The 118,921-nt window shown below is 53.6% G+C and overlaps 1 protein-coding gene across 2 annotated transcripts; it reads right to left on the bottom strand.

The window, feature by feature from the left end:
- Positions 1-7,864: 7,864 nt before the first annotated feature.
- SLX9 (SLX9 ribosome biogenesis factor) lies at positions 7,865-117,574 on the bottom strand. Of its 2 annotated transcripts, none has more exons than XM_044978532.1 (6): positions 117,332-117,574; positions 103,119-103,227; positions 24,230-24,298; positions 17,552-17,705; positions 10,949-11,017; positions 7,865-8,495 (listed from the first exon to the last, which is right to left on the bottom strand). In XM_044978532.1, the coding sequence occupies exons 1-6, from the start codon at positions 117,452-117,454 to the stop codon at positions 8,372-8,374; spliced, it is 648 nt and encodes a 215-aa protein (XP_044834467.1). In that variant the 5' UTR covers positions 117,455-117,574; the 3' UTR covers positions 7,865-8,371. The 2 variants fall into 2 exon arrangements, with proteins under 2 accessions (XP_044834467.1, XP_044834468.1); XM_044978533.1 differs by lacking the exon at positions 117,332-117,574 and adding an exon at positions 103,946-104,167.
- Positions 117,575-118,921: the final 1,347 nt, after the last annotated feature.

Here is a 118,921-nt window from a genome sequence, read left to right as displayed (position 1 = left end):
AAGAATAAAGAAGGAGGGGAACCCAAAGAAATCAATATGAAAAAGCAAAAGTTCTTTCTTTTTTTTTTGAAAATCAAACCAAAATCAATTTTTCATTTGAAATGAAAAATTTGTATTTAAATTTTTTCCACCAACAATGAAATTTGTCACAAATTTCAATTTTTTCAATTTCAGACATCCATTTTTATGAAGAAATAAAATGACAAAGTAGTGATTTCACACAGGCACAACTTTAAGGACTGGTCTGCACAAATTTTATCCTGGCATAACTATTCTAGTTAGGGGTGTGATTTTTTTTTAAAAACTCATCTATAGATATGCAATTTCTATACCACTATAGCTTATTCCATTTTCAATATGGAAATCATTATAGAGGCATGAGCACCTTTATACTGATAGAACTGCCTGCACACTAGGAGGGGTGGTGCCACTTTAACCATACAGCTATAATGAAACTACAGTAACTTGGGTGTGTAAATAAGAGAGATCTAACTAGGGAGAAAGTACCACTTCTGTGCTGCGATTCTGCATGAGTCAATCAGCACAAGGAGCAGATAGACTCCAAGAGCACTGGGAATCCCATTTTCAGACAAATGTTCTTAATAATAAGAGAGAGACAAGGTGGGGGAGGTAATACTTTTTATTGCACCAACTTCTGGTGGTGGGAGGGACAAGCTTTTGAGCTCTTCTTGAAGAAGACCTCTGTGGAGTTTGAAAACTTCTCTCTTTCACCAACAGCAGTTGGCCCAATAAAAGGCGTTATCTCACCCACGTTGTATCTCTCATATCTTGGGACCAAAACAGCTACACCAGCACTGTAAACTTAATAATAATAATAACAGAGAACAAGCAAACCCGACTGAGTCAGAAGTCCCATCACTTCATGCACAGCTGGACGGCGCTCAGATACTACAGTGATGCAGACAGGATGAGAGAAGGAATACACAGAGGAGAGAGGTTCCCCACAAATACCTGTAGTCTAAGGGAAGGTGCACTGTGCTGGGAACCAGGTGACCATGAATTCTGATTGCCTCTTGAGTTACTGCTGGTTCTGGCCCCAGTTTAGCAAGGACCTTGAGCACGAGAGTTAGAAGTCCATCTGATTACTCACATGCTTAAGTGCCTTGTTGAACTGGGCCATGTGCCTTCCCTTATCACTGAGCAAGTGTAGGAGCGTGGCTCACTGTCCAGCATGCCGCTTCCTAGCTGGGTGTGGCATAGCAGGCTCTCCTCCTCTGGTGCCCCCTGCTGACAGCTGCTCTGACCCTGCAGTGGTCCACTTCAGCGGCTCTCAACCTTTCCAGACGACTGTACCCCTTCCAGGAGTCTGATTTGTCTCTCGTCCCCCAAGTTACACCTCACTTAAAAACTACTCACTTACAAAATCGGACATAACAATACAAAAGTGTCACAGGACACCGTTACTGACAAAGTGCTGACTGTCTCATTTGTACCATATATTTATAAAATAAATCCATTGGAGTACAAAGGCTGTACGTACATTTCAGTATACAGTAAATAGAGCAGTATAAACAAGTCATTGTATGAAATTCTGGTTTGTACTGACTTTGCCAGGGCTTTTTCTGCAGCCAGTTGTAAAACTAGGCAAATATCTAGCTGAGTTAAGGTACCCCCTGGAAGACCTCTGCGTACCCGCAGGGGTACGCGTGACCCTGGTTGAGAACCACCGATCTACTTCTTCTCCTGACCTGGCCCTCCAGTCAGCTCACGTTCATCCCACCCCTTCCTGGGTACAGAGTCCAGTGACCTCGCACCCGGTCTTCAGTCCAGCTCTGGGTACTCCTTCCATCCTTATCTCAGAGGGCTTTCACCCCCACCTTCCTCAGTGGCTGGCAGGAGAACCCTGGCCCGCCTCGACTCTGGATCCCCGTCCCGGGCCTCTGGACCAAGCAGCTACTGTCTGCTGCCTCAGATGCCTTGCCGGGTCCCTGGACCATTTTCTACCCCAGTCTGTCACTAGGCCCTTTCCTCCAGCCCCTTCCTGAGCTCAGTACCCTGCAGTTAGACACCGGCGGCTGGCCCGTGCCCGCGGACTCAGGCTAAGGGCTGTTTAATTGCGGTGTGGATGTTTGGGTTCGGCCTGGACCTCGCAGGGTCCTAGAGCCCAAACAGGTATCATAATAATGACTGGAGCTCATATCCGAGCAGGACGACGACTGGAAATCAGCTTCTATGTATAGGGTTCAGGGAACATGCCGAGGCACATTGGTGCCTCCGTTCCTGCCTACTGCTGGCCAAGGTGGCGCAACGATATAGTGTTGTACGTTCTCCTTCCATCGTAGCCAAGCGCCAAGCGCATCCATCATGGGTCTTACCCAGGTCATTAAGTCTAGCCCAGCGTCCTGCGTGTGCCACTTGATGCAATCCTCGTGGCAGAGCTTGGGCTGGCCGACCTTCCTACTGCCTGTTCCCAATTCACTGCACAGAACTCTTAGGCAGTCGGTTGTTATCCATACGTAGGACGTGGCTGACCAGGTCATTTGCCTCCAGGCCAGCACGGCTTCCACGCTTAGCATGGCTGCCAGCCATAGCACTTCACTTTTGGTGACTTTGCCAGACCGTTTGATTCCCATTCTGCTGCGTAGGTGGTGTCGCTGCAGACAGTTAAGGTTTTGGAATAGGGTGACGATAAAGGGGGCTGGTCTCTAATAAGCACAGAAGACGAGGGAGCACAACAGCTCTGTAAACTTGGCCTTTTGTGGACACTTTGATCCTCCGTCTTGCCCAAAGTCTTTCTTGTCACTGAGGCAGCGACTTTAATCGTGCTGAAAGTTCTTTGTCAATGCTGGCGTCGCCGGTAACTGTGCTACCGAGGCAGCAGAAGGACTCGACATTGTTTAATTGGCAGCTGTTCAGTTTTATTTCTGATGGTGATGGAAGTGGTGGGTTTCTGCCAGGAGATGGCTGGTACAGGATTTCTGTTTTCTTTACATTAATACAGAGGCCAAACAGGGACAAAGGAATTCAGCAAATGTTGCAGGTGGTTCTCGGAAAGGGTGACAAACGCTGAGTCGTCGGCATACAGTCGCTCCTTTACTTCACTTTGCTGGGAGTTGCTTTTGGCCTTGAATGGGCCGAGGTTTAGAGGTCTGTGTTGTTAGAGTGACTCCTGTAGTGGTGACTTCTAGCACTCCAGCCAGGTACCAAGTAAATAACGTAGGGGGCAAGCCCACAGCCCTGCTTAACTCCAGGGGCTACAGGAAAAGGATCAGATGAGTCGGCCCCAACTGACACATGGGCCTGAATGTTGTCAAGGAAGCAGCATATAAGGTTGCTTATATAATCTTGCAGCATCCAAGCGGGCATAACTGGACATTACAAGACGGAGGTTCCAGGGTTGTGTCTGGAACCAGAGATATTGGCTAGTGTCATTCGTTTGCACAATCCCAGCAGCGGCTGGCCAAAGTGCTCACTCACACAGCTGGGAGCAGCTTCCATGGCAGAGGCTGAGTGTGAACGGCCCAGGAGTGGGGTTCTCACAGCAGAGCAGGGGCAGGCTGGCTCCCAGAGTCGAGGATTGGAGTGACCTCGCAGATCACCGGTCCAGATGAAACGTCACAAACATAGGGGCATTTATTGTTCAGCAGCTTTCTCCTGTGACTGGCGTAGGGTGAATAGCATGTCTGCAGTGCTGCATGATGAACGCAAACCACACTAGGATTCAGGGAGAACCTCATCTGCAATAACCTAAAGCCTCTTCAGCAACAGCTTACCGGGGGCCTTGCCAGCGAGGGAGCGGAGCGAGAGGCCACAATAATTACCGCAGTCGTGCCTGTCCCCTTAGCACTCGTAGATTGTTACGATTTGGGCATTTTGGCAATCCTGGGGTAAAACCTCGTTTTCCCAGCAGAAAGCGAATCGGTCTAGCAAAGCTCTGAGACATGTAGGACCCCCGTGTTTCAGCTGGGATTTCAGCAACTCCAGCTGCCTTTCTGTTTGCCATTTCCATAAGCATGTCCTTAGCCTCCCCCAAAACCGGTGGAGCTTCAAGTTCAAGTCAGACTGCGCCGCAATGAAACAGCCCCTTAGCCGGAGTCCGAGCCTGCTGGCAGGGCAGCCACGGTGTCTAACTGCAGTGTAGACGTCCCCGCGGGCTGTTAGCCCACTGCAGGCTCTGCGGAGCTCTCTCCAGCTCTCATACTGAGTGACAGCTCCCAGGGCTTTCCCCCCGCAGGCCTGGCTCCCGCCTGCCTCCCCAAAGTGCCTGTGTCTCTTTCTTCTGGAAACCCAACCCTGGCTTCCCCCCTGGGGTCTTGCCTCACCACAGGAGCTCCCTCCATCCCGGCCTTCCCAGTCTCTCTGGCCCTCTGCCAGTGCTCCCTTCTCAAGAGAGGATCCTACTACTCTCTACCTTAGCCTCCTGCCTCCTTCCTACTGCCCTGATGTCCTTCCTTTATTAGCCATTCAACTCCTCTCCAGCTGGGGCTGGTCCTAACAGGGGCCTGCCCCACAGGCCAGGGGCATAAAGTGTCCCCTGTCTCCCACTGTCTCTGCTGTGTGTGTGTCTATATCCCATCCCAGCACAGCTTCAGCATCTGTCCTGGACGTCAGCCACATATTACTGCCCCCTTTGATAAATAAGGTTCCCGAGAAGTTGCTGCAGGCGGGGCAGAGAACAGAGCCCTGGTCTGTAACAGAAGAGAGCCACGTTTCCCCCACACTGCCTTTAATAATAGGAGATACACCAATCTCCTAGAGCTGGACGGGACCCTGAAAGGTCATCTAGTCCAGCCCCCTGCCTTCACTAGCAGGACCAATTTTTGCCCCAGATCCCTAAGTGGCCCCCTCAAGGATTGAACTCACAACCCTGGGTTTAGCAGGCCAGTGCTCAAACCACTGAGCTACCCATCCCATCCCCTTTTGGAAGGGAGATACCGATGTTGGGGCTTGGCTCTCCTGTGTCTAACCACTACACCACATGTCCCGTCCACAGACATTTCCCTCACTCCCTTAGCAGTAGCGAGTCTTTCCCTTTAAGGGAAAAGGGGTTGGGTTTGGTCCCTGCTGCTGTATCCATGGCTGCAGTTAGATCCTGGTTCCTTTGAGGCCCAGGGAGAGAGAGCGACTAGCAAAGAGAGCGAGAGCCATTTCTGTCTAGGGCGCGTTCGTTCACCTGCGGCCTAGCAGCTGGGAGCCACAGGCAGAGCCCATGGTCTGATCAGCCCCTCTGAGCCCTGGCAAAGAGCAGCGCCAGGCTGCGGAAGCGTTGCCTTAGCGGCCTCTCTGGCTGCCGCTCCCCGCAGTGCCAGGGGAGCTGTGCCGGCTGGCGAAGGAAGAGGCTTGTTAGCCGGACGGGGAAATAAGGGGGGAAAGCAGGAAGATGACACGGGAGAGGGCAGCAGGCTCACATCCCAGGGGTAAACATGGAGCAGGCCTGGAGGAGGTGGTGCTGTTGCTCTGGCCTGGGGATCTTTCAGAACCAGGACCAGGACGGCCCAGTAGTCCCACCTGACGGGTAACAGCTGCCAGAGGGAGGTTTATTTGCTCAAGCTGGCCCCTCCTGGAGCTGCCCAGACCCCCCGTCCAGGCAGGCGTGGCAGTCTCCTCTGCCTATCGGTACCCAGTGAAAGTGCACTGCTGACAAGAGCAATCATGAGCATTTCCGGCAGCGCCGCTCAGCTTGTAACCACGTTAACCTGTGACCTCAGCAGCAGCCTTAGATCGCTGAGCTCTAGATTGAGTTCCAAGTTTGTATGGCTCAGTCACCAGCGTTTACTGATTTCATAAACAAGTGTATAACCTGCCGAGCTGGGCTTGTTACCCTTCACCCCTCCGGGCAGCCCAGAACAGAGCCTCTGCACAGCAGCGGCCCAGGTGGCAGGACGCTATGCGACAGCGCAGGAGAAACGCCCTCCGCGCTGCCCCCTAGGTGCAGAGCCGCGCACACGGCAGCGATGTCTACACTAGAAATGTGAGTCAGGAGCACTTCCACTCACCTAGCAGGGGCAGCGCGTGGAGCCGGGAGCCGGTCGCTCAGCTCCACTGGCAGCTCCGGGAGCCCGGCTGCCCCACAGGCTCCTGGCGGGCTGCCCACCCCTTCCGCTCCCCGTTCGGAGCCAGGGGAAGCCACGCAGGGCTTCTCGCCTCTGGGGAGCGGGTCCAGCTGCCCTGGCTTCTCGGCCCCCTGCCCCTGCCCCTGCCCGGAGCCTTGTCAATGTCACAGCTCCCAGCCAGGAGCAGGGTCCAACCGCCCAGCTCTCCCCAGGCCCTGTGTCGCCCTAGCTACGCTGACAAGCCCCACGGCGCGCAGGGAGGTGGCGCGATGACGTCCGTGTAGCTGGGCACTTACACCAGGCTGTAGCACGTACACATACGTCATTAGCTGCCGTCTGTCGACCGAACCGTGCAGCGCGGAGCAGCCCAGAGCTCTCTGCAGAGCAGCACACACTGAGTTACCTGCAGGTCACAGCGTCAGCCTGGGATCTGCACATTTCAATTTGTTTCATGTCATTCTAGTTACTCCCAGCATTAACCCTTTCCGTGCCGAAGACCTAGGCCACATTTCCCAGCTTATAAAAGACACGGCATCTGGAAAAGGGAAAACACAGACGCCCAGGATCCTCCTCAAAACCTGCCCAAATCAAGGCAGTTTGCGCGCAGTTGCCCGTTGTGTGGGGGCAGGCCTGGGCCCAAGCTCAACGTAGCTGAAAGTTTGGCCCTCGCTAGGGAGAGCTGCCTCACTTAGCATGTGCCTGACTGGGAAGTCCCAGGAGTGAAGAAGCTGAAGAACTCTGGCACCGACATCACAGAATCATAGAATCTCAGGGCTGGAAGGGACCTCAGGAGGTATCTAGTCCAACCCCCTGCTCAGAGCAGGACCGATCCCCAACTAAATCATCCCAGCCAGGGCTTTGTCAAGCCTGACCCTAAAAACCTCTAAGGAAGGAGATTCCACCACCTCCCTAGGGAACCCATTCCAGTGCTTCACCACCCTCCTAGTGAAACAGTGTTTCCTAATATCCAACCCAGACCTCCCCCACTGCAACTTGAGACCATTGCTCCTTGTTCTGTCATCTGCTACCACTGAGAACAGTCTAGATCCATCCTCTTTGGAACCCCCTTTCAGGTAGTTGAAAGCAGCTATCAAATCCCCCCTCACTCTTCTCTTCTGCAGACTAGACAATCCCAGTTCCCTCAGCCGCTCCTCATAAGTCATGTGCTCCAGCCCCCTAATCATTTTTGTTGCCCTCCGCTGGACTCTTTCCAATTTTTCCACATCCTTCTTGTAGTGTGGGGCCCAAAACTGGACACAGTACTCCAGATGAGGCCTCACCAATGTCGAATAGAGGGGAATGATCACATCCCTCCATCTGCTGGCAATGCCCCTACTTATACAGCCCAAAATGCCATTAGCCTTCTTGGCAACAAGGGCACACTGTTGACATCTATCCCTGCTGGCTGCTAAGTAACAGTGCTCAGTATTGCAACAATATAAAGAATTTTCAGAGGAGTTTTTTGAATGTTTTGCCATTGTTTAGGAACGTCTGTTCAGCTCTCCCAGGCGAACTCATGTTCAGTCTCTTCGCGATCCTTCCCAGACGGCAGGCCAGGTGGAGAATGCACTGCCGACCTGAAGGCAGCAGTGCCCCCATTTGAAATGACAGAGGTTCAGTGTTGCTGAAAGACAAGTTCTCTAACTTGTTGAAAGTCAGATTTGCAATCCTCTCAAATGGGGGCGCAGCTCCTTTCATTCCTACACCACAGTATCAGTTTAGTGGCTTTGCCTATAGAAAGACAGGCTTGGGGGGGTTGTTTAAATGATCTGCTCTTTGTAACTGGATACAGTAATGGCTTTATGCTTATACCAGCCTTTGCCAAAACACAATCCAGACAAACTCAGTGAGACCAATGTCAAAGTGGGTTTATTTCCAAGTTAATAACATACTAAGTGTCTCTTTAAACAGCGGCGCTGACCTTTATATAAATCTCTACACAAATGGTCGGCACGCTGCAGTTCCAGTATCCCGTGACGTGCCGTTTGGACCATCACTGCAGGTTACTGGAGGATTTCTTTATTAAGGGTGATCACAATGGGAAGCAGCAAAAAGCAGGTTCAACACCCCTTGAGAGTAGACGCAACATAAAACGTAAAGGTGCCTTTTAACAGGCAGGGAGAAGCTGTCCAGATTTCACCGTGTGTGACGTGGGCACACAGATACTCGTAACACACGCTGCCTTCTGTGGGCTGCTGGCCAAGAAACAGCTGCCACTGTCCAGAGCGCATCACATTAGTCCTGCTGACAGAACAGGACCGCTGGATTTCATCACCTGCTGGACTGTTTTCAAGGAGCCGCTGGTGGTGGCTAGCTGGACTCGTTTGCACCAGGCTCATCCAGTCCTCGCTGAATTGTCAGACAGTGTTTCCTGCCTCCTCTTTCAGTCGCTTGCACAGATGCTCACTGATGGCTGCCAGGGGATTGGCTTTGTACGCGGGGTTTGCGATGACCTCGTGAAACCTGGCCACTTCCTCCTGCCTGAGAGAAGCAAGAGAACTCTGAATGATACTGTGCAGGTATTACGCTGACCAGCCAGAACCGGGCCGACCGGGCCGGGCCCATCGCCGCGCCCGCGCCCATCGCCAGGCCGGGCCCATCGCCGCGCCCGCGCCCATCGCCAGGCCGGGCCCATCGCCAGGCCAGGCCCATCGCCGCGCCCGCGCCCATCGCCAGGCCGGGCCCATCGCCGCGCCCGCGCCCATCGCCAGGCCGGGCCCATCGCCGCGCCCATCGCCAGGCCGGGCCCATCGCCGCGCCCATCGCCAAGCCGGGCCCATCGCCGCGCCCCGCCCATCGCCGCGCCCATCGCCAGGCCGGGCCCATCGCCGCGCCCGCGCCCATCGCCAGGCCGGGCCCATCGCCGCGCCCGCGCCCATCGCCAGGCCGGGCCCATCGCCGCGCCCATCGCCAGGCCGGGCCCATCTCCGCGCCCACACCCAGCGCCAGGCCGGGCCCATCTCCGCGCCCATCGCCAGGCCGGGCCCATCGCCAGGCCGGGCCCATCGCCGCGCCCACACCCCGCGCCAGGCCGGGCCCATCTCCGCGCCCACACCCATCGCCAGGCCGGGCCCATCTCCGCGCCCATCGCCAGGCCGGGCCCATCGCCAAGCCGGGCCCATCGCCGCGCCCCGCCCATCGCCGCGCCCATCGCCAGGCCGGGCCCATCGCCGCGCCCATCGCCGCGCCCACGCCCATCGCCAGGCCGGGCCCATCGCCGCGCCCGCGCCCATCGCCGCGCCCATCGCCAGGCCGGGCCCATCTCCGCGCCCATCGCCAGGCCGCGCCCATCGCCGCGCCCATCGCCAGGCCGGGCCCATCGCCGCGCCCGCGCCCATCGCCAGGCCGGGCCCATCGCCGCGCCCGGGCCCATCGCCGCGCCTGCGCCGGGCCAACCAAGGCTGACTGGGCAGGAAGCCTTGTAAAGTGACTCCAGACACACAGCAATGGGCATCCGTAAGTGCTTGCAATGAGAACAATTGTAGCTCTGTAGGGTTTTCCCTTCTCTATAGCGAGAACTGGGGGAGTCTCCTGAAGATTTTGGAATCATTTAAAGTGTTCCCCAAAAGCAAGAACTGGGACAGTTTCCTCTTCTAAAGCTACTGTCCAGAAGTATCAGCCCCAGCATGTGACCCGTGTGTAGCTGAGAACAGCTAACACTGTCTGTGCCCCTACCAAGGACACTGCTTGGCCAGTCTGTGCAGATGGGCACTGAATGCTCACTGCATCTGCAGGCTACTTGCAAGCCACTGAGGGGATTTCTGAATTTAGCTGCTTGTTAGCTTCCAGCGTGGACAGTTACAGGGGCAGCGCTGGCCCCACACTCTGCCAGACCTGCCAGCTTCCCTCTGGTGAGAAATGGGCCCTGAACCAGACACACGGGGAGAGCACGCAGCTGGCACGTCCTTTCCCCAGGGCCTGGCCACTCAACCCCACGGCAGCCGGCCAGTCTGCATTCAGGCTCCAGGGAGGGCGTGCAGCAGGCTTGGGCTAGGCCAGCAGGCCCGTAGCCCCCGAGGCGGAAGGACGAGCTCTCCAGGACTAACTCGGGCTTGTGTGGTGCACAGGAGCAGACATGGGCTGATTCCATCAGGAGACACAAGAGGGGCCAAGCAGGGGCCGGTCGCCGCCAGCCCCATTCTCCCTAGGTCCCTCATGCTCCGTTCTGAGGGCGCCCTTGGGGCATCGGCCTCATGCCGACCCTCTGCATGGGGTCACTCAGAGGAGCCCCCGCTCCCGGCACAGTGCTCCAATGCCCTGCACTGGGGCCGTCCTTCACACCAGGGCAACGTGGGGGCCGATGCTGCCAAACCCAACTGCCCTGGGGACACGTCTGTGTGACACAAGGGGCCCATTCTCCCCAGTACACACCCCAGGCAAACTGCGGCAGGCGAGGAATGGCCACCCCCCGCCCAGAATGCAATGGCAGGTTTGGCTTATGTGTGTGACGCTGCACTAGGAGACGTGGAAAACCACGCCCCAGGTAAACCGACTCCTAGCCGGGCAGCCACACGGCCACGGGGAGCCGCGGGGAGCAGCCACATGGCCACGGGGAGCAGCCACACGGCCCTGGGGCGCCGCGGGGAGCAGCCATACGGCCACGGGGAGCCGCGGGGAACAGCCACACAGCCACGGGGAGCAGCCACACGGCCCTGGGGAGCCACAGGGAACAGTCACACGGCCGCGGGGAGCTGCGGGGAGCTGCGGGGAGCAGCCACACGGCCCTGGGGCGCCGCGGGGAGCAGCCACACGGCCACGGGGAGCAGCCACACGGCCACGGGGAGCAGCCACACAGCCCCGGGGAGCCGTGGGGAGTAGCCACACGGCCCTGGGGAGCAGCCACACGGCCACGGGGAGCAGCTGCGGCGAGCGGGTGCGTGAGTGTCGCCAAAGGCAGCTGTTTCATGCATTCACTCTGTTAGCCGGGTACTTACAGGAGCTTGCGCTTCTGGGCTGGCTTCATTTGGTTGAAGTCGGTGGGTTCTGCCTTCGCTCTCGCGTGGCTGCAGAGGGGAACAGACGGGAACAGGTCTGTAGAAGGAAACATTTTGCCAAAAGCCCCTGGCACTGGCTGCTGGCTGCAGACAGCCCATTGCTCTGCCCCAGTCTGGCTGTTCTTACGGGCCGCATGGCGAAGGGAGGCAAAGGGACCAGCGATTCGGAAGCTGTCCCCACGAGGGAGGCAGAGGCCAATCTCTGCCATGCATGTGCCCAGCCACACGCCCACACAGCGCGGTTCTGGGGCTGTGCCGGGCGGAGGGGCGGAGAGGGGAATTCCGGGTCACAGGACGGCAGGCGGAGGCACTTCCTCACCGCCATCGCTCGAGTTCTGTACTCGGCAGCGGGGCCACTTCCTCCTTGTAACTAAACTAGGGGTCAAACTGCAGCAAAAACCTCCCCAGGTCCTCTGGAGCGACCTGTCCAGTTACCTGCCCCAGCCACCCACGTCTCCCAGAGCCGCTGTGCCGAGCGCCCGGCTGAATCCGTGGATGCTCCAGTGAGGCAGGCGGGTCAGTGGCGTATGCACTGGACAACCCCAAACAAACCATGTGAGATGTTAGTGGAGGGGAGGGTTGGCCGGCCCAGCTGCCTTGCGTAGCTATCCAGGGAGCACGTCCCCCCACCGCTGTGTCCGTTCCGGCACTGCCCCAGTTCGGTCCAGAGCCAGCCCAGCTCCTTGCAACAGGAGGCTCTCTCCACACATACAGCGGGGCACAAACACCACCACCGCTTCGGCTAGGGGAGCCGGAGTCAGGCGGGGCGGGGAAGCACTGGAACAGAAAGTCCTGTGTCTGTTTAGAAGCTCTGCCTAGTTACTGCCGATGACTGACCAAAGGGGTGGAAAGTGCTACCGCCTGGCACCAGGCCATGAGAACCAACAAGAGGGGAGGCACTTCTAGACTTGGTTTCAGTAAGTGGCGAGGACAGCAGAGAGCTGGGCATAGGCCAGGAACAAATTCAGGCCAGGGCTTCGAATTGGCGCCAAGCATTCTCTGTCCCAGGTGCTTGTCTGGCTGGTTCTTGCTCACATGCTCAGGGTCTAGCTTATCGCCATAGGTGGGTTGGGAAGGAATTTTCTCCCAGGTCAGATTGGCAGGGACCCTTCCAGGTTTCACCTTCCTCTGTGGCGTGTGGGTGCGGGTCACTTGCCAGGATTACCTGGGTGTATTGCAGGGTGTTTCCCTGTCATCGGTGCACTTGGGGGGGCCCCCGACTCTCTGCCTGAGGCACATTACAGTCAGGTCTCAGGGTTGCTGGGTGCAGCGTGAGGGTGCTGGGTGGTGCTGCGGGCCAGTGCCAGGCAGCTCGTCAGACCGGGTGACCTGGGAGCCCCTTCTACCTGGCATGTTCCTGAGGTGTGAGCAGAGAGGCCCAGCGAAGCCTGAGCACCGTCCAGGGTTTGTGCTCACCGTGTCCCTCACATAGAGCTGGGACACATCTATGCGGATTGTAGGCGACTTTAGGGGCCTGTGCAGAGAACTGCAGGTGGCAGCTCCCTGGTGCCACGTGGGACAGAAGAAAGCTGGAAGCCAGCCCTGGTGACCAACTGAAGCACATGCAGAAGGGGACGGCGTGTGTATCTGGAATTCATGGAGCACTGGGATGGCTCCTTATTACCTGGAGAGAGTCTGGTGGAATAGCAGCTTCCTGCTGTCGGTTACAGGGAGCCTTTGGCAGGGAGCAGTGCACAGAGAGTCAAGGGGGAACGGGTCAAATCCCAATGAAAATACCGGGCACGTACATCCAGCGGGTAACACTGGCTCCCTGCCTGGGGCAGAAGAGAAGGAATGGGCGGAGGAGGGTACTCGTGCCTGTATACAGATGCTGGGAGCCCAAGGAACGCACAAGATTTGCAGCTGCCTAACCAAGGGTCTGACCTCCTGGAGAGACTGTCTGGGTCCCGCCTACCGAGGAGAGAGCCAAGGAAATCGCACAGAGTGGCGCTATTTCAGAAGGCTCTGGAAAGCCAAGGAGAGCTGACTCGCTGGTGAAGAGCAGGGCCGCCCAGAGGATTCCGGGGGCCCGGGGTCTTCGGCGGCGGGGGGCCCCCGCTTCGGTGGTAAGTCGGTGGGGGGGTCCTTCCGTTCCAGGACCCGCCGCCAAAGTGCCCCCCCGCCGCCAAATTACCGCTGAAGTGGGACCCACCGCCGAAGTGCAGCCCCCACCGCGGGTCTTCGGGGTACTTCGGCGGCGGGTCCCGGAACGGAAGGACCCTCCGCCGCCGAAGACCCGGCTGCACTCCGGCGGCGGGTCCCGCTTTGGCGGTAATTCGGCGGCGGGGGTCCTTCTATCCCGAAGCAAAAGGACCCCCGGCCAGCGAAGACCAGGAGTGAAGAAGCTCCGGGGGCCCAGGCCGGGCCCCGCGAGAGTTTTCCGGGGCCCCCGGAGTGAGTGAAGGACCCCACTCCAGGGACCCCGAAAAACTCTCGTGGGGGCCCCTGCTGGGCCCGGGGCAAATTGCCCCACTTGCCCCCCCCCCGGGCGGCCCTGGTGAAGAGGGAGGTTCGTTAACAGGGAAGCTGGCTTCCGGGTGCTGCAGTGATGCTACGAACGGGAGGGGACTCGGAGGAGAGGCGCTGGAGTGGTTAAGGGGCTGGAGGGATTGGCTCACGAGAACAGCTTAGCCTACCACCCCTGCACAGCTTGTCTGCGAGTACTGGGACTGTTCCCCCAGTGAGGGAATTCAACGGGCAAAGCGAGGAGTAATGTGGACCACAAGGAACCAAAGCAAACGTCTGTTCCTAGGATCTGAACATTTCCCAGGGGTGTGGGCTATTAGCCAGCGGCGCAATCCGCAAGGAAGGAATTGTCACTCGAGTCACTAAGCGTGGCCTCCCCGAAGCACCAGAGCACAGACTGCAGGGCTGAGACGAGAACGACTCCATCTCCAGGCCCAGGACTCCCACCACAAGAGGGGATGTCAGGCCCAGCCCATGTTTGGTCATGAGCAGAGCTCCTGAGCACTGTGCCAGCAACACGCACTGTAGCCAGCTGCAGAGAGTGAGGAGGGTTATTCCACTCGAGGGCCAGCAGAGAGATACAGGCGGCTGCTGGCACAAAACAGCCAGAATAAAATGGTTTGTGGGGGACCTGCTCAAAGTTTTGAACCCCCAGCACAGCCAGAGGGGTGGGGGTTGCTCCCCCAAGATAGTCCCTTTAATGCGGCCTGTACTAGTTGCCAGCAACAGCATCCTGCTGGCCTACACTGGGAAAGCTGTTTCCACGTCCCTCTTGGTCAGATCTCCCAGCCCCATAGCAGCTTCCTGCGGCAGCAGTTCCTGGCCTCCACTCCATTTCTCTGCCTCGCTTTACTACGTTCTTCCTGTTCTCCTCCCTCTGTTCTGCCTCTCCTCTGCCCCATATTCCTTTGTGCTCCGAATCCTGGCTCGCGTACAGCAGACACCACAAGGTTCCTGAATGACACCATCTTCCGAATCAAGTGGGACGACTGACGCACCAACATCAGCGTTCTGTCCGAAGCCCAACCCTCCAGCGTGGACACTGTGATCTCTTGAATGAGATGTGGGGGGCTGTCCACACAGCACAGTTCCTCGGGAGGTGACAGCTGACCCCCAGCTTGCTGCTCAGAGCCACCGGCCAGGAAGTGATGTAACGCGACAGTCATTCGTCATGTTCCACAGACAGGACTCCGAATTCGGGAGGGGAACAAACAGCAAAAGCAGACAAACTCCTACAGGGGCACAGTCAGCTTGACACACGCACGCAGGGTGTATGCAGCCATCGCACTGCCACATCCACTATTGTTAAAGAAACATCAAAAGCTACAGTCCCCAGAGGAGAGGACACAGCTCCGTGTGCTCAGGGTATTTACGTTGTGTATGGGACAGCACCCTGTGAGCTGTAAGTCCCTCCCTGGCACTGTCACTGTCCCCTGTTTACCTGGGTCACTGACAGCAGCAGGGATAGAAAACATTTGTTTTGTACAGTGTGATTGCAAAGCTACAAACACAGGCAGGGAGGGTTCAGAAGCAGAGGCTGGGCCTGCTCTAAACATACGTCACACTCAGTTTCTAAAGGATTAGCTTTGAAGTTGGCATCTCTCCAGGAAACAAATCCCATTTAAAGGAAAGTGTTCCTAGAAACACCAGCCTCTGAAAGCACAACACCTACTGGAGGCAGAATTGCTCCTCACGGTGTCTCTCTGGGCATTTCCCAGGAGAATCCAGCAGCTCCTGAGAATGCACAATTCTGGCAGAAATTGCAGCAGTTCTGTTTGCAGGCATACTATGCTTCTGATCCATACCCAGACCCATGAGGCAGAATCTCAGAGATATGGGGCTGGAAGAGTCTCGAGAAGTCATCAAGTCCAGCCCCCTGGGCTGAGGCAGAACCAAGTAAACTTAAGACCATCCCTGGCAGGCCTAACCTGTTCTTAGAAACCTCCAGTGACGGGGATTCCACCACCTCCCTGGGAGGCCTGTACCAGCTCTAAGCTATCCCTGGAGTTAGAAAGCTTTTCCTGCTATCTATCCTAAATCCCCCTTGCTGCAGTTAAGCCCATTAGTTCTTGTCCTGCCTTCAGTGGACATGGACGAAACAATTGATCCCCATCCTCTTTATAACAGCCCTTAACATATCTGAAGACTTATCAAGCTCCCCCTTAGTCATCTCTTCTCAAGGCCGAACGTGCCCAGTTTTTTAACCTGTTCTGGTAGGTCAGGTTTTCTAAACCTTTGATAATTTTTGTGGTTCTCTCCCAGACTCCAATCTGGCCATCTCTCTGTCCTCCAGCTGAGGCCTCACCAGGGTGGAGTCCACGGGACAATGGCCTCCCGTGTCCGACCCAACACTCCTGTTCGGACAGCCCAGAACAACATTAGCCCTTTTCGCAATGGGTTTGCCAGCTGTAGTGCCCGGAGAAGCGCTTGTTCTCCACTCCGGCAGCGCGGTGCTGAGATGCCGGTCGGCTTGCTCTGGCTATGAATGGCAGCCTTGTTTCATTACACTTTGTTGCCTTCATTCATTATAAATGAGAATAAAAACCTCACTGTGATGCTCTCTTACCCAGCAGGAGATCAAATTCCTGGAGAATCTAATCTTTTATTAATAACGCTGACAAACCACTGGAGCATTACCCTGCATTTATGCAATGCTTCTAATCCTATCAAAGCCTCTTCTGGGGATTTCAAACAACCTCCGCGCACTGGCACCACATGGGGAGAGCCCGAGCTGGGGTGGGGCTCTTCCCTGGATGGCAGGCAGAGCTGCTGTTCCTCCATGCCACTGACCCTGCCTGGGGAGCAGGCAAGTAAATTGTGGCTGGGCTGCCCAGAAGATCTACAGCAGGGGTAGGCAACCTAGGGCACGCGTGCCAAAGGCAGCATGCCAGCTGATTTTCAGTGGCACTCACACTGCCCGGGTCCTGGCCACCGGTCCGGGGGGCTCTGCATTTTAATTTAATTTTAAATGAAGCTTCTTAAACATTTTAAAAACCTTATTTACTTAGTTATATATTATAGACTTATAGAAAGAGACCTTCTAAAAACGTTCAAATGTAATGAATAAATGAAGACTCGACCCACCACTTCCGAGATTCAAGTGCTTCGCCAAGGTGTCTTTGGAGCCCGAATGTAAATCCCTGCCCGTTATGGTAAATGCATGTTCCCAGCTGCAGGCCTAGCAGAGCGTGTGCCGATGGGGATACGTTTACATAGAGCATGAAGGCTTCTCTCTCCGATTTGGCTACTCGCAAGAAACCCCCTCCCTCCACACACAACACCAGGGAGGCAACGGACACTGGTCAGAGGTCACGGCTGGCCTGGGGAGACAGGCGCTGTGTTAGAGAGAAGTCCCAGGGACAGGTCCACATGTGCAGGGGGTAGGGTGGGAATTCAGAGAAAGCTCAGATGGTCAGAAGAACAGGAATGCGCACGACTGCTCCAAGAGAGGCTGGCTGCTGCCAAAGGAAGCCCCTTGTCTGTCTCTGCCCAGCTCTGCAGAGTCAGCTGCAAGTGGCGCCCTGTCAGCCGGGAATGCCAGCCCTAATTCATCGGGCACTTCTGTGACGAACCCACCCCGAGTGTCCCTGGGGAACTGGGAGGAAATCCCGCGCTGCTGTTACGGCCAATGGAACATGCTCTCGCATTAACCCATCGCCGGCGCGTGGCAGGAGCCTCAGCATGGTTGTGCTGCGACACTGGCTGTACGCACGGTGCTGTCCTGCCTTCGGGGCTAGCTTCAGAAGCACTTGGTTGTTCAAAGCCTGCTCCCGCCGCTGCAAACCCTGCTCGTCTCCCCCTGCTGGGCCACGCCAGCCTCCCTCTCCCCCCCAGCAAGCAACACTCGGTGCCCACGGGGACGCACCATGTCACCCCGGACACCCAGGCGAGCTGCTCTCGGCAGCCTGCTGCCGCCACGTGTTTCATGCAGAGCAGAGAGCACGGACAGTCAGAGGGACTGGGCGAGGGGAGCGGTCCACTGTGTGCAGCCACCAAGGTGACCGGCTGGCAGCGCCATGACAACAGTACCCGCTGCAGGAAGTAGCAAAAGAGAGCAGCCCACCAGACGGTACCTACCTCTTGGGCTGCTTTCTGGCCTTGCTGGCCGTGGTCAGTTCGGAGAGTTCAGGCAGGGCTTCCATCAAAGGCTGCATGTCTCCCACCACCGGCGTCGCTTTCCGCTTTGCCTCGGCTTTTTGCTTCTGTCTGGCCAGCTTCACACCTTCTATTTCTGAGTCACAAACAAGACCGGAAAGAGACTGTCAATTCCCAAGCACCCGAACCACAGCTAAGGGAGGACAAATATGATTTGGATAATGGCCTCGAGCAGCGGTTCTCAAACTTTTGTACTGGTGACGCCTTTCACACAGCAAGCCTGAGAGCGACCACCCCACTTAGAAAATAAAAACACTTGTTTATATATTTAACACCATTATAAATCCTGGATGGAAAGCGGGGTTTGGGGTGGAGGCTGACAGCGCGTGACCGCTCCCCCGCCCCATGTAATAACCTCGTAACCCCCTGAGGGGTCCCGATCCCCAGTTTGAGAACCCCTGGCCTAGAGAGTACACTTAGAAAGTTTGCAGACAATACCAAGCAGGCACTTTCGAGGATAGGATTAAAATTCAGAATGATCTGGACAAACTGGAGAAATGGTCTGAAATAAACAGGATGAAATTCAATAAGAACAAATGCAAACTAGTGCATTTAGGAAGGAACAATCGGTTGCACACATACAGAATGGGCAATGACTGCCTAGGAAGGAGCACTGCGGAAAGGGATCTGGGGTCATAATGGATCACAAACTAAATAGGAGACACTGTTGTAAAAAAAAGCGAACAGCATTCTGGGAGGTATTAGCAGGAGTGTTGTAAGCAAGACACGAGAAGTAATTGTTCCACTGTACTCTGCGCTGACTAGGCCTCAGCTGGAGTCTTGTGTCCAGTTCTGGGCGCCACGTCGCAGGAAGGATGTGGACAAACTGGAGAAAGTCTAGAGAAGAGCAACAAAAATGATGAAAGGTCTAGAAACCATGAGCTGTGAGGGAAGAGTGAAAAACCTGGGTTTGTTTAGTCTGGAGAAGAGAAGCCTGAGGGGGACGTGATACCAGTTTTCAAGCACATAAAAGAGTTGTTATAAAGATACATTGTTCTCATCTACCGAGAACAAGACAAGAAGCAATGGGCTTACATTGCAGCAAGGGTGGTTTAGGTCTAGGTCGTACATTAGGAAAAGCCTCCTAACTGTCAGGACGGTTAAGCCCTGGAACAAACTGCCTTGGGAGGTTGGCTAGTGAGGGACCCGCGTTTCCCTCCCACGCACTGCGAGGGGGAACTGCTAAGAGGGGGGAAGAGGAGCACTGAAGACCTGAAATCAAACCAATGTGCTAGAATTACATGGCCCCTCCAGTGAGGTTGGAGAGAGGAAGGGGAGGGTCCAGGTTTCGCCTCCCATCCTTGACAGAGGTCTCTGTAACCATGAACCTGGCTGACTCTGGCTTTACGTACAAGGGGAAGGATGGTCTTGTGGCAAGTGCACTGGGCTGGGACTCACAAGACCCGGGTTCAATTCATGGCTCCAGCCAGTCACCCGGGGCTCGTCTACACTGGGGACTTCAACTGATTGGCCAAAAAGCAGCATTTGCCAGCCAGGCACCCTGAGTGAGTGCCGAGCCTGGGGCCCTCGGGGCAGGCAGGGCGCCCAAGAACACGGGGACTGGTGATGAACTGAAAGCATCTGAGCTGCGCCACGGGACTGTTCCAGAGCTGTGTGACTCGGCCCCAGCACTGCAGGGAGATGGGGGGGCTCTCCGCTGTGCTCGCCTTCCCGCTCCCCAGCTGGCTGCCGGGAGAGAGAGCCATGGGAGCGCCTGCAAGGCCGGGGCAGCCCAGGGGGAGCAGGCTCTGCCTGAGGCGAGGGGAGCCCCTAGCAGTGGATCCAGCTGGGGAGAAGAAGAGGAAAAGAGTGGAGAACCAACAGCCAGTTCCAGCTCCCCCGTTCTCTGCCCCAGCTGGCACTGGTACCCCAAGAACCCAACTCAGGCGGGGGTGCACAATGTGCTCCTGTCCCTGCAGCGTGGGGGCTGGCTAGGCCCTCTCTGAGCCCCTGGGGACTCCCCAGGAGGGAGCTCGGTGGAACGTTCCTGCTTCCTTGCATCCCGAGGGATTCAAAGGCTGTGGAACCTGCCCTACAGTATCAGAGTCAGCCAGTCAGTGCAGTAGCACTGCACGGCCCTGACCGTGGTCACTGCCTGATACGTCTACGCCAGTAATCTTGTGGGCCAAGCTTTTCATCATTTTCTCTTGTTTGTACCAGCACTAAACTAGCCCTGGAGTTAGAAACCAGTGAGGTGCTTGGGTCTCTACCATCACCAGTCCTGGGTGAGCTGTGATTTCTGCAATGCACAGAGGTTTGTGAGAAATCTGGATTGTAAACACTGCTCCTTGCAGGCGGCTCTGCCAGGGGCCCTGGCTTCTGTTCTGCACCATTTCTTTTTTTGGTCTGGCTTTCTGGAGGTGGCTACTTCACAGTGCTGCCACGCATTACACGCCTGACGCATCACCCTGAATTCTTCTGCTATGAAATCTCCTTCAGAAAAGGGACCGTGCATGCCTCTCATGGCCAAAGCCTTGCATCAGTTTTTCCTTGAGACTCTCTTTCTTATGATTTATTTCTGTTGGAATGGAATACGCGCTGAGAGTTTTGCATTACACGACTGGGCTGAACTTCACTGCACTGGGTACGGGGACTGGATGCCAAGACATGCAGGGAGAAAGGGCACCCAAGAAAAACATTTCATTCCAAGGTTACAAAAACAAACAAAAAAGAACCAGTAGCAAATTGCTCCCCACCACATGTAAGGGAGTTTTTAGAGGATAATCCTGGTGGCTTTGTAGGGAACAATGTAATAAACAGTGTCGGATGAATTAACTGCTCAAGTGAAACCCAGATATTTACTCCAACTCAGAGCCATTTAGTGCACGTAGCCCATACCACACTGCGCGGAAAGGCCTGCTGGTCTCTCATCACCCAGACCACGCCGGGTGAAAAAAGGTGCAGTGCTGCTTGTTTTCTTGGATTTCCCCTGGGGCTGTGAGTAAAGACTGATTGACCGCTCAAGGGCTAGTCTCCAGCCTTGGAGTGAAAGAAGTGATGGACACACAGCAGCTAAAGCCCTGCCCCCACTCCACCGCTTCCATGAGGCCCCACCTCTTCCCCGCCCCCAATCCAACCCCTTCCCCGAAATCCCCACCCCAACTCCGCCTGCACCAGGGGGTGCAGGAAGGGTGTGGGGTGTGGCAGGGGCTCAGGGCAGGGAGTTGGGGTGTGGGGTGCAGGAGGGGTGAGGGGTACAGCAGGGGGTCAGGGCAGGAGATCGGGGAGCAGGAAGGGTGCGGCAGGGGGCTCAGGGCAGTGGGTTGGGGTGCAGGACGGGTGCGGGGTGCGGCAGCGGGTCAGGGTGCAGGGTGCGGCAGGTAGCTCAGGGCAGGGGGTTGGGGTGCAGGAGGGGTGCGGGGTGCGGCAGGGGGCTCAGGGCAGTGGGTTGGGGTGCAGGACGGGTGCGGGGTGCGGCAGGGGGCTCAGGGCAGTGGGTTGGGGTGCAGGACGGGTGCGGGGTGCAGCAGGGGGTTGGGTGCAGGGTGCGGCAGGGGGCTCAGGGCAGTGCGGTGGGGTGCAGGACGGGTGCGGGGTGAGGCAGCGGGTCAGGGTGCAGGGTGCGGCAGGTGGCTCAGGGCAGGGGGTTGGGGTGCAGGAGGGGTGCGGGGTGCGGCAGGTGGCTCAGGGCAGTGGGTTGGGGTGCAGGACGGGTGCGGGGTGCAGGGTACGGCAGGGGGTCCGGGGTGCAGCAGGGGGCTCAGGGCAGTGGGTTGGGGTGCAGGACGGGTGCGGGGTGTGGCAGGGGGTTGGGTGCAGGGTGCGGCAGGGGGCTCAGGGCAGTGGGTTGGGGTGCAGGACGGGTGCGGGGTGCAGCAGGGGGTTGGGTGCAGGGTGCGGCAGGGGGCTCAGGGCAGTGCGTTGGGGTGCAGGACGGGTGCGGGGTGTGGCAGGGGGTTGGGTGCAGGGTGCGGCAGGGGGCTCAGGGCAGTGGGTTGGGGTGCAGGACGGGTGCGGGGTGCAGCAGGGGGTTGGGTGCAGGGTGCGGCAGGGGGCTCAGGGCAGTGCGTTGGGGTGCAGGACAGGTGCGGGTAGTAGCAGCGCGATTGTTGAATGGTGCCGCTCGGGGCTCAGGGCAGTGGGTTGGGGTGCAGGACGGGTGCGGGGTGCAGCCGGGGGTGGGGTGCAGGGTGCGGCAGGGGGCTCAGGGCAGTGCGTTGGGGTGCAGGACGGGTGCGGGGTGCGGCAGGGGGTTGGGTGCAGGGTGCGGCAGGGGGCTCAGGGCAGTGGGTTGGGGTGCAGGACGGGTGCGGGGTGCGGCAGGGGGCTCAGGGCAGTGGGTTAGGGTGCAGGACGGGTGCGGGGTGCAGTGGGTCAGGGTGCAGGGTACGGCAGGGGGTCCGGGATGCGGCAAGGGGCTCAGGGCAGTGGGTTGGGGTGCAGGACGGGTGCGGGGTGCAGGGTACGGCAGGGGGTCCGGGGTGCAGCAGGGGGCTCAGGGCAGTGGGTTGGGGTGCAGGAAGGATGTGGCAGGGGGTCGGGGTGCAGCAGGGGGCTCAGGGCAGAGGGTTCGACTGCAGGAGGGATTTGGGGGGTGGGCTCTGGCCCGGTGTGCACCTGGGAAGCGGCTGGAACGTGGGGGAGGAGAGGTGCAGGGGTGTGTGTTGCTGTTGCTTCAGGCACCACCTCCAGCAGCTCCCATTGGCCGGAAACGGGGAACCACGGCCAATGGGAGCTGCTGGGGGCGGTGCCTGAAGCAACATCACCAGACACCCCTGCGCCTCTCCTCCCCCAGGTTCTGTCCGCTTCCCGGAGCGGGGGTGTGGGGGGGGCAGGGCAGGCAGGCAGGGAGCCTGCCCTGCCCCCGGTGCGCGTCGGGCCGGAGCCGCTCTAGGTAAACCCTGGGGGGGGGCACGAGGAGCTCGCGGGCCGCGTGTTTGAGACCCCTGATTTAACCTGTGACAGAATGAAGTTCTGCTCTTCGACAGGAGTTCAGGCAAGCACTGGAAGCCAATGGGATGTAAGGATACACTCCAAATTAAGCACATGCTTACCTGCTTTCCTGAATCAAGGCCTCTACTAGTGCTGGGGCTAAAAGAACTAGTGTTCCCGAGCTCCAGGAACCCGGCTATGCAATCCAGAGAGGAGAGGACTCTGCGGCTTCTTGCAGCTAAGCAAGTTACCCAAGCAAAGAGTAAATTCCAGGCAGTGGGATGGACATGAGAAATGGCCGACTCTGGGACACAGAAAGGAGAGAAGCAGCCAGGGAAGGTTTGAAAAGTTCCCGTGAAGCCTCACAACATGTGTGAGGCAAGAGACGATCACGTCCAAGCAGGACCTTCGCATCACTACTTCTAAGAGCCTGGCAGTGCGATAGCTCCCCAAATCCTGGCCCAGGGGGGTCCTGGCCCTTCGCTTGGCTCGGTTACTCCTGGGAGCGAATCCCTCAGGCACACCGCACACTTGCTTTAACTCACAGACCCCGTGGGAACCTGCCAGCATGTAAAGAGTTTGGGGAATTTGGCCACACCTCTGCGTAGGAGGTGAAGAGGGCACATGCTGCTGCTTCTGGGAGCTGCGTGGTGTGGTCCCCGACCCCACTCCCCGGCTGGAGCATGGGAGACCCACGACTCCGCCCCCCAGCAGGAGCTCGACGGCCAGATTAAATCGGCTGGTGGGCCGGATGTGGCCCGTGGGCCGTAGTTTGCCCACCGCTGTGTTAGAGTGCACAGCCAAGTGCCAAGGAGAGCAGTGTTCCTAACAGAACACGGCAGCCTGGCATTTAAAGTGCTCTGGCATGACAGGCCAAACTCAGCCAAAAGTAGAGCTGCCAACAAGGGAGCTCACGCCTCTGAGCTTCTAGGAGAGACCAGCAGCAAACCTCACTCCTCCCAGGGCTCTCCAGGGCTGGTTTCATATTCCCGTATTTTCCACATACGCCATGTAGGCAGTAGCGTAGCTAGCGGGGTTCAGTGGAAGCAGCCGCTTCCCCTCAGGGCGGCCAAGCGCTCCCCGGCCCCCGCTCCCCACCCCTTGCTAATGCAGCGGGCGGGGGGAGGCGAAAGGGCCCCTGTGCCTTTAAGGCCGCCTGGCTGGCGAGCCCCGCGTGGAGCGCGCCGAGAGCACACCGGGGACAGGCGGCGGTGCAGGAGGGAAGGTGAGCGGGGAGGGGGGTGGTGGTGGTGTCCGGTTGGGGGCACCTTTTTTATGTTTGCTTCCCCTACACTGAAAACCTGGCAACGCCACTGCATGCAGGACTCTCGGAGAGACAGCATTTCCCAGCACTCACTGCTCTCCGGGACAGGGAGAGAATCGCTGGGAATTATCTCCAGCCAGCCTTGTCCTCGACTTGGGAGAGAGGAGGGGGCTTCCCACCCACCCTGCTGATGGAACTCAGAGCAGAATCAGCAGTCAGGGTTTTCCCCAAACCACACAGCGCCTCCCTGAGTGCGCTTCCTCTCCCTCAGCGACTGCACCTGCCTGGTCCCCAGGGATCATTCTTGGGCTCACGAGGTTTCACTTTCTAAGCCTCAAAGGGCCAGTACACTCTGCTACATGTGGCATGTACGTTGTTTAGGAAGCAGTGCAATGCAGGGCTTCTACTGGCCCTCTGATGAGACAACCACCCTGCAAGCCTGATCTTATCGAGGGAATACTTACTCTGCAGCCACCTGTCTTTTCTCAGCTTCATTTTTTCTTTTTTTGACAGAAGAGTTTTTTCTTCTACACCTGAAAAATAAGAACACACGGCAGTCTGAGTGGTGCTTCCCGATGTGGCTTTTCCAGCTCGTCCCCCAGGAGGTCAATGGATGTTCTCCATCGGAACAGGCCAGACAATCTGCAATAAGAGTTCTGCTCAACCTCTGCCACGTGTGTAATTAAGGCAGCCGGAGAGGCTGGGTACTGGCGGGCGGCAATACAGCATCTTGTGAAACCATCAGTCAAAAATCCATGACAATTAGTTTGAAGGGACCTGACTGAAGGACAGAGTGTCGATGAGGGTCACATTTTCAAAAAAGCCCAGGGCCGTATTTTCTAGTGCTGAGCAGCCACAATCTGGGCCAGTGTTTCAGAAGATCTCAGGATCTCGGTGCAGCACACTGGGAGCTATGACAATCTGGCCCTTCTTCAGTGCTGCCTTCAAACCCCAGGAAGAACTCAACACGCTATTCAGGGAAGAGCAGCAAACACGATGAACAAGGACTTGCTCGTAGGGAAACGCTGCAGACTCGGACTTAGCTTGGCTCGACGGGGAAGCACTAAAGCGACGTGTAAGCGCTTGAAGAGCTCAAACAAGAAGGGAGGAGAGGAAAGGTCTAGGGCTGCCAGAGGGGTACAATGAGCAGGAATGGGAAACAGTCAGAGGGGGAGCTGAGCCTGGTAAGCAAGACGACTTCCTTAAAGCAAAGTCTACTACTGCTGTGCCATCAAAGTCTCCAGGGAGGGAGTGGAAGCTCCTGTGCCATCCAACACTAGGCTGCCCTAAGCGCTCAGCAGTGTACCACAGGGAACAAGCGTGAGCTAGGGAGGGGGCAGCACACTACAAACACAGGTTTATCCACTGCTCAGAGCTATGAGACACCTTAGGCAGCAAGGCAAGAAACGACTTTGTGAGATGACTTGAGAGGGCCAGAAGTGCAATCATCCCCTAGAAACACGCTCCCTGCTTGTCCTGGCCTGACGCTACCACCAGGATCTATTGATACATTTGGACTGAGACGGCAGCATGGCCCGCTGGCTGTGCCGCTGGACTGGGAGTCCGGAGACCTCGTTCGATTCCCATCTCTAATCACTGACCTTGGACAAGATGCTTTCCTGAGTGCCGGTTTCCCTGCCCCCAGCCTTGTCTGTCTTCTCCAGTTACACCGCGCGCTCTTTGAGAAAGGGGCTGCCCCTTACTCTGAGTCTAGGACAATGGGGTCTTGGTGGCGGCAGCTCGGCACTAATTAATAACAATAATCTGTGTGCCTAAGAGCAGGGCCGGCTCCAGCGGTTTTGCCGCCCCAAGTGGGGAGGGGGAAAAAAAACAACAAAAAAAACCAAAACTGCGCTCGGCGGCACTTTGATGGCAGCTTTTCCGCCGCCGCCGCTTCATTCTTCGGCGGCAATTCGGTGGCAGGTCCTTCCTTCCGAGAGGGACTGAGGGACCCACCGCTGAAGAGCCGGACATGCCGCCCCTTCCCCTTGGCCGTCCCAGGCAGCTGCTTGCTGCGCTGGTGCCTGGAGCCGGCCCTGCCTAAGAGCGAGGCCGACAGCTGAAAACCAACGCCTGCATTCTGACGTCCAGTACTGCAGAAAACAAAAGGGACTGAAGAATTTTACCTTATGGCAAGAGAGGAAAACCTGACTACAATCAGCTTCCCACAAAAGCAGCTACGGTGCATGTCTGTCCCAGGATGGACCATAGCCCTGGGAATGTTGACAGAGGACGAACTTTGCGTGCTGAGGAGTTATTTGCTTCATAAGTGTTTGCTGCCTCTCCCGTGCAGAGGAGCTATTCTTAAACATGGGAAAAATATATAACAGGTGATTTACAAATCTGGATGGATCCACCCAATAGGATTTCACAGAAATGTAGTAGGGTTCTGTCAACAATTCTCTAAAAGCCTATACAAGTCAACAGAAGACAATGTTTCTGCAGTTTTGTTTAAACCAAACAAAACTGTAGAATTCTAAGGCAGGGATATAATTTTAAATTTTATACCTATCTCCTAGGACTGGAAGGGACCCTGAAAGGTCATTGAGTCCAGCCCCCTGCCTTCACTAGCAGGACCAAGTACTGATTTTGCCCCAGATCCCTAAGTAGCCCCCTCAAGGATTGAACTCACAACCCTATAGTGTTGTTAATAACAACAACAATCTATAGAATGTAATGATAGCTTTTTCTATCAAGACTTTCCGACACGGCTAGACTTTAAAAATAAACCCAGGTTCTATAGAAAGAGGAAATAAATATTTTGGTATTTCAGACTATGACAACTTAAATCAGGCTTCAATTAGAACAGGTTTTTGTTTTCAAATTGCATTTTCCTGTGGCTAAAACACAAACCAAAACTCCACATTACATCCACAGCAGTTACCGAAGGCTGAGAAATAAACCCCTCTCTGGACCCTGCAGTGTGTTCACTATGGTTAGGATCATAGGGTGGTATTTGTCATGGCTGAAGAAGTCTTTGTCTCTTGACTAAAATATCCGATAAAGCTGTGACATTCCCCTGGGTACAGTCTGGGCTGCTGAACAGCTGTGTCCTCTCGATTCTCCAACCTGGAGGGCCTTTTACGCTGCTTCGCTGTGAGAACCACCACTCCTGGCCCGCTCCCACACAGCCGCTAGCATGTAAATCACTCCCAGCTGAGCTATCGACGCGTGTTCTAGCCAGCCACTCCTTACATTGCAAAGTGACACCAGCAAATTCCCAGTCCCAGACTGGTCTCCAGAAATACGTGTATTATGCTGCCCAGCTCTTTCCTTCTGAACACCACAAGCTCATAGAAAGTCTGTCATTTCATTAATAGAAAATAATATGCACAAACCCTGTTATCTCAAATGAAGTTTCCCAAACACTTCAGTACAAACATATACTGGTTTAGATAAAACAATAAAACAAGTTTCACAACAGAAAGTTAGATTTTAAGTGATTACAAGTAATGAGGCATAAAAGTCAGAATTGGTTACAAAGAAATAAAAGGTAAAACAAAAACTAATACCTAACTTTACAAGTTACGTGAAATCAAAGCAAAAAGGTTTCTCTCGCCACATGCTTACAGCAGTCTGGCTGGATTCCTTCAGCCAGAACCTGTACCCCAGTTCAGTGATGCTTCCTTTGTCTTTTAACTGCTGTTGATGCCATGAATAGAAATGAGGGGGGAGAGGTGATCTGAGAAGTTTGCTCCCCTTTCTTACAGCATTTCTCTTCTCTGAGAATCATCTCCAGCTGGGGCTCAGGCGACAGCAAGCCTGTGGGATGGGAACTTCCAGCTGTTTCTTTGCCAACATGTAAATTTCTCACTCACACCCTTTTTCCTGACAAAGAATGGCCGCTTAACCAGGTGATAGTGCATTGGATTATTCTGACACCTGGCCGAGGTGCTGGCTAGCCTTTTGTCTCTGAGGAACTGGTTTAAAACTGTTTCCCTAGACTTGGAACATGTCTTCTACACTAGAATTTCATAACTTTACATACAATGTTGCTGCACATATTTTACCAAGACAATAATGTTCAGTAGATAATGAGTTTTCAAATGGATACCTCACAGAGCATACTTTGTACAAAATTTATCACAGTCTTGTAACAAGGATGAACATAAGGGGACAGACAGTCACAAAGCACACTGTGTTCACTGCTGGGTAGACATTTAGCCCTTCAACCTGTACACACTAAAGTTTGGCATGTGACTAAAGCACGTGACTAGCCCCATTGGCTTTCGTGGGACTGCCTATGTGCATAAAGCCAAGCACAGGAATATGCCTCCAGGACTGAGGCCTTGATCTGTGGTTTCACCTACTTATGCTCCCACTGACTGATTTCCAGACACTGCTTCCTTGCACTAAATCCTTGCGACTGAAGCACCAGGAACGCAAGAGTGAATCACTAGAACAGGATGAAGAGTGAATAATAAAACATATCCCAACGATTGCTGAACAACTGCCCAGACTTGACAAACACACACTTAACATTCATTGCTGACTAATACTGACCGAACGGTTCTGTATTTCAGTGGTGGTTTTTTCCTGTCTGAAAACATGGTCATTACTTCTCTGAAAAACAGCGCCTGGTATGATTTGTTAATGAGAAAGACCACAACCAGCTGGCTGGCTCTAGTAATAACAGTAATTCCGATATTTATTTATTTTTGCCAAACTGAAGCAGAATATTTAAGGAAACTCAAAAGCTGCCGGCTTGGCCGAATTATAGGGCTCCCTGCACAAAGTCCCAACAGGAAATTACTCACAGACTGGGGAGAAAAGAATCCAATGGGCAGAGAGAGAAGACTCTCTAAAGTGTTGAGGCTTTTTATCCTGAAATGTAAATACCTTAATGAGACAGAAACACAAGGAACCCCACTGTGTTAGCGCCATGTTAGATCCCAGAGCTGAACCAGCCCAGCCAGGTCACACAGCAGGGAGGGGTCCAGCAGCAACATTAACTCCATCCCACTACACGCTCCGTATACTGTTTGTGATCAGCAGGAATTTAAACTGCAGGGCCCCTGCCTGCAGCTGGACCTCTGAGCCCACATGGAGCCAGTAATGTCCACGGGAGAAATCGTCTGGTTATGCTGAACTGAAGGCAGGACCGGGGCCTGGGAAGCCATCCTCTGAGCCACGCATGCACTGGCTTGGGCAGGGCTGCTCCAAGCAGGGCGCGTGTTCGTGCTTCTCACACATGCTGAGCCCTGTCAGTGTTAATACCCCCCGAACATACATTGCATTCAAAGAGCAATCAGGTGTTAAAGTTGCACAGATACAGACGCGAGCCAGGAACTGCCAGTGTTAAAGGCTGTATGGGAAGGTATAATCAATTAATTAAACAATTAAAATATAATAAAATACAACATTTTTCTGGCACTTTATCCGGACACGTGTAGCGTCTTCTACTCCTGCGTGCTGCCCTGTGCAGGCCAGAGTTCATGGGAGTCATTTACGCCCGGGACAGGCAGTGAATGAGGCAGGGCTACCGTCAGCTGGGGCTGTCCTCCTCTGCTGGATGCCAAGACAAACAGGGGTCCCCTATCAGACCCCAGGAACCTCCTTCCCACTACGCTCCACCCATATAACATCCCCCAGCAGTGGTCGGCTTCTTGCTGAAGACAAGTAAGGAGCAAAGTGCTGCTTGGCCTACAATTCTCTTGTAGGGTTTGGTGGTGGGAGGAGGGGAGAGTCGCCCTGTTCCCCCCCCCCCCACACTCCATAACCTTAGGGGGGAGGGATAGCTCAGTGGTCTGAGCATTGGCCTGCTAAACCCAGGGTTGTGAATTCAATCCTTGAGGGGGCCACTTAGGGATCTGGGGCAAAAATTGGTCCTGCTAGTGAAGGCAGGGGGCTAGACTCGATGACCTTTCAAGGTCCCTTCCAGTTCTAGGAGATTGGTATATCTCCAATTATTACCTTTTAACCTTCTCGAGCAGAGCTGCCCCCTCTCTTCTGGACTCCACACACAAAGGGGCCATATGAAGGGTCCCACATCTCTCTTCTCCAAGGTCTCCCCCCCACAGGTGCTCATTTCTTTGTCTCCTCCCTCCTCAATTCTGGGGCACCCTCCCAGTCTCTCCCCATTCCTGAAATCGGGGGGAGCTGGGTCCCTCCATCTTCATTCAAATCAGATGTTGATGAAAAGATCTGCTCAGACTTCAACAATAAACTCTCTCTCCTTCAGGCAAAGCTAAGCCTGGAAACTTCAGCCCAAGACCCAACACCACGAACGAGGAGCAGGCGAAAACAGCGGCTGGAAGAACAGTATGTCACACATCTAGATAGCGGGTGCTACCAGACCCTGCCTCTCGGGACACCTCAGCGATGCTGGAGTCTCACTCCAGGATGCAGGAGGGGTCCGAGAACTACACAAGCCCACAGAGTGACCCCACAGTTGGCGTGTTCTTCAGTGCACAAGCAAGGCTTCAGGGACTGCGGTTGCCAGGATCTGCTGCTGCAGCCAGGGGCCTCACCTCCGTATTCAAGCCAACGGCCCCCACAGTGGGCTCCACGCTACGCACGTTACACAACTTGCTTCTGGCCAGCTGCCATCACAGCCCTAGTGCCGCAGTCTGCAGGCGCTCCTGGGCTATGGCACAGCACAGCCGCTCACACGCCTCTTCCTCCGGCAGCCGAAGGAAAAAGCAGCTGATGCTTTTCCAACATGCACAAAGCAACCGGCAGCTCAGAAACGTTTCAGACAATAAATTCCTCCACCTGTTTAATTACAGCCCGTGCTCTCTCAGCATAGCTTTGACTTTCTGTCAGCTCACAGGCATCTCTGAGAGCCCAAGATAAACTCCTGCTCCATTGTACTTCTGTTAGTAAGTGAAATCCAGAGGGTTTGGGTTTCTTTTTTCCTTCTAGAAGCAGTCTAGTGAAATTAGCCCTTAAAACCTTGGTCAGAGAACAAGTCAGCACACACCTACTTACATTCATTGTGTGCCAGTTACATTCTATAACCTTGACACTTACTCCTCTTAGCGGGGAGGTGTTTTTCTGTGGGATCTATGCGTAGGGAACATTTTAACTGTAAACACACAAAAGGCTTGGTGCCGCCTGCATCAAAATGCCTGCTTCCTACTCTCTGCATCTCTCCAGATGCTGCTTTCGTGACAGATGAGAAAAGCCTCATTTTCCATTCCACTCCTGTATTGCTGAGTGGCTGTAGGTGAAGGAACACTGTCACGCTCGGCAGACTAAAGAGCTATTTTACCTTGCAGTTGCGGTTATCTCCGTACTCCCCACCCCAAGCACTCAAATTGCATGAGTCAGGCCCCAAACGATCATGAGATTGGCTTAAAAACTATTAATACTTCTTGGGTTCTCTGTTTGGGTTTGAGCCTTCCGGGTCCACTCAGATCATGTTTTCAAATATTCCCCCTAGCCAGGAGGGCTAGAAATTTATTTAAGAAAAGGAAAGAAAACAGATGATCACCAAATCCCATGACTCCAGGAACAGGGACAGTAACAGAGCAAATATCAGGCAGCTCATGATTAAAACGGTTATTGCTGGCACCGTTACAACGTAATGAGGACAATTTAACTAAACTGGAGAGCTCCGAATACTATGCAAAGCCAACAAGCAGAGCACAGCCCCCATTTTTGTGTCAGTTCTGCAGGAGCTGTGATTTAACAAACGCTCTTCCCAGAATGCTGCTGAGGCTATGTCGTCCACACTGCTGTTGCACAAACACAATGTTCTGGCACAACGGGGTACCATATAAATGGAAGTTGAACAATAACAGATGTGTTAATTTCAGCGCCAGTCATACAACAGGAACACAAACCTTCTGGGAAAAGCTATTCTTCCCTCCAAATGCTGCACACACGCACCGCGTTTAAGAGGGCATTGAGCAATAGAGAGTAATTTTTTCATTATAAAGCATTGCTTTAAACTTGTTTGGGGTCCCTTTAATTGAAAGGTTTCTGAATGGGAGAGAGGGGCGGGGAAAGGCATCCACCCCACAACCTCCTGCATGCCCCAGGAATGGCTACAAATGCAGCAACATTAACAAACATTCTCTTCTCTTCCTAGAAAAATACTTAGCAATAAAGTTACAAATAAGCTAGCTGGAAAGTTATTCATACGATCACGGCCATAAGGAGGTGGGCAAACCTGCCCTTACCCATCAGCTAGACAAGGCTAGATTCCTATCACCTGCCGGCTGGCTTGCTGTACTGGCACATTCAGTGCAATCCATCTGCCACTGCAGATCTCCTTCATCCCTCCGCCCCCAGAAGTCACCACAGCCACGGCACTGAGAGTGCAAAGACCAAGGAGGCGGGAGGGTTAGTTTGGAGAAGTCGCAGAAGCCACAGGGTGACCAGATGTCCCATTTTTAAAGCATTTAAGCCCTCCTGCAGGTGTCCCGACTTTTTCTTAAAAACAGGCAAATTGTCCTGTATTTTCTGTCCCCCCGACCAGTACTGGTGGGTGATGCTGCTGGCTAGATCCCTGCTTGCCAGCCGCCCGCCCGCCCGCCGTGGGGGAGGGAGGGTGTCCAGTGGCTGACGATGCGGGTGGGTGTGTAAAGTTTCTAGGAGTTTGGATGAGGGGGGCGGGCACAGGTGCAGCGCACGGGGCTGGCCGCTCCCCCTGCTGGTCCGTCAGCACAGCCCCCACTGCTGCCAGCTCTCGGCCAACAGGGCCCCACCCCCCCCCCCTCGTTTCCAGCCGGCACTGGCTGCGCTCTGCGGCGGCTCGTGAGTCTGGGCAGGCGCCAGCCAGTTACATGTCGCCTCTGCTGCCATCAGCCCTTCACATGCTGGTCTCTCCCTTTGCCCCACAGCCCTGGTGCTCCTCCATATCACGCCAGGTCATTCCCCCCCCCCCCACCACCACCCCCCGTGGCTGGAAGTAGCTCCTGTCCCTTCCCGTCTGTACAGTGCCAAAAGGGCCACATTCTGGTGTGAACCCTGGCAGAAATCTGGGGAGGGGGACATATGACCCCGCGTGCTGCCCGCCCCCCCGCCCCCGGGACACATGGCACCAGGTGAGGCGGGTCCCTCCCGGGGACCCAGCCAGGCCTGCAGGGCAGAAAGCTCCAGGCAGGGAGGGTTGGGTCAGTCGGTCACCCTTCCCCACCCCGTTGAGAGAGGTGTACGGGAGTGTGGATGTGCCACCTCTCCCCATGTGTGTGTGTGTGTGTGCGGGAGGGGGGGGGGTGTCACCCCTCCCGTGCGAACCCTAACGCCTTAAAGAGGAGGCAAATAAAAAGAATCCAACGACGCAGTATTTCTTTTTAACAGAGGCTCAGTCACCTTGAACGTTTGTACAGCCTAGTTCTGACTGATTGCCGCTGAACGCCCTTGAATACGAGCAATTTTACCAGGTGTCCTGTACTCAGCATAGGGAAACTCTACAGAAGCCAGCAGGTAGCATTCCAAATTCTGGCCTCCCTAATGCCCCACCAGACAGACTGCTCATGGGTTTCTGTATTCAGCACGAAGCAGATACAAAAGCCACAATTCTGGGGCTTTTTTTTTTTTTAATAGTCTGTATTAAATTATAGATCTTCTGTATAAATGCAGGATATGAAAAAGCAGCCCCAGAATTGCTGCCTCCCTCTGCTATATGTAAAGATCTCTCTTGGCCTAGCCGTAGTGGCGGGGTTCCTTGGACACCTCCCCCCGCCGGTGACTCCTGCAGGGGTTGGCAATGCTGCATTGCAAGACTTTGCATGAACGGCTCTGTAGCGTAGCAGATACACAAAGGCACCCTCCTGCCACAGGCTGGCGCTGTGGGGCACCTGGACGTACAAAGGGGCAAGGGCTCTCTAGACAGAGGACCTAGGGTCTGGGCTGAGTGGGCCCACAGGCGCTGCAAAGCCTGGGAGAAGATTTTAACTGAACCTTGTGTTCCCTTTGTTAATGAAGCCAAGCCCTGGGACGGGGCCATTTGGGGCTAGCCACACACTGTGCGCTGTCTGGAGGGCATGTCGGGAAAGATGCCTATCCAGGAAATAAACTGTCCCCACCCCAAGCCCCAGCAACGTCAAAGAGAAGAGTTATACAGAGACTGTAGCTCTTTAACGATGGCAGGAGCTGCCCTGCTGGCGTCTTCCATTAACCCCCAGGAGGGGAGGGACCAAGCCTGACATCTCGGCCAGAGAATCAGAGCGTGAGAAGGGACCACAAGGGTCGTGGGGACTTTAACAATTTACAGCTGAATCCAGAGGGCAGCTCTGCCCCTAAGCATCAGGCTCTTTGGCCGCTGCTGCTAACATCATCTCCAAGGCTAAGGTTTTGTCACGGAGGTCACGGATTCCGTGACTTTCAGAGACCTCCAGGACATTTTCCACTTCAGCTTCAGCCCCGTGCCCCAGGCTGGAGCTGTCAGCCATCGCAGGGTCCCTGAGCTCTGACCCGCCACGGGGCCCCCGAGCTGTCAGCTGCCATGGGGAGCAGGGGCCCTGGATCTCCGAACCACCAGCCCTGCAGCTCTGAGCCGCTGTGAGTAGCAGAGATCCTGAGCTCTAAGCTGCCAGCCCGGGAGCTGTCAGTCTCCCCCGTTATTTTTAGTAGAAGTCACAGACAGGTCACAGGCTTCCATGAATTTTTGTTTATTGCCCACGACTCGTCCATGACTTTTTCTAGAAATAACCATGACAGAATCTTAACCTTAATCATCACAGACATTTTATTGCTTCAAGAAACCCATTCCAGCACGGAGCCTCAGCCAGAAATCAGGGGTTACCAGACAGCAGCTGTCGCTCATCACTGACCGCTCGGATTTGCACTTATGTGAAACCTGGACTTAAGTTTCAAGAACTTGGACAATCGGAGGAAGGTGACATCACCACCTGGCACCGCAATACTTGCAAACAGTGCCAAGCTCATAAATGTTTCGTGCCCCCTTATGAACAGTGACAAGACCCAGGACTCCCTCTTGTTCTTTATCCTGCAGTGGTGTGTGGAGATTTCAGTTCACCTCCCAGGAACTCCAGCCATCCCACTGATTCTCCTGATAGCAAAACTCTCCTTGATTGGGCCTATCCTGCCATTGTGATCCCAAGCAGTGTCCTACTTCCCATGCAGCCCATTGGGGTTCTTGTTTTCACCTCTGTAGGTGGCTCCATTTTCAGTCGCTGCGTGAACACTTGGAAATTACCCACAATCTCAGCGTTGCCCCCTCTTAACGGCGATAGCAGAGCTAGAGATTACGGCGGCTGAGATGAACACACCCAAGAGACAGAACTTTTGGTGTGCCAGTTGGAACCGCCTCAGAGAAGAGAGAGACAGACTCCTCAGAGTCAGGGAGCCACGGCACGTGGCTAATGTCGGGAACCTGTCTCACAAGGTCTTCGGTGAGACTTAGCTAAGCATGGCGAGAAAATCGATTCCACATGGTTTTCACAGGGCACATAACCCCAGCTGGGACCTGTGATGACCTCTACACGAAGGAGAGGCAATCTGCTTCGCCTGAGGGGATAAAACCAGCCCCTAATATGCTAATGGAACATCTTAGTGTTACGAGGCAGGAAAGGTGGCATGAATGTGTTGAGAGTCTGGACTTGGTGCACTCAAACTGTAGGACCCAGAGTCTTCATCACCTTCGGGTGGAGGAGACTCCTAAATGCCTGACGCGTCTCAACAAATGCTGTGGCAGCCCACTTGTGGCCAACAGACGACGAAGAATTACCAAAATCACGATTGGAAGGTATTGTCTGCTCTCAAACATTCGATCAATCCCCTCCAGCTTATCCCAGCCATTCACTAAGGAGGAACTGGAATCAGCCATTTCTTTCCCCAAGCCTTACGAGGCTCCTGGACTTGACAACATCCATGGAGAGTTCTGGCATCGTATGAGCTCATCCTGGGGTGACAGTCTGCAAAGAGTCTCTGGTATTTGTCTGGTTCCCAAGGCCTGGCGAAGGTCACACGCCGGGGCATTCCTCAAGCCTGGAAGGAAGGTCGATGACCCAGAAACTATCAACCCAATTGCTCAGATCAGCGTCACTCAACAGACTGGTACTTAAATGACCGTTGCCTTTAATTGCCCCACACGTATCTAATTACCAGGCAGGGTTCTGATTGGACCATAGTGACCAGGATCAAGTGATCGGACAGACCTCTTGTACTGAAGGTGCCATTGAGGCCAGACAGAAAGTCAGCACTGTTTTGGTTGACCTTTTGTCAGCATACAACACAGTTGGCACTATGAATTAGTCCTAAAATTATCCCCCATGGCTCTAGACAAAAGACTTGAAGAGTTTATCAGGCAGATGATTTCTAACGGGACTGTGATCGTCAACCCATGTCACACGGACAAGAGATGTCCCTAGGGAGCTCGACGCGCTTCGATGCTCTTTAATATACATACACATGCACCCACAGCTCACCTGCCACCTGCCTCAGCAGCTAGGTTTGTGTGCACTGCTGACCTCTGCCTGGCAACAGCCACAAAGAGCTTTGAGGAGCTGGAGATCTGCCTGCCATCTGGCCTTCACATGTGGCCAAGTACTTTTCGAAGTGGAGATTTAAACTGAATGCACTAAAATTCAGTGCCATCTTCTTTCCACCTTGCCACTTGGTTAGCTCATTGCCAGCCGCAGGTCCTCGGAACAACCAACCAATCGCTTCTGAGCTCTACCCTACTTATCTGGGGATAACGCTTGACCACTCTCGGTCCTTTCCTCAACACATGGAGAAGACGTGCCAAAATCCAGTCGAGAGTCCCACTCCTCCGCAGACTTGCTGGCAACTCCTGGGGTGTTGGCGCGGCGACTCTAAGGACATCTGCCAATGGCATAATTATTGCACCTGCCGAACACTGGGCAGCAGCAGGGGACTCACACTGAGACAAGCTGGACCTGATGATTAACTCTGGCCTCCAGATCTTCATTGGTGTGGCCCAGACAAGTCTCCAACCTTCCAGTCCCGGCTGGCGTTGCTTCCACAGCAAGTAGGCGTGAAGGCAGGGCCCTGGCTGCATTGCTGTGCGCAGCCAACAACCAAGAGAGCTTACTTCACAATTTCATCTCAAAGCCAGATCAAAAAAGCCGGTTAAAGCCAAGACACCCCTTCTCTGACATAGTTGAGCCTCAGATCGCACATCAGGAACAGGGGGTGCAGGACTAGAATGTGGATCGATGGCACATTTCTTGGCAGACAGGCAACTCAAATATGAGCCCCCTAGTGTCTCCAGAGCCACAATTCTGCATGTGGATACTGCTGTGTCAGTGGAGATGGCAACAAAATAAGGATGATGTGCACCAAAATGAACACCACACTAGCCAAGTGTCAGAAAGAATAACCAAGCTTTAAACGGTTTTGCTGTGGCCAAAGAAATCAAAAAGTGGAGGACTGTTGTATCAAGGCCAGAAGACTGGAATAAGGAAGGACAATGCCTAGTGTACATACAGAGGTCAACGCAGCAGTAACAAAATTGACCTAGAATATAGGGCAGTGGATGAGAGATCCTCTCTGCTGCTGATGGAGACTGCGCAAGTGAGGAGATCATTCTGTAAGCAAAGCTCAGGTGCCATTCGGATAGGGCAGCAAGGGGCTGGTGATCCCTTAATAACAGGGCTGGAGACAGAAGAACAGATCCCGAGAAGCGATCTGGCCCTTTTGCAGTTGGATATCCCTAGCTGGGAGCAGCTGACACTCCAGTCCAGCACCTGCAGTTCCAGTTGCCTCCTGGGAGGATAATGGAAAGTTATCGAGGCTCTCCAGCTGCCTTTCATTGGAGAGAGAGGAAAGCAGGAACAGAGCCAGTGGGATTCTGCTTGTTGAAGCTGAATCCAAGAACGAGAGGTGTCAATTGCAACTGCACACTGCAGAACAGGCCAGTCGCCCACTCTGGGGAAGGGAGCGACTGTATCCAGTTAAGTTAGATGGACATGACAATAGAAGAGTGTAGCAACACAGTGATTGGCCATGCAAGTGGTTAGCTGCGCTTCTGAAAAGCACACTGCAGCCTCCAGGCGTGGTCGGGGCCACCCTGACACTGGAAGGGGGAGACACCCACCAATTCCACCTGCTTGCAGCCAAGAGGAGAACTAGAGCTGGAGAGGCTGAAGGAGCTGTAGGGGGATCGCTGCGCCTGATGTCAAAGAAGGGGGTGGAAGGAATTGTGGCAATTCGGAGTTTTCTCCTTAACTAACCGGTTACCCCAACAAGTGCCCCCACTGTGGAGAGAAAGTGCTTGGGCTGTATTAGTAGGTGGGAAGCAGCTCACCAAGGGGGCTCGGCCCGTGTTTACCTACCAGTAGAGATGAGCCCTGACTAGCGCACACGAATCACAGCAGGCACGTCCCCAGTGCATTGATCCCGCTCTCCAACCTCCCTCTTCACTGTGCACTCCACCAGTGTGCAGGTCTCGTTCCCAGCGGTCTCTGCCCATAGCTCTGAGTGTCGGCTGTGCACACTCCCCAGGCCTAGCTCCTGCCCACGTAGGGCGGCACTGGTCCTTTCAGCTGGTGTACAAATTCACCACGGGACGTGCTCTTCTCTTTCAGGGTACAGCGCAGCTCCTGAGTCCAGATTTTAGACAGCTTGATTTTCAGACAATCTGACTTTGGTACAAGACAAATGACTGGAAAGCGAAACCACACTAAATTCAAGGAACAGCTGAGAATTCTTCCCATAATAGCAGGAGTTTTGACGCATAGCTCTCTCCAGAAAAGTTACTCTATAATTGGCATTGGAGTGTTTCATATTCATTGGGAATCTCTGATTTCCATATCTAAGGTGCCCTGATTGTCAAGAATAGGTGCCTCCTCTAGCAAGCTGGGTCTTTTCCATCTCACTCATCACCAGAAAATAAAATTGATCTGCCGGGCAAATGATGCCCTTGTTTTTCTCCTCATTATACTCTCAGTTACTCCTGTGTAAACCCAGCGAAGACGAGCAGAGCTGCACAAGAGTAGCTAAGAGCTCAGTTTAGTCTGCTGCATCTTTATTGCTAGGGATGATCCAGGAGGTGGAAAGATTCCAGCTTGAGTCCGACAGTCCAGGCTGAGTCTATGGAGCTGGCAAGCAGAAATAAATGTCTTTTGCCTTGGCAACAGGGCACACAGAAAGCCGTGAGAGACACACGGAATATGGAGCCCCACACAACACCTACTTCACAGGCACTTTTCAAGGCAGAACCAAACTGGCCCCACTAAGATTTCCACACCTCTGCGCTCCTAAAAGAGGGCATTTCAGTGACCTGACATTTAAGGATGCGGCACATGCACGTCTCCCACGGACTCCAGCCAGAGCTGCTGGCACACACCACCTTGGAAAATCAAATCCTTTTACTTAGATGCCCAACGAGGAGTGATGGGGCCTTTGGCACCCACGTTTGAACATTCTGGCAGCCTCCACCATTTCCCCTCCCTACCACATTGCTAAACGATTCAGCGATTGCTACTGTCCGTGCCCAAACGAGCTGCTGGGCCATCCTGGCCATTCTACCGTTACAGCCTGGTAATGAACTGAAAGAAACAGCGGCATCGTTTTTGCTGCATGATGGAAGTCCAAATACAGCCTATCATGAGACTGAACCCGTTGCTGAACTGCTCTCTCAGGAGAGGAGCCTCAAGCAGCCGGAGAGGGCGGTCCACGTTTGTTAACCCGATTTCAGAGGAACAAGCCAAAGCTCCCCTTTGCCACCCAGCGTCGTAGGAGGATCCTAGCCAAAGCGCAGCTCAGTGAAGACTGAAGGCACCTGCGTGAAGCGCTGTCCTGGCTGGGCCCTAGAGAATAGCACGGCCTGGCTGCCCAGCATTGCATCTCCATGAAAGAGAAGGGAACACTGCGAAGCAGAAGCCACTGACTCCTTAATCGGGCCTTCTACTCCCTGGGCACATACAAGCCAGTCCTAACCACCAGGGATCGCACAACTTGGACTAATGCGCACACAAGCACGGAGCATAAAGAGGAGTTGTAAGAGAACAAAGCAAACGGCTGGAAGCAGAAGCAGGCAGTACGCCAATTGCTGCCCTGCTCTGCCCCCAGCCTTCAAGGCTTTTTATGAGAAAAAAATTGTTCGACCATTTTTGCCCCATTCCCGCCTCAGGTCTGCTCTACATCCGAAGAAATGTTTAAAACTCAGCTCTGGTGATTTGCAAGACGCTCAGAACAACAAACAACCCGCTATAGCCAATGGGGCTGCAGGCAATTTCGACAGACCGCCCCCAATTTACCCCAGTGGAGGATCTGGCCCTGGATAAGCCGCTCCCTCTGCAGCTAGAAGTGCATGCATGGTAGAACCAGGAAGCCCTGCTGCCAGCCAGGACTGCACTGCTTCAGCCATGCCGCTGGACCTGCCGGAAATCTCTCACTCCAAAAAGGGGGTTTTCAGACAAGGCAGAAAATTGAGAAACAGTTTCAGTTGTGTGGAAATTTTTTGTTTTTCACAGAAAACAGGCTGCAAACCCCCACCTCTTTCTCCCCTGCTAGAAAGAGGGGGAAGTGAGGCCCTCCTCAGCTCCTCAGTCAAAACTTCTCAAAAGTTTTCTAGAAAATTCAGAAAGAGGCGAAAGATTCCATGACAAAATGAAACGTGTTGGTCTTCCCTCTACACTTTCTGTGAAACACACAGCACCATTTTCAGCCAGCTCTGTAGATTGCACAGCTCCCCGGAGAGTCTCCGGTTAATGGATATCTCTGGCCTCATTGGCCAGAACTAGCCCCACTAGTCCCTAAGGGGTGCCACCCTTGCTTGCTAGAGACGTGTTACCTTTTCCTAGTCCAACGATAAAGCACATGATAAAAATGGCAGCGACATACAGAATTATCCAGAGACACGTCTAGCCCCTCTCTTAGTTCCCTGACTAGCACCCACTTCCTGCAGATGCCTGCAGAGGCCCCGTCTGTCCTGCCAGCACATCTCTCTGGTCTTGCTGACAAACACAGAGCGAGGCCAAGTGAGAGCAGAATCGGCCCTGCCTTCTCAGTCTAGGCAGCTGCTCAGCCTCAAAGGGCGGCGGGGTCAGAGCAAGCTTGGCCAGAGCAAGACCACGAACAAATCTCTGTTTCTCCGCTGGCCAGAGGGAAGTGCTGGTCTGCCAATTTCTATTACCTGCTGCCATTACAAAGGCTCAGGGACTGATCTGAGGTTGCAAGATGTTTAATGGCCATGACGCCGCGCTGTATCCGGTGGAAGTGGGATGCAGATGGGTCGAGAGGAAGGCGAGCCAGGTACAGCACCCTCATCCTGCTCCTGGTTCAAGAGCAGAGGGCTGCTCTAAGCTATGCTGGATACTTACAGGTCCCAAGGAGCCCGCTGCGGATCTGGTCATGTGCTTCCTCCCCACAGGAGTCAATGGCAGGCAAGGGGATCTAGAAGCTGGTTATGCTAGTTCTATGCCCATTGGGAAGATCTGGCCAGCTTTGGGGCCTCATACATGGCTTGAGGAGCACAGAGTATGGCGTGGACAGTGGATCTGGCCCTGTGTGTTAAAAGGAGCCAGTTTTAAGAACTCCAAATGCTGGCAGAACCCCCTTTCAATAGCATCCCCTGAAAGGGTCCTGAAACATCTTCCTTTCAAGCACAATCAGGGTTTTCTGCATCCCCAGTGAAATGACAGTATGCCAGCTGCTGTCACATGCACACAGTACATGCACTGAAAATGGTTTTTCTTTTCTGCCAGTTTCTTTCCATTATTGTGATCTTACGCGCTGACTCTAACTGTTTACTGACTGTTGATAATTGCCAAGGAAGTGTGATTTCCCAGTCGAGCGTGTCCCTTTAAAGAAAGCCAAGCCCAAATCATGCTCTGCTGCCAGTTCTACGTGTCACTTTAGGCCTGTGAAGGGATATGGCACACGCTACACGTACACCTTAGCAATCAGGGTGCTGTTGGGCCAGGGGCAGCTCCTTGCTGGAACCCAAGAACCTGCCCTTTAAGAGGCTTCCCTGGTGGGAAGGGAAAGCCACACACCTCTGTGGCATCACCCCTAGCAAGCGACGCAAATGCTGTCCACAGGGATCGGTTCCTCCCCTCTTCAGCCAGGACGGCGGCTGTTGAGCTAGAACTAAGGTAAGGACAGGAAAGGGAGCAAATGAGAGAAAATGGGGTCGCCTTCAGGAGACAGGCCTGTGAGGAGGGACTGCGTCTACCCATGCAGACAGCGCTCGCTAAACACAGAACATTCATGTGGTTGCACAGTAAAGTCACTTCTTCCCTATTTCATTTTCCTCGTGTGAGGATTTGTCCAGCTAATAACCTGTTCAAACAGAAGAGATTACCAGTGTCTCTGTAAGACCAGATAGGCTGAATCCTGTTCACAGAAATGGTGTAATCCTATTAAGGCACGGCAGCTTCTGCAATTTACAGGAATCGGATGGGGGGAAATCCAGAAATTCAATAAAGTGTCATTGCAAATGCAGAGTTTTAATTCATCGCAGAAAGGCTGCAATTCTTAGAGTCAGGCAGCTGGAAACAAGCCACAACACGGTAAGAAAGTGTGTTTGGAAAGACATAACTTTCCTGGGGTTTCACTGTCGCTCTCATTAACTGTAATGCCGTGATAAATGTTATTCCATTACTGGAGTGGTGACATGATCTTTCATTAGATCGTGTCCTGAACTCCTGTGCCGTGATTAACGGCCAGATCCCGTTCCCATTGCAGTTGTTGGATTTTTTGCCATTGACTTCAGTGAAGAGGCACCGGCTCAGTGCCTGGAGTCTATTAGCAAAGGTGTGTGGGGGCACTTGGCTTCCAGCAGGAACTGAAAGGGCTCCAGTTCAGGGAAGTGGCTGCATTCCTTCAGGCCCCCAGGTAAGGTTGTTTTTCCAAGCTAGCCAATCCGGAGGGCCTGAAAGTCACCTGACTTGGTTCGCGCTACCGGAGAAGCATCAGAAAATGCCACATGGAAGTCGAATGGCAAGGTGCCCTCAGCACCACCAGGGCCAGCAGCCACTCGAGTACCCCTCCTTCGTGCCTTCCCTGCCCGAACTGGCCAAGCCTCCACCACGTTCCCAGTTACACGGCTCAACCCATCACGTTCATTTCCATCTTTCCTTTCACCTGACATTAGCAACTGGCCCTGCTCCCCCAGCCGGGCCATGTGCCACGCAGTCTCTCAGCAAGCAGCCTGCAACAGGGTGTGGCTGTTTCTGGCCGAGCTGCCGCGCTTCCTTAGCTGGGAGGAGCAGGAGAAGGTGTTTCATGCAGCTCCAGAACCTAAGGGGGTCGCCTTCATTTATACTCAAGCCAAACGGAGGAGCCAGATCCCTGCAGCACAGCCTTGCATTTCCACTCACAGCTCCAGTCTGCCACCTGTCTCCCAGGACACATGGCAGAACCCACCAGCCAACTCCCCAGGACGGCCACAGCTCCCCTGCAGAGACAGACGGGACGCAGCCGCCGAGCAGCAGTATGGTGGTGGGAAGCCAGATGAACCTCCCCTGCTGCCCCCAGCTGGCAGCAGCCTCATTCAGGGTACAGGAAGGTACCCGCCGCCCTCCTCCCCCAACCCTCCACCGCCCGAGGACACGGACCAGAGGGGCAGTGGGGAACGGGGAGCATTGAGCTGCAGAGACGCAGGGCTGGCTGGAGCCCAATCACACCAGCACAGCTTTAAAGCCATGCGGACAGTCAGAGAGCACAGCGGGGGGAATGCTGCTTCCAGGGCCGCACGGCCCAGCAGATGTGTGCGGCGGGAGTCAGACACACTAGGGAGGGCTCATAAAAGCACCACAACATTGTCAGGCTGCGCTGAGTGGAAGGACACTGCGGTGGAGGCCCCTGGCCTGGAATGAGATGGGTTAGGGACAAGAAACCTAACCCAGTTCTGTACGTTGGAGCTCTCTGTGCGCTGCAGTTTGGGTCACCCAGTGCGCCAGCAAGCTCTCGAGGGCAGAGACTGTCTCTAGCACCCCTAACTGCCCAGCGAGAGCGAGCACTGAACAGCTGCAGGATCCGGGGACCGGGGAGCGCAGCCTACTCTGTGCTTAGTCTGAGAAAACGGCGTCACTAGTGAGTCTGAAAAATGGTACCTAAAATCTAATGGTTAACGGAACGGCTCAGCAGGGCCTCCCACTGACCACGCAGCAAACCCGTGGGCTGGGTCAGCAGGCAGACAGCACCACGTGCCGTCTCAGACACCACGCCCCCTGCTCGATGGCACAGACCTGGCTTGCTGTCCCTCCAGCTCACTAGCTACGGCCTGGAACATTTCCACACATGGGCGCTGTTCCCGCCTCTCCCAGGGGACATCGCACCAGAAAACAAACCAACTAACAGGGTTAAACCCGGGGGTAAGACGACTCCAGCGGCAAAGGGCCCTTGACTGCAGTAGCACTGCCAGTGCTGCCGGACACCAATGGAAGAGAAAACAGGAATTCTAGCAACAAGCCTAACGCAGGAGCCCTGTGGCAGGCGCACCCAGCATGCCGCTCTCCCCCTGCAACACCTCCCGGAGCTTAGAAACAGGACTCACAACATCTCTGCTTTAACACCCGCTGCCTCCCTTGCCTGGGGCCCGTTTCCTCTGCTTGCCTGGGGGAGAGGGTTATTTCTGTCAAGTACCATGCGAACTTGTGGAGCTGTAGAAGCACTAGAAACAGTACCAGCCACCCCAAGGTTTGGCCAAGCAATGGCGGGGGGAGGGGGGAACCAAACCATTTCAGCTCTGTTTAAAAGCCTGGGTTCTAGCTTAGGACGTTCTCGCGTTCTCCGGCCAAGCTGTGTGAAAGGGACAGAGCAGGAACCGTGTTCAAGGAGGATTTTGTGACCGGGTTTCTGGCCCGGAGTGGATTGGGCCCCCCTTATCATTCACTGCACAGAAGCAGGGCACGAACAATGCTTGATGGCCATTGTGTACATGCCAGCTCAGGTCTGACCCAGGACCAACGGGGGGGGAGGACTGTGGCCACTGAAAAGCAGGAGGGAGGTACAATCAGACCCTCTTTCCTTTCTCTGACCTGTTATTCAGAGTCTTTGCACCATTTGATGTTTGTTCAAATGACACAGAAAAACCGTGTCTCCCTTTGTCAGGAATGCGGGCACTCAGCCTCTGCCGGGAAAACGGCTACCAGGAGAGCGCTCACTTCGCTAGCTAGAGTTCAACCCCTCCTTAGCCACTAATAAAACGCCATCTCAAATGCTGTGTGTGAAGCCAAACAAACAAACGTTCAATGTCCACGATACGATTTCCAGGCTGCCCAGTGGGGCACAGACAGGCTCACAAGCAGAGCTGCTAGACAGGCTGACAGTTCATTGTTCAAAGTGACGGCAGAGTTAATCCTCTGCCCCTGCCCAATCAGTCACAAGTGCACAAGGGCAGAAGGCCAGCAGCTGGAAGGAGAGAGCCCTGACCGTGCCTTCACCATGTGTGAGAACAAAGGGGATTGGGACGGGCCGAATGGACTGTGCTTGCCTGCCTGGGCATCACGCTTTGACGGCATTTGTGCTCCTAAATCCTTTGGGTGCTTCTGAGATCTCCCTCTGGAGTGGCTTTGCGGCTATGAAATTACAGCAGTGGGAATTAGCGAGGAACCAGGCGTGGAGAAACTACTGCATGAGAGACCCGGAGAGGCCAGAACAGACAGAGAGCAAATCTACACTACAAAATTGAGTCAACCTAAGTTATGGCGACGTAAAGCCACCGCAGTCATTAAATTGCTTGTGCACGTCCACACTATGCTCCTTGTGTCAGCGGTGCAAGTTCCCATCAGGAGCGCTTGCACCGATTTAACTGGAAGTGTGGGGCACTGTGGGACGGCTTCTGAAAGGCAGCAATGGTCAGTGTAAGCAACACAGTGACTACACGGACACTGTGTCGCACTAACTACGTCGCCTAAGTGCTACACCTTTCGCGGAGGTGGAGTTATTACGTTGGTGTGGTGGGCGAGCTACGTCGGTGGGAGCTATGTTTCAGTGGAACGGTTACAGAGGTAGGTCAACGTAAGCTGTGTAGACCAGGCCTGCGGGGTTTACAGTTGACAAACACCTTTATGACTTTTACAGCTCAGACACCAACAGCTGCTTCTGGAAGGATCAAGTGAGTCTGGGACCTCCCGCCCATTTCACACACAAACACACCCTTGTCCCTCTTGTCTCTAGGAAAGCCAGTCAAGTTATCCAGAAACCCACGCTGCAGGTGGATTCTCCTATTTAGAACTTAACAGTCCGGCTCTGCCCCTCTCCTCCTTGTCCCAGATTGTCACCCCTTCCTGCCATCCCCTTTTCTCTGTTCACTTCTGCCCTGTCTCTTACTTACAGCTAGTGTGAAACCAAATCATCTCCATACTTGCAATTATCAAAGTGCAAAATAAAACTTGATTTTCAGCTGGTTAAGCTGGCCACTGCAGGTCCTGCTTTGCCGGTTCCCTCCCAGCAGCTGAAAGAGAGCAGAGTGTTGTGTGTTACTGGTACACCGGACACAAGACCTGAATTAAAAGGCCGTGGCGGCAGCAGTAATGCTACAACAAAAGAGGCAGCTTGACTTGAATTCCTTTGAAAATACTTTTAATGAAACCTGGAGATGACATTGTGCATGTCGGTAGCAGGAGTGAGCCCGCGAGTGCAGCAGAGGTGCTAATGAAAAGAAGAGCGTCAGCATGAGATTAGTCTCATTTACAGAAATCTAACAGCAAGGGCTCCAAAGGAGAATCCATCTGTTTTCACTTGGCTACCACAGCTGACTTAAAAATAAAATCCTCCTCTGCTAGCTTTTTAAACAGCCAGCCGAGCGTGGAATGGTTACAGAGAGAAGTTCAGTAGCAGGACAGTACATTTCTGTAAGGGAAGCTTCTAACGGGCAAGCCCTTTTAAAGAGTCCAAAGGTCTGCTGTATTCGTGAATACAGCTGTACCTATTTTCTCACACACACGCAGTCTCATGGACTTCAATAGGACTACTTCCAGAGTAAGCCTCACTCACGCTGAGTCGCACCTATCAGAACCTGCCGCAATGCCCACAGACTGACTTATGGTAGCTGAAGGCCAGCCTAACCAATGAACAGTTCCCAGCTACCAAGGATCTCCCAGGCGACCTTCAGAGGGGGATTTGTTAGACCGGTGTCTCTTCTCCAGCACGGTGTTTAATCAGCCTCTTGTCAGACCCTGGGGAAATATCCTGGTTCATGCACTTCTCTCACAAGTAACAGAACAGGCCGGAGCGCAGAGGAGGAAGGTGGGAGAGAGATACTGGCTGAACAATGACCTGAAAAAGAGGCAGCAGAACTCTTGGCAATCGGAGGAGCAGACGTCCAGTGGAAAGCGTTGGATAGTCACTGCCATGCCTCCACGATACTCAAGTGCTGCAGAGCTTCACAGCAGTCTCTGAGCTACGGCACAGGAAGAAACAAGGGGCAAACACTCCAGCACACACCAAAGAAAGTTGTCATGAGTTGACCTAGGCTGGCACATCCATGCTTTGAAACCAGCTTTCCTCCTTCTCTTGCCCCTGCCCTCATCCGCTGATGGGGTTTTCCAAACAGCATTCCCATGGTCCGCAGGGGAACCGTGAACAGCCTTACGCTGCACAGAAAGCATGGGCAGGCGTCCAGCGTTACCCTGACTGATTTAAAAGACAAAGGGCACCCAGGCAGGAGTGCCTTTTTATCGCATGGTTCCATTCTGGCTTCCAGCATCCATGGAATACAAAGCTGCTCCTTTGCCCTCCGTTCACATGCAAGTTCCCCAGTGTCCTAGCTCATAACCCCAACAGAGACAACTGTGACGCGGACAGACCCACCCCACTTCGAATCCATCGGCTATTTGTGCCAAGAGGGGAGCAGACACACACATTCCTGGCTGCCTGTACATGAGAAACCTGCCTTCACACAGCAAGAGTTTAAAAAGTGCCTTGGCAACAGTGCTCCTTTGGTAAGTACCTCCAGGGCAGCGAGTCATTGGGCTGCTCGAGGCGAAGAGAGAACTCCGCCAGGGACACAACGGAGCTGCACAGTTCCAAGCTCTCCCCTCCCCACTCGGGTAGCAAGTTCCCCATAACGTCTGCAGAAGCCGCAGGGACAGACCAGCTCCTTATTGCTGCCACCCAATTCAGTGTCGTCCAAGAGCGCCGAGGGGCAGCCTGTTCCCTGGATTGGCCACCCCTTTTCTACCCACCATTCCATGCTTTGTGACACCACCGGCAAGCCCTGCACCCATGGCCACGTAGACCACAGACAGCCACAGGAGTCCCCTGGGACACTGAATAAAGTGCTGCTTTCCAGTAACGAGGGCAGCTTCCACAGGAGACATGTGGTCTGTGGGTGGGGCAATGGGGAACGATGCTCACACGGAGCTCCTACAACAGCAGGGAATGAGGGCGACGGCCCCCACCGAGCTCCTACAGAAGTTCCCAGAGTTGAAACACAAGAGACAAAGCCAGGAAGCTGTCTGATTTCTCCTGCAGAGCCCAGAAATAGCCACGTTTACCAACAGTTCAGACTCCTCCGGGTTTAGTGATGTGAGAGGAAATTGTGACAGCCCTTTTGACAATGCCTTGCAGGCCTGCATTTTAAAACCTCTCCCCGAAACCTTCCATTCGCACACAGGTCACTTTCTTGCCTTCCAGGAAATTACCCATCACTCGACTTTCTCCAGAAGGTGTAAAAGGGATCAGGAGTCTGGGAACCTCCACGGTTACTGAGAGTCTCTGGCTGTAAAAACATTGCTAGCTGACTGGGCAGCCAGGGCCCCTGCGTGGGGAATCCGTGCAACCTTCACTGTTTGCCTTTTGTTCAATACAATTCTGAATTAGTTAAATAGGTGAGAGCGACAAGGGAATCCCCCCTTTCTGAACTACATCCCCCCTGCACACACACCTCGTGTCTCCAGAGAGCAGCTTAAAATGAGAGGGAACATCCCTATGAGAAAGGTGTGGCTGTTTGATGTGTTCAAGCCACATCTCTAGGGAAGAGCCAACGTCACACCTTTCGACACAGAGACGGCCTTTGATTTCCTGCCGAGCGACTGCACCAGGCTCCTTCCGAGCGCTCCGTACAGCTCAGAGCTTGGAAACGTTCCTAGGCTGTTGCGCAATCTCCCGGAGCGACCGGCTCTGAGGCCGGCCTGCCTCAAGTAGGCGAGCTGCTGCATTCAGAACCCAGTGGCGCTTTCTCCCCAAGCGAGGCTGCATTGCAATAGCTGAGATTCACTGCAAGCCCCCACAGGCACGTCCGAACGGGACAGCCGTGGCACAGTGCAGGAAGGTCCGTTTCACTACCATCGCTATTTGGGTACCCAGAGAAGACCCTGAGGCCAGGAACTAACCTGAGGACCTGATGGCGTCAGAGGTGATGACAAGACCTCCAAAGCACCTCCCCCGCTCCCCAGTATCCCCTCTGCAGAGCGGCGAGACGATGCTTTGCTGGGGACGTAGGGACGGTGGACAGCTGGGTGTCGGCGCTTCATTGACGGCTTTGAGTCTGTGCTGTCCCCAGTCCCCCCAGCAGCTCCACACGAAGTGTGAGCAGGGCAGGAGGAGAGAGTTGAGCCTGGTGGCACTCCACAGAGGGACTCCAAGGGCAGAGAAACAGCCCCTACATGGGGTGGGCTGGAAGACAGCGCAGCAGGCCCCTTAGTGCGTTACCTCTTTCCGGGGGGACAGCAGCACCCCATAGCGATGGTCTCTCATCCCATGGAGAGCTCCAGCAATGATCTGAATGCCCCTTGCCGACGGCACCATCAGCATGGCTGACTGGCAGCCGGCAGCCAGAGCTAATGGAAGCCCTTCGTTAGTGTCTCAGCACATGCAAGAATGAGAAGGGAGAGTCTGGGGTCGAATGCATCCAGCAGCCTTCCTTGTTTGTTTCCTATTTCATTACTGGTCAGACTATTGTGTACTTCGGGGTGATGATTTAGTTACCACTGTACAGAAAGAGAGGAGGATCCGCTCACGGCCAGGAAGGCAAGGATCAGAAGGCTAGGTACAGTCTGGGATTTCCATCAGGACTTGCAGGATTTCCCATCAGAGGTGTTTCTATGGCCCCCATTACCACAGTGTCTGATCGCCTCACAGTCATTAATGTGTTTATCCTACAGCCCCAGGGCAATTACCCCCAGGATACAGCTGGAGAGCCGAAGCACAGAGAAACTAAGTGATTTGACCAAGGTCGCACAGGGAGGATGTGGCAGAGCAAGGAACAGAGCAGAGCAGGTCGCCAGGGTCCCAGCTTAGTGCCTTAGCCACTGGACCATCCTTCCTCTCTAGACAGGGAGGGAGTCCTATGATTGGATCTGAACTCAAGGTTCCTGGCGTCCAGAGACGTCATCTGGAATGCAGGCAAATTCTCTTGTATGGCAGGCAGATTTCTTGATGGGGAGCGTGGTTACTACTTAGTTCTGGAGCTGAGCGAAGGCTGGCAAAGCCATTCATGGCCAAGAATAGTTCAGCGAGACACAATTTAGTGACTTATGATGGAGAAGTAGGATCTCTTGGCCTCTTCTGAAGTCTAAGACGCCAGCACAAGGAATTCCAGGGCTGAGGCAAAGAATCTGCTTGTATTTTTCACCACTGATGCACGAATTTTCTTCTTTACAGCTCCAACTGCCATCGAGATCCATAGGAGTCACGCGGGGGAAGAACTGTTTCCGTGTCAGAGTGGCCAGTGTCTCTGCTAGTTGATATCTCACTTGGGTAGACTTTGTTTATTGACATGTTTGTATTTAATTGGTTCCGGGCGCTTTCTGCGGCACACCGTGACGACGGGACATTCCTCTTGCCCAGAGACCGGGAGAGGTTGGCTCTCTACCTCTGGAAGGTGGCAGTCAAACCAGAACTGAAAGGGGAATTTTCTCTTCCCTACATCCAAGGCCAGTTCAAAGGCCTGACCCAGGGGAAGGATGGAAACTGCTGTAGGATTCCAAGTGTGGAAGGGTAGAGAGGAGACTTGGGCCACTGCATGAGACACCTCATTGCGAATGCTGAAGTCTCACAGCAGGATGATTCTTGGGAACTGCCACTGTCATTGTCACAGAGTTTAAGGCCAGTAGGGACCATTAAACCATCTAGTCTCACCTCCTGTATAACACAGGCCATTACGCTTCACCAGTTTCCCCGTATTGAGCCCAACAAAGCACAGCTTCCTTAGAGGCAGCCAGTCGCCACTGGAAGGCTTCAAGAGATGGAAAAACCAACACTTCCAGTGGATAATCACCCTTGCTGTGAAACATTTGTGCTTTATTTCCAGTTTGAATTTGCCTGGCTTCAGCTTCCAACCATTGGCTCGTGTTCTGCCTTTCTCTGCCAGACCAAAGAGGCCTTAGTACCCAGTATTTTCCTCTCTGAAGGTATTTAGACATTGGTACCCCTGCATGTTGTGCCCCCCTAACGTTGGAGCAAGTCTCCTCAGCTCCTTCAGAAACCTGTGCTGTTCGGATGGCCAAACGCGTTTCGTCTCTGAACGCACAGATTAAGTGGTTGCACGCCAAAGGATTTTACTGTGAGAAAACTTGGTTTGCATTTGAGTTGGGTGGGAAGAGATGGATCCCCCATTCCTGCATGTCTCCACTGCTGGTTTTTAGATTCTGAGTTTGTCTTATCTCAGCTGTTGGTTTTACACGATTATTTTTAAATATAATGAATACATGTGCTTCCTGCCTTCTCAGGCTACTGTTTAATTCAGGAGAGTGGCACACACACGATGATAATGGTAGTGTCTAAACCAAGCTGCAGATTAAAACTATAACTGGGACGGGACTGGAGCTTGCAATGTGCAGCACAAAGGGAGCCAGAGAACACAGCAGAGTCTATAGCGAACGAGCTGCTCCTGTGTAGACATTTTCAGGCATCCAGCAGAACAAAGTAACACTTTCACCCTGCAACTGTCTGTAGGATGGAACTATGAGGATGGACAAGGCAAACATTTAAGCTTTTATCTGTTACAGGAAGAAAAGCCCAGCAGGGTGGCGGCAGAAAGATATCGGTGCCTTCAGGGCAAATTGCAAGACCGTTATGCATTACCTAATTATAGCAGGGGCAGCAGCAAATGCTATGGGTTAGGCTGCATATGGAGTCCTCCGTTTTCCAGTGGCCCGAGTTGTTTTTGAAGTGTTTGCTCTTTCTCACCGAGCTATTCCAGGCTCGGCGCCTGGAACAATTTATATAGCGATATCTTTTAGAAAGTTTGAGGAAAAACAGTTCAAGCTACGGAGAAGGGTGACTGTGAAATGATGTGAATATTTTCTAACATTAGACAAAAAAGCACTAGCACCAAAATAGCTAGGGACAGACCCTGGGCTTTGACAGGAGGCAGCGCTTCCAAAAAGGCAATGCCTTTGAATATTTCAGTGAACACTGGGATCTGTTGGACTGAGTCACAACTAGTAAGATTATACACCCCAGCCCTGGGAAGAGTACAGCTGTGGTAGGGTGCACGTAGCTAACCCAGATGGGAGAGAACCGCATGCTGCAGGTGTGCATGTACATAACAGAACAGGTTGCATCATCAGAACTTTGTATTGCCAGATGAAAAGAAATAGGAACAGTACAAGATTGCCAAAAGAACTCCTAAAATACTAGCATTGGGCAGGAAATGCTGTTCTTGGCCTGGGAAAGTTTTCAAGAATTTGAATTTTTTTGCTGTCCTGAATAGGAACAAAAAAGTCAAAATCTCAAAAAGTGCGAGCACACAATCTGCCAAAGAAACAGTGGGGTCAGGTCAATCAAAATGTTTCATTTACATTTCAACCTTTAATTTGTTAAATATATTTTATTACTATAATTCATTTATATTTCTAAACAAAAAAAGTCATTTCAAATTGAAATATAGAACTCTTCATCTGGAAAACGTCGAGATGAGGAGATTGGACAGTTTTGAAACTCTTCCAAACAAGAAATTCATTGAAACTGACCCCTTCCCCACAAACAATTTTGGTTCTGACAAACTGACATTTCCCAACAAAAAAAGTTGAAACAAAATTCCCAGCCTACCCTATAAAATAGGTTTTCATAGGACATGCTCCTTTCTGGTTTGTTCAATAGTGAAATACTACAGCATTTAAGACATGAAATTTGCCTAAACATAAAACTATCAATGAAAAATAAGATTACAAGACACTATATGTGTGTCTAGGTTTAAAAGAAAAATATTGTACAATATTTGTCTTCTTTGAGAAACAGTATGTGAGTGTAATTAAGCCACACACAAAGAGGGACAGAAGTTAACATTCCGTAGACAAATTTAGCTTTGGCATATCTTGACTCAGCAGTAACATTATCTAGGTATCACAGACCACCACCGAGAGAGAGAGAATGAGTGTGGAGGAAGTGCTTACATCTCCACAGACACATCCCTAGACGCAGGTCACAGTCTCTGTTTTCAGGCAGACCCCAGCGCTAACCACGGCTCTCCTCTGCATTCACACTCCCCGTGTGACTCGCTTCCTGGATTACATTCTCAGGCCTGGTCTACACTACGCGTTTAAACCGGTTTTAGGAGCATTAAACTGATTTAACGCCACACCCGTCCACACTAAGAGGCCCTTTATATCGATATAAAGGGCTCTTTAAACCGGTTTCTGTACTCCTCCCTAACGAGAGGAGTAGCGCTAATATCGGAATTGCCATATCGGATTAGGGTTAGTGTGGCCGCAAATCGACGGTATTGGCCTCTGGGTGGTATCCCACAGTGCACCACTGACCGCTCTGGACAGCAATCTGAACTCGGATGCAGTGGCCAGGTAGACAGGAAAAGCCCCGCGAACTTTTGAATATTTCCTGTTTGCCCAGCGTGGAGCTCCGATCAGCACGGGTGGCGATGCAGTCCGAAATCAAAATCCAAAAAGAACTCCAGCATGGACCGTACGGATGTGATCGCTGTAAGGGCAGGCAAATCTGTTCTATCCGAGCTCCGATACAGAAGACGAAATGCCAAAGCATTTTTAAAAAATCTCCAGACAGACGCCATAGCAGGGACTCAGCGCACTGCTGCGTGACAAGCGTAACGGAAAGCCAAAGAATCAAATGGACGCTCATGGAGGGAGGGAGCGGAGACGGACTCAAGCTATCCCACAGTTCCTGCAGTCCCCGAAAAGCATTTGCATTCTTGGCTGAGCTCCAAATGCCTGTAGTGTCAAACACATTGTCCGCGGTGGTTCAGGGCATAGCTCGGCAATTTACCCCATCCCCCACCCCCAGAAGTAAAAGGGAAAAAAATCCTCTCTTGACTCTTTTAAATGTCACCCTATGTGTACTGAATGCTGCTGGTAGACGCGATGCTGCAGTAGCGAGCTGCTGTATCCTCTCCCTCCCTCCTTGGTGGCTGATGGTGCAATATGGCTGATATCCATTGTCATCATCAGCCTTGTGGCAGAGGGTGCAGTGCAGTAGGACTGCGCTCCCATCCTCATCATCAGCCTTGTGGCAGATTGTATAGTACATTAGGACTGGTATCTGTCCTCATCATCAGCCCATAAGTAGACGGTCTGGTAACCGTCTTCATCATAGCAACAGGGGGCTGAGCTCCATCAGCCCCCGCCCTTCATGTGTAAAGAAAAGATTCAATTGTCCCTGGACTAGCAGCGGGATGCTGGGCTCCTCTCCCCCACACTGCTTAATGTCCTGTCTGGACTATCATAGCAGCTGGAGGCTGCCTTCCCCTTATTTTATCTCACTAACAAGTCACTGTTTCTTATTCCTGCATTCTGTATTACTTCAGCACACAAGTGGGGGGACACTGCAACGGTAGCCCAGGAAGGCTGGGGGAGGAGGGAAGCAACAGGTGGGGTTGTTGCAGGGGCACCCCCTGTGAATGGCATGCAGCTCATCATTCCTGCCTGATCTGACACCGAGCTGCTGTGCTCTCTGGTTCTCTGATACAGTGGTTCTCTAGTACACTTGCCCCATATTCTAGGCAGGACTGATTCTATTTTTAGATACCATAAAGGAGGGATTGACTCAGGGAGTCATTCCCAATTTTGGCTTTTGCGCCCCCGGCCGATCTCAGCCAGGGGCACCTATGACAGCAGCAGAGGGTACAGCACAGAAGGACTGGTAACTGTCATCATTGCCAGTTTACAATGGCAAGGTAGATGGTACAGAATGGCTGATAACCATCTCTGCTGTCATGCAAAAGCAAGTGAATGCTGCTGTGTAGCGCTGCTGAATCGCCTCTGTCAGCGGCATCTAGTACACATACGGTGACAGTCACAAACGGCAAAACAGGCTGCATGGTTGCCATGCTATGGCGTCTGCCAGGGAAATCCAGGGAAAAAGGGCGCGAAATGATTGTCTGCTTTTGCTTTCCCATCGGAAGGAGTGACTGACGACATTTACCCAGAACCACCCGCGACAATGATTTTTGCCCCATCAGGCACTGGGATCTCAACCCGGAATTCCAAGGGTCGGGGGAGACTCCGGGAACTATGGGATAGCTGCGGAATAGCTACCCACAGTGCAACGCTCCAGAAATCGACGCTAGCCTCGGACCGCGGACGCACACCACCGAATTAATGTGCTTAGTGTGGCCGCGCGCACTCGATTTTATACAATCTGTTTTACAAAACCGGTTTATGTAAATTCGGAATAGTCCCATAGTGTAGACGTACCCTCAGACTCCCTGCTGACCAGGAGGTGGACTTTGAGCGAAGTCCAGAATGTGCCCAGCGCCAAAAGAAGTTCTGCAATAGAGGCATGAAGGCTACGCATGCCCGGACAAGAGAGCACTCCTCGATTCACTAATCCACGCCACCCGCTATGCAATGGCTCTCGGCTACAGGGTACCACGGTGACTAGTGAGTATTTTAAGGGTGCTTGGGGTGATTGTGCACCAAAACATCTGACGGCGCCCAACTCCCTCAGGAGGGCTGCTAGTGGCATTCCAGGTCACAGCAGAGATGCAGCGTCCCAGCTTCAGCCAAGCAGAAGGCCACACCGCTCAAACTTGAGCATTACGTGCTTGGGCCAATACCCATTGGCTTTAAGTCTAATCAGTCTCTTCCATTTCATGCCAATTAAACTGCAGCCCTTAGGCTCATGGCAATTTACCAGTGCAGCCATCAGCTTGGGAAAGGCTTTTTCCATCAGTTCCAAGGCCAGAAGGGACCACTCTGATCACCTAGTCTGACCTCCTGCCTAGCACAGGCCAGAGAGGTTCCTCAACATAATTCCCAGCGCAGATCCTTTAGAAAAGCATCCAGTCTTGATTTAAAAATGGTCAGTGATGGAGAATCCACAGCAACCCTGGGTAAATTGCCCCACTGGTTAATTACTCCCACTGTTAAAAATGTGCATCTTGATTTCCAGTCTGAATGTGTCTAGCTTCAGCTTCCAGCCATTGGAGCGTATTAGATCTTTCCCTGCCAGACTGAAGAGCCCATTAGTAAATATTTATTTCCATGTAGATACTCACAGGCAGGGCCGGATTAACTCTCCAGTGGGCCAGCGGCTACTAGATTTTGTGGGGACCCTGTATACAAGTCTTTTTCCTAATTTAAAATAAAATGATTGCAATTATGGCATCGAGGCTATTAACGCAATACTAAACTTGCCTTTTAATTAATTTCACGTGCCGTTAGCATTGAGCCGGTGCAGGATTTTTTGTTTTCTAAAGAAATAGCTTTTTTGTGGGGGAACATCGAACACTGAACACTTCTCGCCGCCAGCGAGTGCAGGGAGGTTGGGGAAAGGACGCCCCCCGGTACTCACCTGTGGCGGAAAGCGGAGCACTGTGGCTGGGAGCTGGCGGAGTGGAGCGGGCTGGGCTCCGCTTCCACCACTGCGGGTGAGTGTGGGGGGATCCCTTTCCCCAAGCCCCCTCCCCCGAGCGACACTCAGACTGCGGGGCCCCCAAAAGTGCCCTCCCACAGCTCCTTCCCCCCAGACCCTGGGGGGGGGGAACCCCTGACTGTCCCCGAGACCCTCTGCCCCTTATCAAACCCCTCAGCCCCAGCCTGGTCAAGCACTCTTAACACGCTGCTTAGAGCAGCATGTCAGAGCTTGACCACGTTGTCTGCGAACCTGCGTTCTATCAGGTCGCGTTATATCGGGGTAGAGGTGTAATTACAACTAAGAGAGAGGCTCATTAATTCCGTCCCTCTCTGACGAGGAGGGTCGGTAGAGGAAAGCCTCTTGTGGAAATAACCGCCTGTCCATCGTCCATCACTGAGAGCAACATTTCTGCCATCAGCTCCTCCACAAACAAAGAAAGAGATCCCATCTCTTTTGTTAGGCAGTTCGAAAGGAGGTAGAGCCCTGTGCCGGCCTATTTCTTAACCCATCCATCCCCCCGCAACCCCACTCCCACCCGCTCCCATATTGTTTCTTGCATTTTTATTCCGTTCCCACCCGCAAAAACCTTAGATCCCGCAAGAGAGGGAGAGATCCCACCAGGCTACTAAAAAACCCCACATTCAGTTAACATATTACAGAATTCAGAGAATTTTTACCACTAAAAGAATAAAACAAATCTTGCTTAAACCACACAAAACAATACTTCAACTCGTTATAATAGACATCAAATCTCTTTCTATCCCTCCCTTAAATGTAAGTCTTAAAACCTGCATTTAAAACAAAAACAAAAACAAACCAAAGGCCCCCTGAACGACTTTAGGGAGCATCAGAAAAACAAAACCTATGAGTGTGATTCGCTGCCCTGACTTGAGCCAGTGCACTGCACCGGATCAGCAGCGAGGGAGATAAACACGGCTAGAAAAGAGAAGCTCAAACACAATAATTAGCAATTTCCCAAATAGGCCACTCTTGGTAACCTGACGAGACATTTAGTGCTTTCCTGCAAATTCCCGCAGTCTGGTTTCTTTGCCCACCCCATCCTGCCCACAACCAAATACATTTCACCCACTCCTGCGATTATGGCAGTGGGTCCTGCGGGATCCCAGTCCTGCTGTGGGGCTCTAACAGAGGCACGCAAACGGCTGGGAATTGTGACTGCAAATTACACCTCTACCCCGATATAACGCGGTAAAGCAGCGCTCCGGGGGACAGGGCTACTTACCTCATTATATCCAAATTCGTGTTACCGCAAGCGGTTCCTCTGTGCAAGTAAGGGGGGGGCACAGAGGAACCGCTCCCCCCCAGCTCACCTCTGCTCAGCCTCCTCCCACGAGCGTGCCGCAGCTCCGCTTCCACCCCCCCGGCTTGCCGTGCCAATCAGCTGTTTTGCACGGCAAGCCTGGGAGGGAGGAGAAGCAGAGCTGAGCGGCGCGCTTGTGGGAGGAGGCGGCGGCGGGGCGGCGGTGAGCTGAGGCGGCGGGGCGGAGGCGAGCTGAGGCGGCGGCGGCGGGGCGGAGGCGAGCTGAGGCGGCGGCGGCGGCGGGGCGGAGGCGAGCTGAGGCGGCGGCAGGGCGGAGGCGAGCTGAGGCGGCGGCGGCGCGGAGGCGAGCTGAGGCGGCGGAGGCGAGCGGAGGCGAGCTGAGGCGGCGGAGGCGAGCTGAGGCGGCGGCGGGGCGGAGGTGAGCTGAGGCGGCGGCGGCGGGGCGGAGGCGAGCTGAGGTGGCGGCGGCGCGGAGGTGAGCTGAGGCAGTGGAGTGGTTCCTCTGTGCCCCCCCTTACTTGCTGCGGCCCCCGTGCCCCAGCTCACCTCTGCCTCCTCTCACGACCGCGCCGCAGCTCCGCTTCTGCTCCCTCCCTCCCTCCCAGGCTTGCCGCACAAAACAGCTGATTGGCGCGGCAAGCCTGGGGGGTGGGGGGAGGAACAGAGCCGCAGTGCGCTCATGGGAGGAGATGGAGCGGAGGTGAGCAGCAAGTAACCGGGGGAAGGGGGGGGAAGGGCGCAGCGGAACTGCTCCCTGCTCCAGCTCATCTCCACCTCCTCCCCCGAGCGCGTCACCACCGCTCCTCTTCCCCCCCCCCCGAGGTGGCCAAACAGCTGATTGGCGCGGCAAGCCTGGGGGGTAAGAAGCTGGGGCGGGGAGTGGTAAACGCGGTCCCTCTCCCTACCCCGCTGTAACGCAGTCTCACCTATAACACACAGGAAGAGACGATCCAACCCCTTAAGGAATCGGCCAGTCATCGCGTGGGAGAATATCGCGGGGCCCTGCACCGGTGGATGGAAGGCTGATATGGCCACCTGGTGCACCTTGACTGACGAGGGCGCCAGGCCCTGGGCTCTAAGGTGGAGAAAATAGTCCAAAATAAGCTGGATCGGGGCAGCCATCGGGGAAACGCCCCGCTCGTCTGCCCATCTGGAAAACCGAGACCACTCTGCCAAGTAGGCTCAGCGCGTGGAGATCCGCCTGCTTTCTAGGACGCATTGAACCTCATCCGAGCACGTCCTTTCCTCCCAACCTAACCACTGAGCGGCCACGCTATGAGGTGGAGTGCCACTAGGCTGGGGTGGAGGAGGCGGCCCTGGTCCTGGGAGAGCAGGTCCCGGTGGGACAGCAACGGCCACAGCGGGATGATCACCAGGCCCATGAGGGTCCCATACCAATGCTGCCTGGGCCATGCCGGGGCAATCAGAAGGACCCAGGCCTTGTCTGTCTTTATCTTTTCCAGGACCTTGCCGATCAGCAGGAACGGGGGAAAGGGCACAGAGAAACTGGCCTGACCAGGACAGCAGGAAGGCATCGGAGATAGCGCACCCCCCCCTCGCGGAGCAGAACAAGGGGCAGCGATGGTTCTGCTGAGTCGCGAACAGCTCCACCTGGGGAGTTCCCCACACTTGGAAGTCTGTGCACCACTTCTGGGTGGAGAGACTACTCGTGCTGAGAGGAGAAATCCCTGCTCAAGCGATCCACCCACGTGTTCCGGGCACCCGGCAGATGGAAGGCCTGTAGGCAGATGTCGTGGGCTATACAAAAATCCCACAGCCTGGGGGCTTTGCGGCAGAGGATCGGGCCCCACCTTGCCTGTTGATGTAGAACATCAAGGCCGTGTTGTCCATGAGGACCCTGATCACCCAGCCCTGCAGGTGCGAGCGGAAGGCCATGCACGCCAGCTGTACCGCCCTGAGCTCCTTGAGGTTTATGTGGAGGGTCAGATCCTGAGCCGACCACAGACCTTGGGTCTGAACGTTCCCCACATGGGCCCCCCATCCCAGGTCTGACGCGTTGGACACCAGCTCCAGCGACGGGGCCCTGCCTCTGAACAGGACCCCTTGGAGCATATTTCTTGGGGAGGACCATCACCGTAGGGAGGTGATCACTGGCTTGGGTACCATGGGGACTTTGTCCACCCTGGCCTGGGAGAACTCCGAGGCCAGCCAGAGCTGAAGGAGCCTCATCCTGAGTCTGGCGTGACGGACCACATACGTGCACGCCGACATATGACCCAAGAGCTGGAAGCACGCTCTGGCTGTTGTCACCGGAAACCTTGTGACCATGTCAATGAACCTATCTGGTGGGAGGGAGGCTCTGGCCAACGAGGCGTCCAGGACTGCCGCGATAAACTCTATGCGTTGTACCGGGACTAATGTGGACTTGGTGTTGTTTACCCAAAAAGTGGTGCACGTGGACAGAAGGAGCGCCACGTGATCCCGCACCTGCAACCGGGAGCTGCCCTTGACCAACCAGTCATCCAGATAGGAGAAGATCTGGACCCCTTGGTGCCTGAGGTAGGCCGCCACCACCAACATACATTTTGTGAATACCCTGGGAGCAGTGGACAGGCCAAACAGGAGGACCGTAAATTGGTAGTGTTCCTGCCCAACCATGAAATGGAGGAAGAGCCCGTGCCCCTCAAATATGTGGATGTGGAAGTACGCGTCCTGCAGCTCGAGGGAGGAGATGACGGACGCCAGGGAAACCATGCAGAACTTGAGCTTCACCATGTACCGGTTCAGGCCTCGCAGGTCCAAGATGGGCCTGAGCCCCCCTTTGGCCTTCGGGATAAGGAAATAGCGGGAGTAATACCCCTTGCCCTTGAACTCCCCAGGTACTGCTTCCACCACTCCTAAGCCCAGGAGCTGCCCCACCTCCTGCTCGAGCAGAGCTTCATAAGAGGGGTCCCCTGGAGGGATGGGGCGGGGAAGAAGTACACTGGAGGGTGTAACCCCGGAAGATGGTGTTGAGGACCCGTCGGTCCGAGGTCAGCTACGGCCACTCCGGGAGGAAAGCACACAACCGATTGGAGAAGGGAAGCTTTATTGAGGGTGGATCCCTGATGGGAACTGGCAGGGCGCTCTCGGGCTTCCCGTCAAAACTGCCTTTTCCCCGCTTGCTTGCCCTTGGAGGACCCAGGCTGGGGGGCAGGCCGAGACTGCCTCTGTGGGCGCCTCTTATAGTCCCGCGACTTCTTATAAGCGATCTCGTATTTTGGGTGGGTGGCCTGAGCAGGACTCTGCTGTGGCTTGAACTTTATGTTCCGGCTCCGGCTAAACCTGAGACCCAGAGTCTGGAGAGTTGTGCAGGAGTCTTTCAGGCCATGCAGCTTTGTATCCATTTGTTCCGCAAACAGAGTTTTCCCGTCAAACGGTAGGTCCTGCCGAGCGGTCTGCAGCCCAGGGAGCAGGAGCCATGACGCCCTTCTCGTGGACACCACAGCTGTGTCCGGTGCATCCGAAGCTGCCTGCAAAGTTGCCCTGGCAGCCGCTGTACCCTCCTCCACTGGAGCTTTGAACTCCTTCCTATCACGCTCCTGGAGGGAGTCCTTGAACTTCGGCAGGGAGCCCCACAGATTGAACTCCTACCAGCCCAGGAGAGTCTGGTAGTTCACCACCCGTAACTGGAAGCTCGAGGACAAATAAATTTTCCTTCCCAAAGAGTCCAGCCTCCTTGAATCTTTACTTTTTGGGGTAGGGGCTGGTTGGCCCTGCCGCTCCCTGTGGCTGACCGACTCAACCACCAGGGAGTCAGAAGCAGGGTGGGGGTATAAGTATTCATGTCCCTTGGCGGGTACAAAATACTTGTGTTCCGCTCTCTTAGAGATGGGGGCCAATGAGGCCGGGGTTTGCCACAGGGTATTTGAAATTTTCGCCACCCCTTCATGGAGAGACAAGACCACCCTGCCCGGTGCCGAGGAGGACAGCACTTTAAACAGGGAGTCCGAGGGCTCCTCCATCTCCTCTGCTTGGAGGTGGAGGCTTGATGCCACCCTTTTTACGAGTTCTTGGAGGGCCCTAAAGTCCTCTTGTGGGACGGAGGGAGGAGGGGCCGTAATTGCCTCATCCGGGGAGGGTGAGGAGGCTGGCGTGGTACTTTGGGTGTCGACTGGCACCGGAGGGTCCACCACCTGGTCATTCTCTGGGCATGGTGCCAAGGATGTACGTCCCACTGATTCCGTCCTCGGAGGTCTGGAGAGGGAGGCCAATGGTGCTTCTGAAGCTTTGGCCACCGAGCAAGTCCCCACCGGGGGCTGCTTTGGGGGCCACGGCGCCCACTGGTACTATTGGGCCGGCCACAGGGCCCGGTGCCCACTGCACCTGCTCTGGGACCGGCGGAGCCGGCTGTTGGGTCAGGCCAGCCAGACCGATCGATGGACGACTACGAAGGGAGGCCAGGCTGACATACAACCTGCTGCTGTCCCTGGACTAGGAAGAGTGGCGGCACCAGGAGCGATGCCGACCATGGGACCGCGATCCCGACGTGGAGGACCCGGTACCGTCAGTAACAGCTGCTTTGCGATCGGTTCCAGTGGTCGGACCCATGATGGCGAGACGACCGCGATCGATGCCCAGGGCGGCGGAGGCGATGCCGTTGCCGTGGTGGGGTCCTGGAGCGGGCCGGCGAACTGGAACAACGTCAACACTCGTGCCGTGACTGGCTGCAAAAGCCCCTCCAAGACGAGGACCTTTGGCGACGTCTGCCTTGGTCCTGTCGGAGTTCGCTCCTCGAGGCGGAGCGGTGCCCAGAGTCTTAGTCAGATGGAACCCAGCCAGACAGCAGCCTGGTGGGCGTCGAGGACGATCCACGAGGACTTTGCCCTGAACGGCTGCTGGGCAGCAAACGGCGTCAGAAACATTCTCTGAACTGAGACCAGTACCGAGCCAGGGGCGACTGCGGAGATGCCAGCGGTGGCTTGCCTCTGGAGCGCAGGGCTGACATCAGCAGTGCTCCTGGTACCGGCATGGACGTAACATCCCAGGCCGCCTGCAAGGCCTCCGGTGTGGATGGCATCTGCATATCTGGGGAGGCCTGCTCTGAATAGGCCGAACTACTCCGCTTGAGTTGAGTTGGAGGCCTAGAGGCCAGTGGGGATCGGGTACTGCCCGACGTGGGTCTAGCCTCTGTCCCAGGTTTACTCCAGTGCCGCACCGAAGAAGGCCTCTTCCTAGCCTTGTTGGCCTGCCCCATGGCCGGGGAGTGGTGCTGACAAGTCGATGGCACCAGAGGGCCGCCGCGCACCGACTCGGAGGTGTGCAGCGGAGCCAGGGTCTGCGCCGACTCCATCAGGACAGCCCGGAGCCTAATGTCTCTTTCTCTCTTGGTCCGAGGCTTAAACGACTTGCCAATGTTGCAGCGATCGCTGAGTTGGGTTTCCCCCAAACAGCATAGACACTCCGCGTGCGGATCACTCAGTGGCACAGATCACCTACAAGTGTTGTGTGACTTAAAACCCGGGGCATGGGGCATGCTCAGCCTGGGCACTCTAGCTAAACCAAACTAACTAAACTACCTACCTACCTACAGGTACCATACACTGAATGGTACAAGCCGTTTCAGGGACGAGCTACAGCAAACCTGGAGCAGGGCAGTTCCGAAGCACCTTCACTGGCAGCAAGAAGGAACTGAGGGTGAGGGGAGCGCGCAGCCCCCTTTATACCGCACCACAGAGGCGCCACTCCAGGGGTCGCTGGGGTGCTCCCCTATGGGTACTGTTAGGGGAAAAACTTCGGGCACTGGTGCACGTGGCGAGCACGCACACCTATTGTGGAATACACATGAGCAATCACTCAAAGAACTCCAGCAGATCATTAATCCCCAGGATGTGCCTTGGGCCAAAGTAATTACTGCAATTACAGAGGAAAACGAAAATTGATACATACACAGGCACACATTTTTTAAACCATGGAGAAGCAGTTTAAATCAGTGTGTACACAGCTTTTCTAGAGCAGTAATAGAATTAATGCATGAGCCAATTTGATTGCTGACCAATCTCTTTGCTTTCCATTGAATTAAGGCGATCAATACCTCTCTATATTCCCAGGCAAAAAACTAGAGCTGGATGGAGTTGAGAGTACAAATCACTAACTTAAGCGTAAGAACCATCCCAAGAACGTAACGATGCTCAGGGCTTAGACAAGGAAAGTTTTGGCAGTGTGGGCAGACAGAAATGGTCAGATCCCAGAGATTTTAGTGCAGGAAGAAGCAGCAAGATTGACGTGTGGGTGTTGTTTCAAAAGAGAGGGACGAGTCAAAAAACCAGAGCTGAGATTACGGGTGAAGTGACAGGGAGGACAGTGGTGCTCTCCACTGTGACAGAGAAAGGGGGTGAGGAGAAGGAGCTGGGATGTAGCCATGTTATATTTTAGTTGACAGCTGGACATCCACAAAGAGATGTCAAAGGCAGGCAGAGATGAGAGTCTGGAGAGAGAGAGAGAGAGAGAGAGGTCCTGAGTAGAGATGTAAATCAGTGAGTCATCAACACAGAGAGAAAACTTTCTCCAACTGGTCCAGGAACTGTATGAAGGCTGCACCACCACTATCCCCTCCATGGAGGGAGAGATGCCCGAAATTCCTATCCATAGTGGCATGAAGCAAGGCTGCCTCCTGAGCCCCATCGTTTACAACTCAGCCATGGAGCCGCTCATTCGAGTGATCTCCAGCGATGCCAATCTATACAGCAACAGAGTGAATATCCTGGCCTACACAGACGGCCTGATCCTGATCGCAGACAACCCCGAGAGTCTCCAACAAATGCTTGACATCACCAGCCAGGCTGCCAGCTGGATGGACCTCCACTTCAATGCCAGGAAGCGTGCATCCCTGCATATCGGTGGCAGTAGAAGGGATTTGGTCCAGGCGACATCTTTTCAGATCCAGGGTGAACCCATGATCTTCCTTGACGACAGGCAAGCAGACCAACATGCCGATGGGTTTCCACATCAAGCAGACACCTGAAGATACCATCGCGGAGATCCTACAAGATGTGGCCAGGATCAACTCCTCCCTACTGGCACCAGGGCAAAAAGATCAATGCCTTGAACACCTTCTTGATCCCCCATATCTCACTCATCCTGAGGGCATCTGCTGTGGTGAAGGTACCGCTGAACAAGGCAGATAACACCATCCAGCAGCTGGTGAAGAAGTGGATGTTTCTTCCCCAGAGGGCCAGCAATGAACTGGTGTACATCTCGCACAGGCAGGAAGGGATAGCTCAGTGGTTTGAGCACTGGCCTGCTAAACCCAGGGCTGTGAGTTCAGTCCTTGAGGGGGCCACTTAGGGATCTGGGGCAAAATCAGTACTTGGTCCTGCTAATGAAGCCAGGGGGCTGGACTCCATGACCTTTCAAGGTCCCTTCCAGCTCTATGAGATAGGCATATCTCCATATATTATTATTTATTTTTATATTTAACGTCCCTCAAACGTGTGATCTTTCACATCTTCCGCCTTCTGACGTGTCCGGACGCCATGGAGAGGAACATCGCGGAGAGCACTCTGCAGGATGCCGTCAAGATGCGAATTGCCAGGACCCACTCCAACCAAGATGTCACCACCCACCTGAACGGCTTGCTGGAAGGTGAATTTGGAAGAGATGGGAGACTTTGCTTTGCTCTGGACTCGTGCCCGCAACACTACACAACTACTGGAGAAGTGTATCAGCTGCCACTGGACGTGGTGCAAGGAACGCCAGGAGCTTGGGAGTCCTAGTGCCACAGGTGAAGAATACAGATTACACTATCATCACTCCAAGAGCTAGAACCATGCTGGAGAGGACCCTGAAGGATGCCATCTGCTGCCAATACGTGGAACACCTGAAATGGAAGCGAGACCAGGGCAAGGCCTTTGAGGTGCATGTGCACGTGGAACGCCAGCAACCACTTCCTCCCCAGGGGCAGCTTCACCCGATTTGCTGACTGGAGGTTCCATCCACAGGGCCCGGCTCAACTGCATCCCCCTGAATGGAGCTTTCTGCCATGGGAATCGGGACAAGCAATGCTGGAAGTGTGGCAATGCCAACGAGATGCTACTCCACATCCTGAGTAGCTGCAAGTCCCATTCGAGAGCTTGGCAGCTGCAACACAACACCATCCAAGATTGCCTGGCCAGAGCCATCCGGACATCCATAGGGAAGGCTGCCGTAAACTCAGCCATCCCTGGAACCGACAGCCAACTGCAACCGGACATAGTCATCATCGAGGACTAGAAGAAGATCATCATGGTGGATGTCACAGTGCCATTAGAGAACAGGAGCCCAGCCTTTCATAATGCCCGAGCTCGAAAGGTAGAGAAATATGCCCTCTGGCCGACACCTTGAGAGTTAAGAGTTCCCAGCTCCAGACACACGCACTGATCGTCGGAGCCTTAGGCGCTTGGGACCCTGGTAACGAGCGAATGCTGAGAGAATGCAGAATCGGTCAACGCTACACTCGGCTGATGCGGCAACTCACGGTATCGGATGCCATCAGGTGATCGAGGGACATCTACATACAACACCGGACATCGACAATACCAGGAGGGATGAGCCGGAGTGCCGATGAGAAGTGGAGACCGGAAATTAATTCAAATACTTTCTTGATGGACTGTTCTTTTTCTCTAAATGGACAACCTATCCTAATTCTCAATTACTGAGGGACAATCTCCACTTGCTGATATATTTTGCTTTTCACAACCAAATCTCTCTACAACTTTTCATGAGTGATGTACCCGAGTATTCGCATTCTAATAGCTAAACTGTATTGTTAAATCTATTCACCTAAATTTGGATTATTGCTGATCATGTATTCTATGTATCATATGACTTTAAAAACAAACTTTGTATTTGTGGATAATCCAAGTACTATACCCAGATGTACAGACACTCTTTTCCCAACCTATGTATTATATAATTATTTTAACATTAGCTTTAATAAAAAATTTTAATCTGTTCTTGTCAATTGAAAATGGGTCAGCTAAGAAAATCAGCCCTTGTCTCAGCTTTTCTTTGGCCCACAGGATCTTACCGGTAAAACCCAGACTCTTCAAACATTCCCAGTTACCAGTCTCCCTGAGAGGGGAGGGGGGAGGAGTGGGTTGGGAAGGTGCATGGAATATTGAATTACTTCTCTCTAATGGAACTAGGGAAATAAATCAATTACTAATTGACTTCTCTGTTAATGACATGGAAAGGCAGGGCTCACAGCGTCACTGGGAAAACCAACATGCAGTGTGGGGCAGCGTTAACCCAGACGGTCCTGAGCACTGAGCGAGGAGGCCCGGAGCACTTTATATGGCCAGCTACATAAGACTAAGGCGAGAGGCCAAAGACAGCCGGTTACTACAGACTGAGAAGAAGCTCAAAGCCACCACACTTCCCTTTACCCCGCATTTTACAGAACAGTGACAAATATTTAACAGCAACATGCCTCTCTAGGCTAACCAGCTCTCTGCCCTTTCTTTAGCCTGACGTGAATTAGCACAGGCGAATGCTAAACCCCTCAAAACCAGGTTTATAGAACAACAGGGAGAGGTACCTTCCACTGCAGCAGGAAGCCCTGGGCTGAGCCAAGAGTAGAACCAATATAAGCAGCATCTAACAAAGGGACTCTATTGATTTGGGGCTTAGCAACGTGACAGAGCCTTTGTAGGCCACTAGCGCCCGCAGGTCACTGCTGTCCTCTGTGGCACTGCACTCAGACCTGCTGTTCTTTGAGCAGGGTGTGTCTGTAGAATGCTTTGGGACAAGGGGGCCCTGACCGGAGCCCCAGGCGCTACTGTAACAAGTACAACTCGTTCTTTTTACAAGTAAAGTGGAACGTCTGTAATCGGAGCTCAATTCCCAGCAGACAGCTGTTCAGTGCAAAACACGTCAGCAGGAAGAGCAGGAATTCTTTAATATTACGGTAGCCTGAAGAGGCCTCAGATCAGGAGTGAGATCCCATGATTCTGGGCACTGCAGTTCAGACCCTCATCCTACAGGTGATCCCTCTGGACCCAGGACAGCACCCACTTGTGGGGATGCTGACACTACCACCTCCCTCTGCAGGGGCTGTTCTGGCCTGTGCTCTGCCAAGAACTTTCCCCCAGTGCTACGGAGTCTCCTTTACAAAGCTATCAAACAAAGAGCTCCCCACTAGCTAACACTGCTATTGATCTGTTCCTATCTTTAATTATGTCTTACTGTAGCTGGAGAAAACCAGGAAGCCAGCTCCAAGATGCCAAATTGGATTTGACTACTGCTATTACCTTTAATTACCCTGTGTCCAGGGAAAGGCAAACCAGAGAGCAATCTTCTGAGCATTTCTCCAGAACGGTCGGTAACCTTACACATACCGCCAAGGGTGCGCGGCCAGGCTGTGACCGGCACTGCAATGCTACAGCACTGCCTCGCACTCCTGGCCACACACGCCCTTTACAAAGACCCAGTCCTGAGCACAATTTCATGCCGGATCACCCCCCGGACAAACCGCTAATCCTGCTTACCTCCGTGCCACTCCGGGGCAGCATGTGGTGGTGCTGGTTGTGTAGGGGAAGGAATGCATGAGGACGTGCTACAGAGGAGATTCTGAGTAATCACTGTTGTAGGCATATGCACATTTGGGGATGTTTTAAATTATGCTTTCCTGGTCTCCAGGTATCAAGCAAAAAGCTTGAATCATCTGGTTTCTGCAGAACTGTTTTGGTCCATGTGTGCAAGGTATTTGCTCTTTTTTTGGCTTCTGCTAGGAAATGATTCATATGAAATTCCCCCAAGTACTTGTGTCTGCCATTAACAGCAAATCTAGATTTCTGATAAAGCTTGGGGGGAAAAAACCCCAGACACCCAAACTATACCATGATGGGGATATGAAGAGCCAGAGAGCCTGCCTAGGGAGGTACTGGGGGTGCTCTGGCATAACAAGAGTATTGGCAGCACCATGTTTCACTGCCGGGGGGGGGAGCTTTTTATAGGCAAGTCCAGAGACAAGAGAATGGCTTCGAACACGTCCAGTTTTACCACCATGCCCCGTCCTCGAGGCTCACCCCGAGAAGGACGTATAACTGGCAAAGGAATAAAGTGCCTTGGCCGACAGATTTTTATATTCTGATATTTCAAGGGACCTTGGGTGGATTTCAGCAGTTTGCTTAGTGGAAATAAATAAATAAAAACCACTGTATCCTCCTCTTTCCCCGCGCTCCTCCTGGGAAAAAAATCTGTTTTTCAATAATCCATTAAATTCACACTAAAATAATAATGAAGGGATGAGAGGCTGTAATCTGGGACTAGCATGGCCTTGTGTCTGCCTAAATGACTCTAAGTAGATTAGCTGAACTGTCATGGCATTAGACAAATCTGCTCCAATGGCAGTTCTGCAGGGAGATCAAAACCCCTCCCTCCTGGAACATGCTATCACAATCCTAGATGTAAAGGTGCCGTTCGCTCTCCGGTACGGAGGAGACTGGAGTATCAGAGGATAACAACTAAGGGCGTGGCTAGACAAACAGTTAGTGCCTCGCACGCTGGGACGTAAACCCATCTTGCACCGGCGTGCCACAGGCTAACTGGCCACATGGACCCTGCTGACACACACTACAGGTTCTGTCGCGCGTTGGAGCTACTCCTGTTCCAAAGCAGGGCAGATCACAACACACTAGTGTCCAGTGGACAGTCAGTGAGCGGGAGATTTATACCCCAGCATGCCGCACGCTGACTGTTCAGACAAGAGCACAGGGAAGCAACGCAAGCCCCTGAATGTAGCCTCTTGCCCTGACGCTTTCTACACACGTTTTTTAATCACGTCGCCAAAATGTTTCCAAGCACCAGGTACTCTGCGCCAGCGCTGACAGCCGGCCGTGGTGTCAAAGCGAGCTCTTTGCGGCTTCAACGCGCCAGAGCAGCCCTGTCCGCAAGCATGGCCCAGCTCTCCCCCAAACGTGGGTAAGGCGTCAGAGGCTACTCAGAGGTGACTAGGAAATAAAGCACGAAGCGCAGCCAGCTGGGAAAGGCACAGGAACTGCAGTTAGCTGCAGTTCACGGTCCCAACATCAGATTTACCATTTCTGGGCTGCGTTAATGCCAGCTCATGGAGCAGAGGAATGAACCTTTTTTCCAATTGAATCTAAGAATGTACCAATCAAGTTTCCCCTTTGCCTGACAAACCAGCCAGCCAGGAGGATGAGGCACGCAGCCGCCACAGCTCCTGCCGTGAGGGGGGTGTACAAATTAAAGTGGGGGGCAGGAGAAGCTGAATGACCCAGCCCACTCAGGCTCCAGCTTCTGTGACCAGACTAAGGCCATGTCTGCACTACAGCTTATGTCGGCATAAGTGTGAATAAACCACCCCCTGAGAGACATAAATTACGCCAGCATAAGTGCTATGTCGGGGGGAGGGCTGGGGCTGCATGGGTGTCACAGTGACAGCTTTAGTGAGAGTGGAGACACACGAGAGAACAGAGCCCAGCCTGGCTCACCAAGCCCTGGCCGCGTGTGCGAAACAGGCATCACAGAATATCAGGGTTGGAAGGGACCTCGGGAGGTCATCTAGTCCAACCCCCTGCTCAAAGCAGGACCAATCCCCAACTATTGGCCCCCTCAAGGATTGAACTCACAACCCCGGGTTTAACAGGCCAATGCTCAAACCACTGAGCTATCCCTCCCCCTTTACTTGTAAACCGAGCATACCTGATATGGACTTGGAGTCGACTGGATCCCAGTGGCTCCATCATGCCCAGGTTACAAAGAAAACATCTTTTTACGGCAGCCAGTCCGACACATCCCACCTGGGATCTGAAAGCTGGCCCTGCCCTTCCCTTCCCAGACTGCACCACAAACAACAAAGGTTCTGCAAGGACACCCAAGCCCCCTGCCTTCAGAAGAACCCTCTGGGCACCAGTCCCTCTGCAGTCACTTCTCAGGTGCGCGCTAAACATTACTGTAACACACAAAGGCAACAGGGTGAAAGCCCAGGTGATCCATAGCCGCACAAGAGTGGCAGAGCAGTGCTGAACACAGAGGCGCTCCACAGAATTTTTACAAAGAAACCAAAGATGCAAGTTACACGAGCAAGCAAAACTAGTTAGTGCAAGGGATCCGGTGAGCGTTGTGTGTCCAGAACATACTTATCCTAATATGTAGTGGGGCATCAGTAGTGTTGCGCTGGGCTTTCCCCGCCCCAAAAACGAGCTTTTCAGAGATAGTAAGCAGCAAGTATTTTAATATTCCTGCTCTGAACCCCAGTCACGTAACACTTAATTGAATCCCATCTATTGCACAGGTCTTTGTGCAGCTACAAAACAGAGACATGTTGGTTAACCCTCAGCCTGGCCCCCTTTGGTCTCCCACTCTGCCCTCTGGAGAGGACCAGGGAGCGCGCCTGCTCCTACCCTAGGGCGAGGGGCTCCTTCCTACCCAACTCCCAGCTGTTCTCAGCTGAAATCCTGTCCTGCAAACAAGCCAAACCCTGAACGTTCCCATCCCAGCAGAACTACGGAACACAAGCTGCACTTCGTCAAACACGAGGGCCATCAACAGAACCGGGTGCCAGGCAGGCCACCAGCAGAAGTTACCTAGCAGAATGCGTCCAGCTGCTGGAAAGGGAGGCAGAGTTAAAGTTCAATCCTTCACAGAACACGTGTTCCAACTCCTAAGAAGGGAACTCCGGGGGCTGGTGCCGCCGGTGAGGGAAGTCGGAGCACTCTCCGTTTCTCGTGGCTCCCGCCATGGGAGTGTGAATAATTAATGATGGGGGGGTTGACTGTTCGGTCCATGGTAATTAATCCAATTGATTTCAGCCCTACTTGGTTGACCTTTGTATCCATTTACCACTTGACCTTCAGACAGTTGTTTCTGAGTGGCGGGTCAGCCCGGAGTGCTGGGATACTATTTCCTCACACAGCCAAACATCAATAATTCCACTGCCTTCCGTTTTAAAAACCAGCTTTTCTGTGCCTGAACAGTGCTGGGCCCATGCTCCCACTCTTGGCCGCAGCGCTCACCTTGCAAACAAAAACTATGTAAGCTATGTACGTTTCACTCCAATCATATTGGCACTAGAGGAAAGGGAAAACGGGTTAAACCCTAGTCCCGTGGCAACCGCGGGACAAGCTCCTATTTGGCCCCATGTGACTAGGCTCGGTCCAACGTGCAATTAGGGCTTGGCTGAGCAACCATTTAGTTGATGGAACTCTCCCCTGCATGCACCTGCAGTTCCTTAGCACACTCCGATCAGCTCCCGCGTTGAACCAGGAATAGACCAAACTGCGGTGAGTGACTTTAGTGTGCAGCAGGCTTGCGTGGGGAGCTGTACACCTCAGCTTACCGTGAACCAAATGATTGTGCAGACAAGCCCCTAGTATAAGGGGCTACAGTAGCACTCCTCACCCAAACATCCATTCATTTCTTTGAGACCTAGCATACTGCAGCCCAGAAGTTTTAAAATGAAGCGGTAGCATTCACACCAGTGCGATAGAAAAGAAGTGTTTTGTACTCTTAGGCTTCCTTGGCCGACTGCTGTAGCAATGAACTGACAAAACAGCATTACCTGCATTTTACTGCCATCTTTGGTGATGCTAGTGCATAGATGAGGGGAGAGGGGGAAATTGGAAAAAATGCAGGAGAAAAGGCATCAGTGGCTGAAAAACAGCTTGCAAAAAGGTTTCTTATTTTCAGGCATTTAAGAGGACTCTGCAGACAGTGGAGAGACACAGGAATGGCCATATTGGGTCAGACCAATGGTGCATCTAGCCCAGAGCATGGCCCGGCATCCCTGCCCATCCTGGCTAATAGCCATTGAGCGCTCAATCCTCCATTGAGCGACCTATTCGCCATGAACTTGTCTAATTCTTTTTTGACCCCTGATATAGTCCTGGCCTTCACAACATCCTCTGGCAAAGAGTTCCACAGTTTGATTGTACATTGTGTGAAGAAATTCTTCCTTTTGTTTTAAACCTGCTGCCTAGTAGTTTCATTGGGTTCTTGTGTTATGAGAAGGAGTAAATAACATTTCCTTATTTACTTCCTCCACACCAGCCATGATTTTATAGACCTCTACCGTATCCCCCCCTAGCCATCTCTTTTCCAAGATGAAAAGTCCCAGGCTTATTAATCTCTCCTCAGTAATTTGTTCCATACCCCTAATCATTTGTGTTGCCCTTCACTGTGCCTTTTCCCATTCTATATACATTTATTCTGAGATGGAGTGACCAGAACTGCAGGCCGTATTCAAGGCGTGGGCGTACCATGGATTTATATAGCGACATTAGGAAAGGTTCTGTCTTATTGTCTGCCCTTTTCCTAATGGTTCTTCACATTCTGTTGCCTTGTTTGACCACTGCTGCAAGGGTATCTAAAGGAGCCCGAAGAAGCCTGGGCCCTTTGCTATGGACACTTCTCAAAGTCCTTTTAGCCATCAGCCTCCAACGCTGAGTTTAGCTGCAGGCTCCAGCAGGACATGCCACGTTGCTAACATAATGGACAGCATTTGGCATATTACTTGCCACGTCAGCTTCACTTCCCCTGGATCTTGGGATAAGTAAATCAGTGATATAGTTGGTGGGGGGGGGGCTTTGTCCAATCCACAGTAAAACACCCAGAGAGCAGCATCTTCAAGAACAAGCACAGCTGCATAGGAGTTTGGGGTGGGGTTTTTCCGGAGTTGTGTCTCCTGATCGGAGCTGCTTATCGGCTCCCGTGCGGTGGGGAAATGAAGGGGTGGGTGGGAGTATACAGAATTCCGATGAATGAAAACGTTTCCCCAGGGGGAAGTTGGTGAACACCGAGAGGGGAGGGAAGGCAGCTCACAGCACGTGCCACCGCTGCATTTGGAGAAGCTTCTAGGGCAGCTGGGCAGCATTGACCATCGACGTGCCACAGAAGGCATCTAAAGCTCATGCTCAAATAAATGTGTTAGTCTCTAAGGTGCCACAAGTACTCCTGTTCTTTTTGCGGATACAGACAAACACGGCTGCTACTCTGAAACCTGTCTAGAAAGGGGCTCCCCTAACGCTCTATCCCCAGACTAATTGCCCTCCCCCTCCTCCTGTCTGGATCTATATGGAGAGTTCTTCCAGCCCACTGGTTGGCCCCCCAGAGACTTGCACAAGTTTGATCACAGATGTCACATCCGCCACTACTGATCGGCACTGTAGTGATTCAGGATCTGATCAGTCTGTGTCCGTGAATGGAAACACCCGACAGCGCTTTCACACATTTCCTAGCCATGCAGCCAAGGTGCTGGGATGGGCTGCTTCACCAGGGAAGCAACCAAAGCATCTGCTGAGAAGCCACACAAAGGGCCAACCACACTGAAGCTGGAGCCAGTGGATCCGGTGCTAGACAGGGAGCCTAGACACGGGGATTTTCCTCCCAGCTCTGCCCCGACACTGCACGGTGCGTAACCACAACTCCAGCTGGGTCAGTGACGGCGGCAGGTGCTCTGCCGGAATCACCCCTTCACTATTTAATGCTGCCTGCCCAAAAATGAGAAGTCGCTTTTGAAAACTTGGGCCTTAACCGCCATGTCCAAGCTACGCCATCGGTATCATGGAGCGAATGGGGTTTACTCATCAGTGAATACACAGGTGACTACAGCCCATGATACAGGTCTAGTTTTGTTGCTAGTCCATAGACAGGCTGCCCACCGCAGCACTTCCTCTAGATGTGCTGCTCATGGGCTGCGGTTTCTGCACTCTCATTTTGAAAGCAGCCAGTTCAAACAGTAACTCAGCAGACCCACTCACATTCTGTCCATCTGACGCCATGGGAACAGAGATGGAGCACAGATATCAATGGAAATAAGACAAGCAGAAGAAGCAGAGATCTTAAGAGCTCCCTGTTGCTCTGATTAAAAATCTGCATGAAGTAATTACTCAGAACCTTTATTTTAGAGCTAATTAGGACCCGAGAAACATTTTTCACCAAGTTACTGGCAGCATTGATTAAACCTATTTTTCTGGCAGATTTCCTTGGCGTTCTTTTAACATATCCATTCTCAGTCTCCCCGTGGTTAGTTTTCTCTGCTACCAGCACACTCCATGCGTTCAAAAGAAGATGAAAAAGGTAATCACATGTCAGAGCTTGCCCTTGATTTTTAAATCTTTGCAAAAGAGAGGTCAGAACAGAAGAGGGAAGGGCAACACACTAATCTATTGCACAACTACACGTCATGAGTTAATCCAGCAATCTGCAGCTGTTAAGAGTTACAGCACATCAGGAAACCCAAAAACCTACCAGTACAGCGGGAGGCAAAGGGCAAACTCACAGACTTCCTTCCACAGGTTAATTTCTCTCTTCTCCACTCACTTGTTTCACCGCTGGGGGAAGCGTGAAGGTATTTTTAGCCTCTACCCGTGCCAGGGCTTCCCTAACCCCTAGCCAGCCTGTTTAGTGCCAACACACATTCATTGTTTCTAAGATCAGCAGGTTGATCACTGGACAGATGCTGGCCACTTTTCACATTCCATTAGCACCACATGGGTCATGTAGCTTTACTAAAACGAAGGAGGTGCAGAGAGCTGCAACAGTGAGGCGAAGAACGAGTGTGAGGCAGGAGGAGTGTGCTGGATCTGGGACAGAGGGGCCCATTACTCACCCACCTGGAGACAACTGGACTGCCACTCCTTCACCATCGCCCCCGGAAAGGCCAGCATAGCCATAACGTACTGGTGAGTCCCAGCCTGGTTCTGGGGTCCACACCTTCAAAAGGACGTTGACAACGTGGAAAGGGGCCAGAAAAGAACTAGAGGAATTACTCGCAGTCTGGAAAAGCACCCTGACAATGGCAGCCGGCCCCCTTTAGTCTGCTTAGCTTCTCAGAGTGAAGGGTACGAGCCAATGTGGTCACAGTCCCCACGTGGCTATCACAGGGAGAAGACACCTGGTGCTGCTGCAGGGTCTTTCACCCAGCAGCAGGGGCGGCTCTAGACATTTTGCTGCCCCAAGCACGGAGGGTCCGCTGGTTCGCCGAAGCCACGGGACCAGCAGACCCTCCGCAGGCAAGCCGCCGAAGGCAGCCTGCCTGCCGCCCTGGCGGCGACCGGCAGAGCGGCCCCCGCGGCTTGCCGCCCCAGGCACGTGCTTGAAGCGCTGGTGCCTGGAACCGCCCCTGGCCAGCAGACAAAGGTACAACAGATTGTGGCTGGAAGGAGACGCTAGACACATTCAGACTGGAGACAAAGTGCACATTTTTAACAGGGAGGGAACTGAGCCATGGACTACACCACCATCAGATACGGCAAACTGTCTCTCACTGGAGCCAGGCTCGGTACCTTTCTACAAAATAAGCTCTAGTTCCACTACAAATTACTGACGACTGTAGGAATGACTGAAATACCATGGTCCCTGCTAGGCACAGGAGCAGATTATATGATCAGAATGGTTCCTTCTAGCCGTAAAACCTCTGAGTAACCTGGTTCATGAGACAGGGGCGGCTCTAGGAATTGCGCTGCCCCAAGCAGGGCGGCATGCAGCGGGGGGTGCTCTGGCGGTCGCCGGTCCCACGGCTCCGGTGGACCTCCCGCAGGCACGCGGATGCTCCACCGAAGCCACGGGACCAGCGGACCCTCCGCAGGCATGCCTGCAGGAGGTCCACCGGAGCCGCCTGCCGCCCTCCCGCAGCACGCCGCCCCAAGCACGCGCTTGGCGCGCTGGGGTCTGGAGCCGGCCCTGTCATGAGACACCCTGCAGCAGACTACAGAATCCAGGAGAGAAATGCAGGCTGATAAGCGTGAACTCCCCTCGGTTCCTCCATCAGGGCAAGTCTTCCAAGAATTCAGTCTGAGACAAACCACCACCCATCCCAGAGACGCTGAGTGACTGACATTGACTTTATTTCCCCGCCCCGCTCCACATCCCCGTGGGCAGGGGCACAGACTGTCCCCTCAGCAGAGCCAGTCTGCTAGAACCCTTCCTTAGCTCCTCACAGCTTGCTGGGGGTGCTGCTTTCGTTCTAGCCGGGCTCTTTCTCCCAGAACGAGCAAGTCCTAGTTTTAAAGCCAAAGGGACCGTTATGAGTATCTAGCCTGACGTCCTGCCAGAGACTGTCACCCCGTGTCCTGTAGTGCGGGGGATCGTCCTTCCCCTCTCGAGCCAACCAGAGCTCATCTTGATGCCGAAGCCAAGCCCCCTGTTCCGGGAAGCACGCAGGGACCGTCTGCACGAGGACACTGGGTGGTCGGGTTTTAAGGGCCCTGCCCCGAGCGCACACACAAAATGGGAGGACTGGTACTGCAGCTACTCCCGCCTCTCGCAGGTGGACATTACTCGCTTGTCAGAGGACCCTTCAGAAACCCCCTGAGCCCTTCCAGCAGGGCTCCTGTGCACGACCCTTGCTCTGCTGCTGAGTCTGTCAGCTTCCAGCTCCCAACTTGACTCAAACCTGCATAATATGGGGATCATTTGGGGGAGAGGGAGGAAGCTGCAGCAGCTGCCAGACTCTGGCTCTCTCGAGGGGAGAGAGCACCTAACCCTTTCTGGCAGGCCCTGGTCTGCTCTGCTCCCTCAGCTCTGTCTCTGAGCCTGCTGGCGAGGAGACGCTCATTCCCCCCAGACTGGTCCCTGACATGGAAACATGGCAGCGTGAGGAGAAAAAACACGACAGAGGGCTCCGAGGCTCAGCACTCGGCATGTGCCCTCACGTTCCCTGTTGCCACCAGAGACAGCAGCAGGCTCAGCGAAACACAGAGCAAGACTCTCTTACCACACAGCCACCCTCGCACGCGCCCCGCCGGCACCCCGCCCTCACCACACAGCCACCCTCGCACGCGCCCCGCCGGCACCCCCCCCTCACCACACAGCCACCCTCGCACGCGCCCCGCCGGCACCCCCCCTCACCACACAGCCACCCTCGCACGCGCCCCGCCGGCGCCCCCCCCCCACAACACAGCCACCCTCGCACGCACCCCGCCGGCGCCCCCCTTCAACACACAGCCACCCTCGCACGCGCCCCGCCGGCCCCCCGCCCTCACCACACAGCCACCCTCGCACGCGCCCCGCCGGCTCCAGTCCCTCACCACACAGCCACCCTCGCACGCGCCCCGCCGGCACCCCCCCCTTCAACACACAGCCACCCTCGCACGCGCCCCGCCGGTACCCCCCCCACCACACAGCCACCCTCGCACGCGCCCCGCCGGCGCCCCCCTTCACCACACAGCCACCCTCGCACACGCCCCGCCGGCGCCCCCCCTCACCACACAGCCACCCTCGCACGCGCCCCGCCGGCGTCCCCTTCACCACACAGCCACCCTTGCACACGCCCCGCTGTGTTCCTTACGGCAGCCTCCACACCAAAGATCAGCCATGGAGATCTGCACGACAAGCCCCAGGGCTCCGCTCACTCTACTGCCCAAGAGTACGTACACACCAGAAATACTCCAGCCCGCCGCTCTACCAAGACAGGGGTCACATTTCCGTTCCACCATGCTGCTCTTCACGCTCTCAACCAGACACTGAGCTTCTACAGTGAGACTCCCTGTGATCACCCCACCAGACAGTGCAGTACCCCAGCTCTCATCGCTGAGTGGACAACAACCACTGCGCAGCTCAGTTCTCTGGCTCGCCCACCGCAGAGCCTTGTCAGAGGACGGCTGGGCTCCTGGTGAAAGGACAGCTCTGGGACCCAGGAGCTTAGAGGTCTGTTCCTGGCACCAGGCCTCAGTCTCCCCATCTGTGAAATGGCAACACAGAGCAGGAAGACAGCAGCATCGTCTATCTTCTCCTCAGGGTCAGGCCTCTCTCTCACTGTGTCTATGCGGTGCCCAGCAGCCTTGGGGCCTTATCTCAGCCGGACGCCAGGTATATATTGCTCTTGGAGCCGGCCGTTATGCTTCTATACAAGGACAGCGTCCAACTCAACTTGCTGTTCTCTTCCATTATTTCTGACACCGCCGTTAGCTGTCCAGATTCCTAGGGGGTAACAAACCCGTGGCCATTCCTCCCTGCTGCACACCGCGCAGGAACGTCAGGGCAGCCACAAGCCAAAACTCATTCCCCAGGCCCTGTGCCTTGGGCTCACACACAAGCGGGGCCAGCCTGCCACCCATGTTCTCACGGTGCAGACTGGCACGGGGGCTGCGACTGCGGGGAAAGGCACGTGACAGCACACCCTGCCCCACACAGGGCAGAGAACTCAGGCACAGCACGTGGCAGAAGCCGCCATTGCTCCCAAGGAAGGAGGATTTGGGCCCGCAGAGGCATCCTGGAAGGGCCACACTGCAACAGCAGCACCACCTGGCTAACTCTGCAGTGGTACAGAGCCACCCCTTTGCTCTCCACCGGGACAAGTGCAATCCTCGTACTGGCAACGCCTGCATTGCTGCATACCCCCGGGCGTTCTGCTCCCGGTCTCTGCTGGGAGGAATACTACCACGGACAGGATGCTGGTGGAGCTCAGAATGCCGGTGGGCATGGCGCACCGGCCTGCTCTGAACAGGGTTAAACAAGGCGGCGGGGAAAGTGCCGTCAGCCACCCGCTGCCCCGTTTCCACCAGCTCTCCCACTAGGGCTGGACCGCCCTAACAGTGGTGGGAGTGCGCTGTAAAATATAATATATAAAATCTCAGCCTCCTTCACTACTGGCTGCGTTACCTGATCGGCAGGCACCACCTCACGGGGAGGCTGGCAACGACCCTCCTGGGCTGGCACAGGTCAGAAAACTGTTGCAAAAATGCCCACATGCTAAAGGGCATCCACTAACTCCAGGCGCCTGAGCCAAGACATCTTGGGCCTGATCTCCAGAGATGCCAACCATCCACAGATCCCATGGGCCTCAGCAGCATCCAGGGGTAGGACAGCAAACTGAGCCAATATAGACCCATTCCCACCCACTGTGTGACCTTCGCACATTCACTTCATCTCTCAGGCTTCAACTTCCCCAGCTGCAGAATGGGGAGACTGATATTTCCCCTCCTGGGTAAAGTGCTTTGGGGTCTATGGATGAAAACCGCTGTGTACGTATTGTTCACAATCAGGGAGTCAGGCACTTGATCGTGGCCCTTTAAACAGGACCTTTCCCTGCACAGTGACTTTGCCATATTTATCTTTGTGCCCAAAATAATCCTTTGAAAAGCCAATACCCACTTCCTCCTCTCCACCTCTCCAAACAAAACCATGCACACACTCTTCAAACAACAAGGGAGGGACCCAAGTCCCAGGAAAGCAGCCCTTTCTGTTCAGGAGAAGTGAGACAGCCCTGGAAGACGCGTCAAAGTTACACTAGAGACATTGTCAAGAAGTATTTTTCTTTGTACAAAGAACGGCTGGGACAAATCCCAGCATCCCTCACTGCCCAATACAGATCAATATGTTCTGTGTTTAGAGTTTCTTTCTGTACGTTTAACGGGGACGCACCTTATGGCTTTGTTGTTCCACATTAAGTTAAACCTGTTTTATCTGTTGACATCAAAGTCCTTCTCCTTCACTATTGAATAACTATGCAAAAAAAATACCCACACAATTTGCAAACATGGCGTTGCCATTAAAGAGCTGTGGGATGGGATGCCTCTGATTTCCAAAGCCTTGTTCCACTTCACCACCCCACTGCCTGACATGTTGGTTCCTCCCCATCCACTTCACTGCCTTTTGCCCACAGTCTCGCATTAATAGCCACAAGCTGTTCAAACAGCAGCAAAATCAAGCAGAAAGGGGTTCTGTATAACGCCCTGCCAGGATGAGGTGGGCAGGATGAAACAATCCAGGGATCCGCCTGCACTAGAGCCTTCCCAGGTAATGTGTCAGCAAGTGCGAAGAACACACAGGCTGGGGACAGGCTGAGCAAACTACAGCCTGACCTCCAGAGCGCCTGGAAAAACTCCTGGGCGAGGAGGGAAGCTGCAGTTTACAAATGGGAAGCAGCTGCATAGATACATTTCTGTGATGGCAAAAATGCATCCGCTCCAACTCACGGCATCCCTCCCATACAAACAGACTTGGACTTCCCTAGGTCAAGCAGTTTAGCAAAGAGTAACCGGGGGCAGGGGAGGGGTGTCTTCCCTGGAAAACGTATATTTGTACATTTTGGAAGCCTCCATCTTGTCTTGCTACTGTAGCTTGTTTCCGCTGAAGACCCAGTAGAAGCCGATCTGACTGTTGCTCGCTAGCAGCCCATTTTGCTAAAGCCTAAGATCCCTTCTCCCTGCCATTCCAGTGCCTTGGATTTGCATGTGTCCCCGAGGGTGGGCAGCATCACCTCCGAGAACCACTGCTAAGCAGAACATGCGCTAGAGCGATTCACCTCCAGCCAGGGTTTCCAGACAGCCTCTGTCCTAGCTGGTGCGTCACTGTCGACGGCGGCAAAGCCAAGCAGCACTAACATTTTATTATGCACATTACATAATAAATAATACATTCAATAAAAGCAATGTGACATTGGGCTGTGAGACCCGGCTTCGCTTGGCCTGTGCCGTATTTATTGACAGGAGTTATACTCCAGAGGCTCACATGCAAACCTCATTCAAAAACGCCTTCCCATAAGGAGTCGGCTGATGTACACATTTTCTGAGAGGGGACAAAGGAGGCAGCAGCTGGGGGAGCTTGGTGCAGTGGACAATCAAATAGCTGCTGAATGGACACAGTCCAGCTAAGAATTAGGCAGTGTGGAAAGCAAGCTGGTTGCTAACCACATGTCTGCGATGCCTTTCACATTGCCCACGCTGCATTAGCCTGCCTGTTTGAATGCTGCCCAACTCCGGGCCTCTCTCATTTCATGTTTTTTCTTTTGCCCCTAAACAGCTTCTCAGAAGCAAGTTTTACTATCAGAGAAATCCCTGAACCATTTGCAGAGAGAGAGAGAAAGTGTGTGTGTGTGTGTGTGTGTTTTGCAGAAAAAGACGTCTTGCAGAAATAGAGAACTGACCTAGAAAAAGGCAGAGCTTTTCACTGCCCCCTAACGTGCATATTATCTAACACCTACAGCATGTGCGCTTCAAATCAGAAAGGATACCCAGCTCTGTTTACTTCCTACAACACCCCTACGCACACGCACACAGAGGAGAATACTGTCCACAATCAGGATGTGCAGGCCACAGAAACACAGTGTCGGGAAGTGTCAGCCCTTTGGGTGTGTTCCTGGGACTTACACAGAGCTTCCCCACTATGAAATTTCTTTCCCAGCTCAGAGCTTTCTGTGTATCAATAGGTAAATGGGCACAGCAGTCTCCTGTATCCAGCACAAGCACAAAACACCCCGTCACTGGACCTCTCTCCCTGGGGCACGCCGGCTGCATTTGGCAAACAAGTAGTCACAGACGACATTTCATGCTGATCTGGGCAGTACCCATGGGTTAGGCCTGCTCATTCAAAGGATAAAAAACCGGTTTCACCCGATACGAAGTCAGACGGTGGAACCGCGCCAGGTGAAGGCACTGAAGTGAACAAAGGGACTGGGTATTTACATGGGGAACATGAATATCCAGAGTTATTATAATAAAGACTCATGGAAGGGATATTAAACCTCATGCTGCAAGGCTCAAGCCAACCTCTAACTAGCAGCAATTACGCAGATTATCCCACCCCTGGCTCTGCAGGGCTCTTACCCCGTCCTCTGAAGCACTGGGTGCTAAGCACTGTCAGAGACAGGACACTGGGCTAGACAGACCTGGCCTCTAATCCAGTCTGGCAAATGCCATGTTCCATTGCACCCATAGGAGCCGTCTCAGCTCCCCGACACTCCCTCTGCCGGACCATGGCAGCGCTGCACTGACCCCAGCAGATAACTTCCAAAGCAGAAACCACACCCTCTGGGTGAAGGTTATCAATCCCACTAACTGTGCTGCCAAGGGCACCTTACCGGAGCATGTGATCTGACACACAGGGATGGTTTGCCTCGGTACTGGATGCCCTCCAGGATGAGAACTAAAATCACAGCCAAGGAAAATAATTCGTCTCCTGGTCTTGGCACCCCTCGTGGGAAGCACTGAACAGCAGCAGCCAAAGTCCAGGGAATAAAGGCTCGAAAGGGCAAAGCAACAGAAATGCTGCTTGATACCAAATCTAGTCACTGTGAATTCTTGGTTTTATTGACCTTGGGCACATTTGCCAACCCTTCTGTGTAGCACGAAGGTAGAAAACATGAGGACGTTCGAATCCCAGTGGCTATACAGAGAGCATATGCAAATAAGTGTGTGTGATCTGCATACACAGAACAGACAAGGGACCTAAAGCCGTCGTGCCCACACAGAAAGATCCGGAAAACTGCCTCAGGAAGGAGAGAGAGGACTGGGACTAGAACAGATGAACAGCAACGCCATCCGTCATGCTGGTTGTGCCATCCAAAATGGCCTGCGTCTCCCAGAGACTACACAGCAATCGGTGATACCAGAGCACCAACGAGACTCAAGAGACGCAGGAATTGCCAAGAAATCACCACTTATTTGCTTTAGAACATCAATGCACTGGCTGAATAAGTGACTTGCATTTGAGATTTTGGTTTCTATTTTTAGTCTGATGGCTCCTGCAGTCTGGAACAGCCTCCATCGATCTTCCTGCCTCATGAGCTCTCCAGCACAGTTCACATCTCTGCAGGCAATCTCTCTTCTCCCTCGCTGCTGCTTTCTCTCCCTATGTTACCATTTCAACTCTAAAGGTAGTAGTAATTTTGTAACGCATTTGAGACCCAGCTTGTATTCAGAGCAGCTGGGAGCATATTTACAATAAGCAGCATTTAAAAATAACTTTGTAATTTCAACAAGAATAAAAGGGGGAGGAGGAAAATCACACAAAAACTAAACCAAATGAACATCTGAAAATGAAAGACACCATACAGTGGAGTTGTCGTCACACACATTGCTGCAGTCTGTTTAGCCGATGTGCAGATGGAGCTTCCCAGCGGAGGATGCACAAATTATTGTGCTACAGTCAGGCAGATTTTCTTTTTTCATGCCATCACTTTCCACAGAGGGAGAGTGATCAGGTCAGTCGATATGGTGTGACTGGCGCACGCACGCACGCACACACACTCCATCTTTCCTACCTGTCCACACCATATGCCACCCAGAGCCCTGAAAACCGTCCACTTCATTGCACTCCCAACCCCCAACTAACACCGCTATTTCTGTGTCCCGATTTGTAACAGGGCACAGGCTTAGGCTCTGTGGCGTATGGGAACAACTCTCCAAAAGGACTGGCTTCTCTTTCGTACACAAGAAGCTCACAGCCCGTGCCATGCAGCCAACATGGCTACCTTGGGCAACTGTCAATCTGGCTGAAGTCACAAGCGTAGCATGCCTGGAGCACTAGCCATTTCCTCTCTGCTGGATTACCTTTCAGAACTCAGGAGGAACCACAGCCCTTTAGATCAACGATCCCCAAATTTTTCAGGGTCACGCCACCCCCGCTTCCCTTGTCCCCTTCCCGCCCCAGGAGCAGGGGCTGTGGCTCAGGGTAGGGGGACGCAGCCAGTAGTGAGGGGGCCGAGGCTTGGGCCATAGGTGGAGGTGGGGCTGCCTGGGAGCAGGGCCTGAGCGGAGCTGGGGGGTGTGGTGGGGCTGGATGGGCCCAGCCCCCACAAACGTTCCTCTGTGCCCCCTAGGGGGGCACACCCCTCAGCCTGGGGACCTCTGCTTTACAGCTATAATGTATAGCTGCCAAATACATTTCTGAAATACAAGTCACAGGGCTTTAATATACCACCCATTAAAAAAAAACCCAACAATTCAGAGGTAAGGGAATATAAAAGAAGGTTTCCCTCTCTTTAACCTCTTGGCTGCAGTGTTAAAGCCAAATTATCCATTGTCACCAAACACACTATAAATAAAGTATTATAGAATCATAGAATATCAGGGCTGGAAGGGACCTCAGGAATCATCTAGTCCAACCCCCTGGTCAAAGCAGGACCAACCCCAACTAAACCATCCCAGCCAGGGCTTTGTCAAGCCTGACCTTAAAAACCTCTAAGGAAGGAGATTCCACCACCTCCCTAGGGAACCCCATTCCAGGGCTTCACCACCCTCCTAGGGAAACAGTTTTTCCTAATATCCAACCTAGACCTCCCCCACTGCAACTTGAGACCATTGCTCCTTCTTCTGTCATCTGCCACCACTGAGAACAGCCGAGCTCCATCCTTTTTGGAACCCCCCCTTGTTCCTGCGCCCTCAGTAAGGATTCTTTAAAATACAACCAGCTCTCCTGGACTTCTTTCCCCCCCATCATATTAGCCTCCCAGGGGATCACAGAATCATAGAATATTAGGGTTGGAAGAGACCTCAAGAGGTCATATAGTCCAATCCCCTGTTCAAAGCAGGGATCCTGCCCATCAGTCCCCTGAGGGAATCAGAGTCTGCTTTTCTGAAGTCCAGGGTCCATATTCTGCTGCTCTCCTTTCTTCCTTGTGTCAGGATCCTGAACTCGACCATCTCATGGTCACTGCCTCCCAGGTTCCCATCCATTGCTTCCCCTACTAATTCTTCCCAGTTTGTGAGTAGCAGGTCAAGAGGAGCATGGCCCCTAGTTGGTTCCTCCAGCACTTGCACCGGGAAGTTGTCCTCAACACTCTCCAAAACCTTGCTGGATTGTCTGTGCACCGCTGTATTGCTCTCCCAGCACGTGTCAGGGTGATTGATATGCCTCCTGAGACCCAGGGCCTGTGATCTGGAATCTTCTGTGAGCTGCTCGAAGAAAGCCTCATCAACTGGACCAGGAAGATGAGGTGGTCTGTAGCAGATGCCCACCACAGCATCCCCCTGGTACCAATAATGTCACTTTTCAGCAGCCTCAATGGCCACGTTTCACCCCAAGGGGAGTAAGAAATTCAATCTCTACATATTGTGTACAAAGAACACTTGTAATCCTGCTCTGCTAGTCCACGGATTCCCAGACCAGAACAGGGCTCAGCACAGAGGTGAAACCCCCCATGCTCCTTGGGAAATGCCAGACAGCCAGGGAGGGAGGGGTTTGAGAGGCATGGAAGACTCCATGTTCTGGAGAGTATCCTGTTTTCCCATAATTATAACTCTAAATGCCATCTCCATTGTAACTGAAGTGCTCTCACTAAGGGACTGAATACTCACAGCAGACTTCCAGTAAACTAACCCCATTAGTATTCCATTCAAGGATAACTTCCAGAGGACAGTAACATAGATTATGCTTAATTTGATTGTAAGAGATTATTATAGGACTAGCTGTTTCTAGGGATCAGTAGTTAGATACATGGCCTCTCGGTCACAGATTCAAACCTGATCTGAGTCAGCAGCGAGTAAAAGGTGTTACCACCTTATGCGTACCGGCATTCCCTCTCTGGGAAATGAGCGAGTGATCTCAGTCCCGTATCAACGGAACGTGCACCCACTCGCACTGGCCATTCCTGCAGGCACGGGCAAAAGAGAGAAGACTTGATGGCCTCTCACCCCAAAGGGCCATGCCCTCTAAATCAGGGCCAGGAGAGCGCAGAGGTAAAGAAGGGGAGCTTTCCTTCACACGCCTTTCATCCTGCTCCCTGTCATTCTCTGCCCGTTTCCCAACAGACTGGGCATTAAATACTCAGCTCCCGCCATGCGGAGCCCAGAAATAGACTTGATAGCTCGACACACCTCTCTGGGCTGTCCCCATTCTGTTGGTAAAGACTGGACTCTAGCCCTCCAGAGCGGTCAGCCCGGCTCCTTTCCCAAGCTCTATGTGCTCCCTCGGGGGATCCTCGGTTTAGGTTCTCTCCCTGGTTAATTGTTCCCTTTGTGCCTGTGCGGGGGCCGACCTGGAACCGGGGCTGTAAGTGCGAAGTTCTGCTCTCAGTCTCTTTACCGAGCTGGTAATATCAGAATCGCAGGGTTATGTCAGAGCTAGGAAAAAGTCCAACAGCAACGACAGCAATTGCAATACTTGCCCGCTCTTGCGGTAATAGCGCTCTGGCCCTCTCCGAAGCCAGGCTGATGGATTTTGAAGTCAGTAATGAGACCCGACCATACTGAGCTGGTTTGGTAAGAGAAAACCACTCACCCAGAGTGAGACAGTGAGTCAGGGGACAGCGGTCATGTCCCACAGAGGGCTGCAAGGTGCGGCGCACTCAGGCCCCCATTCAACAAAGCACTTAAGCAGCCCGTGGGACTAGCCATGTGCTTAAAGCTAAGGCAGACACTGAAGTGGTGCGTTGGATCGGGGCCAGCTCTTGTAGAACTGAGCCTTGTAAGACCAGGAATCGTCAGAGACCTCAGAGCACAAACCTACCAGGGTGGATTCCATATTCTAGACATTCACAGCCACACATTCACCACCCTTAAAGGCCACAGAACATGCCTGGTTCCACCCTTCCCCTGCATGCAAGCTAAAATAACCTTATAAAGGCTGCTACTGCAGCAGCCTGTGAGAGTTTTGCCTTGGCAACTAGTAGGGTGGATGACTCACCTGGCAGCCAGATCTCAGTTACAAGCCCAGCAACCGGCCCCCCAGCCGTATCAAGACAGCCCTATTCATCAAGTCAGGGAACACGTCAGGCAGATGACATTGCAAGAATATCAGCCCTAATAGGAACACACTGAGTAGTTCACTGAACCCTATTTCTCACTACCCACTGGGAGACCTGAACAGAGTTCCAAGGACAAGCGCTCTAGAGGAGGGAGATCATGGCAGATTTTCCCCATAGCTACACAGGCTGGTCCCCCTAAGGAGTACTGTGGCATTCCTGGCAGCTCAGACTTTGCATTTGCCCAATATGAGAATTGTAGACGTTTATATGTGCCCATGACTACCAGAGAATGGAGGGTTGGTTTTTTGTTAAAGTTTAGGCTCCAAGTCTTAGCTGGTACTAGAAGATAGCTCTCAATTCATTCTTCCCATATACTTCACAATATGGAATCTATTTCTACAGCCTGGCATCAGACACTGAGTTCGGCCCTTCTTCTGCTGTACAATGCCCTCATTTTCCAAAAAGGGAAGTCAAGGCACCTGACACAACGCAGGTGTTAAGATGAGAGAGCACAACGGTGATTCGCCAGCCTGACCTCCTGCACAGCACAGGCCAGAGAAACTCTCCCAGAGGGATTCCTGCAGTGGAGGGAATTGTTCTTCCGCACTGAGCAACCACCATCCACTCCAATAACCTGTGGTTGAACTAGAGCATATATTTGATAAACAGACACTCAGTGCTGATAAGGGTGGGATTTTCAAAAGTAAATAACGGGGTTAGGCGCATAACATCCCATTGATTTTCACACCTAAATTCTTAGGTGCTTCTGAAATTCCCCTCTAGAGATTTCCCAGGATGACGGCTTGACCACTTCCCTCCGAACGCTGTTTCACTGGCTGATAGCCCTCGCTCAAGAACCTGAGTCTTAGTTCAGTTTGTCCAACTCCTACTTCCAGCCACTGAACCTCATATGACTTTGTCCACTATATTAAAGGGCCTCTAATGTCAGATATCTTCATCTAGATCTCCTTTCTGTTTGAAAACCAACAGACTGAGCTCCTTTAGTCTCATCCGAAGTTGTATTTTCCCAACCACAAGTCATGGCTCTCATGGCTGAGCCCTTCCCAGTTTCATAGTATCCTTTTTAAGAAGTGTGAACACCACAACTGGATACAGTTTTCCAGCTGTTGTCTCACTAATCCCACATACAGAGGTAATACCAACTCCTTAAACCCGGGCGATATTCCTGTGTTTATACAACCAAATATCACATTATCCCCTCCTGCTAAACTGGTTATTTACCAAGACCCCTAAATCCTTTTCAGATTCACAGCTCTTTAGGATACAGTCCCCCATGCTGCAAGTATGGCCAACAGTCTCAGCTCCTAGATCGCCGTACACCCCTTCTTCTCTCTTTAATCCAAGTTCTTTATAGACTTTTCACTGCAAGGCACAGGCAGCTATCTGGTGGCCACTGGATTAACAGCATTCCTGAGAAGGGGTGACTTAGGCTTCAACTCTGGGGTCCTCTCTCCAACTCCATGAAAGAAGCGTTTCCACCACTGCCAAACCAGTACATTTTAAATGGGAAATCATCTCATGAAAACAAATGAACCAATGCTCTGCAAGGAAAGAGAGCCCTCCTTTACTCTAGACAAGCACAGACACTGCCATCTTCCCATGCTCTCTGTCCCCAGGAGCGTGTGCTGGGAGTTACAAGAGCAGCATGGTCCCATTCCGATTCGAGTGGGATCAGTGACAGATCCAGGGAATCACAGGGCACATCTCCCTGAGTCACAAAGTGCTAGAACCTCTCCAGTGAGCATTGGCTGGCCTCACTGCATTTCTCTCTCTCTCACCAGGCACAGCAATCTAGCCAACAACCAGGACTGGATTTCCAATTAGGCACAGCAGGCAAGTACCTAGGGGCATCAGCATTCTCGGAGCATCTAAAAGTTAAAAATGAGTTAAAAGTTTCATTTTTTTATGGAAAACACGAAGGTCAGTTATAGGCAGGGGTGGCGCTGAAGATGCTGTGCCTAGGGGCGTGTAAGGTGTAAATCCAGACCTGCCAACAGCTAAGAAAACTGAACTCTGTGAATTAAGCAGCAGCAGGGAACAGAGCTTAGATCTAGCATTTGAGAAAAGGCCCAACCCAAGTGCTTCTCTCTCAAAGCTTATGCTGATACTGAAAAACGCTGAGAGATTTAGGGCAAAGTTCTCAAACAAGGGGCCCAAAGCTGGACTCCTTCAGGGATCTAAAAGCCTGGCTTTCAGAAGCCTAGAGCAGAAGTGAATCAAGTTAAAAAAGGATGGATTGGATGAATGGACTATAAGGTGGATAGAAAGCTGGCTAGATTGTCGGGCTCAACGGGTAGTGATCAACTGCTCAATGTGTAGCTGGCAGCCGGTATCAAGCGGAGTGCCCCAAGGGTTGGTCCTGGGGCCGGCTTTTGTTCAACATCTTCATTACTGATCTGGATGATGGGATGGGTTACACCCTCAGCAAGGTCGCGGATGACACAAAGCTGTGGGGAGGGGTAGATACACTGCTAGGGTAGAGATAGAGTCCAGGGTGACCTAGACAAATTGGAGGATTGGGCCAAAAGAAATCTGATGAGGTTCAACAAAGACAAGTGCAGAGTCCTGCACTTAGGACAGAAGAATCCCACGCACTGCTACAGGCTGGGGACTGACTGGCTAAGCAACAGTTCTGCAGAAAAGGACCTGGGGATTACAGTGGACGAGAAGCTGGATATGAGTCAGCAGTGTGCCCTTGTTGCTGAGAAGGCCAACGGCATATTGGGCTGCATTAGTGGGAGCATTGCCAGCAGATCAAAGTCCAGTTTTGGGGGCCCCACTACAGAAAGGATGTGGACAAATTGGAGATAGTCCAGCGGAGGGCAACAGAAATGATCAGGGGGCTGGAGCACATGACTTCTGAGGAGAGGCTGAGAGAACTGGGATTATTTAGTCTGCAGAAGAATGTGTGGGGGGGGGGGATTTGATAGCTGCTTTCAACTACCTGAAAGGGGGTTCCAAGGAGGATGGATGTAGACTGTTCTCAGTGGTAGCAGATGACACAACTAGGAGTAATGGTCTCAAGTTGCAGTGGGGGAGGTTTAGGTTGGATATTAGGAAAAACTTTTTCACTAGGAGGGCAGTGAAGCACTGGAATGGGTTCCCTAGGAGGTTTTTAAGGCTCAGCTTGACAAAGCCCTGGCTGGGATGATTTAGTTGGGGATTGGTCCTGCTTTGAGCAGGGGGTTGGACTAAATGACCTCCTGAGGTCCCTTCCAACCCTGAGATTCTATGATTCTATGAATCCCCAATGAAGTCAGCTGGGGGTGCTCTAGGCTCAGATGATCCTGACACTGTAGATCTGGGGGCCAGGGCTGAACTTTTCCGCCATAACTCCTCTAACACAAATCACACCAGGCTGCGTATTAGAGAGGTAAAACCCCCATGGCTTTGGCATTTTTTTGAAGTTAATTGTTTTTAATTTTGCTTTGCTCTGCATTTGCCATTCGTGCCTGCCCCACCCACACTGCACCCCAGTCAGCCGTGTGTCCCAGAGCCTCTTTCTAGCTGCACAAGCGGTAGGGCTGGGCTGCCAGGACTTAGCAGTTCTGAAGAATGAACAAGCAGCCAGCGTCTGCTAGCCCAAGCAGCCGGAAGCCTTCGACCAGCCCTCAGCCCAAGTGCTCAGACTGCAGAGTGGCTAAGGCAGTTCATTGTGCTTTACATTAGGCCAGCACTCCAGGATCACAGCTTCCCAGATCACCTCTGACATCCCCCAAGCCCAGCTGTAGATGAGTCAAATGGTCCTTAAATTACTGCCAACAGCAAGGAGATGCAGCAGAACAGCAGCAAGGAGATACAGCAATTGCAATGCATTGGTAGAAAAGCCCTGGAGATTCGCTTCTTCATTTCCTCTCTGCCAGGGGGTTCACCCTCCCTCTCGCACCGACAGGGAAGGGGTGCTGGGAATGAACTATTCCTAAATGGGGCTTTGTACACACAGTGTAATCTCCACAGCAGGGGAGAGGAGGGCTGAAAGAGAGCAGACTACCACCAGGGCGCCTCATCGCAACTGTGATGTGAACCAGACTGGTGCTAAGTCGGCTTGTGTTTTGAGACAGCCTCTGAGAAGCGGATGTGAGATGACACTTGGGCACAGGGCCCTTCTTCAGGCAGTGGGAAAAAGGAGATTAGGCCAGTGTGGAAAGAACGCTAGCTTGGGCCCAATCAAGTATTAAGCACAGCACTGAACTCTCCAGGCAGTTACTGAGGCAGGCGCCTTGCTTTAGAAGTAAATTGTTGCCAACGTGTCAGCTCGTGCACCAGCCCAAGTGTCAGGTCAGGACGAGATCCAGGAGGTGTTGCTTCCTGCAGCACATTTGCCATTTTAATCCCACGTCAATTAAGCAAAAGCCAAGGGGGTGTCATAGGAAGCAGGACGTGACGGCAGTGAAAAATTACACTTACACCTTTCTGCAAGGGATTGAAAGGAGGAACAACACGATCTCTCCTTTACTGCACTCCAAAGCAACCGCCAACGTCAGGTTTTCTAAGAAGACACAGCCACGTAGAGTCACACCGACCACTCGGAGCTGCATTTCATTGTCTTGTGGGGAGAGCATCTCGCTCCCTTCAGCCCAGCGAGCCTTTCCCCTCTCCATGCACATTCCTGTTCTAGAGCCTTTATTTCAGGGGTGTTCAAACGTGGCCTGCCCTTACGAGCCCCCTCCCCTTTCACCCACACTCCAGTCACTGTGGGAATGGCTAGGGGTGAGGTAATATCTGGTACTGGACCAACTTCTGTTGGCGAGAGAGACATGAAGCGCTCTGTGGGGCCCGAAAGCTTGTCTCTCACCACCAGAAGTGGGTCCAATAAAAGATATTCCCTCCCGCACCTTGTCCTGGGACCAGCCTGGCTAGAACAACCCTGTGCAGAACCATGGAAGAGGAGGGTAGTCACGGACCTGAACAATGTCTAATGAGCAGGTGTTACGTCCCTATGGAACACGATCACAGTGCCGTCCCTGCCAACCCGCCTTTCTCCTCTCCCTGCACACGCTGCCAGGGCTCCCTCCCGTCCTGTCCCACGGGGGCTCTATCCCCCGCGAGGCTCCTGACTCCAGGCTGAGCAGCAGCTCCAGGATCTTCTCTTTTTATCGCACTGCCTCCTGCTGGACGCAGATGATGCCAACTCCTCTTGTTCCAGCTGCTTCGGAAGGAATCCAGGTTTTTATGCAATGCAGAAGCAGCCAGAAGAGAGGAGAGGCCATCCCTCTGGGGCCCTGCCTGCTCTCCAGGAGTACATCATGGACCACCATTTCAGGATGGCCGTTCTACTCCACAGACGGGCTCTGCTTGAAGCCCATGTAACAGTGCAGGCCGGAGCGCAGGGCTGCTCTAACTGCCAAACTTATCTGCGGGGGGTGGAACGTGTTGTTTTACACAGCTCATGAGGCCAGAACTGACACTCTGGGGCCGGTTCTGCTCCCTTTGTGCTGCTCAGGCAATGCCACGGGAGCAGAAATCACCCCCCAGACCTCTGGCAAGGATTGCCCTGTGCGGGGCACTTTGTGGGTGTACCCCAGCTCACACACCTCCCTCCTGGCAGCCCCTAGGCCTGCGTGTGCTGGGGCAGGCCTTGGGCACACGGCACGCTCAGTACCCCCCGCCGGTACAAGGGAGAGCAGGCCCCAGCGGAGACCAAGGAACTATAACTGGCTGCCAGCTCTCAGCTTCTCCTCCTGCTGACAAAGTGCTGTTCACACCGGCAAAACTTTGTCGTCGGCAAAACTTTTGTCCTGGGGGGAGGTGGTGGTTTAAACACCTCTGAAAGACAAAAGTTTTGTCGTTCAATTCCCAGGGCAGACAAGGCCTTAGTCCTTCTATTGAAGATCTCACAGCACAACGAACCGTTTTCCCTCCCTTTCTGTTTCTGAGAGCAGCGCAGTAGGACATAACACAGTCCAAAGCAAACAGTGAGCAGGCCTGACAGCTATTAACAGAATATAAACACTGAAGGAACCTGACAGTAGCAAACTCCTGATGATCTCACAAGTCTCTGTGCCAAGGACACTGAGCAAAACAGGCTTTAAAACTATCCCACCCTTGAATTTAAAAAAAGCAGCAATAGTTTAAAACCGGGCTTGCTGAGATGGAGGAAGGGCGTGTTCACTGAAACAGAAATAGGATCAAAACCAGACTGTAAAGCTTCTGAAGCTGAGGTGAGGAACCCTGCCTTCCGCCTTGCATTGCTGAGCAGCGCCCAGGCCCCAGAGGAAGCCGTGTTCCTGCCTCACAGACACACGCTGGGGAGCTGGAGGAAGGCCCAGGACTGAAGGTTGTGGGAACGTTCTTTGCCCCACAAGGTCTGCGCCTGCAGGGAGGCTGTACGGAGAAGGGGCAGGTTTTAATGCCGTGGGCTGAGAGGCAGAGAGAGGAGTGAGCATGGCAGAGATGGGCAGTGCCGTGCCAGTGGGGCAATGGGGAGCTAGCGATGGCATTGAGACAAGCCAGGGCAGGCTAGGCTTTGGGCAGCGGAGTTCTGCAAAGGGCACAGGATTAGCAGCGAGAAGGCCAAGAAGGAGGGAGCTGCAGCTGTAATGTGAAAGGCAGCCAGAACAGAGGCAAGGCTTGGAGAGGAGAGGCTGGGGAGATGGCAGAGTGGGAGAGGCTGGCGCTGGAAACGTTCAGTGGGCATTGTCCCCACTGAGTTGGCAGCCAAAGCCAGAGAGCAAACGAGGACGCATGGCGAAGCCAAGCAGACCATGGCATGACCGCAAGGATGACAAGCTGCGAGCAGGGGGTGCTGCCGGAGCCGCCCAGGGAACCATTTGAGGGAGAAGAGAACCAGGAGAGCAGACGCAGAGCCCGAGGAGGAAGCAGCAGATCCAAGAGGACACTGGGAGAGTGGAGTGGCTGGGACACAGGAAGGACAGTCAGGGATCTGGCAGGAGCAGAGTCAGTGACTGCGTGGGCAGGAAACGGCCCCCAGGGCACCTCAGGAAGGGCGTGCGGGCGAGAGGCCCAGGCAGTGGGACTAGGCTGGGAGATGGACTGCTGGCCACGCAGCCACATGGACAGAGCACTCCCTCCAGCACTGCCCTCAGCCTGGGACTCACGCCAATAGGTCCACGCAGCTTCTTCTGTCAGAGGCTGATCTCACTCCCCGCGCCTTCTGCCCCTCACCCACCCATCTCACGGTAACCCAGTATTACAACAGAGCTAGTGTCACCTCAGGGCGACGCCTGGGGGGGGGGGCAAGGCTAGCCCAGCCCTTCAGAGGCCAGGTGGGTGCTCCCCCAGCATGGCCTCCACCGAGCCACCTTCGCACTCGTGCCCTGGGCCACGTGGGGCTAGAGTCTCTAAGCCCAGAGGGGGCGCGGGCAGGTGAGGGCCAGTGGGATGCCCTTGGCTCACTGAGCAGTGCCTCACTCCCAGCAGGCACAGAGCGCCCAGCCTCCCGGACTGAGAATGAAATCAAGGCCAGGCAATGCCACGCAATGGGGCAGGAGGGAAGTCGTGTGCACTTTAAAGAACTCCAGTGACTGGTAAATAACTTAGCTGCCTCCTTCCGGTAACTGCTCCATTCTCTAGGCCTAGAAACAGACACAAGCCAAAGGAGGAGAGCTGGAGAGCGCGACGGAGAAGGAGACTAACGGCCCCACACAGCTAGATGCAGCTGCTGGCTGTGGAGAGCTGTGAGGAGACAGCGCGTGCGGCGTTTCACACAGCAGCTCGGGAAGCCCCACGCAGAAGGGTTTAGAGGCCGTCACTGGCAGTTTCTTCACTGGGATTCTCCCTATAAATGGATCAAAGAGATCCAAGAGTTTCAGTAAGTCTCCTGGGCAGAGGATCCCTTGACCCTCAGGGGCTGGCGGGATGAGCCTGCCCGAGGCCGAGAAGCGACGGGTTTCGATGGGAATCTTACGCAAAGCGGGAAGGTTTTCGGGGGAGGGCAGTGCATGAAGAGCAAGGGGGGAGCTGGACACATGGGGGTGGAACATTCTCACCCTCCCCACAGAGGTGCCGGAGTGACAGGACCAGAGCAAGGCAGGTGTAACTCCTATGGAGCAGTTCAGCCACAGCTACGCCATCATGGCCCCAGGACCACAGCGAAGAGTCAATTCGGGTTCAAAGCGGCTCCGCCAGCTGCCCATGCACCAGATTCAGATCCGTAACCAGAGCGAAGGCCCTGACTTGCCCATCTCCCGTTGGATCCCTTAAGGGGTTACCTGGGTGGCCGAACAAAGGACGCTGACTTACTCCCTCCTGAAAAGCAAACACAGCTCGTGTGGGGAGCTCTGGGAATCCACCTGGGATGGCAGCCGGCAGGAAGCGAGGGATGGCAGAGCCTCTCTCTCGTGCCCAAGGAGTACTCGGTTCTGTCACACACACGAGCGGGGCTGTGGGGAAAGGCTTCCTGGAGCCTGAGAAAGTCACATCCTCCCCCGGGGGAGAGATGAAATTGGGAGCTGGGATCCAAGTCTAGGTGACCGGGAGCTGCAGAGTCGTGAAATGCCCTGCCCGACCCAGAGCCCAGCGTTGGCCCCGCCTGGCGAACAGCAAGATGAGCAGTGCTGATGAGTTCAGCTGAGTGCAGAGGACAAGCATTTTCCCAGCTCAGCTGCCGGGCTCCCTACTGCTGGGCCTTGGCTTGAACCTAAACTCCCCCCCGTGGGTTAAGGCAGCATTGCAGCCTCACCACCCTCCACCCTTCCTTCAGCAAAGGCCGACTCACACCCACAGACGTCTGCTCCCCCACATCCATACTAGACGCCCCCAGGCAGGGAGGAGCAGCCACCCACGTAGCCCTTTTCATACCTCTTGTACGTTACAAGCTGCTAGCCGCCAATTGTGCGCTTACTCGCCTAGGGAAGAGCACGGCCCTGGCCCCCTGCCCCGCGCTCCCTGCCCCAGCCCTGCCAGCAGTCACCCCCCCGCCCCCCCCGCCGGGGGTGTTTTTCACTGCATGCACATTGGGGCGGGGGTTGTTTCTGCTATGCCTGGGTACAGCGCCTAGCACAGTGGGGCCCATTGTCTGCATTACAGCAGTACCGACAGGAGCGGAGATGCGATAGGGCAGGGACAACAAGGCCGAGGCCACGGCTGTCTGTGCACTTCCCAGGTGCAAACCACGCCATCGGCTTGCACTCGCCAGGGAAAGTCAGTCAGATGTTCCTCCAAGCCAAATCCACAGAGACAATCTCTGGGGCTTCAATTGCCAGCTGGGCAGATATTTTCTACTTTCAGCCATATGCAGGAGAGTCACTTCAGCTAAATGAAGGCATTAAACATCGCTACCATCTGGCCTGTATGCGGACCAGGAACCTAAACGCCAGACTGGTAGGGTAGGGTAGAAACAGCTGAGCACAGTTCAGAAAGCTGCCCGGATGGCCACCCTAAGGCGCTGGATGGGAAAGCTAGAGGGGCCTCTGTTTGTGATGCAGAACCATTGCTAGAGGTCGGCTTCCTTCCCAGTGGCCCAATAAACAGCCTTCCTGAGACTCTGAAGGCAACCTGCCTGGGGTGGCAGAGGGGCCTCAGGCAGTAATGAGAAAACACCATTCCCCCATGGTGGTAGAGCCGGGTTCTTGAGCTGCAAGTAGTGCCACGAGTTCAGAGATGCCTGCCTGGAATGACGACCCAGGAGACTCTAGCCTGCGACTCGGAGATAAGGAGAAGTGCTGCGCCGAGCTCCCACGACTGGAAAGCCCCTCGCAGTGAACGGGAGCGTGACAATGAAACGTGCTGGGCAGCGGGGCACCTCCCCGCTCTTGGGCCTTTGACAGCCTCCCCCCGGCACACAGCTGGCTGTAAAGAAGCAGTCAAATATCTTCTGTACTCCCCTTGGAGGGCAGGCAGCCGTCCCCACGTCAGAACGAGGGGGGCTACTGGAGCCCAGCACTTCACACTAGTCAGAGGCAGTTCCCCCACCCCAAATACCGAATTTCCTTCACCATGTTCAAGGAATGCAAACTGCCTACGGTCTCTGTCAGAATGACCTCACCCTAATACACCTGGTCGGGGGGGGGCAGGGGGTGCTGGGCATTTCAGACAAGATACCAGGTGACCGCAGAAAGGCGGAACTAGGAGGAACAATACAAGAGCCACAAATGCAGCCCACGGCAAAGAGACAGGATCAGCCTGGCTGAGCAGCATGAGAGAGCCAGAGGCCCTTGAGGAAACAGTGCTGCCCTCAGTCAGATACAGCAGAATGAGCACAAAGCTGCCTGTAGCGTTAGCCCATCCGTCACAGAAAGAGAAGGGAAGAGGAGCTGTTCCTCTAAGGCAGAGGTGGGCAAACCATGGCCCGGGTGCCACATCCAGCCATTTTAATCCAGCCCTTGAGCTCCCGCCGGGAAGCGGGGTCTGGGGCTTGCCCTGCTCTGGCGCTCCAGATGGGGAGCAGGGTCAGGGTCTTGCCCCACTCTGCACAGCTCTCGGAAGCAGCGGCTCATCCCGGATCCGGCTCTTATGCGTAGGGGCAGCCAGGGAGCTCTGCACGCTGCCCTCACCCAAAGCGCAGCCCCCGCAGCACCCACTGACCAGGAACCACAGCGAATGGGAGCTGCAGGGGCGGTGCCTGTGGACAAGGCAGTGCGCAGAGCCACCTGGCCTCGCCTCCGCATAGGAGCCAGAGAGGGGACATGCCGCTGTTTCTGGAAGCTGCTTGAGGTAAGCGCTGCCCGCAGCCTGCCCCCCCGATCCTCTCCCATGCCCCAACCCCCTGCCCCAGCCCCAGCCCAGAGCCCGCACACCCAGCCGGAGCCCTCCTGCCCTCCAACCCCCAATTTCATGAGCATTCATGGCCCGCCATACAATTTCCATACCCAGATGTGGCCCTCGGGCCAAAAAGTTCCTCCCCCTCCCCCCGCTCCAAGGCTATCAGTCAGGAAATCAAACCTAAATGCTTCTCATGCGATTCTCAACCTAACCAGTTGGACTTTCTGCTCCTTCCCAGCAGCATTTCTCGTGGCCATTCCCATGCCCAGCGAGTCGGGGGTGAAGGCAGAGGGAGAGGGAAGTTTCTCAGGGTAGTCCGACGTTCATAGCATTCCACAGCTGCTGCTTCATCTGCTCTTGGAGCAAGGGGTTACAGGGTGATGGGCTGTCAGATCAACACTGATAGCTCCGTGTCAAGAAGCCAATGTGAATAAAGAATGCCAGAGCATTCACCCTCCGTCACTCCTGCCTCTGTCGGAAATAGCTAATTCCCACGCTGCAGAGGCTCGCCCGGCTGAGAGTTACTCTCTCACAGAAGCAGAACACGGCTTTGCCTGGATTAGACTACGGGAAAGCATCTGACTTACACACTGGCAGTGTCTAAACTCAACTGTACCAGCAGAAAGGCATCATTCAAAGGGTGAGTGACTCAAGAGCTTAACTAGCTAGTAGAGGCTCCCACGCTGGCTGCTGTTATCAACCAGCGTGTGCCGGTCAAGACGCACCAACGATGGAGAACCGGCTCCAGGGAGCTTTGGTATGAATGGTACACGGCCGGGTGAGCACGGACGACCAGCAGAGCTCCACACATGAACGCACACACTTTCCTTTTTAACACGCACCAAAAGGATGCACGTTTCTTTGTCTTTATACATTAATTTTCATTTTCTTCTCCTCGGCTCTCTGCAGGGATCGTGAAGAGTTCTGGTGAAACGATTGCTAATGCCGACTGGACACATTCGCATCCATTCCTTGCGTAACGCTGCAAGGCCTTGGCCAGTGCCACAGCAGCACACTGCTTACTAGCTTGGCCAAACCCTTCAGTGCACAGGGTAAGAGGGACGCACTGAGGAGTGACGTTACAGCCAAGGGTGCCAGCCAAAATAAATAAATAAATAATGGAGACAGGCAGCATGCCCGTAACCAACAGGAACATTTCCACCGACTGAAAAGGGCCAGTGTGGGGAGCCCAGGCTCTCAGCTCCGTGTGCAGCTCCCCACTGGGAGCCCAGCTACCACCCAGCTACCGGCTCCCCGCCGGGAACGCGGCTACCCCCTCCCGCCCGGCTACCGGCTCCCCGCCGGGAACGCGGCTACCCCCTCCCGCCCGGCTACCGGCTCCCCGCCGGGAACGCGGCTACCCCCACCCGCCCGGCTACCGGCTCCCCGCCGGGAACGCGGCTACCCCCTCCCGGGGAACGCGGCGACCCCCTCCCGCCCGGCTACCGGCTCCCCGCCGGGAACGCGGCTACCCCCTCCCGCCCGGCTACCGGCTCCCCGCCGGGAACGCGGCTACCCCCTCCCGCCCGGCTACCGGCTCCCCGCCGGGAACGCGGCTACCCCCTCCCGCCCGGCTACCGGCTCCCCGCCGGGAACGCGGCTACCCCCTCCCGCCCGGCTACCGGCTCCCCGCCGGGAACGCGGCTACCCCCTCCTGCCCGGCTACCGGCTCCCTGCCGGGTACATAGCTACAGACCAAGGCCTAGCGTGCTCCTGTTGAGCCTCCTTTCAGCCCCCAACGTGCCTGTGTTCCTGCCGCAGACACCTCCCAGCGCTGGTGCTGCGGCTGTGCATTTGAGAGAGACCTGGGCGAGGCTCCCCAGACAACGCGAGAATCGCTACGGCTGCCACCCTCCTCGGCGGGCAGAACAATCCCAGCTGGCAGGACCGCCATCGCTGGCCAAATGGCCAGTCAGGGCAAGGCAGCGGTGAGAATTAAGTCCCTTGGGTTTTGGGAGGTTGGGTGGGGGGACGTGGTGCTGCTTCCAATGTGCGTGTATTAGAAACAAACCCCTCCCCCTTGCAATAGCAGGGGCTCAGGGCCATGCTAGCACCTTGCTCTCCCTTCCAGAGAGAAGGGGGGTGGGTGGGGGCAAGTCTTCGTGTTCTCCTACGCTGCTGTTGCTACTGGCATGAAGCCATGGGACAGCAGCCAGGAACCCGTGCAGGAAGGGGGGGAGCATGGGCCTAGCGATGGTGGGGCGACAGCCCCCTGCCAACTTCGAGTCCCCCTGCTCCCCACCTAACAAAAGCCAGCCCTGCTGCTGCCCCCTGGGAAGGGGTGAAAGGGAAGAAGCCATTGACAATGAGCAGCTGCTAAACAAGAGCGCCCCCCACCCAAAGCCACGGGCAGAGCACCTCTGCAGCTGGCACCCGGGGGAGGACGTCCGGGGAAGATGATGATCCTAATGCCCAGGAACCCCAGGCTTCACCAAAGGCCCCACTCGGCCAGGTGTTGTACAACCTGTTCCTGCCCCACCCCCACCCCTGCGGCTGCACTCCGGAGCAGCGGGGGTCAAAACCGTCCTGCTGCAGCCATGGGAGGGAGAGTCTCTGGTCTGGTGGAGACCGGCTGCTGGGGGGCGGGAGGGGGGCAGATCAAGGGAATGTGGGGCGCCAGAGGGCAGGACTCAGGACGCCAGGAGAGGAGGGAGAGGAGGAGACCTGGGACACCTGGGAGATGGGCCGGCTGGACCACTGGTGGGAAGCAGAGACGGCGGCAGCCAGTCTCATTCTCCACAGAGAAACAGGAAGGGGAACCCCAGAGCCCTGTGTCCGTCCCACGCAGCCCCCCAGGGCAGCAGCTGTTGGGCTCCCTGCCTCTGACCAGTTCGAAAGCACTAAGAGCCGTTCCATACTCCTGACTAGCCAGGAGCTGCAGAGACGGGGCCTCCCACTCCCTGGCCACCGGGCCTGTGTCTACACTGCCATCCAGGAACCCGCGCAAGCAGCAGCCAGTCTCGGAGCCCCGGTCTGCAGCCTGGGGCTCGCGCCGCAGCGCTAGACATAGCGGGGTGGCTGTTCCCCCTTGGCAGGAGCACAGGTGCCATCACCCCCCGCCCCAGCCCCCGAGCACCATCCCCCACACTGCTATAGCTAGCACTGCAGCCTGGCTCTGAGACGCTGCCGTGGCGGGTTTTGGCAGCGTAGACGGAGCCTGGCCACACGGAGCGCACCGGAGCCACAGCGGCTGGAGCCCAAATCCACCTCTTCCCCAGCAGTGGGGCCATTCCTGACCCTTGCCGGTGGCGAGGCCCCTTCCAGCCCCGGAAGCACCCCAAGCAGCCAGTGGGGCTTTGCCTGGCTCCCGCGTTCACTTCTGCATGGCAGCCCCACCGCAGATGCTAGCACGTAGCTGGGAGCCAGACAAGAGCTCTGTGTGAGGCGCTGCCCACAGTACACTGGGATTTACACAGCTCCGGGCAGGATCAGGCAGCCCAGGCCGCATCGGGCTTACAGAGTGCGGCACTCTCCTGCAGCACGGGCATCAGGAAACAACAGCTTCAAATGCACCGTAGCAGCTTTCGAATGGAGCAAAAGCCAGCCTCTCCTGTGCTCTTCATGGACCTGCAGCAGGGTACCGGCAGAGTCTGCGAACCCGACCTTCTCAGGGCTGGGAAAGTGGGTGGGAGAGAAACACTTTCGGGCTTTTCTACTGAGCCTTAAAATAACAGCGTGTGTAGGAGAATTCCTATTCAGCCCCACCCACAGAGCCAAGACCACAGGAGAAATCAGGCTGAACTCCCCATGGGGGATGCTCTCCCCTGAGCACAGAGATCCCTGAGGACAAAGCACATACCTCTAATACTGCTGACCCTTCTCGTCTACCTCTGGGGTGCTCAGCTGCTGCAGGCAAGACCCAGCCACAGTTCACTGAATTCACACGGAAAACGTGAACTGATTTCCAAAGCAAGCCAACCCCGTGGGTTCCAGAGCAACACAAGAGGAAGGGGCACAGCCGCCGGGGGAGGGAAGAAAAAGCACCTCCTTTCTGCCCCACTGGTCTCCAGTCCCAGCCCCAGCCTGCGGCCCCCAAAGCATCAATCAAAAGGGAGAGACTGAACGGGGGGTGGGGGGTCAGCGAGTTGCTGTCTGGAAGGAAACAGCCTTTAGAATCTCCGGGGAGGGTTAAACATTGCCAGGCACTGCACATCTGCACCAGCAGCGCTCCCCGGAGACCAGCAGCACAGAGCTATTTATAAAGCAGCGGACAGCTGTGGTCTGCAATGCGAGACTAAGACTGCAGATGCCAGCCTGTGACAGACTATGGTTTACTCAGATTAGAAAGGTAGGTTATGTACAACACCCCCAGCCCCCCGACACACACACACACACACACACGGAACAAAGCACCTGTACAGAAAGCTGCGTTCATGGGCTACCGTGTCCCTATCCAGCCTTGCTGCTCCCTCACGCCACAGTACCAACACAATCAATCCGTGCACTCTGGCTGCTCCAATTCACCACCAGTCATTCTCCTGCCTAGAATATTGGCAGGTTTTGTTTATAGCCCGTTTGATGCAAGAGGACTCAGGCTGGCTGTAATGGTGAAGGAAAGCAAAGCCACTGTATGTTATTTGTTACCACTGTTAATTTGCAGGAAGAAAATAAACTCATGAGAATCTGTGTACATTGAGCCATAGTCTCCAGCCCCAGGACAGAGATTAGCATTGCAGCCGCTTTCTGCTTAGGGACACGAGAGTGGAATCAGCTTGACCTGCCACTAGGCAGTTTAGGGAGACGTCTCCCTGTCGTGTGGAGACAGAACAGATGAGGGTCCATAGTGCTCCCTCCTTGCCGCAGGCTTTCTTCTCACAGTTTGTTTTATGACGGACCCAAAGAAGGTCAGGGAAGGCTCAATGAATAGCAAGGCAAACACTTAACTGCCACCTCCAACCCTCACTTGGAACCCAGTTTTAAAACCCTCTCCTGGGACCCAAGGTCATACCTGGGTCAGAATTTAGCAGGTGGTTTCATTCTCCCTGTATTAATTGTTCACAGGCACTGCAAGGCCAGATGCTGAATGCACACATCCAAACACAGCTAGGGTAAGTGAGGTTACTCATAGGAGTCTTTCCACAACCTAAGAAAGTGCAGATTCAAACAGTAGCCAACTGCTAACACGTGTATATTCTGTAATTGCACACCCGCACTCCCTTCAGGCCACCACCAGATTTCACCTGGGCCCAGAGGTGCAAAGGAATAATAGAACTGACTTCTTCATGTTTGCTTTTGGTGGTCACCTGATTCAGCATGCACATGCTATACGCCTAGCTATGAGCATGATACAAGATCCCAGTGGGCGCAGAACCTCAGACCTGAGAGCACAACCAGGTGACTGAAATCCAGCCAAACCCGCAGCAGGTACAAGCACCCCCCTCTCTTACAGAAGAGAGGTGCTCACTCTGGCAGTTATTGCTCCCTACAGAGCACCCCTTACCTGTCTGGGCTGAGACAACGCTTCGGGAGTCCGAATCCAACTTCTTCACTAGAGTTTTGGGGTCAATCTTCATCCCAGCAAAGACGTCAGAGGACAAAAAAGCCCAGTCCTGAGCCAAAGACAAAATTAAACACGCACTTTAATATTGAGAGGAATAAAATAATTGCAAAATTCAGGCCCAGTAGCCCATTGGTTCATGATATGTAAGTGTGCACTGTACCTCAGAGGACACAGCCAAAATACTGGTTTCCAGCTCATTGGTTTTTACTACAAATATTTATGGGTCTCTGTGACGGGCATTCTCGGGGTGCAACCTGGAACTGGAGTACTGCTGAGCCCTCTGTCTCACCAACCTGCACTGCCTCTCACACTGTGATCATGTGACAAGCTGCAAATCCCTCCAGGTCCTGCACTCACACAAGCATTCACAGGCAGGGACACACCCAGCTTTCACCAGCCACTCATGAACCAACAAGAGAGAGGCTCCAGCCAGTTCCCCCCAGCTCCCCAGCCGAGGAACCCCAGAGCTGCACTGTCCTGTCCTAGTAAAAAACTTGACCAGTGTAAGTTTATTATCCAGTCCGCCCCTCCGTCAACGTGGAGAGGACATGCACGGGATTGTATTCACTGAGCTAAGGTTTTTTTCATGCACTTCACTCAAACTACACTGGTTTTAGGTAAAATATAAAACAGATTTATTAACTACGGATAGATTTTAAGTGAGTATAAGTAATAGCATACAGATCAAAGCAGATTACCTAAGAAATAAAACAAAATTGCAATCTAAATTCTATACACTAGACAGGATTTGAATCAATACCACTCACCCTGGTGGTATAAACAGTTCACCAATCTTCCATATACAGGCTGGGATTCCTCCTTTCCTGCCTGGGACCACCTCCCCAGTCCCGTCTTTGTTCCAGGTCTTAAGTTCTGGGGGGAGATTATGTCACTTCCAACTTTTATAGCTTCTCCCATGTGGCAGGAACTTCATTGTCCCAAACAAAGCCCACAGCACAGTTTGTGGAAAACTACAGGCACAAGATGGAGTCCAGTGTCACATGACCTGGTCACATGCCCTGGCGTGCTTCAATGAGTCATAGCAGCCATTGTCCACTGGGTGGACATAAGCTTCTTCTAAGGCCTATTGTGTTACTTAATGGGCAATCAGCTTGAATAGTCCATTCGCAATGGGCTGGCTAGACTGGATGTAAACTACCTTCTGGGTGTCATCCCAGGAGCAAACATATTTTAAACACTGGTACATAGTCAATATTCACAACTTCTGATACAATTATAGCATACACAATCCAACAGGATATTAATGTTCAACAGATCAAGACATTTAGAATGATCCCTTACAAAGCATATTTTGTACAAAACATATTCTAATTATATCACTATGGTGAATTTGGGGGTGCCAGGTTCTTGCTTTAGGGTACAGAGTATCACAGTCTCTTCTAAGCACATTTAAGGATAGCCACAAGTAGCCACCAGTGGTGTGGTCTCGTTTGGTTAGCCAAGCCCATTCAGTCTGGAAACAGGGTTGCAAGTCTCCTAAGAGCAGTCTTCCCCACCAGATTTTCAGCACTTCCAGGTTTGAGCACAGCATTTCCATAGGGAGTTTCACAATCACCCATAGACAAAACCAAACCACATCTTAGTCACACTGAAAAAACACATAATGCTATCATTACCCACAATCATCCCACCCTGCCTGCTAGAGGAAGTACGGCAAGCAGCTCCTTCCTAAGGCCTGGCGTCAGATCACAGAGGCAAAACTGCAGAGGTGCCTAGTGGCATTTGCAGAAGAACTGAGCAGGTTGAGCACTTGACTTCTGAGCCAATGAGAGTTAGGCACTGAACCCAATTAGGTGCTTTTGAAAACCCCACTAGGCACCTCTCTGCATCGTTAGACACCTAACTTTTGTAGAGCCAGCCCCTGGTTTGCACATGGTTTCTGTACTGGCATGATTGTTTTGGTTAGGAGTCGTTGCTGTAGTTTTTTTAAGAGGGGTATCCCAGACTTTCTCCTCAGAGTATATTCTGTGGCAGCTGAGTGCCTGGCTGTAGATAGCAGATTGGTTGGTGTGTTTGGGGTGGTTATGGGATCTATGAAGCTGTGGTGATCCAGGGGTTTCTTGTATACAGTTTTCTGTAGAGTTCCATTGTTGAAGCTATCGTGGGGTCCAGGAAGTTGGTGGTTGTGTGGGAGTGTTCCAGAGAGAGCTTAATGGTGGATGTTGAAGCTGCGGAGGAAATCTATCAGGGCATTTAGGTCGTCTGTCCAGAGGATGAAAATATCGTTGTTGTATCTTAGGTTATCACTGGTTTCATGATGCATTTGTCCAGAAATTCTTCTTCAAGGTGGCCCATGAAGAGGCTGGCATATTGGGAAGCCATCCAGGTACCCACGGCTCTTCCCATGGTTTGGACAAAGTGTTCATCATTGAATGTAAAGCGGTGATGGGTGAGGAAGAAATGGATGAGTTTGGCAATGTGTTTGCGGTGGAGATATGAGGTTTGTTGATTGTCTCGTAAATATTTATGGCAGACAGCTATGCTGTCATTGTACGGGATGTAGGTGTATAGGGAAGTGACATCCACAGTGGTGAGGATGGTGTTCTGAGGCTGTTAATGTTGCAGAGTTTGGAAGTCAGTTGTGTCCTGGAGGACGCTGGCCCTTTGTGTGGTGCGGGACTTGAGGATGGTTTCTATGAATCCCAATATTTCTTCAGAAAGAGTGCCATGGCCAGATATGATGGGTCTGCCTGGATTCCTTTGTTTGTGTATCTTGGGAAGCATATAGAAAGTTCACGGGGGATGAGTTTATAGAGTTTCTCTTGGATTTTTTGGGGGAAGGATTTGATGATATCCTTAAATTCCTGAGTAAATTGTGGTGTGGGGTCTTCTTTGGGTTCTTTATAGTAAGTGGTGTCAGAGAGTTGTCAGTGGCCTTGTTAACGTTGCCATCATGGTTGAGGATTACAATGGCGTCCCCTTTGCCTGCTGGTTTGATCACTATCCGGTGGTTGGATTTCAGGGACTACATGGCTGTCCTCTCTGCGGTGGAGAGACTGTGGTAGATATGAAGCTTGTTAAGGATTTCAGTCATTTTTTTTCTGAAGCAATCTATGTAATGATCAAGAGCGTGGTTTCATCCACTTTGCGGTGTCCAGTCAGATGATTCTTTTGTCTTATGACTGTTGGTGGTTAAGAGAATCATTTCTTACCGTAACAGTTATACCAATACACCCCCTAGTGTGGGCACAGTATTGCAGGACTAGACGAGCAGTCTCCAACCTTCTCAGTCCTGGCATCCACCTATAACTACTGCCTAACCCACCGAGCTGAGAAGCAACACTGAACTCCTGCAGCATTACTGAAGGACAGGCCATCAGGGCTGGTTCTAGAGCAGACAAGCAGTGCGGTCATGCTAGGTGCCCTCCAGAAGGGGCCAATGAACTGCTGTACTGCTCAGCCCCTGTCCCTCCTCCGCTCCTGATTGGCTAGCCATTGTTTGTTTGACTGGGGGGGGTGAGAACGAAAACGTTTTCCACCCTGGCTGGAAAAACAGAGCAGTGTAAAAGACACCCTGGGCTGGAGAATTAAAGGGACACAGCCATTCAACAGTCTAGATTACACCCTGGGCTATGTCACAGACATTTAAAAACAGACACTACCTCAACACAATGAAGGAAGTGCAAGTTCCTACTTAATGGTGTGTTGTCAAAAAAAGATTCCATCTAGAAACGAGAGCACAGAACAAATCAGAGAGAAGGACAGCTATTTCGCCGCAGAGACCTGCACTGTTCCCAACTCTTCAGTACTACAAGTCTCATAATATTCAAAGCCCCAGCTACTGGAGTCATGTGATTTTGAGAATCTTGGCTATAAAAAGAAGTTAAGTTTCTAGCCCTCATAGTTGTAGGGAAAAGCTTGAAAATGTGGCCTCTGAAAGGCACATTTTCATTGTTGCTCTCTTAGTTGTTTCCATAGCATTCTTCCAGCAATGTTCTAGATCTCATTCAGTAAATGTGGGGGTGAAAAGAAAACGAGGGGACTTCATGCAGCATAGTTCCCTTATTCAGACTTCTGATTTTTCTGCTGGGTACATGTCCTCAGTTAAACAAGGGGATACAGCGGGGTGGGCAAACTCCGGCCCGCGAGCTGTTTTAAGCTGGCCTGCGAGCTCCCGCTGGGGAGCAGGGTCGGGGGCCACACCACGTGGCTTGGCCTTGCTCCGGTGCTCCAGCTGGGGCGCAGGGTCAGAGGCCGCACCATGCGGCTCAGCCCTGCTCTGGCGCTCCGGCAGGGGCACTGGGCCGGGGCTGCACTACACGGCTCCCAGACGACGCGGCATGGCCCCACTCTGGCTCCTATGCACTCCAATGGCCCCCTCCGGCGCTCCAACAGGAGCTGCAGGGGGCAGTGCCTGCGGCCGCAGCAACTCGCAGAGCCACCTGGCTGCACCTCCGTGTAGGAGCCGAAGGGATATGCCACTGCTTCCTGGAGCTGCTTGATGTAAGCACTGCTCGGAGCCTGCACCCGAGCCTCTCCCCATACCCCAACCCCTCACCCCAGCCCAGAGCACGTACCTGCACCCCAAACCTCTCCTCCCCAGCCCCACTCCAGAGCCCACACCCCCAGCTGGAACCTGAACCCCTTCTTGCACTGCTGCCCCACCCCTGATCCCCCTCCCGCCCTCCGAACCCCTTGGTCCCAGCCCAGAGCACCCTCCTACACCCCAAACTCCTCATCTCAGCCCCAGCCCAGAGCCTGAACCCCCTCCAGCACCCCAACCCCTATTTTGTGAGCATTCATGGCTCACCATACAATTTCTATTCCCTGATGTGGCCCTTGGGCCAAAAAGTTTGCCCACCCCTGGGATACAGTGATGTTACAGTACTACACAAGGACCAGTCGTAGAAATGTAGAATTTTGCACCTTGCTTGTTTGTTTGTTTTTAAATATTAGCATATTTAAGAAGTCTGAGGAAGAGACTGCTCAGATTTGGCTGAGCAGGCCCCAAAACATTAACTGCACCTGCACCACAAATTATTATCTCCTTCCATGAGAAAATAGTCCTGTGACTCATGCAGGCAACAAGGTGTGGGGGAAGAGGAGATGGCAGAGGGTGAAAGATGACAGATGAACTCCTCCCCCCACATACACATTAAACACACACTGTCAGGATCACTGCATATGAGAGTTGTTGTGTGATTAACGAAGAGGGAGAGACCAAGGCAGATTTTAACAGAAAATGTCATACTCGGCTACACCAGGATATGGTAATAAGAGCCAAATAAAGAGAGGAGAGCACTAACATTCAATCTCTTACTGTACATGTGACATTCCTTTTTAGGCCCTTCCATGTTACTGATGCATGAACATTGCCTGCATCGCTTGGAAGAATTTGATGGAACAATCCATTTTCTGTTGGCTAGAGTCTAGCAACACACAAATACAACCACATTCAAAGACTGTTGTTTAAGTTGCAAAGCCAAGCACTCAAACGTTAGGAAAGCTAAAATTAAGGCTGATAGTGCAATCTTTAATTTAGTCCTCTTGTGCATGTGCACTGTGATACAGTCTTTAATTACATGATCAAAGACTAGCTTTTCCAGAGGACCCCTGCCTCATTCAGTGCACTGGGTGGATGGGCTCGCGGGAGAAGAGGCAGCTGTTCAATATTTGTTTTTATCCTCATCTCTCAATGCGTGGTCCCTACTTCATTCACTGCACACCAGCCAAACCCTGGACCAAATACAGAATTATTAATTTCCTTGTGAACTCTGTGGTGCTGACTGCTGCAGCACCCAAGCCTCACAAACAATAATGAATTAGCTGCACAACATTCCTGTGAAATGATGAGGGGTTTTACAGCAGGGGAAATTACTGGGAAATTTAAAGCCAAAATCCACAAGTGACTATTAATTTCAGGTGCCTCAGTGATCGGACACCCCTAATTTTTCAGCATACTGGGCATTTCTGTAGCCTTTCTACATTCAAAGCAGGGCACAGAAATCTAACAGCCCAGTGAGGTCAGTGGGTAAGTACTGTCCCCGTTTTATAGAGGGAAACGGGAAGGCCACAGAGACAGCCAGTGGCACTGCCAGGTTGCCAGAGGTGCTAAGCAACCACAACTTCTAATGCGGTGGTTTCCAAATGGTAGGTCACAACCCCTTTCGGGGTGATGGCGATCCCTACTGTGCACAAGACGCCATTTTGCTCTGTACAAAATGACCTCGCATGTACAGTGTGTGTGAGGTCACTATTCATGGAGGATGTGGAAAAATTGGAAAGAGTCCAGCGGGCAACAAAAATGATTAGGGGGCTGGAGCACACGACTTATGAGGAGAGGCTGAGAGAACTAGGATTGTTTAGTCTGCAGAAGAGAAGAATGAGGGGGGATTTGATAGCTGCTTTCAACTACCTGAAAGAGGATGGATCTAGACTGTTCTCAGTGGTACCTGATGACAGAACAAGGAGTAATGGTCTCAAGTTGCAGTGGGGGAGGTTGAGGTTGGATATTAGGAAAAACTTTTTCACTCAGAGAGTGGTGAAGCACTGGAATGGGTTACCTAGGGAGGTGGTGGAATCTCCTTCCTTAGAGGTTTTTAAGGTCAGGCTTGACAAAGCCCTGGCTGTGATGATTTAGTTGGGAATTGGTCCTGCTTTGAGCAGGGGGTTGGATTAGATGACCTCCTGAGGTCCCTTCCAACCCTGATATTGTATGATTCCTCTACAAAATGGCATCCTCTGCACAGCATGAACTCACATACTCCATACGCGCGAGGTCACGGGGTGCAGAGAATGCCTTCTGAACAGCAAAATGGCGTCCTCCTTGTGGTGTGACCTCACATTCTGGTGCATGCAAGGTCATGCTGTGCGGAGGACACCACTTTGCTCTTCAAAATGGCATCCTCCATGCTGTCTGGGGTCCCAGGTGGAAATAATTCATTAAAACAGGGTTGTGCCAGCAAAAAGTTTGGGAACTCCTATTCTACAGAGTTCAGGTGAGTGCTCAACACTGCTGACAACCTGGGCCCAGCTGTCTCAAGCTGGTCACCTGGCCATGCAGAACACTCCATTAGTGACCACCTGTGCAAGGGGTTTGAAACTGGGAATGGGCAACAGGGGATGGGTCACTTGATGATTGCCTGTTCTGTTCACTCCCTCTGGGCACCTGGCATTGGCCATGGTCAGAAGACAGGATACTGAGCTAGCTGGACCTTTGGTCTGACCCAGTATGGCTGTTCTTATGAGTCTGAAATTTGGTTTAATAGGTCTGAAGATCAAATGACATTTTCAAGGTTCTTCCATCGCTAAAACCAACATCCTGCTAGTGCTATTTTCCTTATGAGCTCATCTGTTTTACCTTGGGGCAAGAGGAATTCCAATTCTGCTTACCTCAGACAGGACAAAAGTCACGGGCATTTGATCTTGCCCACTGTTCATCTGCAAAGCCCTGCTGGTGAGAAGAATTTTTGGTTGTGCTCCAGTGTCTTCTACAGAAATGCTCTTAAGAATCCTAACAAACAGAAAGCAATTCACAGCACCTTCAGTGGTGCAGGAACCCTATAGTGTCTCACTCCCTTCCATCTACCAACACTCCACAGTCAACATCTCTGACATCTTTCGCAAAACCAGCACTGCCGGCCAGATGGACTTGTAAGCAGCTAAGATTTATGTAACATCTCAGCTAGACTCTGTTCAAGATCTCAGGTTTACAGATTCTTACTCCAAGGGCTTGTCTTCACTATGGAGCTAAACTGGCACTGCTGCAATCAATGCAGGTCTAGTGAAGACACGCTCAATCAACTGGAGAGCGCTCGCCCATCAATTTCGGTACTCTACCTCAATGAGAGTCGGAAGCAGTGTTGGCGGGAGAGCATCTCCCATCGACATAGCGTAGCATGGACCCTGCGGTAAGTAGATCTAAGCTACATTGACCTGAGTTACGCTGCTAACCTAACTCAAATTGCGTAGCTTAAATCGACCAGCAGCTGTAGTGAAGACAAGACCTTACTGTGAGCCTTCAAACATGATCAACAAGAAGTGCAAGAAATCAGTTTGCAAAACACACACAAAAAAAGATAAGCCACGCATAGGTCTCTGCCATTCAGGAATATTTAAACACAGGGTTTGAAAAACAGATCCAATCTCATCTGCTTTTCTGTTTGTTGAGACAATACCCGAACATGCCTCAAACAGATTTCCAGGGAGTGGCTTAAAGTTCGCCCATTTGCTCTGGAATGTGATGTGTTCACAATGCTTGTGCCTACACTAGCCTTCTTTTCCCAAAATTACCCACTATTTCAGCTCCACCAGTGCAAGGACAGTAGATGCACTACTGTAGACAAAAACAATGAGGAGTCCTTGTGGCACCTTAGAGACTAACAAATTTATTTGGGCATAAACTTTCATGGGCTAAAAACCTCTTCATCAGGTAGACTGGCAAGCTCCTTTTTAACCACAAGTCTAGGCAACATGGTACTTACAGAGCCAGCAGCCTGTTTGCACTAGCATTCCCATTATCACTGCCACTGGTGGAGCTGAGCCAGTGGTAGCAACGATGAGGAAACTTTAAGCTAAAGCTAATATACAGAAAGCCAGGGTGGTGACCTACACCTGACACTGTTTTAACTTGAAGATACTTTCCTGTATGAATTGCCGAAGAACCTCTATGGCAAGTCTGTCTGTTCTTAGGCAAGTTTCTTATAGACTCGTAGACTTTAAGGCCAGTAGGGACCATCATGATCATCTAGTTTGTCCTGCTGCACATTGCCGGCCACAGAACCTAACTCTCCCATTCCTGTAAGAGACCCCTAACCTCATGCTGAGTTACTCAAGTCCTCAAATCATGGTTTAAAGACTTCAAGTTACAGAGAATCCCACCATTTCCAATAGTTTAAGCCTGCAAGTGCCCCCTGCCCCATGCCTTGTTGTCTTATCCTATCTCTGTGAAAGAGAAAATTAAAGTATTTTTCTAGAGTATCTCATGGGGATGTTCCAAAATGTTTGTAACAACCTTAAAGATTAAAAGTGCCAAATACACTAAACGCTCAATGTCATTACATTGCATACATATGTCATTACATATGCATCCGATGAAGTGGGTATTCACCCACGAAAGCTCATGGTCCAATATGTCTGTTAGTCTATAAGGTGCCACAAGACTCTTTGCTGCTTTTAATGTCCTTACAGATACTTAAACGGAGTACTTTTTGTTACTGCTCTGAACAAGGCTGAGACTAATACCTTACACAATCCCTTAAATCAAAAGCTTTTACACCCTTTTCCCAGACTCTCCACTATTGCCTAAGGTCAGCGATCAACTATAAAGCAAACAGGTTTCAGAGTAGCAGCTGTGTTTGTCTGTATCCGCAAAAAGAACAGGAGTACTTGTGGCACCTTAAAGACTAAAAAATTTATTTTAGCATGAGCTTTCGTGAGCTGCAGCTCACTTCTTCAGATGCATAGAATGGAACACACAGACAGGAGATATTTATACATACAGAGAACATGAAAAGGTGGAAGTATGCATACCAACAGGCAGAGTCTAATCAATTGAGATGAGCTATCGTTAGCAGGAGGAAAAAAAAACTTTTTGAAGTGATAATTAAGATGGCCCATAGAAGGTGTGAGGAGAACTTAACATAGGGAAATAGATTCAATTGGTGTAATGACCCAACCATTCCCAGTCTTTGTTTAGGCCACAGTTAATAGTATCTAGTTTGCATATTAATTCAAGTTCAGCAGTTTCTCTTTGGAGTCTGTTTTTGAAGTTTTTTTGTTGCAAAATTGCCACCTTCAAGTCTGTCATTGAGTGGTTAGAAAGGTTGAAGTGTTCTCCCACTGGTTTTTGAATGTTATGATTCCTGATGTCAGATTTGTGTCCATTTGTGTCCAAACCGGACAGTCTCTACGCAAAAGAATAAATGGACACAAATCTGACATCAGGAATCATAACATTCAAAAACCAGTGGGAGAACACTTCAACCTTCTAACCACTCAATGACAGACTTGAAGGTGGCAATTTTGCAACAAAAAAACTTCAAAAACAGACTCCAAAGAGAAACTGCTGAACTTGAATTAATATGCAAACTAGGAAAGACTGGGAATGGTTGGGTCATTACACCAATTGAATCTATTTCCCTATGTTAAGTTCTCCTCACACCTTCTATGGGCCCTCTTAATTATCACTTCAAAAAGTTTTTTTTTCCTCCTGCTCATCTCAATTGATTAGACTCTGCCTGTTGGTATGCATACTTCCACCTTTTCATGTTCTCTGTATGTATAAAGATCTCCTGTCTGTGTGTTCCATTCTATGCATCCGAAGAAGTGAGCTGCAGCTCACGAAAGCTCATGCTAAAATAAATTTGTTAGTCTTTAAGGTGCCACAAGTACTCCTGTTCTTTTTATAAAGCAAACAGTCACTATAGACCTCCCAGTGTCACCCACTCACCATGGATTGTCTTTCCTGCTTCTCCCAGAATGTGACAAGAGTTTTCCTAAGAGCTCACAACCCAGCATTTAAATAGCAGGCAGGTAAAGAGACACATAAGCAAGGACCAAAGTGTTGGCCGTAGATGGAAGACTGGAGTCTCTGGTGGCTACCAACGTAACTGGTGCCAACAGGAACCATGTGTAGGGATGAGGACAAAGGCAAGTTGCAAGGGGAGATTTAAATGAGGATGGGGCAGCTTTGCAAGTCCTGATGGACAGGGATGGGAGAAAGCAGAGGTCCCTGCAGGAAAAAGAGGGGATCAAGGCCAGCATTATGGGAAGAGCAGAGGTTGGACTTGTGAGGAAGGGCATGGCTGAATGTTGCAGGAGAAGACCAGCCGTTTGGAGGAGAGAGGTGATCACACACAGGCCATGGACCTGGGCCTAGCAGCAGCCTCTGGGAGGGAGACGAGACGGCCAAAGTGGAGGAGGTTCCAGCAAGGAGGACAGGACACGAACAGGCGAGACAACTGACAGCGAAGGACACGGGCTGAGACAGCACAGGGGGCTCCCACGTGGTGGCAGGATGTGAGGCCAGGGCCAGCGGCCTACACCTGGGTCTCCCGCTGCAGGGCGCTGGGTAACAAAGGCTGCGCCTTGCTGTCAGCGTGGGCACTGCCAGGCCCCACAGCTCACACGGGCTGCATGCGCCAGAGACCCAGCAGGGGTCCAGAGCAGCCACGAGCATGGACATGCCCTAAACCAGCGCTAGAGCTACACCAGAGCTGCGCGTGCCCACCAGACCCCACGCCTCGGCCACCCCACATAGCGCCCCTCCGCTGGCATGGCGCGGCCCGTCGCTCCTCAACACCCCCCTCTGCTGGCATGGCGCGGCCCGCCGCTCCCCAACACCCCCCTCCACTGGCATGGCGCAGCCCGCCGCTCCCCAACACCCCCCTCCGCCGGCATGGCGCAGCCCGCCGCTCCCCAACACCCCCCTCCGCCGGCATGGCGCGGCCCGCCACTCCCATGGCGCAGCCCGCCCCTCCCCAACCCCCCCTCCGCCGGCATGGCGCGGCCCGCCGCTCCCCAACACCCCCCTCCGCCGGCATGGCGCGGCCCGCCGCTCCCCAACACCCCCCTCCCATAGGCGGCAGGTTTGTATAATTTTTGGTGGGGCCCAAAATGGTGGTGCCCCCCCCACTCCTGCCCTGTAAGCTGATATAAAATGAAGCTACAACGTGTCAGTGCCACAAGATTACAAGGGTCAATTAAAAGTGGAAAGTCAGAAGCAGCACTTGCCTACTTCAATATACGGTATTATATTTTGTTGCACCTGTTGTGATGAAGTGGGAATGTTCTTAATATTTTCTCTGAATACTGTGTGGGTGCCTCAGTTTCCCCTGCAAGATGCCAACTAAAGGTGTTGGGGACAAAGAGATCAGGTGGCCTCCTTGTCCGGAAGAGACAGAGGCCAGAGGAGGGAGTGTCAGTTTGGAGCTGGCTGGGGAAATGGGGAGAGACCCAGAACTTGGTTCTGGGCTCCCCACCCCCCAAGATGGACCTGACAGAGGGGTTCTGTTTTCTGTACCAACAAGCTCTGTTTAAACTGTGTTCCCGTCATCTAATAAACCTTCTGTTTTACTGTCTGGCTGAGAGTCACATCTGACTGCAGAGTTGGGGTGCAGGGACCTCTGGTTGCCCCAGGACCCGCCTGGGCAGACTCGCTGTGGAAAGTGCATGATGTGGAAGGGCAAGCTGAATGCTCCGAGGTCAGACCCAGGAAGGTGTAAGCTTCTTGCCCTGGAGACAGTCTGCTCCAAGAGAGGAGGCTCCCCCAGAGTCCTGACTGGCTTTGTATGGAGTTGTTCCAAAGCATCACAGCATCCCCTTCCACACCGTGCACTTCCCAGAAGTCCGCACAGGCACTGACACTCCCTCCTCCAGCCTTTGTCTCTTTTCCAGGCATTAGGAGGCCACCCAATCTCTCTGTTCTCCAACACCTTCAGTTGGCACCTTGCAGGGGAAACTGATTTGGGAGAAATGAAGTAAAAGCTGCCCAAACCGAGCTTGAGCACTCCTGAATTTTGAGGTGTTCAAATCTGGAAGGCAGGTGCTGGGGGTGGGAGAGGGCTGTGGGCTCCATGGGGGAGCATGGCAGCAACTATCTGGAGCTGCACGGAGCCAGACACGCTGGTCTGAGTGGCACAGTAAGCGGTTTGGGGGTTGGAGAAGGGGTAGGGGGTTCCGGGGGGCAGTCAAGGGACAGGGAGCTGTGGGGGCTGGATGGGGCAGAGGTTCGGAGGGGCAGTCAGGGGACAGGCAGCAATTGGATAGGCATGGGAGTCCAGGGGGTTTATCAGGGGACAGGTAGTGGGTGGGGTCTTGGAGGGAAGTTGGGTGGGGTCTCAGGAGGGGGCAGTTGGGGACAAGGAGATGGGAGGCTTAGATAGGGGCTGGGGTCCCAAGGGGCAGTTAGGGGCAGGGGTCTCGGGAGGGGGTAATCGGGGGACAAGGACCAGTGGTGCTTAGATAGGGGGTGGGGGTCCTGGGGGGAGTTGGGACAGGGGTCTGGGGAGGGGGCAATCAGCGGCCAGGGGCTGGGATTCAAAGGGCTCTGGGCTCCCCGTGGTTGCAGGCAGCCCAGAGCCCTCTGACTCCCGGCCGCGGCTGGGATTTAAAGGGCTCTGGGCTCCCCGCGGTTGCAGGCAGCCCAGAGCCCTCTGCCTCCCGGCCGCGGCTGGGATTTAAAAGGCTCTGGGCTCCCCGCGGTTGCAGGCAGCCCAGAGCCCTCTGCCTCCCCTGCGCTCCAAGCAGGGGAGAAACCTAGCTCCAAATACTGGTGGAGCAGAGCCCCTGATTGTCAATATTCCTGGGGCTTTAGCCCCACGAGCCCATATAAATTGGCGCCCATGCCCCCTCCGCCGGCATGGCACGGCCCGCCCCTCCCCAACACCCCCCTCCGCCGGCATGGCACGGCCCGCCCCTCCCCAACACCCCCCTCCGCCAGCATGGCGCGGCCCGCCCCTCCCCAACACCCCCCTCCGCCGGCATGGCACGGCCCGCCCCTCCCCAACACCCCCCTCCGCCGGCATGGCACGGCCCGCCCCTCCCCAACACCCCCCTCCGCCGGCATGGCACGGCCCGCCCCTCCCCAACACCCCCCCCCCGCCGGCATGGCACGGCCCGCCCCTCCCCAACACCCCCCTCCGCCGGCATGGCACGGCCCGCCCCTCCCCAACACCCCCCTCCGCCGGCATGGCGCGGCCCGCCCCTCCCCAACACCCCCCTCCGCCGGCATGGCGCGGCCCGCCCCTCCCCAACACCCCCCTCCGCCGGCATGGCGCGGCCCGCCCCTCCCCAACACCCCCCCTCCGCCGGCATGGCGCGGCCCGCCCCTCCCCAACACCCCCCTCCGCCGGCATGGCGCGGCCCGCCGCTCCCCAACACCCCCCTCCGCCGGCATGGCGCGGCCCGCCCCTCCCCGACCCCTGCTGGCACCTCCCCCCCTTTTCTGGCTTGGCGCAGCCCACCCTGGCCAGCACCCCTACCTCCACGGGCATGGTGTAGCCCGCCCCTCTCCGACCCCTCCCCAGAACCCCCCTCCGCTGCCATGGTACAGCCCGCCCCCCGGGCAGAGCACATGGCACAGCCACGCACTAGTACCTCCTCCCTCCCCGCATGCGGGATGGTACAGCCCGACAGGCTCTATCCCCCCCTCCCCGCACACGAAATGGTATCTCCCGGTGCACCCCTTTTACCTTTCCGGGCTCCGCCCGCCAACCGCTGGTCCCGCCCGCCCCATCCTGGCTGCCCGGGTCCCGCGGGCCCCTCAGCCTCGGGGCCGCCTGGTGCAGCCGCGGACGCTTCGCTTTCCCCACCATGGCCGGGCTGCCGGGCTCGGCGTGTGTGCAGCGGCGATGGGCTTCCCCGGAACGCGGCGCCGCACGGCGCGTTCCCCCTCCCCCAAGGGCCGGGGCATGGGGCGGGGCCCGCGCTCCGCAGTCCGATGCGCTGGAGCCGGTCCCGGGTCGGACCCGAGCGGCCCCGGGTGCTGCCCCCTTCCAGCTTTAGGCAGTTGGAGGCCGCGCCCGGGCTGGAGCCGCCGCGCAGAACAGCGCCAGCCGCTGTTAACTCTGAAGCCTAATGGTGCCGGGCGATATGCTAGTGACTGGCTGCTGCGGGTTGCAGCCGCTCTCCGGAGAGGTGCCAGGGCAGCCTGCTGCGAGGAGCTGGTTACTGGCAAAGATTGCTCGGGTGGAGAAAATGCGACCCCCTTCCCACAAAATAATTACTGCCTATTTCTCCCTGCCCCGGCAGAAAAACTCCTTCCTAAACCTAAGCCCGGTGATCCCTGGGGCCCTGAGCCAGGAACCTCACAGCAATCAAACAGCTTCCAGGTATAGACTAGGATGACCAGACAGGAAGTGTGAAAAATCAGGATGGGGTGGAGGGTAATAGGTGCCTATATAAGAGACAGCCCCAAATATCAGGACTGTCCCTTTAAAATTGGGACATCTGGTCACCCTAGTATAGCCTGTCCTGGTGCTCCTGAGAGTAGGGGGAACTAACTTTATAGAATTAGACAAAATACACTTACTGCTAGCAGAGCAAAAGCTGCATTTCTTATTTAGAAACATATTCCTGTGCTCTTTCTACTCTCCAGGGAACGGGGAAAGCAGAAGCACTTACACAGATGTCAAATCAAAACACATTTGTTCTTAGTGTGGTGCCCTCCCCGCCCGGGGAATTTACTCCACGGCTTGTTGTTTCATAGAGAAATATGGAATATGCAGCACAAATGGTAAGAGATGTGATGGAACGAGCCTCTTGCAGAATATGTTTTTCTCTCCAATTTATTGAGGGGGCCATTTTCCATTTTCAGTGCATCTTATGACGCTCACCAAAAACACTTTCCCCCATTAATGTTAGTGCAAGTTATCTCCCTTCCCCTTGAGAAGAAAGGGGCATTTTGTTTCAGCTGTTGACAAATAAGAGTGAACACTTAGCCAGAAGGCTGTATGGATTTGTTATACTGCAATCTAAGCATGTGGTCCAGGGTGTAATAAACCAATTTACGGAACTGACAAAAGGCATAAATAGCCAGCCCACTGGCTATCTGTATCTAGGTGTGTGAGGGTGAAATAAACAGCTGCTTATCTTCCCCCTCCGGAACTAGAAGATGCAACCTCACAAAATCTATTCCTTCTGCTTTTCTTTGTGTCTTCCACTGCTGAGTACCTGCCCGTCTATCTCCCCACAGCAGGACTGCATGCAATACTTGACAATGACTCCCTCTGCTGGATCTGCACCAGGCTGGATAAAAATCAATGAGTTTTTTTAATCGGATT

The sequence above is a fragment of the Mauremys mutica genome, chromosome 10 (assembly GCF_020497125.1).
Source record: "Mauremys mutica isolate MM-2020 ecotype Southern chromosome 10, ASM2049712v1, whole genome shotgun sequence".
NCBI lineage: Eukaryota > Metazoa > Chordata > Testudines > Geoemydidae > Mauremys > Mauremys mutica.
This window is presented reverse-complemented; position numbering and strand designations above follow the sequence as displayed.

Bases quoted from the DNA above. Each gene is read 5' to 3' on its own strand.
- SLX9 (XM_044978532.1), bottom strand. From the start codon at position 117,454: ATGGTGGGGAAAGCGAAGCGTCCGCGGCTGCACCAGGCGGCCCCGAGG. The intron at 103,228-117,331 runs GTAAAAGGGGTG...TCTTTGGCTCAG, and splicing joins GGCGGGCGGAGCCCGGAAAG to GACTGGGCTTTTTTGTCCTC. The intron at 24,299-103,118 runs GTAAGGGGTGCT...CTTATTTTTCAG, and splicing joins CGTTGTCTCAGCCCAGACAG to GTGTAGAAGAAAAAACTCTT.